Raw genomic sequence first — 144,179 nt, 5'->3', positions numbered from 1 at the left:
GCATTCAGGAAAAACCTCTTCTTGTGTCTAGTTGTCTTGGTGTGCAGTGCTCTATAGCATCGTTTTGAGGGTAGGAGTTGAAACAATTTATGCTCAGGATTTGAGAAATCAGTAACTATTTTCACAGCCCACTTTTTGACTCATGCAGTATACAGTTACCAAATAGTTGACCTTTCAGTATTCCTTAGCAAGAATCCAAAACCCCTCACTTTCTCATTAAAGTCAATTGTCATGTAGAGTGAATCTTGTGGGAGGTACATGTTCTTCATCTAAGACTGGTGATGGATAGGGACTCTTACTTAATTGTATCATTAGACAGCAAAGGGCTTGCATTACAGATTGTTGTGAGTGCTCCTTGTCCACCTCAGGTCATGTCAAATTCTGAGGAGGATGAGCCAGATCCCTCTGGATATCCTGGACCAGGGGGTTTGCCAGATGAAGCAGAGAGTGAGAGTGAGGGAGAAAGTGAAGACATTAGAGTAGAAAGTCAATGGACTTTCTTGATATAGAAAATTGCTCAGAAGGCAAGAGGAGTTGCATTTAAAAAAGGTATTAGTGTATTGACTCAGTCTCTTTGTGGTGTGATGTCACTTCCAGGAGTATAACGGCAAATGATCTTGGGAAATTGGGTGTGGGGATTCAACATCGTTCAATGGAAGAGATATGAGATTAGAGGTGTGCTTGAACAAGGCTTTAAAACCATAATTTCTGCCACATTAAAACTCATTTCTTTGCTGAATGCTTGTTGCCAGGATTCCGATGAGCAAAATTCATATGCTTAAATGATAAATGAACTGTGTTATCTAAGGAATGCTGATTAGTAGTGTTGGGCGAACCAAACTTGCAAAGTTCAGCATTCCGAACCCAAACTTTTTTTAAAGTTTGGATTTGGCGTTCGGCATTCACTTGAACACCGCAAAATGCTGCCACCTGGGAGGAGAGTTGGGAATCCCATCGTGGGATTCCCCACCTCCTTTTGCTTGCTGCGCTGCAAGCAAAAGGAGGTGGGAAATCCCACGATGGGATTCCAGGGGCGGGGCTTTGATGTCATGGGGACTCCTTCCTGGCCGGCTGAAATGGGGAGGAAGGAGTCTCCGTGACGTGAAAGCCCCACCACAGAATCCCATCATGGGATTCCCCACCTTCTTTTACTTGCAGTGCCACTGTGGCATCCTTTTCCATAAAAATAAAAGGAAGTAAAAGGAGGTGGGGAATTCCCCACCTCCTTGTTTATTTTTATGGAAAAGGACGCCGCAGCAGTGCTGCTGCTGTTTGGGTTCCGGTTCGGGTTCAGCGAACTCACCCGAACTTCACAGCAAAGTTCAGGTGAGTTTGCCAAACCTGAACTTCATTGGGTTTTCTCAACACTACTGATTAGGCCAAGTTGGGCACCTTTCCTGGGCATTGTAGACATTTAGCTCCAAAGAGAGAATATTCCCTTCTTCTTGGCCATTTAAAATCTGCTTTTCGTAATGTGTGCTTATATCAATAACGAGTTTAATTTATTCATAAAATAAAGGATTTTTGAGTCGGGGGGGTCATGCACAGAACACAGGATTTTTGATTCAAGGGTCATGCACAGAACACAGATGTTTTATAATTTAAATATTTAAAAGAGCATTTATTATTTGTTTATTTATTGGATTTCTATGCCATCCCTCTCCGAGGACTTGGGGCGGCTCACAACATATAATAAACAGTGAACAATTACCTTAAATCCAATTAATTAGTTAAAATCTAAAACCCCATAGATAAAAAACATAGTGTAAGCTTCAAATAGTTTTTCAAAACTCTGAAAAGACATGTTGGATTGCCCTGTTATAGAACAGGATGGGTTTTTTTAAAATAAATCTTTATAGTCTATCATCTTGACTAAGAGGATATTACAATTGTGTCTTTCTCATTGACATTGCACAGCTTAATTTTGCAGAACACTTTCCAGATACAAGTGTTGTTGATGTAGCTAATTCATTTTTTCTTATGACCTCATCAGTGAGGGAAACTTTTTGCCCTCCAAGGCTTTCCCCAATTGGATACTTTAAGCCTCTTCATATTGGGGTCCTGTTTTCTTCTTCCTATGTTTTTTGAATTAGAAAGGAAGCCTTGACAATAAGATTTGACCTTACAAGGGTCTGAACCAATGAGGATGAGGACATATAATGGCTTCAGCAGAAGAGAATATCTTTCTTTTTGGCACTTGCAGAAATTATAGTTGGAGAAATTTGCTATGCAGATATTACAGATACTGCCTTCTTATTGTTCTTAACTGTTCCTTTCTTGTGTCTGTAAAATTGGGATTGACTGATCCACTGTGGGATTGATGTGGAATCCAGATGTCCTTTTCCTTGGCCAAAGAGATCACTCCATACCACCCCAATTCTTCATGATTTTCTCTGGATAAGAAAATCCTGGGAAAATACTGTTCGGTTATTTAGACTCCATTTACAGAACAAGGAGTGTGCTTCCTTAAAAATCTACCTCCTCATTAAAAAGAAAGAGAGAGAAGGAAAGAAATATGCATATTATGACACCATCACATTAAAATCAATTTTGAAATGTTCATGTTTATTAAGTACTTTATTGTTTGTTTACCTCTTGTATTTTTATATCCTGTTCATCTTTTGTAATCTTCCTAGAATAGATAATAAAATAGAGAAAAAATAAAATAAAGGGACAGCATCCTGATCTGAATAATGAGGATTTGAGAAAATAATTGTTGTGAGAATGGTCTATTCCATGGAGTACTCTAAAGTGGTATTTGTCAATCTTGGCAACTTTGAAATGTATGGACCTCAGTTTCCAGAATTCCTGGCATTCATTTTAATTGATTTCAAGCTGCTACAGAGTAGATGATAATGTTGCAGGGCCATCACTGAAGACCAGAGAACTGAAATATATTAAGGTTTTTGTTGGCTTGTCTCGGTTAGCTAGGCTATGAAACCTTCGACAATACCGAACAGAGAATTTTAATAGAGCATGGACACAGACTTAGTTAAATAAGTATTATTTACATATAAACAAAATATAAACAATCCAGAATAAGCACGAAGCAAGTACAGAATAATATGCACTGAGCAATTACAAGATTAGCACAAAGCAAGATACACTATAGATAAAAGCACAAAGCTTAAATACAATATAGATAAAGCACGAAGCTAATACAAGCACGAAGCTAATACAAGCATAACTCCCCCCTCTCAGGCAAAAGTAAAGGAAAGGAAATGACCGAGCAAAATAATGAGCTTTTATAGCTTCAATGAGGAAGTGATGAAACAGCCTTGAATATTAACTCTTCAAGTACAAGTTAACCCTTTAAGTGCACATTAACTCTTTAAGTACAAGTTTGGTACAGTTTACAATATGCAGTTTACAATGGCAATACCTAACAATCATGTACCCTGTACTAACAGTTTTGGGTCACACTTTAGAGGGAGGGAATAAACAAGTAGTATATTATACCTACTATGGTAGAAGGTCAATGCACATAATATAGTCACCCCACCCCACCCCCATCATAAATTGAAATACTATCTCCAGATCTGTATTTTCTTTTGATTTTCCAGTGAAATAATCTGGGAACATTTTGAAGCTAGAGAAACAGGAACAGAAGATTTTTTGGATTAAGACCATGAGAAGATGGGAAACACTTAAATTCTTTCCTTCAGTGGGACTGAGAAATGAAAAGGACTTTAATGAAAATTGTTATGAGCTTATGTTTATTGGTAACTCTCTGTAGAACCAGCAACTTGACAGCTAGTCCTTCTATAGGGAGCTGTCTGGTGCTTTAGCCAATAGTGTTTGAGCATTCTCCCGTTCAAACGCTGGACCTGGGTGAAACCATGTTCAACTTCAGTACATAACCAACTACTTTTTTTTCCAACTCCCTGCAGACACTGCTGCCTCTGCTTATTCAGCTTCGTGTGCCATATCACAAATGTTGTGGTTAGAAGAATTGTGATTTATAGTTTGCTTTTTCTGTTAATAATTCAGAGCAGCTTCCCGCAAATAAATAAATGCAAAGTCAAAGTACAGGAAATACAAACTATAAAAGTGAGAAGATGTGGGACCTTTTCTGTCGCTGGCATCCAGATTGTGGCATCCAGATTGTGGATTGTTTGTTTTTTTTCCCCTCTGCCTAAAAGATAATCAATTGTCTCTATCTCTTATAAATTTCAGCTGTGCCATTTGGAATTTCTTACCTTGTTGAATTTTACATATAGATTAAAAATTTATCCTGCCAGTTTTTATTGATGAGTTTTACCTTAGGCCGAATTTATATAATATAGAGTTGAGCTCAATAATTTGGAGTCCTTCAGTTGTATCTTACAAAGCATGTCATCAAATGATCATCCTAGGGGAAATTATTCCACAATTAAGAAAACAGCACTAAAACCATTGGGTTTGTTCCTTCTTTTTTCCATGTGAAATATCAGAATATAAGAAGTGTGGGTAATCAATCTTAAGGCCGTGACTCTAGCAAATAAGGAGGTGATATCTCTCATTCTATAACTGATTAGATCAGGGTTGGGGAATGATGCTCCCAAATAAATAAATAAATAAATAAAAATAAATGATGTTCCTTTTATTACTTATAGACATCAACTCCTAGCAGCAAAAGGGAGGGCAGTGCCCTTTATATGCAGCCTCCCCAGCCCTCCCCCTGACCAACCAGCACACGGCGCGCCACTTCCGTCATTGCTGCGACCTCGCTGCTCTCACAAGGCTGCCAGCTCTGTCTCCAACATGGCGGCCTCCATTCCCCACCATGCCGCAAACACCACCGGCCAGGTAAGTGGCTGACTGTCCCTTCTGGGAATTGGGTTCCACAAATCCTGAAAGGGCCTTCATTAAACCACCTCTGAATTTGAAGATCATTAGAAAATGTATTTCATTATTGGCACTGGTACAATGCCTTTCCTCTACTTGAACCCTCAACACTCTGGAGTAAAAGTTTCCTTCCTTTAAGCCTTCCTGTTGTCTGCAAGCATCTGTTATGTGACCTCACCAGGATTAAGGACATAGCTGCCCTTGTGAATCCAGGGCAATGGTATTTCCAGTCATTGTCTATTAACTATGCCCATTAGTTAAGCATTTGGGGAGAGGTAGGAGGAAGAGGAGAAATTGTGGTATTCTGTTATGTCTAATGACATCCTCGCCTGAGGGTGTTCTAAAGCAGGCGAAGCCAACAGCTGTTCCAAACAATCTCCTTATTGATTTGAGGCATTTTGAGAGAATCGCTTTTCTGAAGGATAGGAGTCCTCTGTATGGTTTTTTTTAATGCATGTCACATTTCCTCCTTATTCATAATGTGGGGAGGAAGTTCCCAAACAAGGTTCCAAATTGCTAGGGAAACATCTGTGTCTACCTTCTCAGCTAAGTGGATTAGTGTATAGTCTTTTATGTGGGCATTCAGTTCTATCAGGTCAAATTGAAAGAATTGGATAAAAGGGGAACCGGAGAAATTGGCTATGGGTTTTCTGCTTCTCTAGCCTATAAGAAGCCCATAAAGTTAAAAGAAGTATTATCTTTCAGTCAGTCTTGGATCAATCCTTGCAGAATTCTTGGCAAGACTTTGGAAGTGATTTGCCCTTGCCTTGTTCCCAAGGCTGAGAGGTGGCATCTGGCTCAAGGTCACCCAGTTGGCTTCATGCTTATGGCAGAACTATAACTCACAGTCTCCTGGTTTCTAGCCTGGTACCATACCGACTAAATTAAACCAGCTCTGATCTCTCTGGTTAGTCTCCAGGATAGGCTACAATAATTGAATGACTGAATATATTTATTGTATCCATTAGTACAATACACAAATTGTGGCTAGGAGACCAAAGAAATATAAAATAAAATTCCCAGAATATTTTCAGGAATGGGAATTGAAGTCCACAAGTCTTAAACTTGTCAAGTTTAAAGACCCTTGCACCCCTAAACCTTGATCCAAAGGGTCTTCAAACTTGCCAGATTCAAGACTAGTGGACTTCTACTCCCAGAATTCCTCCTCTAGTCATGATAGTTCAAGAATGGGAATTGAAGTCCACAAGTCTTAGACTTGCCAGCTTATAACATTCCTGGGTGCTGGGGATGGCAAAAATGTCCCAATTTTTGTGGAAAAAAAGAGCTGGTTTTTATCCATTTTTCACAAATATTTGGGGCATTTTTCCTTCCCCAGTCCCCAGGAGCTCTCTGCAGGCTACCCAGACCCTTTGCCCACCCCATTTTTGCTTTAAAAATGGGCAAAAAAAGGCAATTTATTTTACAAAAACTGGAACATTTTTGCCCTCCCACCAGAATCCAGAACTCTGCAGGTTACCAGAACCTCTGCCCACCCCATTTTTGCAAAAATGGGACATGGGGCAGGACACCAAAAATGGCTGTACCCAGTGTATAAGATGCACTGACATTTTCACCCACTTTTAGGGGGGGGGAGTTGTGTCTTATATTCTGAAAAATATAATATGTCATATGGTCAAACAGATATTTGGATCATGCATTTTTATCCACCTATCAAATCCTTCTCAAGGACTTGGAACAGGCAGATGTGGTTGTTGTTTGGTGATGTTAAAAGTATAATTACAGGATATAAGCAGGGGTGGATTCCACTTACCTTTATCACCATTTCGCATTGCGGTGCTTTATGCGTGTCCCCTCATGCAATTTCACTTCCATGCATGCTCAGAAGTTGTATTCAGCCTGAAACACAGCTGAGGAGTTGATCAGCTGTGTTTTGGGTGAAGAAATAAAGGTCAGTATTAAACTTTGGGTTGTGGAGGGCTTTTTTCAAAATGGAGAACTAGGAGAAGCCACCCAGACACAGGAAAATTGGGTGAAAATTCAGGAAAAAGTTGGTTATGACCTATAAATCCCTTCATGGCATTGGACCAGAATATCTCTGGGACCGCCTTCTGCCACACGAATCCCAGCGACCGGTTAGGTCCCACAGAGTTGGCCTTTTCTGGGTCCCGTCGACTAAGCAATGTCATTTGGCGGGACCCAGAAGAAGAGCCTTCTCGGTGGCGGCCCCAACCCTCTGGAACCAGCTCCCCCCAGATATCAGAGTTGCCCCCACCCTCCTTGCCTTTTGCAAGCTCCTTAAAACCCACCTCTGTCGTCAGGCATGGGGGAATTGAAATTTCCCTTCCCCCTAGGCTTATAGAATTTATACATGGTATGCTTGTATGTATGAATGGTTCTTTACATTGGGGTTTTTAAGATTATTTTTAATATTAGATTTGTTTACATTGTCTTTTCATATTGTTGTTAGCCGCCCCGAGTCTTCGGAGAGGGGCGGCATACAAATCTAATAGATAGATAGATAGATAGATAGATAGATAGATAGATAGATAGATAGATAGATAGATAGATAGATAAAAAAGATGGCGATGCGCACAGCCAGAACCGTGACGCTAATGTTACATCACCAGCGGTTTACTAATGATTTGGGCAATCTGGTCCAAACCAAAACCCACCCCTTAATATAAACTGTTCCAAGTAAAGCTGTCTTTTGCAATTGATTGATGGTGATTTTGTCAATGTCAGTGGTGTTCAAATGGTGATTCATATGTTAAGGGATTTCACCTAAAGCCTCTATTATTATTATTGGTATGATTTTTGCTTGCTTTTACTGCAGCCATCCTATTTCTATTTGCATGTCTTTTTATATTGTTATCTTCTCCAGTTCTTTCTCTTATTACTGTAGTTGTTATTATTACCAATATACAGAAAGGTTTTGTTTGAAGGTATTATTCTCACCTTTCTGTTTTATCAAACATGCTACTCTAGAGTGTCTATTATTGTTACTGTTATTGTTACCCCAATAATGTGTTATTTGGTCAATTTATGAGACCCTGCCTTATTCCACATTCTATCCACTCTCAGGGAATGTGTTGATATTTTTGAGTGAGAAAAGAAATAAAACACTTATGCAAATCACAATTTATTATTCAGTAATCAACCTTGTTGGATACATTATGGCATAATCAGTTGTATGTTAAAAAGCATTTAATTTCATGTCTAATTAACATATTATAAATTAAAGAGGAAAAATTAAATTATTATGGACAGTTTGCAAATGTAGAACTGCAGTGTTCTTCAATAACAGCATGAATATTGGATGTGAGACAATGGGCTCCTTCAACGCTCTCCTGTGCTTAGTGCTCAATGATGGAGTGAAATCAAGGGGCTCTCAGGGTTATGTTTTCAAATTGGTATCAGACCTCCATTAACACAAGTCAAAGCTAAGCACGCAAAGGGCAGTGTCTGTATATCTGTCTACTTGTCAGGCTGAAGCCATCGTAGGATTTAGAGATTGTGGCCTGCCACATATTGTAATGTAGAATGCTGTGCATGCTGTGGAAATTTGGGAGGGGCTGCTGCATGAGGGCAGTAGAGATGTAGTCATAACAAATTCCTTCTAGATTCTCAAGGTCATCCTTTGTTTGACACCTGCCCAGAAGCTGATGGGAATAACAAACACATTGGAAGAAGGAGACTGGTCAACATGGTGAACTTGTGGGTGTGGGAACAAGGGACTTTCAACTGCCTGGAGAAACACAAGGGGCTTTCTCACAGATGTGCCAACATGGGTCTCCTAATAAATCAGAACTTTGAGGAATGCTATATCTTGGACTCTGATTTAATTTTGGATGCTGTTTGGAACCCTGACACTACATACACCTGTCCATAAAGATATGCATTTAAATACTATATGTGCGGGTGAAATCAGTTCCCTAAATGCACCCGAATTGCAGGACAATTTTCTATATTTTAAAGACGCAGTTTTCTGTCAGTTGATTATTTGGCTAAAAACAGCTTAAATTTTTTCCCCTAGTTCTAATTCTTCTAATTATTTAATCAATAGAGAACACAATTACCTTTCCTTATCCCTCGAAACCTAATTTTAATTTTTTTAAAAAATTCAAGACACTGAGGCTTTATAGGAGATTCAAACTAATAAGCAGGTACAATAGTTTTGTTTAAGAATATTGAAATGAAGGAAACAAGCACCAACTGTTAGTGCTATTTGTTCACTCAGGCGCCTTTTACAAAATTGTAAGATTCAGTTGAAATTCTGATAATATCTAGTGGGAAAGAAATGCAGACATTATGAACATCTGAAAAGGAGCAAATGCAGTACAGAAAAGAAAAGAAGAAGTAAATCCATACGCTGGACCTGGAATTCATTATATAAGTAACTACATTCCACAAGCTGGCATTTTTTTCTAGAACTGTAATAGAATTTACAGATAGAAAATCATAAATAATTCTTGTTCTGAAGAAAACACAAGTAAGTTGTAACACTGAATGTTAGTGAATTATACATCACTGAATAATTGAGATTACAAGAACGTTTGGAAAAACGATGTGGAAATGAAATATCAAAAACTACAGCCACCTTTTTGGTTGATACCTGCAAACCACTTAAGGCTCAGATAAAATCCTACTTGACTGGCTTACAAACTGATCTGACAAGTTGAATTTATTTCCTTTCTTATTGAGAACTTTGCAGGAAACTCTTAACGTATGGTGCTTTTCCCTTCCATCTAGAGCTATTAATGTTATTGAAAAAGGATGTTCCCAGGAGCAGTAAGTTTCTGACATTTTTGCCAAATGGACTCCAAATGATCCTTTTGTGGTCCTGAATTCCCAGAGTTCTCAGAAACTGGCAAGAAAAACTGATCTAAACACAGCTCACTGATTTGATTATTTTTATTATAGATTTGTGGAAGGCTCTTGCGGGCCAGTGACTTAGCATCTGTATTTTATCTAAGTGTGCAGGAAGTGCACACTTTTAGAAGATGGTAAATATTTGGTTTCTTAACTGCTGTGAGCCTGGAAACGTGAAAGCTTTGTTCTTTAGAAATCCAGTAGTGCATGCTAATTTCACCTAAATTCACAACACACACACACCAAACAATTGAGACAATTTCTCCATTTAAGCAAATAAAATACATTGTATGCATACATGCATGTGTGTGTATACATTTGGAAAAATAAATATTCTAGAGAAAGCATACACATTTACATGCTTTATTTACATGGGTACTGTATTGAAATCTGTCCTTTAGTTTGTTCAACGTGGTCTAATCTTATGAAAGAGGCTTCTGTTTTTCAGCCTGTCCTAAGGACTTTTCATGAGTTAGCTATATAGTTGTAACGGTGAACCTATGGCACGTGTGGCTGAAGTGGCACATGGTGCCATGTCACCTGGCACACATGGCATTGCGCCCATTCTTCTTCTGGGTTTCTGGCACACATGCACTCATGACGATCCATTGGCCTTCATGCATGCAGCAGTGCTTGAAACTGGAACAGCTGATCTTCCATTTTCCAACATGAGCCAGATGATTGTTGCATGCACATGTGCACCAGTAACCGGAAGAGCCACCCCGAGTCTCCGGAGAGGGGCGGCATACAAATCAAATCAAATCAAATCAAATCAAATCAAATCAAATCAAATCAAATCAAATCAAATCAAATCAAATCAAATCAAATCAAATCAAATCAAATCAAATCAAATCAAATCAAATCAAATCAAATCAAATCAAATCAAATCAAATCAAATCAAATCAAATCAAATCAAATCAAATCAAATCAAATCAAATCAAATCAAATCAAATCAAATCAAATCAAATCAAATCAAATCAAATCAAATCAAATCAAATCAAAAAGTTAGCTGGCCATTGCACATGCATGTGCCCAAAACTGGATGTTCATTTTCTGCTGTGCACATGCCCCCTGGGCAGTTCCTCCTCTGGGTTGGGCCCCCGATGAGTACACACATGTTGCAACATAGTGTCCAGGCTACTGGACATGTACTGTGGTCCCCTGTTTGATTTTTAGCAGATGGAAATGCCTGTGTATAGCTGAAGGGCCGTACTCAGGTTTAACCTATGCTAAAGTCCAAACCCCGATGTTTTTCCTTCCCTAAGCACATTCCACAAAAGGCATGGTTCATCAAATTCCTCACTCACTCACCTGTAGTGTTGTACCTTTCCCATTGGATGAACTTTGCTGCAGTATTGTGCAATCATTTTGTATTGGACCTGGCTTGTCACATGTATCCTATCCTCTAGTTGTCTGTTTATAATAAAAGGAGGTCCCCTGACCTTGGTCAGGGTCATCTCACCTTGAACAAATTCTTGTCTGTGCCTTCTGATTTGGAAACCCCGAGGCGATGCACTAGGAGCGGGGAATGTCTGCACACACATTCATGCTCCCTTTTTGGCACTCGGTGCTGAAAAGGTTCACCATCTTCACTATATAGGATTGTATTTATACTTGTTTTTCAGTTGCGACCATTTTTTAAGTGTAAGCATCTTACACTTCAGACACAAGTATTTAACTCATTTTTTTCTCAGTGTCAAGAAATGTTTAGAAGCAGTTATTCTCATCAAAGTGACCAAGAATGGCTCCACAAAATCCAGAAAAAACTCAGTGGAGTAATCATTCATATATATATTTTGTGATTTTTTTTTAAAGAAGGAAGAGTAGAAGTAATGCAGACCAGACAAGTTCACCTATCCTTAGCTCCACAGGAAGTCTATAAAATTGAGATTACATTGTGCCACCGAGCTATATGGAGTTCACAAAGCATGAATGAAAACCTGCATAATATTGCTCCAAGGACTCACATATACATTCTAGTTACTATGGCCTGAACATGCCCTATTTAATGGTTGCTAATGTCATATATCCTTACAACTTGGTCCTTATCTCTTTCCCAACCCATTGGTCTAGTGGCTTAAACTGGGCTTTAAGTGTCCCAGTGTGAAAGAACATTTCTTCTTTCACACTGGCACCTGACCTTCCATGAGATGCTGGAAGGAAGAGTCCTGAAGTGCTATGGTTGGGGATGATCATTTATTTGGCTGAAATTGATCTGACAGCTCTGCTGTGGAAACCCTCCCATACACTCGTCAAGTCTCTGGGCTTGACAATTATTCTGCAGTACAGTTTTTGGTTGTGAGTGATACCAGAAACCCAGCTTCTACAGCCACTTCCTTTTTAGTTTCTTTCTGACCTTGGTTGGTCAGCCAGTGACCTTAAAGAGTGGTTACTTCCTTCAACAAAACCCCACATAACCCTCTGGGAAGCCCTGAATTCATTTGGACAATCCCCCATGTTAACATATATAGCTGAAACTATAATTCAAAGAACAGAACTTCAACGCTTCTGAAACATACAGCTATAGTCTGAAATTTCTACTCAAAGATTCACAACTCAAGAGAGAGGAAGAATTAGATTTAGTGTAGGTTTCTTTAAATTTACACTTGTTTTATCCAGAGGATGGGAATTACAATGGGACACATCCTCTACAGTAACATTTACTGGACTCCTATTTGCAAATAGGATGGATAGGTTTGAAGACAAGACGGAGTGGCTGTGGGTCTTGCCTCCCAAGGACAATTCCATCTGTCCGTCCATTACCCTGGGGGGAGAATCATTGACCCCCTCAAAGAGGGTCTGCAACTTGGGCGTCCTCCTCGATCCACAGCTCACATTAGTGAAACATCTTTCAGCTGTGGCGAGGGGGGCGTTCGCCCAGGTTCGCCTGGTGCACCAGTTGCGACCCTATTTGGATCGGGAGTCACTGCTCACAGTCACTCATGCCCTCATCACCTCGAGGCTCGACTACTGTAACGCTCTCTACATGGGGCTACCTTTGAAAAGTGTTCGGAAACTTCAGATCGTGCAGAATGCAGCTGCGAGAGCAATCATGGGCTTCCCTAAATATGCCCATGTCACACCAACACTCCACAGTCTGCATTGGTTGCCAATCAGTTTCCGGTCACAATTCAAAGTGTTGGTTATGACCTATAAAGCCCTTCATGGCACCGGACCAGATTATCTCAGGGACCGCCTTCTGCTGCACGAATCCCAGTGACCAGTTAGGTCCCACAGAGTGGGTCTTCTCCGGGTCCCGTCAACTAAACAATGCCACTTGGCGGGACCCAGGGGAAGAGCCTTCTCTGTGGTGGCCCCGGCCCTCTGGAACTAACTCCCCCCAGAGATTAGAATTGCCCCCACCCTCCTTGACTTTCGTAAGCTACTTAAAATCCACATCTGCCGTCAGGCATGTGGGAACTGAGATACTCTTTCCCCCTAGGCCTTTACAATTTTATGCATGGTATGTCTGAATGTATGTTTGGTTTTTACTTTAATGGGTTTTTAATTGTTTTTACTATTGGATTATTGTGTATACTGTTCTATTATTGTTGTTAGCCGCCCCGAGTCTCCGGAGAGGGGCGGCATACAAATCCAATAAATCAAATCAAATCAAGATGACATAATGACTACCAGCAAGGCTCTCACCTGCCCTTGACTTTTCATTTGAGTGAACAAGTGACTTTTTTGCTCCCTAAGTGCAAATTTTTCATGACCAACCATTCCTTCTTTTCTTTATCAGCCAGGCACCATATACACAGTGTCATACAATCTGTTCCAAAGAAGGCACAGCAGAGAGAACCATTAGGGAACTAGTGGTCCCAATTATTTCTCCCACTGTGCCTCTGTTTAGGGTGAATGTCACAATGAGACACTAAAGGAAACAATGCTATAGAAACAGTTGATTACTCAGTGTGGAAGTGAGAAAGAATGTTATGTATAGAGATAAGATTGTGTTACTTTAAGCCAGTGCTTCTCAATTACTTTCTGTTATTCCCCCCCCCCTCTGCCCCAGGAAGAAATAAACATTTTGCACACACACACCCAACTCTCCACCGGGATGATTGTTTGCAATATTTAGCATGTTTTTGCTGAAAAAACTTAAGTGGTTTATCAGCCTGATTGGGGTGTAATGTGTTTAAGTGATGCCTTAATTTATTTGGCTTCATGCTGCCAACATTTTTAGACACAGTAAACATACTGGTCTTTCCTCATCTCCCACCATAGTCATAGTGAAGCCAAGTGCTACATAGACTTCATCATATTTCCTCTTCTTAGCTTTCAGGAGACTTACATTTTTCTCATTATCCCCATCTCTTTCCTTCTTTCTTTTTATACCTGTTAAATATTTTTCCATGGTGTCTCTTAAGGATTTATTTTCTGCACTTCATATCTTCTGCTCTGCGCTGTGTGCTATTGTTCAGTGCAAAAAAACCCAAAAAACAAACCACTACTCCCTGCAACGAAAAAAAAAAAAGCAAGTTCCACAGGGTCACACGCCCCCCTAGCATTGCTCCATGCCCCCCCCCCGGGGGGACCCACACCACTATTTGAGAAGCTTTAAAGCAAGGTCATTGATAATTTGGAATTGCAGGCTGGAAGTTAAAGATGTGATTAGGCAGGAATGGATTCAGCCAGGATTCTTTTGTTTCTTTTTGTACAACCTTCCACAAAAAGTTCAGGCACATCCTGTGTTTTATCAATAAATATTTGTTTATAAGCTTTGCAGCTTCTTGCAATCTTGTGTGCAGACTATTCAATATTATTTGTTCAGTTAATAATTTAGCTTCCACTTTTCTCATCTCAGGGCAGCAGCAATAATAGTCAAATTGTAAAGTCGGCGGTAAAAGTGACTGGTGTCAATCCAACTCCAGCCTTTTATTGGACATTGATTATCCAGACCAGAGCCTGGCAGCCTATCTTTCTGATTGTGAATATTGTCCTTTGGCCTACACAAAGATCACCCCAGACCTCTGGTAAGGTCTGTTATCCTACAAGCCAGCTATCTGGCCAAGGGAGACTGCTATAAAGAGAAAGCAAATAAGAGGACATTTGTATGAGAAGAATTGTGTTAGTCTACAGTGGCAAAACAAACCAGATGAAAGCTTTTTTCAATTGCATCTCTTGTTATCAGATCATACAGAATACTGCAACTCATGACAGTTTATGATTTTTTAAAAATAAAATGTAAATGTTACAGTAATAAAAAGAGGGTATCAGAAAGAGAAGGAGTACCCTCACCTACATTTTTGTCAGTAGCCTAATTCATTCTTTGTTTATTATTTTATTTTATTTATTGGATTTGTATGCCGCCCCTCTCCGTAGACTCAGGGCAGCTAACAGCAGTAGTACAAAACAGCATGTAAATCTAATACTAAAACAGTTAAAAAACCCTTATTTGTAAAACCAAGCATACATACAAACAAACATACCATGCATAAATTGTAAAGGCCTAGGGGGAAAGAATATCTCAGTTCCCCCATGCCTGACGGTTTTAAGGAGCTTACGGAAGGCGAGGAGGGTGGGGGCAATTCTAATCTCCAGGGGGAGTTAGTTCCAGAGGGCCGGGGCCTCCACAGAGAAGGCTCTTCCCCTGGGGCCCACCAAATGACATTGTTTTGTTGACAGGACTCGGAGAAGGCCCACTTTGTGGGACCTAACCGGTCGCTGGGATTCATGCTGCAGAAGGCGATCTCGTAGATACCCTGGTCCGATGCCTGCTGTCCGTCTTGCCTGCTGTCTTTGACAAATAAATTAAAACTAAAATTGTCAGCAAAGAAATAGTTTTGATCACCTAGTACAGAGGTCCCCAACCGCCGGTCCGTGGACCGGCACCGGGCCGTTGGGGGTTTTCAGCCGGTCCGCTGCGCCAGGGCCCCCTCGGCCTTTCCGCACCACCAGCGGCGCTCCCCCCGCCAGCCAGCCAAGCCCCGCGCCCGCCGGAACTGGCTCCTCGCTCTCCCCCCGCCGCCCGCCGCGTTTGCAGGAGGTGGGGAGGGTCGGGCGGCCCGCCAAGGCCAGGAGGGACGCCGCTGCCCCCCCTTCCCTCTCTCCGCCCGCCGCTGCGCCTCCTTGACGCCGAGAGAAAATGCTGGCAAAGGCTTTTCTCAGCGGAGGTCTTCAATGTCGGGGGCGCACGGGCGGTTGCACGCGCTCCCTATCTCCCTGCTAGCCCACTCGGAGTATTCAAAATAAGAAAAACCTTTGCCGGCGAAGGCTTTTCTTATTTTGAATATTCCGAGTGGGCTAGCAGGGAGATAGGGAGCGCGTGCAACCACCTGTGCGCCCCCGACATTGAATATCACCTTCGCCGGCCCCACCTCTCCTGCAAACCCCCTTGCTGAGAGCCCGGGGCGAAAGTGCTCTCGCAAAGGTGAGGCGGGCAGGGCGTGCGCGCGTCACCGCTGAGAAGAACGGAGAACGAGAGTGAGTGATAGCAACAGACAGCAAGATAGAGAGAAAGTGAGAAAGAGAGAGTGAGAGAAAGGGGGGAGAAAGAGATAGCAAGAGAGAGAACAAGAGAGAGAAAGAGCGTGAGAAAGAAAACAAGAAAAAGTGAGAGAGAGAGAAAGCAAAAGAGACAGAAAACAAGCAAAAGAGACAGAAAACAAGAGAGAGAAAGTGAGAAGAAGAGAGAGAAAGAGGGGGAGAGAGAGAGAAAGAGAGGGAGAGGGATAAAGAGAGAGGGAGAGGGGGGAGAGATAGCAAGAGAGGGAGAGAGAGAAAGAGATGGAAAGGGGGGAGAGATAGCAAGAGAGGGAGAGAGAAAGAGAGAGGGAAAGGGGAGAGAGGGGAGAGAGAAAGAGAGAGGGAGAGAGAGAGGAGATAAAGGAAGAGGAGAGAGAGAAAGGAAGAGAAAGAAAGAAAGAGGGATAGAAAGAGAGAGAGAGAGAGATGCTCAGTGAGCCTTTCTTTGAAGTTGCCTTTCTTTCTTTCTTTCTTTCTTTCTCTTTCTTGCTTTCTTTCTTGCTCTTTTTCTTTCTCTCTTTTACCTTCCCTTCCTCTATTTCTTCTTTTCTTTCTCCTTCCTACCTTCTTCCCTTACTCTCCCCTTTCATAAGTTTCCTTGCTTCCTTCCTCTGTTCCTGTCCCTTCCCCCCTTCTTTCTTTCTTTCCTTCCTTCCTTTCCTCCCTCCATTTCTTGCTTTCCTTTTCCTTCCTCCCTTCTTTCCTCCCTCATTCCCTTCTTTCACTCCTTCCTCTCTTACTCTCCCCTTTCACACCTTTCCTTGCTTCCTTTGCACCCTTCTTCTGTTCCTGTCCCTTCCCTCTTTCCTTCCTTCCTTCCTTCCCACCCTCCGTCCATTCATTCACCCATTCCTCTCTTGATCGCCCCTTTTACGGCGCCGCTGACAGCTAGCTCCCCCCCCCCCACCGGGCCATGGAAAACTGGTCTAGCTTAAAGCCGGTCCCTGGTGCAAAAAAGGTTGGGGACCTCTGACCTAGTAGATAGACTGGAAAAAAATAACTCAAGAGAGGACTTTTTATTATTTTATTATTTTTTGACATATTTTGATATTATTGACCATGTATTTTCCGGATATAAAGTGGGCTTTATGGGTAAATTGGTATACAGAATCTGTTCCTATTTATGTGGGACTTTTGTTTGATCCTTGAGTATATTTTCTGCGCCAACTCAAGAAGTTCAAACTGCCCAAGGAGCTGCTGATACAGTTCTACAGATGTGTTATTGAGTCTGTCATGTTTACCTCTATAATAGTCTGGTTCAGTTCTACAACCCAACAAGATAGACACAGACTTCAGAGGATAATCAGAACTGCAGGAAAAACAGTTATTGCCAATTTGCCTTCCACTGAGGACCTGTATACTGCAGGAGCCAAAAATATTTACTGACCTCTCATATCCTGGAAACAAATTGTTTCAACTTCTATCTTCAAAACGATGCAATAGAGCACTGCACATCAAAATAATTAGACACAAGAACAGCTTTTCCCCCGAACATCATCACTCTGCTAAACAGATAATTCCCTCACTAGTGTCAAACTATTCATGCATTACTATTACTATTAGTCTTCTCATCATTCCTATCACCTATCACCTATCTCCTCCCACTTATGACTGTATGACTGTAACTTGTTGCTTGCATCCTAATGATTTATATTAATATTGTTTGTTTCCTGATTACTTATTTGTAGCCCATGAGTCATTAAGTGTTATACTTCTTGATTCTTGACAAATTTATCTTTTATCTACACTGAGAGTAGATGCACCAAAGACAAATTCCTTGTGTGTCCAATCACACTTGGCCAATAAAGAATTCTATTCTATTCTTTTCTGTTCCGTTCTTTTCTATTCTGTAGAGAAGTCATGGGCAACTGGGAAACTGTAACCAATTTTGCTATATGAACTTTTTATACATTACTGTACCGTAAAAACCACGGTTTTGTTCTTATTAACAAATGTATTTTCCTTTTTTTCCCTTTTGCCAATCAATCCTATCATCTCTGTCACAGCTAAAAGCTCAGTATTGACAAATGAATTAAACAGAATTAAGCAGATGGTGTAATTTCCCATGACAAGGGAGTAACATTACTACTGTACAACATCCAATATGAATGAATGAATGAACAACCTCAGTATAATGTCCATTTAGAAAAGCTTTCCTTAATCTGTGCCCTCTAAGGATACTTGGCTCCAGCTTTCATAACTGAAGTAAAAGACTACCTTGTCTAAGATTTGGTGGACTTTAAATCCAATATATGAAAAATACAGAGTTGGAGAAAACAGAATTTTATTTTTGTTATTGCTTCTTCCTATTAATATTTTGATAAGGTAATATCTGAAAGAGAGATGTGAGCAAGAACAAGCCTTGGGGATATTGCAAAAAAAATTAATTCATAGGTAGTTGTTCAAAACTGTAGTTATTACAAATTTTAATTAAACTATCTCACCAGTTGGATCTCATTGAGTGATAGAGAAAAGTTTAGCTGTTCAAATTTTTTTGATTTGTCATACCCTGATAGACATCATTTTTCAGAACTTTCTATCAAATACAATATTTTTATCAACCCAGTCAATTCATCTTAAAAAGTAGAGAAGGGGAGAAGGGGAGAAGGGGAGTTGAAACACCAGAAAAGATGTCTAGAGAAGCGATGGAAGAAAAGTAAATCCAAATCTGATCGAACACTTGTAAGAGCTCATATTAAGACTTACAAAATGGTGCTCAAAGCGGCAAGATGCGCATATCATGCTGCCTTGATTGCATCAGCGGAATCTCGCCTGGCCGCTGTGTTTAGGGTGACTCGCTCCATTCTTAATCAGGGGGGAGCTGGGGAGCCCTTACAGAGTAATGCCAAGGATTTTAACACATTTTTCGCTGATAAAATCACTTGGATCTGGATGGACCTTGACTTTGATTGGGTAGCAGAGTTGGCTGACAACAAGTCAGTTGAGGTGACTGGGGCCTGTCCTTGTCCATCTGTCTGGGAGGAGTTTGACCTGGTGACACCTGATGAAGTGGACAAGGCCATTGGGGCTGTGAGTTCTGCCACCGGTTCACTGGATCCGTGTCTCTCTTGGCTGGTTTCAACCAGCAGAGAGGTGACATGGAGCTGGATCCAGGAAATTATCAATACTTCTCTGAGGGGGGCTCCTTTCCAGCTCCCTACAAGGAGGGACTTGTGCGCCCCCTCCTCAAGAAGCCTTCCCTGGATGCAGCCGTGCTTAATAACTATCATCCAGTTTCCAACCTTCCCTTTATGGTTAAAGTTATCAAGAAGGTGGTGTCGCTTCAGCTCCAGTCTTCGGATAGGGGCAGCATACAAATTTAATAAATCTTAATCCAGCGGTCGTTGGAAGATGCCAATTTTCTAGGCCCTGAACAGTCAGGATTCAGGCCCAGCTACAGCATGGAACCCGATTTGGTCGCACTGATGGATGATCTCTGGCAGGCCCGGGACAGGGGCTTGTCCTCTATCCTGGTGCTTCTTCACCTCTCAGTGGCTTTCAATACCATCAACCATGGTAACCTTCTGCGCCGGCTGGAGTAGTTGGGAGTGGGAAGCACTGTTCTTCAGTGGTTCTCCTCCTACCTCTCTGATTGGTCACAGCCACTAACAGGGGGGTCAGAGATCGGCCTCTAGGTCTCTCCCTTGTGGAGTGCCTCAGGGGTCGGTCATCTCCCCACTGCTGTTTAATACCTACATGAAATACCTACATGAAACCGCTGGGTGAGATCATCCAAGGACATGTGGTGAGGTATTATCAGAACACAGAACACTGATGATATGCAGTTGTACATCAACTGTCCACCCCATGTCCAGTCAGTGAACTGGTGGAAGTGATGTGCCGGTGCCTGGAGGCTGTTGAGGTCTGGATGGGTGTCAACAGGCTCAAACTCAACCCTGACAAGTTTATAAAACCTTATTAAGACCACACCTAGAACACAGTATCTAGTTTTGGTTACCACATTACAAAAAAGATGTTGAGATTTTGGAAAAATTACAGAAATGTGCAATTAAGATAATTAAGGGACTGGAGATTAAAACATTTGAAGAACGGCAGTAGTAATTGAACATGGCTGGTCTAGAGAAAAGAAGGAGATGGGATCACATGATAGCTATGTTCCAGTATTTGGGGGGTGCCACAAAGAAGAAGGAATCAATTTATTTTCCATAACATCAGAAGGCAAGACAAGAAACAATGCTTGGAAACTAATCAAGGAGGGAAACAACCTAGAATTAAGGAGGAACTTCCTAACAGTGAGAACAATTTACCAGTTTGCCTTCAGAACTTGTGAGTGATTAATCACTGGAGGTTTTTAAGAAAAGACTGAACAGTCACTAGTATAAACTTATTTCAATTATACATAACAAGATGTATACTAAGGATTTCTATATTGATATGATCATTGGCCATCTGCTTGAATTGTTTTTAGCATCTTTACTTTATCTACGGTTATATAGTTGTGCTCACAAATCTTTGTGCTCATGTGCCAATAAAATTTAGCATCTATGTACATTAAACCATGTACATCCACGTACATTAAACCACTTCGAGTCTACGGAGAGGGGCGGCATACAAATCTAATAAATAAATAAATAAATAAATAAATAAACGAACGAACAAACAAACAAACAAACAAACAAACAAACAAACAAACAAACAAATAATGTAATAAATACAGATAGACATTTATTAGTATTGTTTACGGCATAACAGTATCTGGATGATTAATATTGTATTCTAACACTTTAAATAAGCTAAATGGACTTAGCAGAACTTTTGATTTACAAGCTATGTTATAGAGCCATTATATGTTATACAAACATTAGACAAGGAAAAATGCATTTGTTGAACCAACTTCTGCTGTTGCATGTAGCTATGCTGTTACCTTAAAAAGGGATACTTTTCCCCTCCCTCCGTTCTCATCCACTTCCTTTGTGCTAACTTATATGTTGTAACAGCTAAAAATTCTGCAAAAATCTTTTAAAATAATCAATAGATCTTTAATTAGCATTAAAGACATACACTAATAAATCTAAATTTAAACCTCATTTAATCTACTTAATTAAGAGTTTGAATTAATGAGCTCTATCAATAAGTAGTGCTTTTACCATTGAACCAAAGTAAAAGAAATCAATTTCAAAGTACATTACATATATCAGTTTAAACACACTTGTAACCTTGATACAAGATAATTTGATATATTTCTTTTTTTAAAACATTTGACTTGAAGTTTTCTATTTTAAGAGATGTACTCATTCTTTGTAATGTATATACATGTCTTTGCAATCCAAGTTAAATTTTGAGTTATTGATGCACTTAGTAACCTTCAGTCTTCAGATATTCTACAGGTCATTGGCAGGTCCTTTGCTTTTTCTACTATTAAAAGCTTGGTTTATTTGCATGGTTCACATTATAATGTTCCAAGATGTGTTACAGATCAATATATAATAGAAAGGAGAACACTTAATTTAGGCTTTTTTACTAACATGCAAGGGATGTAGTTGACTAAGTGGGATCAGTGGTTCTCAGGCCAGATAGATCTGTTATGTAAACATCAAGTACATAATTCGTAATGTCATGACTGGGAAGGAATGGTCAAATTTTCATTGACTCATAAAGACTGTGGAATATCTTATTCAGCCATGACATCTCTATGAGTTTCTAATGAAAGCAAATCTATAAATATGGGGTAAAGTGTCTGGAGCTTATTTGCTGAAGGCCCGGCCAGTTTCCTGCAATTTCCCCTTTAATCCCGGCCATCTGGGGTGTCAGAGGAGCCTTTTGATGGTGCTTAAGGGGGCAGTCCAGAGCAAGACCAGTGCCCGAACTCTCTTCAATATGGCTCTGGCTTGCTGCTACATTATGTGCCCAAACACTCTTCCAAAATGCCCCACACCCACTGCTACCTTCACCATCTCTCTTCTCCAGTGCCTTGGCACTTTGCCATGATGGCAGCAGAAGGGATCGGGAGGGTGGAGACCCTGTACAGCAAAGCCTGCCTCCAGTTCCCTTGTAACCATCAGAGCCTACAAACTTAAAAGCGCTTGTTTTGGCCGCTGCTCGCAGCAGCAACAGCAGCCGGGAGAGAAGCAAGGGTTTGTAAGACGAAAATGGTTCGTGAGAAGAGGCAAAAAAATCCTGAATGCCCGGTTTGTATTTATTTATTATTTATTATTTATATTTGTATGCCACCCCTCTCCGCGAACTCGGGGCGGCTCACAACAAAAATATAAACAATCGTACAAATCCAAATAGATTCAATAAATTTAAGTATTTAAAATAGTTTTAAAAAGAACCCCACTATATTAACAAGCACACACACAAACATACCATACATAAATTGTACGTGGCCGGGGGAGGTGTTTCAGTTCCCCCATGCCTGACGACAAAGGTGGGTTTTAAGAACTTTACGGAAGGCAGGGAGAGTAGGGGCAGTTCTAATCTCTGGGGGGAGTTGGTTCCAGAGGGCCGGGGCCACCACAGAGAAGGCTCTTCCCCTGGGGCCCGCCAACCGACATTGTTTAGTTGACGGGACCCGGAGAAGGCCCACTCTGTGGGACCTAATCGGTCGCTGGGATTCGTGCGGCAGAAGGCGGTCTCGGAGATATTCTGGTCCAATGCCATGAAGGGCTTTAAAGGTCATAACCAACACTTTGAATTGTGACCGGAAATTGATCGGCAGCCAATGCAGACTGCGGAGTGATGGTGAAACATGGGCATACCTAGGTAAGCCCATGACTGCTCTCGCAGCTGCATTCTGCACGATCTGAAGTTTCCGAACACTTTTCAAAGGTAGCCCCATGTAGAGAGCGTTACAGTAGTCGAATCTCGAGGTGATGAGGGCGTGAGTGACTGTGAGCAATGAATCCCGGTCCAGATAGGGCCGCAACTGGTGCACCAGGAGAACCTGGGCAAATGCCCCCTTCGCCACAGCTGAGAGATGGTTTTCTAATGTGAGCTGTGGATCGAGGAGGACGCCCAAGTTGCGGACCCTCTCTGAGAGGGTCAATAATTCCCCCCCCAGGGTAATGGACGGACAGATGGAATTGTCCTTGGGAGGCAAAACCCACAGCCACTCCGTCTTATCCGGGTTGAGCTTGAGTCTGTTGACACCCATCCAGGTCCCAACAGCCTCCAGGCACCGGCACATCACTTCCACTACTTCGTTGACTGGGCATGGGGTGGAGATGTAAAGCTGGGTATCATCGGCATATTGATGATACCTCACCCCATGTCCTTGGATGATCTCACCCAGCAGTTTCATGTAGATGTTAAATAGCAAGGGGGAGAGGACCGACCCCTGAGGCACCCCACAAGGGAGAGACCTTGGAGCCGACCTCTGACCCCCCACTAACACCGACTGCGACCGGCCAGAGAGGTAGGAGGAGAACCACTGAAGAACAGTGCCTCCCACCCCCAGCCCCTCCAACCGGTGCAGAAGGATACCATGGTCGATGGTATCGAAAGCCGCTGAGACACCGAGGAGCACCAGGACAGAGGATAAACCCCTGTCCCGGGCCCACCAGAGATCATCCATCAACGCGACCAAAGCGGTTTCCGTGCTGTAACCGGGCCTGAAACCCAACTGCTGGGGACCTAGATAATCAGCTTCTTCCAAGGACGCTGGAGCTGGAGTGCCACCACCTTCTCGACAACCTTCCCCATAAAGGGAAGGTTGGAGACTGGACGATAGTTGTTAAGTACGGCTGGGTCCAGGGAGGGCTTCTTGAGGAGGGGGCGCACAAGCGCTTCTTTATAGAGTGATGGAAAAACTCCCCTCCCCAAGGAAGCGTTGGTAATCTCCTGGGCCCAGCTCTGTGTCACCTCCCTGCTGGCCGAGACCAACCAGGAGGGACACGGATCCAGTAGACAGGTGGCGGAACTCACAGCTCCAATGGCCTTGTCCACTTCATCAGGTGTCACCAGATCAAACTCTTCCCAGACAGGTGGACAAGTACGTGCCCCAGTCACCTCGACTGACTCGTTGTCAGTCGACTCTGTTTTACAATTGGAGTCGAGGGCAGCCCGGATCTGAGCAACTTTATCAGCGAAAAACGTGTATCTCGAAAAGTTCATATGAAGAGGCATTTGTAAGACGAGGTACCACTGTATTATTAGCATAATAAACTCATAAATTAGAACGACATAGTTTGGAGTTCCTTGATTGGAGTTTGAAGGTGGTTTAAGAGTCCCATATTATTCTTTTCTCTTTTCACACATTTGCAGAGCATCTATATCCACTCAAAAATGCCAATGCATTAAAATGGTTGCCAAATAATACATTGAAAATACTACAGTGGTACTTCTACTTAGAAGTTAATTCATTCCGTGACCAGGTTCATATGTAGAAAAGTTCGTAAGAAGAAGCAATTTTCCCCATAGAAATCAATGTAAAAGCAAATAATGTGTGCAAACCTATCTCAAAAGTCACCCCTTTTGCCATGGGCTGCTGGGAATCCCCACCTCCGGACTTCCATTGCCAGCCAAAGCACCCGGTTTTTTGCTGCTGGGATTCCCCTGAGCCTCCCCTCACTGGGATTAAAAGTGGTGCTGGCAAAAACGAAGGGAATCCCAGTGAGGGGAGCCTTGGGGGAATCCCAGCAGCACAGGAACAGGCACTTTGGGTGGCAACGGAAGTCTGGAGGCAGGGATTCCCAGCGAAGGGAGGCTCAAAGAAATCCCAGCAGCAAAAGAACACACATTTCGGGTGGCAACAGATGTCTGGAGGTAGGGATTCCCAGCAAGGCTCCAGGGAATCCTAGCAATGCAAGAACATGCACTTTGGGTGGCAATGGAAGTCCAGAGGCGGGACATCCCAGTGGTGGCGGCTTGGGTTCGTAAGGTGAAAATGGTTCAGAAGTAGAGGGAAAAAAATCTTGCGTATCTCAAAAAATTCGTTATTAGAGGCGTTCGTAAGTAGAGGTACCACTGTACTTGTTCTATTATTACTATAACATATTCAAATAAAGTTGCTTGTGTTCAGTGGGAAGAAAATGATCCTTATGGATGTATCTATCACTGCATTACTATTTAAAGTTTCACAGATTTTCCTATCAGTTTGAATACTCAATCAAAGTGCATTTTCAGAAATGTTTAGTTTAAAGGTGATGTTCCAAGTAGAGATGCTTGCTGCCAAAAATGATCATATTTAGCATTTGCTAAATTGTTCAGGTCAGCCTTAAAAGGGTAACCAGTTTGCGGGGTTGCCTCTTCCTAATGCATTTTCCAAATAAATTTAGTGTTGACAGAATGGGGGATGTTTTAAATCAAATCCCATGCACAGTCTTGGATGCATTTAAATTTTTCCTAGGGTGCATAATTTTCCTTTACAGTGAATTAAATCTGTAAGAAAAAAATAAAGTTTGGAAAAATAAGACCTCAAATATGCTTGCTTTTATGTCTATTTGTATCAGTTTAAATGATTTAATGACAATTATGTGTTTATATGCTATTTCTTCAAACAACATTCTGCACCAAGGTAATGATGATATGTCCTAAATAGATTGTGCAGATGAATCTAATTTATTTATGTATTAATGCTTACGTTGTTGTTGGGTGGGTTGTTGTCGGGTTTTTTGCAAAGTTTAAGGGATTAATTTTGTCCCACTTGAGTTTCTGAAATCTTGCAATGATGCCCACTGGTTAAATACTGTAACCACCAGCGATTTCAATGTAGGTATGGAATGACATATATACAGTAGTTGTATAAACACATACATATATGTATACATATATGCAGTGAAGGGCTACCACATTCTTTACTACCACACTGTGGGCGTGGCTTATGAAGGACGCCATGCATTTTCTTTCAACATCTTTCATGCAAATTGGGTTCTCTGGAGTGCAACTCCATTTTTGCTACCCTACTGCATTTATCCCCCATCTGGGCAGCAGCCCACCCCTGCATATAGGTATACATATACAAATATATACTCTTTAATGCATTTAGAAAATAGATAATAATAATAATTTATTGGATTTGTATGCCGCCCCTCTTCGTAGACTCAATTAACACAAAAGAATGAAATTATTAAAGCAGAATAATCACTCATTATGTGGAATATGTAATTATGTGGAATATCTTTATAATTTTCTAAATTACATATTCTTTGCTTATCCTGCCAAAGAATATATTTTCTAGATGTGATGAAAATGTACAATAAGTCCTGTTTGCTGTTTCTAAAAATGTACACAATGTTTTTTGTTGTGTCTCCGCCCAGCAACCAGGGTTTACCTAGAGACGGGCCGTATTGGTGGAGGATTAAGAAACCCTAATTGAGTGTTACCGCCGGATAGTGACAGCCGGAGCGGGAAAAGTTATGAAAGTTTAATGGTTGTTCCCTCAGCCAGCTGGACCTATTTAAGGGTTTTAAAATGTACAGTTGCTACCGTCTTGTGTGTTGTTTTGGTCTCATCTGTTGTTCCCTGTTAATAAAGCGTTGTTCCGACTGGCGGTCCTATTTGCTGTTTCTAAAAATGTACACAATATTTTTGGAAGCAGTATGCAAGTCCCTTCCTTCCTTCCTTCCTTCCTTCCTTCCTTCCTTCCTTCCTTCCTTCCTTCCTCACAACATACCCTGATATTTGCTCATATAAACTTGCTCATGTAAACTTCAATATCCATCAGGGAGCAAGAAGAGACAAGTGATGCATCCTGATGTTATCTTGTAAAAACCGCAATACATTCTCGTCTCAGATGCCCTACCTCAACTCACATCATTTCCAGCAGGGGTGAAATTCACTTACTTTCCTGTTCTGTCGAGCTCTCTGGTAGAATCCTCCCAAAAATGCACAGATACAATTTCAGACACACACATGTTTGAAAATTCAAAACAATGTTCTTTATAATGAAAATTCACTTAAACCAAGCCCTCTTTTGGTATAGCAAAGAGCACTCATCTCCAAACAAACTGGTAATTTGTACAAGTCCCTTATCAGTTCTGTGATACTTAGCTTGCAGCTGTGAGGCAATTCACAGTCCTTCTTCTTTCACAAAGTGAAACACACTTTGCTCTGGTTTAGTTTCAAAGCAGGGAAAAATCAGCACACAAAAGGTCAAAGTCAGTAAAGCAGTCACGAAACACAACGGTCAGATAATCCTCCACAATGGCCAAACCCACAGGCTGCTATTTATAGCAGCCTCACTAATTACCACAGCCCCACCCAACCACAGGTGGCCTCATTTTCTTTGATAATAATCTCTCAGTTGTTGTTGCCTATGCATGGCTCTCCGCATGCGTGGCTGTATCATTAACTCTTGTTCTGAATCCAAGGAGGAGCTAGATAATTTATCTCCTTCTGAGATGTCTGCCCCACTCTCCTCCTCCCTGTCACTCATGTCTTCTTGGTCAGAGGAGCCTTCATCATCAGATTCCACCGGGGGCAAAACAGGCCTGCAGCATGTGGATGTCTCCCCCACATTCACAGTCCTTGCGGCAGGAGCTGGGCTAGAGCTAACCACAACACTTTCCCTACTGGTTCACCAATATGTGTGTGTGCCACATGCAAAACCTTCCTCACATGTGCAGAGTCTGAAAATTGTCGCAAAAAGGAACGTCATGACGTCCGTGAAGGTGGGCAGGGCTTTGGTCGCCCTTACCAGCTCACACGAGCTATAGAGAAGCATCTGAATTTCACCCCTGATTTGCAGGATGACATCATGATAGACATGTCATTTTAATGTCACTTCTTTGTTATGAATGTCACTTTAGAGCTCGTTGAATATGAATCTGCTTAGCTTTTGGAGATCAGGCTGGATTGACTAGGTGTATAATACAGGCTAAAATTAAAGTTAGCTGTTTATACCAAAAGGTCTCAGTAGCACACTGTCATTTGATGCCTAAGGCCATCCAGCTCTACAACCACTAACAATGCTTTAATTTTATCTGAAGAGGTAAGATAAAGGAGGGGTTCCCAAAGAAAAAAAAATGGTAATTTTTAATATTTTCTACTGCAGCTGCTTCACCTACCTTCATCCAGAGAGAATAAATCTACATTTAAAAGCAAGGACACCCTAGATATTACCTTTAAAATAACATACAACATGGCAGAGAAAAATGAATGAGTATTGCAGGTTTTTTTTTCTTAAGGCCTAAATTAGCCTCAGGAGATAAGAATAGCAAAATAAAAGCAAAATTTAATTCCCCTTTTCATTACCACTGTAAAAAAACTTTCGAGGATATGGAAATGCTCATTTGTATAATTCATGTTTGTAAAGTCATTATACAAACTATTTGTATAGTTATATTCTTTCTCCTTTTTTAAAAATATACCCTTGCAGGTGACAATTTCTCTCTCTCATGAATTAGACATTAACATTTCAGGAAACTTCTTATTAACATGGAACACATTTCATCCACAGAAGTGGAAACTTAGTGCTTTCAAAAAAACACCCAACAGGCTGAATGAAATATATTTCTATAAAGGTCAACCTTAACCCTTTCTTTCTCATGATCAAAAAACCATTCCATTTCTTCTGCCTTGTACCTCAAATATATTATTATCTACTGTTAAAACTTTCCTAAAAAGATGGAGATTTATACATTTCTGGGTTCGGCTTATTTATGCAAGGCCATCAGAACAATGATTTCCAGTTGAAAGCTGGAAAAGTCATCTTGAAAGCTCAATTATAATTGGAGAACAAAAGGAAATTTCAAATGTTTATAATTTTGTCCATGGAGTCATATCTATACTTCTATGGAACCAGAGTGCCATCATTTCAATCAGCCCAACTTATATTCTTTGGAATTATCCACATTAATTACTTATTTGCCCAACACTCATTCTTTATTCTGCCCTTAAATATTTTTAGCAATAGCTTGGTGATGACATAGATTCTATCCATTCCGTGTTCAGAGACATCCTGTAAATCTATTTACCCTTTGTTGCATGAGCAGATGTAACCTTTGGGTCAAGATCATAAATTATAGGTATACCAGCAGTGACAAAGACATTAAACAGGTTCTTAAGTCTAAGCATCACATAAATTTAAAACCCAGCAGTAGTTTTTGAGGAGTGGCAGAGGCATTTTAAAAGTTTGATTTGTCCTTTCCAGTGGGAAAGACATTAAGTTTGAAGGGAATTAATAGACTTAAATATCGATACTATTAATCGAAAATAAGAGTATCCAACTATTTAAACTATTAAAGGTACATTCAAACTGCCCCCATTATATGTTAACTTCCCAGAGGCTTGTGGGAGCACTGCTGCCTGTGAGTGGAAGAGACTGAGAGGGAATACAGAGGGTAAAGGTAGTGGCCCACATGTCATTAGGCCCACAAATCATATAACTACAAACCAATTGTAAACAACAGTACAATTACAACAGTACAATTACAATAGTAAACAAATTACAATTGTAAACAAATTACTAGTCTATGTGGGCAGATTACCTATCTAGAATCTCTAATCTGTGCTCTCCAAGCAGAAATTAAGTGCCCAATTCAGCCAACAAAAAGATGTATTTTGTACATCTGACTACAGAATGACTTCCAGAGCTTGGGGTCTGAACTTAGTAGTATAGGTTGTAGGCTTATCTTTTTGGAGGTTTTACCAGTTTACAAGGAACAAAAAGAAAAATGCCAGTCTGTAGCAGAGTTTAATGTGTGGCTAAAGGAGTGGTGTAAAAAGGAAGGCTTTGGTTTTATTAGTCATGATGTCTTTAACTGGTCCAAAGAAAAACTGTAGAAAAGAGATTGTTTGCATCCATCAAAAAAAGGGACCGAGTTACTTGTGATTAAATTCACAGATTTCCTGGATAAACATTTAAACTGAACAGCAAGGACAGATTAATTAATCCGAGTCCTTGGAGAGGGGTGGCATACAAATCTAATAAATTATTATTATTATTATTATTATTATTATTATTATTATTATTATTATTATTATTTGATACAGAACATTTCTATTTCCAGCAATATAATATTAATAGGGTTATCAGTGCATGCAACATAGAAGGGTGTGCGGGTCCAAGCATTTAATAGTGAGTGCAATAGCATGTGCACTAATCAAACAGGCAGCAAGAAATATATTGATATTGTTGTAATTACGGAAACCTGGTGGGATGAAACTGATAAATGGAATATAGAGCTAGAGGGATTTGAATTATTTAAAAGAAATAGACCAAATAAAAGAGGAGGTGGAGTTGTATTACATATAAGAAATAACTACATCTCTACGGAAATAGAGCACAACAATAATGAAAATTATTTTTAATGCATTTGGATCAATATTAAACGTTTGTCCATTAGGACTCCAAGATCCCTCTCACAGTTACTACTGTTGAGAATGGTACCACATAATTAAATTTCATTTTGTTTGATAGCGCCCAATGTTCAAGTCATTTTGAGCCTATCTCCTGAAGTGTTGGCTATTCTTGCCAATTTGGTATCATCTGTAAATTTCCCTATTTATTTCCTTGTCCAAGTCATTGATGAAGATGTTGAAGAGTACTGGGCCTAAAATAGAGACTTGGGGTACTCCACTACATACTTCCCTCCATGCAGATGTAGTTCCATTAAGCACTACATGTTGAGTGCTGTTGGTCAGCCAGTTTTGAATCCATCTGGTGGTGGTGTTGTCTGACCACAATTTTCTTTTTCTTTTAATTTAAAATGAAACAGACATATAAAAATGAAAATTATTTTTAATGCATTTGGATCAATATTAACATAATATTAACATAATATTAACACAAACATAAAAGAAAAATACACATATCCAGGATGATTTACATCCCTGTTTATCTAGTAGTAGGTTATGATGTACTTTATCAAATGCCTTGCTGAAGTCCAAGTAAATTATATCAACAACATTCCTCTGGTCCATTTTGTCACTTTGTCAAAGAATGCAATAAAATTAATCTGGCATAATCTGTTTTTGACAACTCATGTTGACTTTTGGTTATTGCTTTGTTTGCTTCTATGTATTTGTTGATTCATTGTTTGATTATCTTTTCCAGAATCTTCCCTGGTATTGAGGTCGGACTGATAAGTCTGTAGTTTCCGGAGTTTATTTTCCCCCCCATTTTTGAAGATGGGAACTACATGAGCTCTTTTCCAGGCCTCTGGCAATTCCCCAGTGCTCCAGGATCTTTGAAAGATATAATTCAGTGGTTCTGAGATATCATCTGTTAGCTCCTTCAGAATCTTGGGGTCTAATTCTGGGTCATGGTGATTTGAATTTGTCTAGGGTGGACAGGTGTTCACTTACCATTTTATTCCCTATTTTAACTTGTGTTCCTAATATGTTTCTTGTGATGCTGTTTTTGATAGGTTGGTCTTTTTTTTCCCTTTGTGTAGACAGATGCAAAAAATGAGTAGTTCTGCTTACTCCCTGTTTCTTGCAACAAAAAAGTAACCAAAAAGGCTTTTTCCAACAAAGAAGAAGAAAGTCAAGGAAACAATTGGTCCATTGCTGGGAGAAAGTGGCAAGATGGTGATCTTGCCACTTTCTTCCAGCAATGGACCAATTGTTTCCTTGACTTTCTGCTTCTTTGTTGGAAAAAGCCTTTTTGGTTACTTTTTTGTTGCAAGCTTTTGTTCATTGTGAGCCTTAGCTTTGCTCACGTCATATTTAGAGGCTCAGGCTATTTGCTGATATTCTGCCTTAGTTATATCCCCCTCTTTCCACTTTTTATACTTGTCCTTTTTGTCGTTTAATTTGTCAGAGAGTTCTTTGTGCTGGTTTCTTTTGAGAGATATTATTTTTCTTCTTCATTGGTATTGTGCTAGTCTGGACTTTTATAATCTCACTTTTCAAAATTTGCTAGCTTCTTAAGTTTCCCTTTGAGGATTCTTGTCCATGGGATCCTTCCCATATTCTCTTTAAGTTTTTGAAATTAGCTTTCTTAAAGTCCAAGACTCTAGTCTGACTTTGTTCTACTGCTTATGTTTGCATAATGATGAATTCCAATATTGCATGATCACTTGCCCCCAAAGTTCCTGTAGGTTCAACAACTTCTATCATTTAATGTCTGTTAGTGAGAATTAAGTACAATATGGCTGATCCCCTGGTTCCCTACTCTACTTTTTGGGAAACAAAGTTGTCTGATGGGTTTATTAGGAACCTGTTGGATCTTCCACTTGGTGAAAATTTTGCCTCCCAGTTGATGTCAAGGTAGTTAAAATCTCCCATTACCATTGTGATGTGCTTCCTACATACCTTAGTTAGGTGACTAGCAAAACGTTTATCTACTTCCTCTGTTTGGTTGGGTGGCCTATGGCAATTTAAATATGAGCCAGCACTGTGCAGCAGATGCCAAAAAAGCCAACACAGTTCTAGGCTACATTTACAGAGAGGTAGAATCAAGATCACATGAAGTATTAATACTACTTTATAATGCCTTGGTAAGACCACACTTGAAATACTGCATTCAGTTTTGGTCGCCATGATGTAAAAAATGCAGAGAAGAGCAACAAAGATGATTAGGGGACTGGAGGCTACAATATATTAATGGTTGCAGGAACTGGGTATGTCTAGTTTAATGAAAAGAAGGACTAGGGGAGACATGACAGCAGTATTCCAATATCTTAAAGGTTGGAAACAAATCAAGGAGAGAAGCAACTTAGAACTAAGGAGAAATTTCCTAACAGTTAGAACAATTAATCCGTGGAACAGCTTGCCTCCAGAATTTGTGAATATCCCAACACTGGAAGTTTTTAAGAAGATGCTGGATAACCATTTGTTTGAAGTAGTATAGTGTCTCCTGCCCAAGTAGGGGATTGGACTAGAAGACCAGGGTTCCTTCCAAGTCTGTTATTCTATTCTATTTAACTAGCCAAAAGTGTATGCATCCATCATCATCATCATCATTATAGTCAGGGCAAAGTGCACCAAACACATTCTGCTTCTCAAGAAATTTACATTTTGGCAAAAAGTGACATCATTTAAGTCAGATGATAGGAACCTGGTTATTTAAAATATTTGGTCTCTGAACAAAATTACAAAATTGTATAAAAATCCAAGTTGTATATTTTCACCTTTTGCAAATCTTGAAAATAACATAAATGGTTCAGAGGTGGGTTTTTTCACTAAATAATTAAGGATTTTTTTCTATTACTTTTGTGTGCTTTTTTTTCAAATATTTATATCAATGTATTTTATCTAAGATATACCACATGTCACTGTGAGAATTATCTATAGAATCTAGGCATCTAAGGCCTAGATAGATACAAAACACACTCTTATTAGAGTACTGAACTTCCGACCTTTTGGACAGCGGACCTTGCCAGAAAATGCAAAAGAACACAAAAACATGTTTACATCCTCTATCAGAGATGAAGAAATCCTATTTTCCAGGCCAAGAAACATTCATAAAGGAAAAACAACAACTTGATGGATTAATCTAGAGAGTTCCGAGGAACTATGATGAAATTGGAAGCAAGACAACCCCATATATGGACAAATAATGGACAGGAAGGAGGGGTGTAAACAAGACATAAAAATCGTATATAAGATGATTTTGTAATTAGGTACTTTACCTTCAGAGGTTCACTGGTATTCTTCCCGTGACTTCTCTAGGTCCCTATATGATCCTGTATGATCATGCTGGAAACTTTGTTTATGTTATGTTATGTTTGATATATGTTTCTATGTTTTATATCATGTTGTTAATAAAGTCTTTTAGCTTTTATTCTCTTGGTCTGGGGAATTTTTCTGACAATCACTGCTCTGCCATTTTTAGTTCTAAAAAGGTATGGTGGAATATGCAAGGTATGAGAATAACACCTATCCACGAAACTGTACAACTGTTATATCTTTTGTCCAGATCAGGAGGCTAACCTCTAGAGTTAGTATCTGAACTGGAAAGAGGCAGTTGCTTTAATAACATGCTTTAAGAGGTTAATTTCAACTCCTGAATTTTTGAAAAAGGTTTTTTGAAACTAAACATGAAGTGCTGAAAAGTATAGTGTTAAGAATTGAATTTTGTTTCTCTATTTATGCAACATTTTCTTTGGAAGGTTGTTATTATTAGCTGACTAAAAGGATTCCCCCCCCCCCTTATTAATTATGCTCCATTCTTTTTAAAAACAAATGAATCAGAGAAATGGAAGTCAAAACAAACAAACAATTAACAATAATCTCCAGAATCCATTGACTAAGAAGATGATTCATATGTGAATATTTCCTATCAAGTACTCGGAAAGGAAAACAATGGGATTCCTCAGCACTGATTTAGTTAATCAAAGTACTTATTCCCTTGCTTGTTTATTGAAATGCTTAAAATACTACTTTTCATTCAGAACTAGGGGTAGAAATGGTTATTCTTTCAATTTGTCTCTCTGTTGACCTGGATCACTTGCCAGAAAATTCAAGACCTACCATTTAAAAAGCTTTGAATCCTTTCTTGAATGAATAGAGCAAATATTTTTATTTGGCTTTAGAGATAACCAACATCTCAATGAATGTTTGTTCAGTCCCTGTTCACTAACTTGCAAAAATCGAAACCATTGGCTTCTTCTGAAATCATTGGTGCGGAACCATACTAAGTAATCAGGGACACTTTTTATATTTGAATATCAATATTATTATTATTTTTTAAAAAAAACTGTTTAGGTGAGATTCAGACCCACTAAACTACATGGGGCTGCTTCAGTACAACTTCTGGAAATCTTGCTACATATATAGAAACAAATGCCATTGACACGAGTTTCAGATGAGATTACCATTTTTTAGTTCTTGATTTTAGCCATACTTGAAGATATATAAGAAGTTGCAGTGACAAAAAGGAAACACGTTATTTGTTTGTTTATTTGTGATTTGATTTGATTTGATTTGATTTGATTTGATTTGATTTGATTTGATTTGATTTGATTTGATTTGATTTGATTTGATTTGATTTGATTTGATTTGATTTGATTTGATTTGATTTGATTTGATTTGATTTGATTTGATTTGATTTGATTTGATTTGATTTGATTTGATTTGATTTGATTTGATTTGATTTGATTTGATTTGATTTGATTTGATTTGATTTGATTTGATTTGATTTGATTTGATTTGATTTGATTTGATTTGTATGCCGCCCCTCTCCGTAGACTCGGGGTGGCTAACAACAATAATAAAAACAGCATATAACAAATCTAATATTTAAAATAACTAAAAATCCTTATTAAAAACCAAACATACACACAAACATACCATGCATAAATTGTATAGGCCTAAGGGGAAGGAATATCTCAATTCCCCCATGCCTGACGACAGAGGTGGGTTTTAAGGAGCTTATGAAATGGGAGGAGGGTGGGGGCAATTCTGATCTCTGGGGGGAGCTGGTTCCAGAGGGCCAGGGAAGGCTCTTCCCCTGGGTCCCGCCAAACAACATTGTTTAGTTCACGGGACCCAGAGAAGGCCCACTCTGTGGGACCTAACTGGTCACTGGGATTCGTGCAGCAGAAGGCGGTCCCTGAGATAATCTGGTCCGGTGCCATGAATGGCTTTATAGATCATAACCAACACTTTGAATTGTGACCGAAAATTGATCGGCAATCAATGCAGACTGCGGAGTGTTGGTGTAACATGGGCGTATTTAGGGAAGCCCATGATTGCTCTCACAGCTGCATTCTGCACGATCTGAACTTTCCGAACACTTTTCAAAGGTAGCCCCATGTAGAGAGCATTACAGTAGTCGAGCCTCGAGGTGATGAGGACATGAGTGACTGTGAGCAGTGACTCCTGGTTCAGATAGGGCCGCAACTAAACAAACCATGCAGACCTCAAAATAATCCATGTACCAGTACATATTGATTTTCTTTCCCACCATCCCAAACCTATGGGAGCTCAAATCAAATCCTTCTGGAATGCAATCTCATCAGTTGCTTAGCAATATTTTAGCTTATCCATTATTTTCTTAGTCTTTTTCTAATTTGGTCTCATACCTTTTGGATATTTACTTGCTTTGCAGCAATTATAGGATTTGGGTTTGGCTAGCCTACAGAAATGAAGGACATGACAGTGATATTCTAGTATTTGAGGAGCTGTCACAAAGAAGAAGGGGGTCTTTATTTTCCAAGGCACAAGGGGACAAGACAAGAAACAATGGATGGAAGCAACCTGGAATTGAGAAACTTCTTAACAGTGAGAAGAATTAACCAGTGGAACAGGTTGCCTTCAAAATGTTGTGGGTGTTTTGGAAGTGAAGCTTTATTAATAAGAAACTGGACAGCCACTTGTCTGAAATAGGATAGGTCACCTGTTTAAGCAAGGGTTGGACTAGAAGACCTCCCAGGTCTCTTCCAGCTCTATTCTAGTCTACAGACCGGAAGTGGGCAAATTAATTGGATTTCATACAAATAGGCCTTGTTTGTATTTTCTAAAATTGCATAGCTATTCAATTATTATGCTGAATTTTGCATTGCAGACTGTAACTTTCTAAGCATTCAGAAGAGCACACAATACGTATGCACTCAGAGGTATTATATTGAAAAAATACACACAATTAAAAAGATTGAGAAGATAAGTGTAAATAGCCGCCCCGAGTCTGCGAAGAGGGGCAGCATACAAATCCAATAAATAAATAAATAAATAAATAAATGAACGAACGAACGAACGAACGAACGAACGAACAAACAAACAAACAAACAAACAAACAAACAAACAAACAAACAAACAAACATTGCTCTCTCAGTGGCCTGTTTCCCTATTATTATTCAAGTAGGAAGGGAATAAACTGAAGTCAGTGTTAAAATTTGTATTAACTAACTTCCCCCATATTAATTTTAACATTTAAGTAATGATACTCTATTTTATGTTTTTAATGTTGTGACAGATGTCTTAATCCCTTTTTATAACACACAAATAAAATGATAACAGTTAAATGCACGTTCACAGAGGTGCCTTAAATCATCTTGACCATTGACAGAAGGATTCTGGAATTTGGAGTATTGTTTCTTTTACACTTCAGCAGGAGTTGATTGGAGAAAGACCAATGATTCATTTTAAGTATGATGCTTGTCCATCATGTTTAAAGAGGATCTTGACATCAAACAGTTTGTTGGCTGTCCACAATGTGTCCATGCTTGGCTGGCACAAAATGTTCTGCCACATGCTGGGAACCATTATTGCAGCATTTTTAACTCTGGCTTTGCGGAGTGCTTGCTTCTCGTTGTGCTGTCATTTAAGTATGTTTTAGAAGAATACAAGGAAGGCAGAAAACGTGACTTTAAAGTCATTCAGGATGCTGATAATCCACAAAATAGGGATTTCCTCTTAAGTCACTCTAAGATAATTTTTTTAACCGATTCACAAGTTTCAAAAGGTCATATTACTAACGGATACTTTTGTGCCATAAAGGAAACCTCGTGGTATTTTAAAAGCGACAACAGTAATAACAATAATAATCCTTTAATTCCATCTGCCTTAATGAGGTTAGGTATCAGACACTGACACAGAATTACCGATGCTTTTCCTTCCATCTTTCTTTTCCCCCCTTGGCTAAAGAGGCAGAAAAATCCAGGGAGGGGGGGGATTTAAACGACATTACCAGAACGCATACATTCCTTGATATCCCAATGGGTTTTTGCTGGCTTGTTAGGCTATTACTGTTCTTCAGTTGCAAGTGATAATGATATTCTGTTTGAGAAAATATTTAAATAAAGCTTCTTCATCTGCAAATGAGATGCAGCATATTTACATTTTTATTTGATGAAGCCTCTTCTTGCTATCTTTGTTCTTAATTTGGTCTCCAAAGAATTAATCGTAAGAGGAAGAAATAGTCTGTAAATATGTATGAAATCAAATTTAGAGGGTAAGCTAAAAGGTATTGACTGCCAGTGGTGCTAAACGGCAGGAGGCAAAATTTCCTCCATGGTTTTCTTCTTGGCTGGAGACACATTGCCTTCCATCTAGATTATTTAATCCTTAAAATGCACATCAAAGCTTCCCATCAGGTGGTGTATGTCTTTATAGGCAGTTGAATGTCAAAGATCTAGCTTAAAGATTTTTGAAAAATGTAAAACATAATGGATCCCAGATAATAACACAGCAGTAGAGCTCCTGAACTATTCCTTCCAGCAAAGTACTGGCATCACAGATTGTGGCTAAATCTTTGTGTTGAATAAAAAAGAATGAGGGAGGGAAAGAGAGAAAGCAAATTTCCTTACAAGAGAATGTGTGACATCCTTCCAACTGATAAATGGTGTCATTTTACCAGACTAATATTAGCTTACAAACAATCTGGTTCTTCCCCCCTCCCACCACACACACTCCAGCCCCAGCTTGTGAGAACAAAATAAGCAATGACTTATCTTGCACGTGTTTCTTAATTAGACAGCAGAGACATGTATTCAAAAGCATGAAATAGATCGGTTCTCCCTGGTACATCCTCTGGGCCAAGCCAAATGTGAGATCTCTGGTTATCAATAACATTCCAGTTGTGCAAACCCTCCAGAATTCAATAAGATTTATTCTCTAGGAAGGCTGTGGGGAATTGTAGCCAAGAGCATTCCTTTGTTTTAAAACAAAACAAATGAAAAACAAATGATGGAAAGGATTCATCTGGAGTACTGATTCTTGTCATCCTGTTTTTCTTATCAACAATAAAAGCAGAATGTCTCAACTACCACAGTGAACAAGAGGAAAACCTCCTACGCTCCAAATCTAACCGTGCCTTCTACAACTTCGTCAACAACAAACTTAATGACTCCAGACCTATTCCACCTCTCGTAGGACCACACAACATAGAATACCACGATGACCCATCCAAAGCTAACCTCTTCAACTCCTTTTTTGGCTCCGTTTTTGTTAACAGTAATGGCTCATCCCCCCTCTTCGCAAACCGCACTTCTAACTCATTAAACAACCTAACCCAAATCATCTTCACTACAGACCACGTTGAAAAAGCAATCCATGATCTCAAACCTTCCCTATCTGCTGGACCAGATGGTCTTTGTGCATACTTCTTAAGAAAACTTTCTTCTGCCATAGCTGAGCCCTTAAGCATTATCTTCCAAAAATCCTTCAGGACCAGTACTCTCCCCAAGCTGTGGTCTAAAGCAGTAGTCATCCCCATCTTCAAAAAAGGAGACCCATCACTAGTTGACAACTACAGACCAATATCTCTATGCTGCGTTCCTTGTAAAATCATGGAATCAATCATAAATCAATCAATTACCCTTTACCTAGAACCTAATAACCTACTATCAAAAAAACAATTTGGATTCAGAAAGAAACTATCCTGCAACCTACAACTACTTCACTGCAAAAACATTTGGACTACCCACCTTGATCAAGGAAAATCCATCGATGCAATTTATATCAACTTCTGCAAAGCCTTTGACTCAGTGGTTCATGACAAACTTCTCCTAAAACTCAAATCCTATGGCATCTCAGGACTCCTCCACAACTGGATTACTGCATTCCTGTCAAACAGACAACAAGTTGTCAAAATCGGAAGCGCCATTTCCTCCCCTGTCCCTGTCAAAAGCGGCGTTCCCCAAGGCAGCATACTAGGTCCTACTCTTTTCATCCTATACATCAACGACCTCTGTGATAATATCGCAAGCAACTGTGTGCTCTTTGCCGATGATGTGAAACTTTTCAACACCACTGACAACACACTCACTCTCCAAAAAGACCTTGACTATGTTTCAGATTGGTCTAACATCTGGCAACTTTGAATCTCAACCAACAAATGCTCTACCCTCCACATCGGCAAAAAGAACCCAAACCTCATATATGAACTAAACAAACAAATTCTCACAGCAAACCCACACTCAGTAAAAGACCTCGGAATACTAATTTCAAATGATCTAAGTGCTAAAGCCCACTGCAACAATATCGCCAAAAAGGCTTCCAGAGTTGTAAACCTGATTCTACGTAGCTTCTGCTCTGGCAATCTCACGCTACTGACCAGAGCCTACAAAACCTATGCCAGGCCCATCCTCGAATATAGCTCATCTGTCTGGAACCCTCACCACATCTCAGACATCAACACTCTCGAAAACGTCCAAAGATATTTCACCAGAAGAGCCCTCCACTCCTCCACCCGAAACAGAATACCATACGAAAACAGACTAACCATCCTGGATCTCGAAAGCTTAGAACTGCGGCGCCTAAAACACGATTTAAGTATTGCTCACAAAATCATTCTCTGTAATGTCCTTCCGGCCAACGACTACTTCAGCTTCAACCGCAACAACACAAGAGCATGCAACAGCTTCAAACTCAATGTTAATCGCTCCAAACTTGACTGTAAAAAATATGACTTTAACAATCGAGTCATCGAAGCGTGGAACTCATTACCGGACTCAATAGTGTCAACCCCCAACCCCCAACATTTCTCCCTCAGACTCTCCACGATTGACCTCTCCAGGTTCCTAAGAGGCCAGTAAGGGGCGTACATAAGTGCACTGATGTGCCTTTCGTCCCCTGTCCAATTGTCTTTCCTTTCCCTTTTATCATATATATTCTTTCCTTCCCACCCACTTCTCTTCCTCTTTACTTCCTATCTTTACTTCCTATCTTTTATATATCACTTAATGTCTATTCTCTTTCATAGGTATTGTATATTGGACAAAGAATTAAAAAAAAAATCCTAAAAGCAGGGCAACAAGGAGGACAAAAAAGAATAGATACATCACACTAACTAAATCAACACATCCATTCACCTTTGTTTTTCGTCAGTCTAAACTACTGCATTTTTTGTTTTGTAAATTAGCAGCATTTTCTTTCAAAAGCACCTCATGAAAATTTGTGTTTGCTTGTGTGTATACATAGGAACCTAAATTATACATTTAAAAAAAAAGAATTGCACTTGGTTTCCTCCCAATTAGTATATTTGGATAAGAACGTAATCTGAAGAAGAGCTGGACAGCCCAACACTTGGCAGGTATTTTAGACTAATTCTAACTCTCCATCCAATTTTGTAGGTGCTGTGCCCTTAGCAACAGCTGGGTGTACCACGATTGGTCATTTCAAATAGCGGGAACTCTGGCTCCTCTGATTGGGTGCTGCGCCTGACAACTCCATATAAAAGCGCTCTCAGAGCGCGGCTGAGGCGTTTTGCAGTTCTGTCTTCTGCCATTCATTCTTGTTGTTGCTGTTATTCCAAATAAAATTCCAGTTAAGTTCTGACAGCTTCTTTTCAGTATTTAACACTAGCTATTTGTTTCCTTCCACCCTTTTCTCGCTGCCTCTGCGCTGCCACGACCCGCAGCATTCGCACCATGTCCCGTGCCAATGCCGGTCCTTCCAACTCCGAGCCTTTCTCTCCCTACCTCAGGGACCGCCTTCTGCTGCATGAATCCCAGTGACTAGTTAGGTCCCACAGAGTGGGTCTTCTCCGGGTCCCGTCAACCAAACAATGTCCCTTGGCGTGACCCAGAGGAAGAGCCTTCTCTGTGGCAGCCCCGACCCTCTAGAACCAACTCCCCCCAGAGATTAGAATTGCCCCCACCCTCCTTGCCTTTCGTAAGCTGCTTAAAACCCACCTCTGCCTCCAGGCATGGGGGAACTGAGATACACTTTCGCCCTAGGCCTTTACAATTTTATGCATGGTATGTTTGTATGTATGATTGGTTTTTATATAATGGTTTTTAACTGTTTTTAGTATTGGATTTTGTTATATACTGTTTTACTGCTGTTGTTAGCCACCCCGAGTCTGCGGACAGGGGTGGCATACAAATCCAATAAATAAATAAATAAATAAGCTACTGAAACCTGGGACACTTATCTCCAGTGCTTTGAGGTTTGCCTTTTAGCCAATGGCTTGACTGCTCTGACTGAGGTACAGAAGCATGCCTGTCTCTTCACCAGTTTGCAAATCCTCTGGCTTTCCATGCTGCCAATAAATCATGTTACTAATTTAATTTAAGAACTGCAGTGATTCACTTAATAAATATGGCAAGAAATGTCATAAAACGGGGCAAAACTCACTTTACAAATTTCTCAGCAACATTTAATTTTAGCTTCAACTGGGGTCATAAGTCGAGGGCTATCTGTATTTTGTCACAGATATTTACTGTGTATGGAATCAAATGCTGCTTACTCTTGTGTTAACTAAAAAGACTCTGGTTTGTCACTCGACTTGGGTAATTTCAGAAGCCCAGGAAATTCATCAGCAAGATGCAATCTAGACTTTATTATTTTCCCCAACAAGTTAAGATTTGTATTATTTTCCCTTTTGGGTTATTATTTTTTTATAATAAAGATTTTTAAGCAGCATTTTGCCATTGTTTCTTGTTACTAATCTTTCCCCAAAGTTGTTTGGTTTAACTTTTATGTTTATATGCCATAAGTTTATCTCTGTGAGCTGCCCAATGTTTTGTGGAGGGCAGCATAGATTAGTCACAGATGGCTGAGTAAATATTTTGCAGTTTTACTTGGAGTAACTACATGTTGTAAACTGTTGATAGTTGTTGATACTTTTTGGAGTTTTAATGTATTGTATTGTAATGTATCGAGAGGTGATTGCAAAGCAGATGAAAAAAATGAAACATCTAGGTGTGAGTAAGAGAAATGTTAGTTGTAAAAACCAGGACGCTATTTGGATAACTGATACCTGCTTACTAGACTGGTCTGGTTATTGGCTACTCTTTCAACATATGAGCCAGATTAATGTTAACTATATCATAAACACAACCCACTAATTGTCAGTCTTTCACGTCCATCTGTCTGTCTGTCTTTCATCTATCATTCTATTCTATTCTATTCCATTCCACTCCATTCATCTATTTTTATCTATCTATCTATCTATCTATCTATCTATCTATCTATCTATCTATCTATCTATCTATCTATCTATCTTTAATCTATCTTTATTCTATCTATCTATCATCTAGCTAGCTAACTGTTAGACTTATATACTGGTCAGTAGTGGGTTGCTGCCAGTTTGGACCAATTCTTTAGAAATTTACCACTGCTTTCCAAACTCCTGTACCAGTCCTGCAGTTGCTGAAACAATACCTGCTGTTTATTATTTGTTGATAACTGGAACAATAGAAAACATTCAAGGTGTCCATGTCTTTTAATGCATTCTTTTAATAAAATGGCTGTAACAGGGGGGGAAATGCAAATACAAACCCTCCTCCCCACCCACACCCCTAAACTAAACTAAAGTCAAGGCCAACATTTAAAAAATTAAGATAGCCCAAGAGAAAAAGAAAACCTTTGTGATGCCTTCCTTTCCTTGATTTATTAAGCAAAGGGCTGTCTCATTTTAATAGTTAATTCAAGGCTGCCATATGGTGAGAAGGCATGAGAAGTCCCCCCCCCCCCAAGTCTTGGATATCTCAGTGATTATCACACATATCTAATCACAAGGTGTCTTGTTGTAATATTCTCTGTATAGTAATGGACAGGTAAAACAAAATGTGCTTTAGTGAAAAGCAAAAGTGTAACACTGGCAGCAGTCCAAGGTATGCCTTCAATTCCAATGCTCTTTAAATAAAATATTTATTGATTCATGGCAATTTTTTTCTGATCCATTGATTCATTATATTCTTTGTTATCTTTAACACCTAGTTTATAAAGCATGCTGGCTCTGTTTGCATAACATCTTCTGAAAAGCTAAAAACAATTATATCCCCAACAGCACAACTTAAACTTGCACTCTTACTATATATACCCAGAAAAGAGGTGGAGTTTCAATTGCATCATCCAAGCTAGGGGTCAGCGCCCCAAGTAACATCAGATTCCAGTCCAATTTTTTCATCCAAGGTTCAATTTATTAACAGAGCCATGTTGACCATGCTGTTGCCATCCTGATACTACTTCCTCCCACTATCACACCCAGGTTAGGGTTCATCCTCCATCCCCACACCCACAACTTCATTACGAGGACCAGTCTGAGTGCAGAGATTTCATTGATCTCCTCCTTACATCTATCAGTAAAAGATGACCTTGGACTCTAAGAAAGGAATTTGTTGTGGCTAGTAACTTTCCCTCTCATGCAACCACCCCTCGCAGTTCCCATAATACTATTCTACTGTGGCAGGCCAAAGTCTCTAACTCCACATGATGGCTTTGGCCTGACACTAGGATGATGAGGATGAGGATGATGGATATATTCTGCAGACTTTTCTGAAGAGTTGTCCCTGAAAATGCTGCCTGTTGATTGAAAGTTTTACAATAGTCATGATATAATTAAATTATGTATCAGCTGGAAGAGATTCTGCTTGGAATAGCCACATTTTAAGGAAACTCTTGAAAGTCAGAACTGACTCCAGTATTATAGCTAGATTTGCAACTGCCTGATTTATCTGTTAATCATAATTTAAACCTTCACCTATCTGTGAAACATCCTTAATGTTGCAGTGTGTTTCTCTCTTTACAAATAGTATCATTTTAAAAACTGTATTCTTAAATACAAAGGTATTGTACTTATTTATTATTGAATTTGGATGATGTTCAAAAAGTCTAGGTGGCTCACAAAAACAAAAATAAGGAATAAATATACCGTAACATGACACACCCCCACACACCCCAATGAACCAGAATGGGGGGGGGGAATAAATGAAGAGATGATGGCTACCATTATTTATGATGTTTTAAATCAGTCCACTTTTATTTATTTATTTATTTTTATTTATTCTTGGAGCATCCAATAAGATAAAGAATCTCTCAGCTCTAATCAACAATTATTTTCTGCATTTATCTATATCTGTGTATATTGACACATGAGTAGTATATAATTAATACAAACACAATGTTTTGTTAAGCTGCTGAACGGATAGTCTGGTTACCAAAGCATTGTCTTCCACATTTTCCTTTCCAAGATGGGTTCACTTAATTCTCTTTGGCCAAATCTTCTGCCCTTTGCTGCTGCCAGAACTTCAACCTATTTTTCCTCTTCTCCTTTTGGTTCTCACATCATACTCTGGGGATTGATCTGCAAATTGCTTTTCAGCTTCTCCTACAGGTTTTCATAGCACTTTGAGTCAACTACTTTGCACTCTTTTGCCTACCCTACTGTTTTAAAATGTTCTCCGACATTCTCTTGTATTTCTTGGCTCCCTTAAATTTGGGGTTTTATATTCCCCAGAGATATTCACAATGACTTGCAAAGCTGTAGTCATTTGCAGCAGAGGCGGAGTAATGACACAGACACAGAGAGCTGGATTTAAAATGGGTCATTTTTATTAATTAAATTTGCATAATTTATTCATTAAATCAGCATAAATTTAACTAAACCCTAACAAGGACCCGCAGGGTCAAACAATTGCTTCCGGGGTGGAAAATGACGTCAGAAAAACTTCCGGGGCAACTTATGGGCATAGCTCCATGCTAATCCAGGTGGGGGCCCCCGCCCTCTCCTGGATCTCAGCCATGCACCTGCATGTGGGAGGTCTCGGCGTCTAACCCCTGCAAGGGGATAGATATGGGCGGGACCCAAAGACGGGTTCCACCCAATTGGTCAGATTGAGCTAAAGGCACCATGACCTTTGGAGAGAACCTGTCAATCATCCCCAAAGATGCCCAACGGAGAACACACAGTTGCTAAACACCACCCAGTTCTCCGTCCCTAACCTGCCTACCCAAATGACTAAAGGTAAGCCAATTAGACTAATCAGGGGGGCAAAGCACCCCCTAACCGCCATCCGTCACCACAGTGTGGAATAGGCGAAAAAACGATCGCAGAAAATGCTGGAACTGCCAAAAATTCCTATTCGGCCCCCTAAGGGTGACCCACAGTGGCGCACTAAAAGATAGGGAGGGAGGGCGGGTGTTCGCTGCTCGTTGTCAGGGGCGAAAAGGAAGCCCCGAGCCTGCACAGCCACTTATATAGGGCTGGCAGGCTCCGCCCCTGACGATGTCATCGGCAGAAGCCGATGCCAAAAATTGGCCGGGATCCCGGCCTTCAAGATGGCAGCTGCTCCGAGAGCCATGTCTCCCTGGCCCTGCGGCAAATCCAGGCTGGGGTTGACTCACCGGCCGCGCATTTTATGGTCATGTGATGGCCTCCTTTTCAAAAGGGTGTAAGGCTTCAATCTTCCAACTGTGGCTGTGTTGGCTCCTTGAGGTATGCCAGATCAGGAGTCAAAAATGACTGGAACTTTGCTGTATTAATATGGACTCCGGTAACAAAATCTTGAAAGTCAGACAGCGTGTTCCCTCTCTCCCATACCAAGAAAGCTAACCATTAATAAATTTAAGTTTCTTTGCAATGTTTTAAATCATGGTTTTCTTACAGCCATCACATTATTTCTCTACGGTCATCTCTGTCTTTACAATCTGCCATTCTGACACTGTTTAGGGTAAAAAAAAAAAAAATTCCCCCTCTATGCAAACTTTTTCAATACATTTCAAGATACCTTCTATTCAAGTTACAATAAAAAACAGTATTGTGTTAGTAAAACAGATATAATCACTCCCCAAAATTACTGATTCCAAATTACTATAGTTACTTTTGGTATACATCAAACCTCCAAACCCTGGCCTCTAATTTTGTCATCTAGAAAACCAATTTTCTTCTAATTAAATTCAACATTGATTTCCTTTTGATCTTATTAAATTAATATCATTATCCTCTAAGCAATCCAAATAGGCTGTCATTAAATTATTTCTGCCATCACATTATTTCTCTATGGTCATATCTGTCTTTACAGTCTGCCATTTTGACACTGTTGAGCCATCTCTATAGACACCCATTTTTCAACTAGCTCTCTTTATCTTCCCCAAAGTAACTTGCTTGGTTTTTTTCCCATCCATCCATCTTTTGTCACTCTCACTGCCAGGCCTTTGGGGGCTAGGACAAATTAAGCTATAAGCTAACCCTATATATCTGGGAATACTTTTCTTCCCCAAACTTTCCATCATGTATCCTGCATTTTAGTTATTTAGCTTAATGCTTCGTTCCTTCTTGCCTTGTGCTCAACTTTTCGGCAATACCATATTGTATCAACATACTAGAATTTGTAAATGTGTGACAGCCATCCTGTATTTAGAAGCTGGGCTCAGCTTCAGTGAAATATGCCACCTTAATGTTCAACATTGCATTGCCAGTGCTGCATCAGGCAACTTTGCATTTCACTACACTACATTTCTCTCTCTCTTTCCGCCTCCCTCCTCCCACATCTCTTTCACCCTCTCTCCTCCAAGAAACTTTGCAGAAATGTATGAAACTCTTTCTCGCACACAAGATAAAAATAAAGTGACAATGAAGGAAACAAGTGGGAAGGTGGCAGGAAGCTGAGGGTGGCCACATATGCAAAAAAATTAGATCAGTAAAATAAGTAGAGTTGTTTTAGAGAATCAGCCTTTACTTTAAGACAGTAAGCTTTCAGCAACTGGCCATTCTCGAAGTATCTAGGGGAAGGAGGCTGACTTGGAGCATGTGTAGGGGGTGTGAACAAGTGTTTGCATAGGGAAGGGAATTAATTGCAAGTTCTTCAGCACTTCTCTACTGAGACAAAATAGACTTTAACACATTTATTCTTAATAAGTCTTAATGTTATTCTTATCATAGTGCAAATGAACTTTAAGAAAAATGCCGAAGCTTTCTTGTTTGAATGCTTTGATTTCTATGGAGCAGTTTGAATAATAAAAGCAACAGTGAATATCTTTTTGCTTAAAATTTGAATGATCATATACTTATTTGAATAAATAAAATAAAACGAATGGCCAGTGGTTTATTTAAAACCCTAATTTGGGTGGAGCTATGATAGTTATTGTAGACTGGTTAAGTCCCACAGAGTCCGCCTTCTCTGGGTCCCGTCATCTAGATGGACCTATGGGAAGAGCCTTCTCTGTGGGGGCCCCGGCCCTCTGGAATCAGCTCTCTCAGAGATTTGCACTGCCCCCAACCTCCTCATTTTCCATAAAAGTTTAAAGACCTATCTGTGCCGCCAGGCTTGAGGCCATTAAACCCTAGCCCCTGGCTGATGAATGTAGTATGTTATGCAGTGTGATTGAGAATGAATGACTTTAAATGGTATTAGAGTTTTTAAAGATTTTTAGCTATATTAATTGCATTTTTTAGATATGTATATTGTTTATTGTTTTGATGTGTTGTGAGCCGTCCTGAGTCCTTGGAGAGGGGCAGCATACAAATCCAAATAAATAAATAATAGTGACCCTAAACTGATTAGGCAAGGAAAATTGATGTAGGAGCCCAGAAGATCTCAGAGGATATTTGGAAAACACTTCTAGAACTCAGTGGCCCCTATTTTAATGGAAAAGCTTGATTCTAGAAATAGTTATTTAGTCTATCACACTTCAGTTCATTGCATTCACAAGCAGTCTCCAGATACTATTGATCCTCTGCATTGCGGGGGCACACATAGCTTTCACAAGGCTTAACAACATTTTAAAAAACATTGGTATTTTTTCTGAGCAGCCAGGTGTTTTTTTCCACCTTCTGACCTATCATGTCTTCTGCAATAGAGTAGTAAATGTCTGGAACACTTTACCTGATCCTGTTGCTAGTTTCTCTAACCCCCATAACTTTTAGCTTAAACTAGCTACCGTGGACCTTACATGTTTCTTAAGAAGTCTCTCAGGGGGCAGGCATAAGCACACCAGCATGCCTACCATCCCTGTACTACTGTACCCATATGTATGTATTCATTTTATATGTTTATGGCTATGTTTTGCTTCTTTATATCCATTTATTTGTGCCCTTTATATGTGTTCTGTTTCCTTTCATAAACAAACAAACAAACAAACAAATAAACAAATAAATAAACAAACAAACAAACAGACAGACAGACAGACAGACAAACAAACAAACAAATAAATAAATAAATAAATAAATAAATAAATAAATAAATAAATAAAACAGAAGAAAAGAAAAGAAAACCAAAAAACCCCAAAACAAATAAATGTCTGAATTGAAGTAGTAACTTGAAAACACTGGAGATGCTTCATGTCACCAAGAGCAGAAATGAGCTTTGCCACCCACAAAAGGTCTCATTGAGAGGAAAGAGACTGCTGCATTACTTCTGATTTTCACATTACATGAAAGCTACTTGCTCCCTTTAAAGAGATATATGTCACCTTTTTGTATTCCAAATTAAGTCTGGGACATCTAACTAAGCACAGTACAGTGATCCCTCGATTTTTGCGATCTCAGTCTTCGCGAAACGCTATATCGCGATTTTTCCCACCCGATGACGTCACTCTCTTCCTTCCTTTCTCATCTTTCTTTCTCTCTCTCTTTCTCTATCTTGCTTCTTCCTCTCTCACACTCCCTTCCTCCCTCTCTCATCTCTTTCTTTCCTTCTCTCTCTTTCTCTATCTCTTCCCCTCTTGCTGGCGGGCGGCGGGCGGGCGGCGGGTGGTGGGCGAGCGGGGGCATCAGCGAGGAAGACCCAGGGAAGGTTCCTTCGGCCGCCCAGCAGCTGATCTGCTCGGCAGCCTAGCAGCAGCGAGCAGACGAAGATCGGGGTTTCCCCGCCGCCCACACAAAGGGGAAACCCCGATTCGGCTCCTCGCTGCGCTGCCGAGCAGATAAGCTGCTGGGTGGCCGAAGTAACCTTCCCTGGGTCTTCCTCGCCGCCCACGCAAACTCCACCATCTGCGCATGCGCGGCCATGAAAAAAGGGTGCGCATGCGCAGATGGTGTTTTTACTTCCGCAACCCTACATCGCGAAAAATCGATTATCGCGAGGGGTCTTGGAACGGAACCTTCGTGATAATCGAGGGATCACTGTATTGACTTGCCCATATAGTTTCCGTCTGCTGAAGTGAATGGAATCTTACAAAAAAAGAAAAAGAAAAAAGAATGTGAAATATAAATATGAGAATTCTCATATCAAATAAGGAGCAGAGGGGTGGGAAAACTTATTATTTACAAACTGGGCATGAAGTTGCCTTTTAAAAGAAATTCTGAAGAAACTTCTGCTTATCTACAATGCTGTGATCACACTATTCATCAGAAGAGATTATACACTACATGTGTTTTTCCTCTTAAAACAATTTCACCAGCTACTGTTTTATATTGAGATAATTGTGTTTTGAGGCTTGGTGGGATAGGTAAGAATTTGAAGAAATAAACAACTGCCACTGGAGAAATTTGATATTTTAAAGTATAGTACTCTGGGAGGAATGGTTGAGGGTAATATCTTAATCTTTCTTAAGAATGTCGAAGCACCAGACAAAAAATACATATTTATATATCTATCAAACAATTCCATTTTGGAGAAATAAGCATCATTATGCAAAGTGCTGGAAAAGAATAAGAAGTGGTGAGTAAGGGTAGATAAAAATACTCAACTGCCTTACAAGATAAGAATCTTACAAACCCAATACACTGGGCCTGTGTGGAGCATATCGAAACTCACCCTCCATACATCAGTCATAATATATTTTATTTCCTCCCCTAGAAATTATTATTGGGTCTAGGAATATTCATCGGTCATTCATCAAATAAGTAAGGAAATGTTTATTAGAAAATGACAACCAATTCAAACATTTAATGTACAGATAGTCCTTGGCTTATAACCACAATTGGAACCAGGATTTCTGTTGCTAAGTGAGTTTGTTGAGTTGTCATACTGAAGAGGCATGAGGCAGACTTGTGACTAATAGCTCTTTATTGCAAGTAAAGTGAATCCAGCAAAAAGTCAGCTCGACAAACTCTCTTTAACCCTGCTGTGCTGTTCGGGTCAGTGAGACCCAAAATCAAAGTTTGAGATGCTGTAAAAAAATTTCCCTGCATATCTGAAACTTGAAATTTCATGACTTTTCATCATTTCAGGGGTTCTCTCTATGAGAATTTTTTTTGGGGGGTGGGGGGTTTCTTTCTTGCTGAAAATAAAAAGTCACACCAGCTTTAGTAAAATAGAATGCATTTTGCAAACAAAACTATCTATAAATTGAAAAAAAATTCACAAAAAAGGGAATTTTTGTGATCTGCCTTTTATAATCAAAATAAAGCAATATGCATAGGTTTTTTTAGTTCAATTTTCATATCATTGTGTGCAGAAATGTTCAGACTACTTTCCAAGTGAAAAAGGTTTTCAAATTGACCAAACATAAGCACTTCAAATGAAGAGTTTTCGGTCCGGGTCAGGGTGACCCGGGAACAGACCAAGTGTATAGTGTTTTTGAAAAGCACAGCAGGGTTAAATAGAGGGCTGTGGGCTGGCTGAACAAATCAGCCCTCTTTATTCTCCCACTCTGCAAAGGGGACCTTGGTGTAAACAGCTTGCTTAATTCAAATCCTTAATACATAACAAGTTAAGTGAGTTGTGGTCAATTTGATGACCTTTTTTTGCTGTGGAAGAAGCAAAATCTGACTACCTCCATTGATTTTGCTAGTCGGAAGCCAGCTGGGAAGATCACAAATGGTGATCACAGGACTCTAGGAGATTGCAACCTTTGTAAGTACTGTAAGTGCTGTTTTCCAAGTGATCAAATTTTGATCACATGCCTGTTGGGAGGCTGTGATGTTTTTAAGTGTGAGGATCAGTCATAAGTCACTTTTTTTCAGTGGGACAATCGCCAAATGAATGGTTTTAAGTTGAGAACTAGCTGTAATTTATATAATAAAGGGCCTGACATTTAATAAACCCTGCATATGGGGATATTAAAAGGGTAATGGTGGGACACACAATGAGAAAATAGTACAGGTGGTCCTCGACTTACAGCCACAATTGAGCCCCAAATTTATCTTGCAAAGAGAGAAATTTGGTAAGTGAGTTTTCCCCCTTTCTCTTGCTACATTAAGTGCTGCGATGGTCATAAGCAGTAATGGGCATCCAAAATTTTTACTGCCACACTATGGGTGTGGCTTTTTTTGTGGGAGTGGCTTAATGGTCATGTGACTGGGTGGGAGTGACTTGCCAGTCATGTGATCAGGTGGGAGTGGCTTGGACGATCATCAGCATTCAAGTCCTCGACTTACAATCTTACTAGTGTTGCTCACTGGGTGACACTTTGCTTCGCGTTTCCCGCGCTCTCCTTCCTGAGTTGCCCCCCCACCTCAGGATGGGTAGCTGTTGTACATACTCTTGATCAGTTGGAGGATGATGAAGATATTGAGGACTCAGATTCAGATAGTGTTTATGAAGTAGTGGGGGGGCGGGGTTATAGGTAGTAGAACAGGTGGGAGGCCAGCCACAGGATGGGGCTATGAGTTCAGGATCTAGTGAGGGAGAATCAGATGCATGCTGGGTTAACCCTAAATTCATACAAATACAAATCTAAATAATAAATAAATAAATAAATAAATTCAGAAGGATTCAGAAATGTAGAGAGCAAAGGTCTGGAAGAAGATATTAAGGAGAGGAATGGGTTAAATATTGTAGTGAGGTATTTGGCACGTCAGGGGGCTAGTGGAGAAGAAGGGTGGAGTTTCAACTTTGCTGAAAAGAAATATGGAGGGGGTTTTTGCCGCGCTAAAGTAAGCCAAAGTATTTTGTATTGTATTTAGTCAGTGCTGCTGTTTTTAATAGCTATGTAGTTAGAAAAGAAATCTTGTCTAAGTGAAGCAGGAAAGGAATGTGAGGAATGCGGCTAGAAGAGATAACGGACCGATTGATGTCTGGAATGTGTTGAAGTACAAGAGAGCAGAGAAATAAATGAAATTGCTTTATTCATGAAATGATGCATTTAATTAGAGTTATTTGTAATTACTAAACTTCTATCAGAAACCAGAACAGGTAGCTAGGTGAACAGGTTCTGCCAGAAGCATAAATGCTGGCAGTGCCACTTCCACCCACGCCTTCTGCTTGCACCTCAGGCTGGAAGTGGCCAAGGGAGGATGGAGGGGAGCCGGGCAGGAGAGAGGGAAGCTTGTCTGAGGCCAGGAAGGAGGAAAGAGGAAAAAAGCAAGGAGCGCAGACACAGCAGCAGGGAAAAAAAGGAGAGCCTAGTCAAGACCAGTAATCCAGGAAGTGACAGCTGCTGATCCGCTGGAGCTGCGCATGCATCTTCATTTCTGCTGGTGGAACTGCATTCCATCCGTCCTGCTTGCTGCCCATCTCTGGTCATAAGTGTGAGAAATGGTTGTAAATCACTTTTGAAGTGCTGCTGTGATGTCAAACAGTCGCTAAATGAACTGTTGTAAGTCAAGGATTATTTGTAAGACCAAATGACCATAAACCACAGATTCAATAAACTGGGCCTAGTTCGCACATCTCAGCAGTGTAATCGCGGGTTTCTCAACTTAAACAACGTTAAGCTGTTGTTAAGCTGTCTGGACTTTAACTCCCAGAATCCCGAAGAGAGCAATGAGGGAATTCCAGGAGTTTGAAATGTACACGTCTTAAAGTGGCTGTGGTTGAAAAACACTGAGCTACTCTAACTCTTCAAGAGTTGCCTTTTCAGTGCCTTTGTACTTTGCCCCTATTGAAAGTGACAGGAGAAAAGAAACCTTCAGAAGATGCTGAGAAGAGTTGTAGTGTTCTTTCAAATAGGTTAAGGGGATAACGTGGCTCCAGTGTCCAGCATTCCTCCCAAGAGATCGCATTGCCTGTCTTGGAGTATTAATCCAACATTTCACAGGACTTTGCCATGCAGCTGGCAGGCCGTTTGGCTCAAAGGACCTTCTCAGCTCACGACCATACCTACTTTGTAATGAGCAGAGAGACCTAATTACTTTATTCCATCAACTGAAGCGGATCAAGCTTAAAGCATATTGATGAAAAGTACAGGAAACCTCACAGAAAAGCTACACTGAGATCTTTTCTTTGTAGTTCCAAAGAACCCCTCCTGTCACCTTCTCTCCTGTTCAGGTTTTTAATGGGAGAGAAAAAAAAAAGAAAAGGAACAAGGCATATTATTATGTATCATGAACAAGGAGGTAACCTACACACAGTATTTTGACCGTAACATATATAGGCTTCCCACCAGTGACATTGTTTTATATAGAATAAAGCAGCAACCCAATTAATCTGGAGTTGACATTTTAAGTAGAGATGTGATTCATTTAAAGCAGCATAACCTACAACACCCCAAAACACTGTGTGTGGCTCACCAAGAGACTCTAAAAGTTGTGGCCGTATTGCAGCTTTAATGTGACAGATGGGGAAAATTCATTAAATGCACACATCATATATAATTCATTTCTTGGTTAAGCCATTTTTTTTCACAAACAAAACTAACCCAAACACACAGAGAGACACCTCCTTTCTTTCTTTTTCTTGTTTTATTGAATCCCTTAATATGCCATTCCCTGATCAAATGTGGCCCTTGACCAAAAGAGAGGGTTCTGAAGGGCCAATTTAGGATACACTGTCAATAGTACTAAATGAATTCCATTCAAGTATGTGCTCACGCATTGTGCACTGCAAGCAAGAAATAAGAAATGGGAGTCTTATCTACAGCTCCATTCATAACTCAACAGCTGAAGCATTTTTATGGCAACCACAATGAAACAGATGTTGCAGAAGAGACGGAGTAACGACTCGGACACAAGAGCTGGATTTAAACTTGGGTCATTTTATTATAATAAATTTGCATAATTTATTAATTAAATTAGCATGAATTAGCATAAATTTGCATAAATCAACATACTCAACTATGACCCGGAAACAGTGGACCTGCAGGGTAAAACAAACACTTCCGGGGCGGAAATGACGTAAAAGGTCAACATTCCTGGGCAACTATGGGCGTAATCGATGCTGGTCCAGGTGAGGGACCTCTCCCTCACCTGAGACCCTGCCATACACTCGCATGAGGGGGGTCCCGCCGGCTCACCCCTACCCTGGGACTTCAATAGCGGGACCCAAAGACAGGTTCCCCCCAAGTGCGCAGGTAGCACCCACCATGGGCTTGGAGAGAACCTGTCAATCATCCCCAAAGATGCCCAAGGGAGAACGCGCAGTTGCTGAAACCACCCAGATTTCCGCCCCTAACCTGCCTACCCAATGACCAGAGGTAAGCCAATTAACCTAATTAAATGCCAACACCCCCTAACCGCACATCCATCTCCCCAGTGTGGAATGGGCGAAAAAACAGCCTGGCCTAATGGGCGAGGCTGCAAAAAATTCCCATTCGGCCCCAAAGGCGACCCACTAGGCACACTGCAAAATAGGGAAGGGCGGGTGGGTGTCTGCTCTTGGCACCAGGTCCGGGCGAACAGGCTCTCTTCCCGGCCCGCTGTCCCTTAAATAGGGCCAGCAGGCCCCGCCCGGACCCGACGTCATGCCCAGCCACGTGGGCAGGGCATTCTCGGCCGAAATCTCGCCTCGCGAGATTTCGGCCGAAAACAAGATGGCGGCCGCCATCGGAAGGGTCCGAGTCTGCCCGGCCCTTCCGCAACAGCGCCGTGGGGCCGGTGAGTCAGCCGGCGATATTGCAGAAGAGACGGAGTAACGACTCGGACACAAGAGCTGGATTTAAACTTGGGTCATTTTATTATAATAAATTTGCATAATTTATTAATTAAATTAGCATGAATTAGCATAAATTTGCATAAATCAACATACTCAACTATGACCCGGAAACAGTGGACCTGCAGGGTCAAACAAACACTTCCGGGGCGGAAATGACGTAAAAGGTCAACATTCCTGGGCAACTATGGGCGTAATCGATGCTGGTCCAGGTGAGGGACCTCTCCCTCACCTGAGACCCTGCCATACACTCGCATGAGGGGGGTCCCGCCGGCTCACCCCTACCCTGGGACTTCAATAGCGGGACCCAAAGACAGGTTCCCCCCAAGTGCGCAGGTAGCACCCACCATGGGCTTGGAGAGAACCTGTCAATCATCCCCAAAGATGCCCAAGGGAGAACGCGCAGTTGCTGAAACCACCCAGATTTCCGCCCCTAACCTGCCACGGAGCGGGGGTCAGATCTCTATCTTGGCCCCCCGACTCCCCCCTCTATCTGCGCCAGCTCACGCAGAGACCGCTGCAGGTCCTGTAAGAAAATGGCGTTCCCCTGCTCTGACAGGTGAACGCCATCGGCCCGGTAAAGCCACGGCCGATCTATGGTGATGAGGGGATGGGCCACTACAACCCCACCTAAATTCCCTGACTACCCTTCCCAGGGCCTTATGGCCTCTACACCTGACCCGGTGAATGGCCCTAAGGGAAAAAGGCGACCCACAAATATCCCTAGGGGATCGAAGACCGCACCACATAGATGGCGGGCCACACAGCGTGAAGCCACCGCAGGCTCCCGCAAGCCTGGCGGGTCCCCAGCCGACCCCCAAGCCGTACCGGTCCTTGCCCCCAAGAGCAAGACCAGCGACCGGGGCGCAGCAATGGGATGCCGCCCTCCCCGAACAACTGGGCGTAGCCATGTGACCACCCGCCCAGCACCGCCTGGGCGCAGCAATGGGATGCCGCCCTCCCAGCACACATCCAGGCGCAGCAATGAAATGCCGCCCCTGGCACCAACTGGGCGCAGCAATGGGATGCCGCCCTCCCAGCACACATCCAGGCACAGCAATGGAATGCTGCCCCGGCACCAACTGGGCGCAGCAATGGGATGCCGCCCTCCCAGCACTAACTGGGCGCAGCAAAGGGATGCCGCCCTCCCAGCACCACCTGGGCGCAGCAATGGGATGCCGCCCTCCCAGGACCGATCTGGGCGCAGCAACGGGATGCCGCCCTCCCAGCACCTCCTGGGCGCAGCAATGGGATGCCGCCCTCCCAGGACCAACTGGGCGCAGCAATGGGATGCCGCCCTCCCAGGACCAACTGGGCGCAGCAATGGGATGCCGCCCTCCCAGGACCAACTGGGCGCAGCAATGGGATGCCGCCCTCCCAGCACCACCTGGGCGCAGCAATGGGATGCCGCCCTCCCAGGAACAACTGGGCACAGCAATGGAATGCCGCCCTCCCAGCACCACCTGGGCGCAGCAATGGGATGCCGCCCTCCCAGGACCACCTGGGCGCAGCAATGGGATGCCGCCCCCCCAGGACCAACTGGGCGCAGCAATGGGATGCCGCCCTCCCAGCACCACCTGGGCGCAGCAATGGGATGCCGCCCTCCCAGGACCAACTGGGCGCAGCACTGGGATGCCGCCCTCCCAGACCAACTGGGCGCAGCAATGGGATGCCGCCCTCCCAGGACCAACTGGGCGCAGCAATGGGATGCCGCCCTCCCAGCACCACCTGGGCGCAGCAATGGGATGCCGCCCTCCCAGGACCAATCTGGGCGCAGCAATGGGATGCCGCCCACCCAGCATAGCGGTAGAAACGCCCGTCCTACCGCACACCCCGTCTCCCCCGCCAGACAACAAGGACCCAGCCGCCAAGACGGCAGGGTCCCCACCCCCGACGGCACCGTGTTGCTGAGTGGTCTCGGAGCACTCATGACCCAAAGCAACACCGTCGGTCCATCCTGGCGGGGTTGAATAGAAGGGGACCAAAGGGAGCCCTGGCCTAAGATCTACCCCGGACCCTCAACTGGCCGTTCGTAGCCTAAAACAGGCCGTCGACCGCCAGCGGTCAGCATCCCCGAATCCTCAGTATCGAGAACGCCGTCACCGTACTAGAGGCGGCGCCACTGCGGAACGAGCGTTCCCACAAGCGGCGGGATCCACGCTTGGCCTGGCCAAACCCTGTACTCCAAAACCCGCCCGACTAAGGCGATGAGATGGAAGGCCAAAAGGACCTAGCAACCAGTGATAAGGCCCTGGCCAGCCGTCCCGCATCTTCACTATGCGGAACTCACCATAAATCCACAAACCAGCCCCCGCCTCATACAAAAGGCGAGGCCGGCCACCTGGCCCTCAAGTCCTAACTGAAAGGCCACACTGCCTAAGCTGGACACAAATATGGCCAGGTACACAACTGGGGCAGGCCAGCTACAGGGGTAACCTGTAACCTGCCTGAACCCCCCGACTCTGCCTGTCTGCTGTGAATCCCCCAGAGTGCGGGCACCACAGAGGGGGCCATAGCCCAGCAGACCTTTACTCTCCTACGCCCGGGAGACCCCCCAGACTCCAAAGGTGGCCGGGGAACGCCGCTGGCGACTCCCGGGCCCACGGGGTCAGGGTCCAAACCTGGACAACTGACCACGGGACAGGGCATCAGCGACCCCGTTATCCACCCCGGGGACATGCCTAGCCAAAACAATGCGTTTAGGGACAAGGACCTGTGCACAAAATGGCGGACTAGCCGCATGACCCTGTCGCTCTTTGAGGACAGGGCATTCACCACATGGACAACCGCTAGGTTGTCACACCAAAAGTGCCCGGTCTTGTCCCTAAACTGCTCCCCCCAAAGCTCTAAGGCCACTATTAAGGGGAAGAGCTCCAGGAACGTCAGGTCCTCAACCAACGAAGAGGCACTCCATTCCGGAGGCCATGCCGACCAGCCACTGGTCACCTAACACTACCCCGAAATCACCAGTCCCCGCGGCATCAGAGCAGAGCTGCAACTCAGCTTCCCAAAAGAAGCTCGTGCCTCCAGAAGGACAAACCATTAAACCTAACCAAGAAATCCCGCCACACGCCGAGGTCAGCCCTGACCCCAGCGCAAAGGCGGGTACGATGATGGGGCAGACGGAGCCCCTCCATCGTGTCTTACAACCTCCTGGAAAAACCCTACCAGGAACAACCACCCGACAGGCAAATTAGAATGCCTGCCAATTCCTGAAGCTGCCGTAGGGTAACCTTCCGGCAGCCCAGCACCTCATCGAGCTTTCTTCTGATCCTAAGCAACTTCTCTAGGGGCAACCTAGAAGATTGCACCTCCGAGTCCAATTCAATACCGAGACAGGTAATCCTGGTGGCGGGGCCCTCGGTCCCCTCAGAGGCTAAAGGCCCCCTCAACAGAGCGCAAAGGGCTTCGAAGACCAGCATTAGAGCAAAGCAATGCTCTGAACGCGCAGGCCCCGCCAACAAGAATCCATCGAGGTAGTGAACGACCGATCCCAGACCGCTGCCCCTCCTGAGCGACCACTCCAAGAAGGTGCTGAAACTCTCAAAAAAGAGAGCATGGGACAGAGCAGCCCATCGGCAGTGCCCTGTCCACAAAAAACCCCACCTTCGCAATGGAAGCCCAGAAGCCCGCATCCGTCTGGGTGTATGGGGAGGAGCCGGAATGCCGACTCAATGTCGCATTTTCCCATAAGGGCTCCAACCCCACACTTCCTAACCATGGCACGGCCGCATCAAATGATGCGTACCGCACCGAACAAAGTTCGTCAGGAACGAAATCATTCACTGACTCCCCTTTAGGAAAAGACAAGTGGTGAATCAACCTAAATTCACCCCTCGCCTTTCAGGGGACCACCCCTAAAAAGGGGCCCCTCCCCTGCAAGGGATCCTGAATCCCTGTGAGAAACCTAGCAAGAGAGCAGCCGCTCTCGAGCGAGGGTGGTAGTCCCTCAACCAACCCTCGAGCATGCTTACCTACTTGGGCTGGGCCCATTTTCCCCCAGTAGTTGGGGTTTGTTCCCTGGACCCCCTCCCCTCTTAACCGTCCCCTTTTAGGGGCAGGGGCACACCGAAGCGGCATGGGCACCCTGCCCTCCCGCACGCACGGCTGTACCTACAAAAGGGGGCGAGAACAAGCCCCCCTGCAGCAAAGCCCTGACATGCAGCAAACGGGTCCCACACTGTGGTGGCCCCCGTACATTAATACCCCTGGTCCCGACGGGTAAGCCTTCAAAAGGGGCGGAGGCACTACGGCTCGCGTTGGCGGGGTCCGAACCCCCCCGCCCCGGCTACCCCAGGCCATAGCAAAAAACTGCCCCAGGGGCCCGTGCCCCCGCAGTAGGAGCCGGCGGGGGGGGGGCAAACCTGGTTACAGGTGCCCCCCCCCGAAAACCCCCAAAAACTAGGACCGGGTGGCCACCAACCGTAGTCCCCCCCCCAGCAGGACCCACGGGGGGGGGGCTTCCTGGCTACCCTGGCCGAGGGCCTCATCGCCTTCCCAGGCACAGCTACAATGGGGCAACTAACTATTCAAATAATTAATGTTGGGCCATAACTGTTTTACTGGTTTGACTACAACTTTACTGAAAGAGTAGTAGATCGTTGGAACAAACTTCCAGCAGACTTGGGATATAAAACCACAGTAACAGAATTTAAACATGTTTGGGATAAACATATAGCCATCCTGAGATAAAATCAGTAAATATTATAAGGGCAGACCAGAGGGACCAATAGGTCTTTTCCTGACTTCAGTGTTTCTATATAAATAATTAAATAATAGTAATTATACATATCAGTAGTATTATTATGTATGTTTTGTTTTACACCATGGTTCTTATTTTAACAATAATGAAACCGGGGCTGCCCGGCCCCAAAAGAGGGCAGCAAATGGCCTCTGCCCAAACAGGCAGCGCAGCAGCAGGAAGCTGCCGCCAAGGGCCTAACTGCCCTCTGAACAGGGGCCACGAACCGGGGGGGGGGGAGGCGCACACGCGAGCCCTCCGCCCGATCCCCCCGTTCCCGAGGGGGCGACCGGAACGATCCCCCCCTGGACGAAATAGAGGGGCCAACAGCCGAAAACGGCACAGGCCCAGCCTCCCCACCGGACCCGAAGGCCATTACCGCTCCACGAGCCTCCGATGAGGCTCTCAAGATGGCGGCCGCAACACGCAGCCGCCTTTTACGAAGCGGGGGGGGGGGGGGGCTCACGCCGGACTCCAGCCTAGCCTGAAGAGGAGAAGACCGCAGGCCTCGGAAGGGCTAAGCTGCAGCCTCCTCAAGCCTCCGACGAGGCTTCCACAAGCAGCGGCCGCCCACGCGGCCGCCGAAGGATTCCACGAGCAGACAGCCATGTGTCTGCTCTTGGCACCAGGTCCGGGCGAACAGGCTCTCTTCCCGGCCCGCTGTCCCTTAAATAGGGCCAGCAGGCCCCGCCCGGACCCGACGTCATGCCCAGCCACGTGGGCAGGGCATTCTCGGCCGAAATCTCGCCTCGCGAGATTTCGGCCGAAAACAAGATGGCGGCCGCCATCGGAAGGGTCCGAGTCTGCCCGGCCCTTCCGCAACAGCGCCGTGGGGCCGGTGAGTCAGCCGGCGATAATACAGTGACTGGAACATTGCAGGCCAGTCAAAAGTGAGCTCCAGAAGCTGAGACAAGCTCTGCTGTCAGTATGGATTTTCTTAGCAGAAGCAACAGCCAAAATAACAATTTATGTAAATCAGTGTTTCTCACCTTAGCTTTTTAAAAGATGTGTGAACTCCAGACTCTGGAATTCCTCCCTGACACCGTTATTGAAGAACAAAACAATCATTTTTATCGGTCTGATCGAGAAGAGCACGCAACAGATTCAAACTTAATATTAACTGCTCCAAACTTGACTGTAAAAAATATGACTTCAGCAACCGAGTTGTCGAAGTGTGGAACTCATTACCTGACTCAGTAGTGTCAACCCCAACCCCCAACATTTTTCCCTTAGACTATCCACGATTGACCTCTCCAGGTTCCTTAGAGGTCAGTAAGGGGCGTGCATAAGTGCACCAGTGTGCCTTCCGTCCCCTGTCCAATTGTCTCTCCTTATCTCATTTATCTTTTCTTCCTTTAAATATGTTCACCTATACTTTAATATCTTTTCTTCTATTCTTTTCTTTATTTATATTACTACATATCTATTCTCTTCAATGTGTATTATGTATTGGACTAAATAAATGAATGAATGAATGAATAAATAAATAAATAAAATAATAATAAAAAAAGAAAAAAAGAAAAAAAGAAAAGGCGATCTTGCTATTTTTTTTACAAAAAGTCCTTAAATCCAAAAGATACCCAAGTTACACATGAACTTGCTCTTCCTGAGATCATCTTCTATGAGCTATCTTTAAATACCACCTTACGATTTCTACTAGATTACAGATCCCCCAGATTATGACATCGGATATGCAAATAAATTAACCTCACTTCTAATATGGGCAGCTTCCGGCTCATGCCTTCTCATCTTTCTTGATGATCTAAATCTACCTATTATTAAATGGACTCTTAATGAATATACAAAAGAACCTATACATTCAACACTGTACCATGCTGTAATTAATCTAGACCTGGATCAATTAGTATTTATGATTTGATTTGATTTGATTTGATTTGATTTGATTTGACTTGACTTGACTTGATTTGATTTGATTTGAATGCCACCCCTCTCTGAAGACTAATAACCAACAACACTAAACCTAACAACCGCCTTGTTCTCATTGGTGTATGGACTACAAATAAAAGAATCATTTTCCAATAGTGATCACAGCATGATAGACTTTTGTCACAACATACACCCTTACAAAAATCATCATAGGATCCCTGTTACAATTTTTAAAGCCAACTATGACTTATAAACATGGAAAACCCTATTCACTGGCTGTAATACTGCCAAAGATCATAATAACCTTTTCCTACTTGAGGTCAAAAGATTCATTTATGTGTGTGTGTGTGTGTGTGTGTGACATTGTTGCTGATAATGAAAAGGAAGGGAGACTACTATAGATCTATTCTGGGCTAATTTGCCTTCTGGGGCTTCTGTCTTGTAAGGCAGAGGCCTTAGCCTTTAGGCTACAGGCTCATTTCCTGTATCATCTTGTTCCAGGGAAGGGTTACATGTGATTTTTTTTGTCGAGTCACTGGTATATTGAAGAAACATCATCACAGCTCCTTTTTTGCCTCTTGGCCCCATTAGGGGCCATATTCCAAGGCAGATAAGTTTTTTATAGCCAACAACTATAGTGTATACCTGGTTCTATAGCCAACTTCAAAAGCCGCTACAAAAACTTACGCTAACAAATAAAAATTGAATGAATAAATTATCATAACAATCAAGAAGAAAACCACCTGTGCACGAAATCCAACAGTACATTCTACAATTTCATAAATAACAAACTTAGACATGAGAACATCCCACCCCTAAAAGGACCTAACAATAAAGAATGTGATGATGAAACCATTAAAGCCAACCTGTTTAGCACATTCTTCAGTCTTTGTAAATAGCAACAACTTATGTACAATATTCCATAGTTGAACCACAAACAATTAAAATTATCTAATACACAGTCTTTTCACCGAAGACAATGTTGGAAACGCACTATGCAATCTAAAACCATTGACCAAATGTACTATGTGCCTACTTCTTTAAAAACTTTCCACTGCCTTAGGATAACCACTGAGCATAATTTTTGATAAATCTTTTAGGATCAACTCTCTACCCAACCTATGGTCACTAACCATGGTCATCCTTATCTTTAAAAAGGGAGACTTGCCCTAGTTGAAAATTACAGACCAATCTATTTATGTTGCATTACCTGCAAAATCATGGAATCAATCATTAATCAATCCATTACCCTCAACTTAGAGACAAGTTACCTACTCTCTAACAAACAACTTTGTTTCAGAAAAAAATTATCCTGCAATCTACAACTTATACACTGTAAAAACATATGGTCCACACAACTTGACCTGGGCAAAGCAATTAGATGCAATTTACAAAGACTTCTGCAAAGCCTTTGACTTAATGGTACATGACAAACTACTTCCAAAATTAAAATCTTATGGCATTTCGGGATCTCTTCACAAATGAATTACAGTGATACCTCATCTTACAAACGCCTCGTCATACAAACTTTTCAAGATACAAACCTGGGGTTTAAGATTTTTTTGCCTCTTCTTACAAACTATTTTCACCTTACAAACCAACCGCCGCCGCTGGGATGACCCGCCTCCGGACTTCCGTTGCCAGCGAAGCACCCGTTTTTGCACTGCTGGGATTCCCCTGAAGCTTCTCTCCATGGGAAACCCCACCTCCGGACTTCCGTTGACAGCGAAGCACTTGTTTTTGCGATGCTGGGATTCCCCTGCAGCATTGCAAAAACACAGAAGTCCAGAGATGGGGTTTCCTATGGAGGGGAACCTCAAGGGAATCCCAGCGACGCAAAAACGGGCGCTTTGGCTGGCAAAAGGGGTGAATTTTGGGCTTGCACGCATTAATCGCTTTTCCATTGATTCCTATGGGAAACATTGTTTCGTCTTACAAACTTTTCACCTTAAGAATCTTGTCCCGGAACCAATTAAGTTTGTAAGACAAGGTATCACTGTACTGCATTCCTGTGAAACAGACAACAAGTAGTTAAAATAGGAAATCCTTTATCAAACCCTGTACCTGTTAACAGCGGTGTTCCCCAAGGCAGTATTTTAGGACCAACTCACTTTATTCTTTACATAAATGACCTTTCTCATAATATAAAAAGCAACTGTGTCCTCTTTGCAGATGATATAAAACTATTTAACACCACCAACATTACTACAACCCTTCAAAAAACCTTGACTATGTATCAGAATAGTCAGACAAGTGGAAACTTCAAATCTCAGTCTTACATGTTGGCAAAAATAATCAGAATACAAAATACAAACTAGATGATCACTACCTTGTTGATTATTATTATTATTATTATTATTATTATTATTATTATTATTATTATTATTATTATTATTTATCTATCTATCTATCTATCTATTTATTTATTTATTTATTTGATTTGATTTGTATGCCGCCCCTCTCCTCACTCAGTAAAGGACCTTGAAGTATTTATCTCTATTAATCTAAGCTCCAGAGCCCACAGCAACAGCATTGCTGAGAAGGCATTAAGAATGGTTAACCTACTTTTGCGTAGCTTCTTCTATGGTAATATTTTACTCATAAACAGAGCATATAAAACATTTGCTATACCAATATTTGAATACAATTCATCTGTCTGAAACCCACACTACATATCAGACATTAATAAAATTGAGAATAACCTCTGTTCGCTACAGAATATCTTATGCCACCAGACTTGAAATTTTGGACCTAGAAAATTTAGAACTCCACCAACTTCGATCTGATCTAAGTATAGAACACAAAATGATCTGCTACAATGTCCTACCTGTCAATGACTACTTCAGCTTCAACCACAACAATATACAAGCACACAATATATACAAATTTAAAGTAAACCCTTCCAGAGTGGCCAATGGCTGGAATACATTACCTGACTCTGTAGTTTCTTCCCCAAATCCCATAGTTTTAACCTTAAACTGTCTACCATTGACCTCATCCAATTCCTGAGAGGACTGGAAGGGGCATGCATAAGCACACCAGCATTCCTGTCCTAAAGTCCCCATGTATTCGTAAAATATCATGTACTCAAAACCATGCTTATACTTCTTTTATATTGATATTAATGTTTATACACACTCGATAAATAAATAAAATAAATAAATTCCCCAATTAGCCACGTAAGCTAGGGAATTCAGGGAGTTGAAGACCACACAGCTTAAAGTGGCAAATATTGAAAAACCTTAGTATAAATAGATTAAAAAGACAACCCTATACATTAAAAAGGAGAAAGACTGAAAAAGTATATACTTTTCAATCATGAAACCACTCTGTTTCAGAACAACATCTATGAAATAAACTGGAGTTTCAGTAATAAATACTAAAATTAGATCACCATGGTAGTGGTTGGAGATTATTTTTTTACTTCTATGATAATGTGCTTAACACCGTTTTATGGAACAGCTGAATTCTTTAACTGTAGGCATATTTATGTTGCTTTCTTGCTGATGTTATGCATGTCGTATGCTATTTCCTGGTTTTTACTGAGGGTCCTTTTTGTTTGGTTTTGTTTTACTTTTCAGACTAATCTACAGTTGTAGGATTCCCAAATGGTTTCTCATTCAAATGCTAACATAGTCCAATTCTACCTAACATTTTGGGATCAGCAAAGATTAGTCAAATATGGATATAAATATGGATACCTGAAAGAAAATCCTTTTGAACTGATTGCCAGCAAATGCTGGGTTTCGGACATCTCCCTATACTATTTGATTCTCTGTTGTCCGATTTAGATTCTGCCTTACCTTGCATAAACACAGCAGTTGAAACATAAAAGTGTTCAATTTAGAAGAGGTTATTTTGCTTCTTAATCAGTGTAAAATACAATCAGAGCCTGCAGAACGGTAGGGGTAATTTCATTAAAATAATTATACAAGCGATTTGAAAGGTTAAAAGAAAGTTGGATAGCAAAGAAAATAAAATCAATTCCTGCCTGATGACAAACTACCGTTGATTTTGCAAAAGAAAAAGAAGGCTGCGCTGATTGCTTTGAAGATTTCATCCAACATTATTAGAGGATAGCTGGTTTATTATTATTTTTTAATGTATTTTACAAATTCTTACTTGTATTCTGAAATCAAAATGGAATGTCAAGACCTCTTCATCTGTGGCCATCACAGCAATTTACAGCTCATTCAAAATTCTTTCTTTCTTTTGCTGAAATATAAAATTAAAAAGAAGCAACTTTTCTACCAGATTATCTGCCTTCCATTTGGCTCATAATTTCAGATTAATTAAAAGAATATAACGTTGCTGAAGTTGTATGGATCCTTTTCAAAATGTTGCTATTTTCAAGCTACAGCAAAGTTCTTTGTCTTTACGAGGCAGGATGAAAGGGTCTGAATAATAATAATAATAAAACATTATATTCACAAGCTTAACTAGAAGCCTTGGCCATACAAGAAAAGACAATAATAAATAAAACAAGGGGGGGAAAACAGCAACGGAAGAACAAAAGAATCACTACCACTAACAGCATATGGCGATCTGCAATGCAAACTTCCTAAGTAATAAAATGCTGATCCTTGGGAAAAGGATAAACATCGTCCATAAATGGGAAACAGCATATCCATACTTATAAACAAGCACTTTTTTTGTGCTTAAGGGTTATAGAAATTTAAATACAAATTGCACTCTATAATGATGCCCTGGGGACTAACATTCTAATCATTTTCTTGGGGACGCAGCATTTGCAAACTTAGTTTCTGGAACTTGTTTTCTTAGAAATGGAAACATTATATAGCTCCGTATATTATCATCCCCATCATCGCCTGGTTCTGGTGACAAAAGATCCAAATTTATTCAAAAGTCATGCATTTTGCACAAAGCAATACACTTTTGTTTGCTTCCTTCCTCTATGCCGGAACATGTTCCTGCATAAAATTTCATCCGACTTGAATGACTTTCAGATCTTGCCATCAGTAAAAAGGCTGCATGAAGACTATTCTATAACTCGGTTGCTGAAATAAATAAATAAAAAAGACTGTCAAACTTTGATTCAGTCCTCAAGATAGTTAGTGTGGTATTTGGAAACCTCAGCTCATCAGGCAAATAGTGCCCATAAATGAGTTTTTGTGGGGGGGTTTGACTATCATTAAAAAAGCCTTGGGATATTATTTAAGTACACCTCGTATTAGGAATTAGTTACGCCAAAGAATGCTAGTGATGCATTTTCCCTCCGGTCTGAACGATGCATTATGTAAAGGCCAGTATTTCTTTGAAGATTACTTTTGAAATATGCATTCCTTCTTTATAGTAAATGCTTCTACTATATTAAACTATCCCCCGAACTGACCTGTGCATTCCTCTGTAGAACTGGGTGTGTGCAAACACAGATTTTTGTAAATCTAATCCAATACTTTGCATTTGTCCTTGAATGTATTTTTTCCCCTTTCATTGCAAATATTACTTTATAGGGATGGTTGCCGTAAAGCTGAGCAAATAGCTGTAGTTTTGAAAAAAAATATTGGTATCCCAGATATTTCTTGTCATTACAAAGCACCAATTATTTTTGTGTTTATTTTTATAAGGGTTTTTTTTTAGTTTTGTCCTTTTATTATTATTGTGAGCTATTGTATTTTCAAATGGGCAGTCATACAAATATTTTAAATAAAGAAATAAAACCTTCAATTTATTAATACATTGGTTATGTTGGGTAGCAACTATGCTTTTATGAGTTGAGTTTGCATGATTGTTCTTATGACTGCCACATTTAAATTTATGCTGTAAGTTATTAAGTCTCTAACAATAATTTCTAGTCGGGGGTAGAAGGACGAAGAGTGACAAAATAATAGTGTTCCAGCATTTAAGAGGCTCCCAGAAAGAAGGGGGGGGGGGGTCAACGTATTTTCCACAGCACCAGAAGGCAAAACAAGAAATAATGGATGGAAATTAATCCAGGAGACAAGAAACCTAGAATTAAAAAGGAATTTCTTAATAGTGAGAACAATTAACCCGTGAAATGTTCACAACTTCAGAAGTTGTGGGTGCTTCATCATGGGAGGCTTTTAAGAAGAAACTGGACAACCACTTGTCTTGAATTGTATAGGGTTTGGGTTAGGATTATGTGAGCCATTGCATATCTCAGCTCCGCTATTATTTATTCTTTCTTTCTTTCTTTTTTTCTTCATTCATTCATTGTTTGTTTGTTTGTTTGTTTATTTGTTTGTTTATTTATTTATTTATTTATTTATTTATTTATCTATCTATCTATCTATCTATCTATCTATCTATCTATCTATCTATCTATCTATCTATCTATCTATCTATTTATTTATTTATTTACCCACCCACCCCCCAGTCCCAAGTTTTTCCTTATTTCCATATTGCATTTCCTCTTGGTGAGGTTCCGCCCATTGCTTCTTGTACTACCTTCGGGTGGCATGGAGAATAAATAGATGCCATCTGCTCTGTGGCAGACCTTTAAGGATTAGGAAACTACTATTATATTCCCCCTCAGTTTTCCATTTGTTGAGCTAAACATACTTGTTCTCTTAGCCCTTGTTCATAGGATTTAGCCTCTAGGCCAGGGGTGTCAAACTCAATTTCATTGAGGGCCACATCAGGGCTGTGTTTGACCTCAGATGGCTGGGGGAGGGCTTGCCCAGGGTGTGTGGCCATGGTGGGCATGGCACAGGATTTGGGGGGCCGTAGTTTTAAAATGACAGGGGAGGGTTGTGTGTGTATATGCATGGGATTATATGTGCATGCATGGGGTCACACACACAGGCGCAGGAGGTGGGATGCATGCAGGGGCTGTTGCACATGCATATGTGGGGTGGGCAAATGCAGGAGTTCGGTCACACATGCTTGGGGTCAAGAGAGTCACACACACATGCATGGGTGAGCATGGGGTTTCATGTGTGCATGTGTAGAGGCAGAGGAGAATTTATTAGGTTTGTATGCCACCCCTCTTCATAGACGAAATGGCAGGGTTTTTTTCTTATTGGAAGTTTAACTTCAGTTAATCTTCAATCCATCTTGCAATCAACTTATCTGGTAACTTTTACAAATTGGAGGACATCCAGCAGTCCCACAATTTTGGCAGGTACTGGAGCAGCAAATCTTCATTTTCATCTTTATGATCAGACTAAATTAGGTTTATTGGGTACCAAAAGAAGAAAATAGTAAGACGATCTTTTTATTAAAAATCTGGGAGATGAATTATAAGTAGAACTTGGATCTACTAATAAGATTAAAAGGTAAAGGTTCCCGTTGCACACTTTCCCAGTTCTAAGGGATGGTTCTCAGCTCTGTTTCAAAGCTGAAGAGCCAGCACTGTATGAAGACATCTCAGTGGTCATGTTGACTAATCACCAAAGGCACTTGGAAAGCTATTACCTTCCCACCAAAGTGGTCCTTATTTTTCTACTTGTATTTTTATATGCTTTTGAAATGCTAGGTTGGCAGAAGCTGGGACAACTAAGAGGAACTCACTCTGTTTCATGGTGCTAGGGATTCGAACCACCAAACTGCTGACCTTTCTGATCGACAAGCTCAGCATGTTAGCCACTGAGCCTCCACATCCCACTAATACGATTAATGGCAAGTTTTATAATTTGCTAAATATAGCAGAGTGACAAAAATTTAAGCGAAAACATTTTCTAAAGTCTAGATATGGGCCGGCAGCCAAACATGTTAGAGAATTCTCAGAGGAATTATTGTTGTACTCTTTATTAAATAATAGTTAGATCTGAGGCATGATTTGAATTCAAAGTGGAGAAAGTGACTGTGCACAGATACATGGGAATACTTACAGCACCTTTCATCACATCCATTTTCCCTGCACCATAAATATCTCTTCCCAGATTTGCACAGTAGCAATCTAATAAAAATACAGTTCCTTGAATAGGGTGCTACAGTCAGGACTTAATCCCTTTGAATCATCTTTTCCTCTTGGATTCCTGAAGGCTGGACATTGCCTCTAACAGTCTTCTCACTGTCATTTATAGGTTTTTTCCCCCTAAAATGCAGCAAAATAAATCTTCAAGCATATTGGACGACATGCAATAATGAATCGGAATATGCAGAGATGAAAGACCATTTTGGCATCAGTGTCATGTTTTTATATGTTTTTACATATAATTTATTGCTGTTTATTGAATTATCTTATACTTGGTGGGGGAAACCGTTAATTGTCAAAGGGGCATTGGTCAAAATGCAACATCCAAAGTCATCATGCAACTTTTGGAAAAAGGGCAGCGCCGGACTTACCCGGCTGGCAGGCTTTGCTGGAGGGACCGGGAGACACGGTCCCTCATGGCGGCCGCCATCTTGGATCCCGGGCGAAGTCTCGCGATGCGAGACTTCGCTCGGGAGATCAGGGCCTGATTGGCCAGGCTCCTGATTGGTCCGGGCGGGGCCTGCTTGCCCTATATAAGGGCGAGCAGGCCCGGGGCTCTCCCTTCGCCCGGACTGCAGAGCTGAGCAGACACATGGCTGTCTGCTCGTGGAGTCCTTTCGGCGGCCGCGTGGGCGGCCGCCGCTTTTGGATGCCTCGTCGGAGGCTTGAGGAGGCTCCAGCTACTTGGAGCAGCTGGGCGAAAGCCCCATCCGTGGCCGGCGGTCCGCCCCTCTTCTCCCGCTTCGTAAGAGGCGGCCGGGGGTTGCAGCCGCCATTTTGGAAGCCTCGACGGAGGCTCGTGGAGCGGTCTGGGGGGCTTCGGGTCCGGCGTGAAGGCCGGGTCTGTTTCGGCCCTCTATTTGCCCTGGGGGTGATCCTTCTGGTCGCCTCCTCGGGACCGTGGGGGATCGGGCGGGGGGGATCGCGTGGCGCCCCCCCCATTTTGTGGCCCCGGTATAGGGGGCAGTTAGGCCCTTGGCGGCAGCTCCTTGCTGCTGCGCTGCCTGTGCGGGCAGAGGCCATTTGCTGCCCTCTTGGCATTTCTGTGTAAAAATAAGAATGAGATAACACATTAATAATAATGATAACACTGCTTATATTGGTAATTGTGGTTAATATTATTTAATATATTTATATAGACACACAGAAGGCAGGAAAAGACCTATTGGTCCCTCTAGTCTGCCCTTATAATATTTCCTGTATTTTATATCAGGATGGATATATGTTTATCCAAACATGTTTAAATTCTGTTTCTGGGGATTAGTATCAAGTCTGCTGGAAGTTTGTTCCAAGGATCTACTACTCTTTCAGTAAAGTCGTAGTCAAACTTCAGTACCACCGTTCTAGTCAAACATTAATTATTTAAATGTTTGGTAGCCTAGGAAGGTGATGAGGCCCTTGGCCAGGGTAGCTAGGAAGGCCCCCCCGGTGGGTCCTGTTGGGGGGATTACAGTGGCCACCCGGTCCTGGTTTTCTTGGGGGGTTTTCGGGGGGGGGCACCTGTAATCAGGTTTGGCCCCCCGCCGGCCCCTACTGCGGGGGCACGGGCCCCTGGGCAGCTTTTTGCTATGGCCTGGTGTCAGGGGCGGGGGGTTCAGACCCCGCCGACGCAGGCTGTAGTGCCTCCGCCCCCTTTTGCCCGCCCCTAAAAGGGGACGGTTGCAAGGGGAGGGGGTCCAGGGAACAAACCCCACCTACTGGGGGAAAATGGGCCCTGCCCAGGTATGTAAGCACGCTCGAGGGTTGGTTGGGGGACTACCACCCTCGCTCGAGAGCGGCTGCTCTCTTGCTAGGTTTCTTTCAGGGATTCAGGATCCCTTGCATGGGAGGGGTCCCCTTTAGGGGTGGTCCCCTGAAAGGCGAGTGGTGAATTTAGGTTGATTCACCACTTGTCTTTTGCTAAGGGGGAGTCAGTGAATGATTTCATTCCTGACGAACTTTGTTCGGTGCGGTACGCATCCTTTGATGCGACCGTGACCATGGTTAGGAAGTGTGGGGTTGGAGCCCTTATGGGAAAATGCGACATTGAGTCGGCATTCCGGCTCCTCCCCATACACCCAGACGGATTCGGGCTTCTGGGCTTCCATTGCGAAGGTGGGTTTTTTGTGGACAGGGCACTGCCAATTGGCTGCTCTGTCTCATGCTCTCTTTGGGAGTTTTAGCACCACCTTGGAGTGGTCGCTCAGGAGGCACAGCGGTCTGGGATCGGTCGTTCACTACCTTGATGGATTCTTGTTGGCGGGGCCTGCGCGTTTAGAGCAATGCTTTGCTCTAATGCTGGACTTCGGAGCCCTTTGCGCTCTGTTGGGGGGGGGGGCTTTAGCCTCTGAGGGGACCGTGGGCTCCACCACCAAGATTACCTTCCTCAGTACTGAATTGGACTCGGAGGTGCAATCTTCCAGATTGCCCCTAGAGAAGTTGTTTAAGAGCAGAAGAAAGTTGGTGAGGTGCTGGGCTGCCGGAAGGTTACCCTACGGCAGCTTCAGGAATTGGCAGGCATTCTTAATTTTGCCTGTCGGGTGGCTGTTCCGGGTAGGGTTCTTTCCAGGAGGTTGTACGACGCGATGAAGGGGCTCCGTTTGCCCCATCATCATACCCGCCTTTGCGCTGGGGTCAGGGCTGACCTCGGCGTGTGGTGGGCTTTCTGGGTCAGGTTTAATAGGCATGGCCTCCGGAATGGAGTGCCTCTTCGTTGGTTCAGGACCTTACGTTTTTAGAGCTCTTCCCCTTAGTAGTGGCCTTAGAGCTTTGGGGGGAGCAGTTTAGGGACAAGACCGTGCACTTTTGGTGACAACCTAGCGGTTGTCCATGTGGTGAATGCCCTGTCCTCTACGAGCGACAGGGTCCTGTGGCTTGTCCGCCATTGTGTGCACAGGTCCTTGTCCCTAAACGCGTTTGTTTTTGGCTAGGCATGTCCCCGGGGTGGATAACGGGGTCGTTGATGCCTTGTCCCGTGGTCAGTGTCCAGGTTTCGGACCCTGGCCCGTGGGCCCGGGAGTCGTCAGATGCGTTCCCCGGCCACCTTTGTAGTCTGGGGGGGGCTCCCGGGCGTAGGAGAGTAAGGGTCTGCTGGGCTATGGCCCTCTCCGTGGTGCCTGGCACTCTGGGGGATTCCCAGCAGACGGGTGCAGAGTTCGGGGAGTTCAGGCAGGATACGGGTTAACCCTATAGCTGGCCTGCCCCAGTTGTGTACCTGGCCATATTTGTGTCCAGTTTGGGCAGTGTGGCCTTTCAGTTAGGACTTTGAGGTCCAGGTGGCCGGCCTCGCCTTTTGTCTAAGGCGGGGCTGGTTTGTGGATTTATGGTGAGTTCCACATAGTAAGATGCGGGACGGCTGGCCAGGGCCTTATCGCTGGTTGCTAGGTCCTTTTTGGCCTTCTATCTCATTGCCTTAGTCGGGCGGGTTTTGGAGTACATGGTTTGGCAGGCCAAGCGTGGATCCCACCGCTTGTGGGAACGCTCGTTCCGCAGTGGCGCCGCCTCTAGTGCGGTGACGGCGTTCTCGATACTGAGGATTCAGGGATGCCAACCGCTGGCGGTCGACGGCCTGTTTTAGGCTACGAACGGCCAGTTGAGGGTCCGGGGTGAGGTCTTAGGTCAGGGCTCCCTTTTGGTCCCCTTCTATTCAACCCCGCCGGGACGGACCGACGGTGTTGCTTTGGGTCATGAGCGCTCCGAGACCACTCAGCAACACGGTACCGTCGGGGGTGGGGACCCTGCCGTCGTGGCGGCTGGGTCCTTATTGTCTGGCGGGGGAGACGGGGCGTGCGGTGGGGACGGGCGTTTCTACCGCTATGCTGGGTGGGCGGCATCCCATTGCTGCGCCCAGTTGGTCCTGGGAGGGCGGCATCCCATTGCTGTGCCCAGGTGGTGCTGGGAGGGCGGCATCCCATTGCTGCGCCCAGTTTGTCCTGGGAGGGCGGCATCCCATTGCTGCGCCCAGTTTGTCCTGGGAGGGCTGCATCCCATTGCTGCGCCCAGTTGGTCCTGGGAGGGCGGCATCCCATTGCTGCGCCCAGTTGGTCCTGGGAGGGCGGCATCCCATTGCTGCGCCCAGTTGGTCCTGGGGGGCGGCATCCCATTGCTGCGCCCAGGTGGTGCTGGGAGGGCGGCATCCCATTGCTGCGCCCAGTTGGTCCTGGGGGGGGGGGCGGCATCCCATTGCTGCGCCCAGTTGGTCCTGGGAGGGCGGCATCCCATTGCTGCGCCCAGGTGGTGCTGGGAGGGCGGCATCCCATTGCTGCGCCCAGTTGGTCCTGGGAGGGCGGCATCCCATTGCTGCGCCCAGTTGGTCCTGGGGGGCGGCATCCCATTGCTGCGCCCAGTTGGTCCTGGGAGGGCGGCATCCCATTGCTGCGCCCAGGTGGTGCTGGGAGGGCGGCATCCCATTGCTGCGCCCAGTTGGTCCTGGGAGGGCGGCATCCCATTGCTGCGCCCAGTTGGTCCTGGGGGGCGGCATCCCATTGCTGCGCCCAGTTGGTCCTGGGAGGGCGGCATCCCATTGCTGCGCCCAGGTGGTGCCAGGGGCGGCATTCCATTGCTGCGCCTTGGATGTGTGCTGGGAGGGCGGCATCCCATTGCTGCGCCCAGTTGGTCCTGGGAGGGCGGCATCCCGTTGCTGCGCCCAGGTGGTGCTGGGAGGGCGGCATCCCATTGCTGCGCCCAGTTGGTCCTGGGGGGCGGCATCCCATTGCTGCGCCCAGTTGGTCCTGGGAGGGCGGCATCCCATTGCTGCGCCCAGTTGGTCCTGGGAGGGCGGCATCCCATTGCGCCCACGTGGTGCCAGGGGCGGCATTCCATTGCTGCGCCTGGATGTGTGCTGGGAGGGCGGCATCCCATTGCTGCGCCCAGGTGGTGCTGGGAGGGCGGCATCCTGTTGCTGCGCCCAGGTCGCTGGTCTTGCTATTGGAGCAAGGACCGGTACGGCTTGGGGGTCGGTTGGGGACCCACCAGGCTTGCAGAAGCCTGCGGTGGCTTCACGCTGTGTGGCTCGCCACGTATGTGGTGCGGTCTTCGATCCCCTGGGGATCTTTGTGGGTCGTGGGTTTGGGTGGGCAGCGTCCTGTGGCCGCACCCAGGTGGCTGGTATTGCACTTAGGTGGCAATGACCTGTGCACACTGGGAGGCCTGGCGCTGATCATCCAGGCACGCGAAGACCTGCGAGGGCTTCGTGAGGTATGGCCCACCACGCAAGTGGTGTGGTCAGAAATTTTACCTAGGCTTGGGTGGAGGGACGCCTCTTCCCTTAGGGCCATTCACCGGGCTAGGCGACGGGTGAATAGGGCTATGGGTAAAACAGTTAGGGAATTAGGTGGAGTGGTAGTGCCCCTTCCCCTTATCACAATAGACCGGCCATGGCTTTACCGGGCCGATGGCGTTCACCTGTCTGAGCGGGGGAACGCCATTTTCTTACAGGACCTGCAGCGGTCTCTGCGTGAGCTGGCGCAGCTAGAGGGGGGAGTCGGGGGGCCAAGATAGAGATCTGACCCCCACTCCTGTGGCAGTTTAGGGGCGGAAAACTGGGGTGGTTTAGCAACCGCGCGTTCTCCCTTGGGCATCTTTGGGGATGATTGACAGGTTCTCCGCAAGCTCATGGAGGGAGTTTCTGCCTGAGCAGCTGGGGGGAACCTGTCTTTGGGTCCTGCACCTTTAATTCCCCGATTCGGGTTAGCCGGTGGGACCCCCCTCATGCACAGCATGGCAGAAAAAGGTCGCAGGTGACGGCCTGGCCCTCACCTGGACTTGCATCGAGATACGCCCATGAGTTGCCCAGGAATGTTTGTTGGCATAACGTCATTTCCGCCCCAGAAGTAGTTGTTTGACCCTGCAGGTCCATTTCCGGGTCATAGTTGTTTATGCTAATTTATGCAAAGTATTTGAATAAATTATGCAAATTTATGTTAATAAAAATGACCCAATTTAAATCCAGCTCTTGTGTCCGTGTCGTTACTCCGTCTCTCCAGCAAGGGCAGCGCCGGACTTACCCGGCTGGCAGGCTTTGCTGGAGGGACCGGGAGACACGGTCCCTCATGGCGGCCGCCATCTTGGATCCCGGGCGAAGTCTCGCGATGCGAGACTTCGCTCGGGAGATCAGGGCCTGATTGGCCAGGCTCCTGATTGGTCCGGGCGGGGCCTGCTTGCCCTATATAAGGGCGAGCAGGCCCGGGGCTCTCCCTTCGCCCGGACTGCAGAGCTGAGCAGACACCCGCCCGCCCTCCACTATTTTGCAGTGTGCTTAGGGGTCGCCCTTAGGGGGCCGAAAGGGAATTTTTTGCAGTTCTGCCTCTTAGCAGAGCTGTTTTTTCGCCCATTCCACACTGAGGTGATGGATGTGCGGTTAGGGGGTGCTTGCATTTATTAGGTTAATTGGCTTACCTTTGGTCATTTGGGTAGGCAGGTTAGGGGCGGAAAACTGGGGTGGTTTAGCAACCGCGCGTTCTCCCTTGGGCATCTTTGGGGATGATTGACAGGTTCTCCGCAAGCTCATGGAGGGAGTTTCTGCCTGAGCAGCTGGGGGGAACCTGTCTTTGGGTCCTGCACCTTTAATTCCCCGATTCGGGTTAGCCGGTGGGACCCCCCTCATGCACAGCATGGCAGAAAAAGGTCGCAGGTGACGGCCTGGCCCTCACCTGGACTTGCATCGAGATACGCCCATGAGTTGCCCAGGAATGTTTGTTGGCATAACGTCATTTCCGCCCCGGAAGTAGTTGTTTGACCCTGCAGGTCCATTTCCGGGTCATAGTTGTTTATGCTAATTTATGCAAAGTATTTGAATAAATTATGCAAATTTATGTTAATAAAAATGACCCAATTTAAATCCAGCTCTTGTGTCCGTGTCGTTACTCCGTCTCTCCAGCAAAGTAATTTCACAGATGTTCAGTGTCTACACCAGCATTGTGATGATGCACCAAATATGTTCTAGAGTACTCAGGAGGATATTTTAAAATGGAATTTAAAAAACACTATTAATAAAAGTCACCTTGTAGTGGAGATAAATGACATAAAAATTAATAAATAAAATAGATTAATAAATTAATAATAAACATTTAGTCACTGAATGAAGTAGCTATTCCTGAGAAAAAAACAAAATCATTTTGCTTTTTCATTACCCATTCTTCATTTTAGACATAACTTTTAGACATGAAAATGACATATTTAAACTGTTTTATTAAATTTCAATTACCCAAATTTTTCTCCCTCCTTTAGATGATTGGGGTCATTGAAAGATAAAGAACTGTTTTACATATCTTACTGTATTTCAAAAATAGCTACATCATTTCTTCCATCTTGTTTGTGCTTCAATTTATAAAGCAGGCACAGTTATTGCACATATGAGATTTTGTCTTACATACGTTCTTTATCTAATGACGTTTTATAGAAATCAATAACACTTTTGATGAAAATGTACATTAAATTAATATGAACCATATTTTTCTCTATTTTGCAGATTAAAATTTTCCATTATCTTTCAAAATTTTGTAATTTGTCATTTCTTTAACAAATACATCATATATAAATGTATTTTTCCTTTTATCATCTCTATGAGATGTTAAATTACTCCAAATAATGTCTGTTTGATTTTTATTTCAATATTCCCAACATATGTCTACCTTTTTTCAGTGAAGCCAGAAAGCAAGCATAAATATAGCATTGCACGTTTAATGTAAAACTGTATTTGTAATATAACAATACTTCGGTTCAAATATTAATGATAATAGAAAGAAAGAAAGAAAGAAAGAAAGAAAGAAAGAAAGAAAGAAAGAAAGAAAGAAAGTAGGCCAAGGCATTTATGAATTCAAATATTTTTCATATAAACTATGTAAATATCATGATTAACAATCAGATGCATTCACTATTCAAAACATGCAATGTAGCTTTTTCCTAATTACACTCACCACTGTGGGAGGATGTTACAGCAGAAGGAAATTAAACTATTTGTATTTATTCAGAGTTGCTTTATAGCATTAAAATAGAACTCTCGGTTCTTGACATTAAGAGCAAAAATCTACAATAACCCAAAGAAAAAACAATTATCACTCCCAAAGCTTTTAAAATAAGAACACAGATGATCCACTTTTATATAAGCAGGCATTTTAAATTTTCTTCTCCTATAATAATGTCAGCATTCGTGAGAAATTTCAAATTTTGATGACAATCATTGTTATTTAAAAAATATGGTTTCTTCTCTCAGGAATCTAAAGATCTAAAGAAAACTATACATTCAGTTAGTTTTATTTATTTATTTTTGGTTTATACTGTATGTTAGGTAAATTAAAAATTTGTTGCCAAATCTGTTGTTTTTATTTATTTATTATTATTTATTAACTTGACATGCATGCTGCTCAATCCCACAGGACCCAGGGCAGCTCACAGCAACAAAAGCAAAACAGTAGAAAGTCAAATTTGAGCACTAATAATAATAAAACTCCTTAAAATAATCCTTTTATAAGCATTTAAAACCTTTAATAATTAATAAACAATAAAAACCCCTAATCCAATCAATATTATCATACCATCACACATACCAGTCAAAAGATGGTTGGCCGGAAGCTATTAATTTTTCAGATGATGCTGTGAGAGAGCATGGAATCTGGAGTAGATTTATCCTCTGATATCTGTATCTGTAGGAAAAAGAGGATCAGGGTGTCAGATGTTGTTGATGTGAATACCCATACCATGTCTGATCATAATAGGAACTGGAATCCAGGAACAATTGGATAGGCCACAGAATGCCATCTGTAGTTTGCCTACCTGAAAAGTGTTTATCCAATGTTAGGAATGGAAAAAAGCCATTGTAGCTGAGTTGTAAAAAGATATAATATTCTGGCCTTTCTAATCTAAGAACCAGGTAGAAATTGATGATTCTGACAATGAAGAGTATAATATGTTATGTAATAGGAGAGTTGGGGGGATAACTAGGATAGAACATTTATACGAGAAGGATGGGAGGGTAACTAGACATCGTGTAGAATGGTGGCTGGACCAGGGAATATGGCTACAAATAAATGCAATATATAAATATTTGAATGAAAGGGAGAGTAAAGAAACACTACTAAGGGAGGAGATAGAGTTAGAGAAAATAATAAGAGAAAAGTGATGGCATCAAGGCACAAGCAAGTAATATATATAGGATGTTATTGCAGGCAAGGATTGACTAAATGGTGGCAAAGTGAATTACAAGTATATGTGCAAGAGATGAAGAATATAGTGGAGAATATAAGGAAAATCAAGAATATAAGGATTGTAGAAATGAGAAGGAAAATACTACATAAGTGGTATTAGACACCTGCTCAACTTGCATACTTCCAGCAGAATGTTAAGAGTACTTGTTGGCACAGGTGTCAAGATACGGTGTGTTTATGCATATGATTTGGGAATGCCCGGTAGTGCAGAAATTTTGGAAAGAAGTATAAGAGGATATTAATAGGATGTTAAATATACGATGGACAATTACAACGGAAATGGCAGTATTAGTCAAAAGGAATGAGATTGGAGAATTTAGAGAAATAATAGAAGCAGTGAGAGAAAGTGCTCAGGCAATAATAGTCCTAGGCTGGAAGGATGCGACAAAATGGACAATACAAAATTGGTATCTGTACATGGTGGATCATATTCAGTTTGAGATTATGAATAAGAGGATAAATTCAGCCAATGAAACTAATTGTGGGAACTGATGGGACGATGGGACAAGGTAAGAGGATATGTGGTTAGTACAATTTGAGACCAAGGTTTAAAGAATAAATTGGAATTACTTTATAATATGTAAATAGATATATTGCTCTTAAATTAAAATGGTATATAGAAAATATGGCCCCATTTTGGTGGAGGAGTATAAATGTTTTTGGGTGGTGGGCACTTTGGGCATCGAGCTCATTGTTATGTGTTGTGTAAGTGTTTTATTATTATTACAAAAACCAATTTAAAAATTATAGTAAAAAAGAGTACAATCTGTTATGAAGCAAGATTCCATGGTTATTATTTTATTTCATTATTTGGTGGATATATTCTGTCTTTTAACATAACATCTTAAATGAACTGCCAGATTAGGACTGCAAAACTTTGGTACATTATCACATGGCAGCAAAGAGCTATTGAAAAATCTAAATATTGGCAGATATTGGCAGATGAATTCTAAGCAAAACAAAATTCCATAAAAGAGAAGCATTGCTTAAAAATTATATCAGTTGAAGAAGTAACTGGTGGCATATTTCTAGGAGCTATAGGATTTAGGCGAGTGATCTCCCAAATCTTTACTTTTCCCTAAAAGTAAAGTACATATTCCTTAATAAACCAGACAAACTTTCTTCTTCATTTCTAATTCCCTCACCCCAAATTTTTGGGAAGCCACCTGACCAGTTCAGAAGAGTTACTTTATAAAATTGGAAGTCACCTCTAAAGTTAGAGAACAATCTCATGACCGATTTGAGCACAATGTCTTTTTATTCTGGCAGTGTTTCAATCATTTACCGAGTCCCTGCTAGAGTCGACTCTCCACGTGAGGCTATAACACTGTGATCTAGCGCTCGTGAAAGTTCATTACTGATCAGAGCAATCAGCTCTGTGCTTCATTTACTTAATTGTGCAATCATGGTTTAAAATTTGCTTTACCTATATACTATGCTGCAAACTATCCTCAGGGGATAATTGCAGATTAATTAATAAATGGAACTGTTCATGGGCTAAAAAAGTTTATTTGGGTTGCTTCCACCAGGGTTCCACACATTCAACAGCAGTTTCCACTACTGAGTAAAGAGCACAAGCTTTATTTCACAGCTTTTCTCACCAGGGTATCATTCGGGCCAACGTTTCATCAACATTATGTTTGAGGCTCATTATTGTTACACATTTAGATCAACTCTCAAAACTTCTTTCCCCTGGATTTTATTGTTGTTTTGTTCTTCACAATATTGATGTGATAAGAATGCTTAATTTAACTCTACATGGCAGGTCAAATCTATTGTTTTATTAATTTGTAGCATACCTGTGGATAAGATAAGTTCTTTAGTTCCAAATCCAAGATTTAGAATAGTAACAGCAACATTTCTTTGTCCCTTCTCTTTATATAATAAAAATGCATGTCTGCATAATGAAAAACCCAATGAACCACTATAATTCTTTTTGTGTACTATAGTATATTATTCATAAAAATATTAAAACTCAATAAACAAGTTATAATAGTGAAGAAAAACTGTATTACTTTGTTTCCCTATCATGCTTAATCAAGGTATACAGGTTCACAACTATATTTGTACAGCATTCCTGTTCTGTCTGGGTCACTCCAGAAGCCAATACCAATCCAAAAAGAGAAGCCAGACACACTGGTAAAAGGCAAAGGCAGTTTATATAATTCAAGGAAAACACAGGTAACAGAAAATGTCCTTACAAACAGGAAAAACGCTGGAACTTCAAATATATACACGAAGGGAATAGTCCATGAAGCAATACCAGATTCTTGCTGCCAAGACGAAGCTGTAGATAGCAAACAGACGCCTCCCACAAGTCTTCCAGACTGCGAGGTCACAAGCCAAGATCAGAGACGCTGAGAATCAAAACAGGTCACCGCAACTCCAATTGATAACACTCCACATGGCTTCAAGGCCTTGCCTGCCTTTTAAACCCTGCTGATGAGGACCACACCCAAACCCAGCTGTTTCTAATTCAATGGTGATAATATTTCTTTAACTGCTCCTTTCGTTGCTCTGAACGTCTCTGTCTCATGTCAATGACAACTTGTGCGTCATCACCTAATGACTCCAAGCTACTGGCTGGGGAGAGCCCCCCCCCCCGGGGCTCTCATGCTGTTCTCCTTCATCCCATTCCTGACTCTCCTCTCCCCCGTCTGACTGTTCAGCCCCTCCTCTGCGCTGTCATCCTCCTCCGGGCATGGAGCTAGCAGATACACATCTGGTCCCTGAGCAGCCTCAGGCTGAATCACAACACCTCCCAGCAATGCAGAATTGATACCAGCCTTCCTAGGTAAACCAGACAGAAAACACAACTAGATGAGCTAATTCTACTTTACGTTAAGACTACAGAAACAGAATTTTGGAAGCCTAAAAGTATACATTTCTTACCCACCACTTTTAACAGTCTGATCAATTAGGGTGAATCTTTCCTAAGATCCTTCCTCTGACTCTTAATACACAGGGGACTCCCGTCTCTTTTGTTCAATGTTTCTTAGGCATCATCTCTTCCCTTTGTCGTCGGAAGCAATTCTCAGACAAAACTGTCTGAAACAATTCTGCATGATCCCAACTTGTCTCCTTGTCCAGACTGGAAACCTGAACAGCCAATCCATTTACTGACTCTTCATTCTAATGTGGTCATTGGCCTTTCTTTTGGCAGAACCATCTCCAGTTTCTCCATTTCTTCCCTGGAAGTGAACTTTTATTTTTATTAGTTTGTATAATTTAAAAAAAAATCTTTTTAATTATAAAAAGATGGCCTTCTCCGGGTCCCGTCGACTAAACAATGTCGTCTGGCGGGACCCAGGGGAAGAACCTTCTCTGTGGCGGCTCCGACCCTCTGGAACCAGCTCCCCCCTGAGATTAGGATTGCCCCCACCCTCCTTGCCTTTCGCAAACTCCTTAAAACCCACCTCTGCCGTCAGGCATGGGGGAACTGAAACATCTCCCCCTTGCCCATGTTGTTCTGGTGTTAGATTGATTGTGTGCTTGTTTTTTAATATTCTGGGGTTGTTTTTTATGAATGTTTTAGCTTAACATTGTAATTGGATTGGTGGGTATTGGATTTGTTATTATGTATTGTTTTTACCTTGTTGTGAGCCGTCCCGAGTTTGCGGAGAGGGGCGGCATATAAATACAATAAATCTAATCTAATCTAATCTATAATGTTGAATAACATTATTATAAAGGGGGACAAATAGGGGGGGAAATTCCACAGTGCCTCCTTTTCCAAAAACTGTTTTGAATCTGGAATTGGCCTCAGAAAAACAAAAATCAAGCACACTGCTTTTCTATTGTTCAGCCTTCCCTTATCTCTTGTACAGCTGATGCCTTCTTGATATGTTAAATTGAAATTCCCATCTTCCCCTGACATTTTATTCATTATAGAATGCCGGTTGGGAAAGGCTAAACTAGTCTACTGGGAATTTTATAATCAGTGCAAATCCATTTTCACAAAACTCAGTGATTAGATTTCATTCAAGGGGTAGTGTAAGATCATCCTATCAGATGATATTGGTTGTGTGACTTGAAGCTCAAGACAGGCAACCAAACTGCAGTCAGAAACTTTCTGGCTGTATCACAAATACAATAATTCTCATTAGGTAACTTACCATCCTCTGTGGAGGTATTTCAAACAGAGAAATGAGCAAAGACCAAGGGGGGACATGGTTTGAGATAAAAAGAAAAAGGTATTAATGGATACTGAAGCAACCCATTGATTGTTTTATTAAATGGATAAAACATCTTATCATGAAAAAAAACCCTTGAAAACCAATTGAAGGCATATCCTGTCACCTTTGTTTACTATGGGACCAGATTCTGCAACAATACTACATTGATTTCTATAAGTGGAAACTCACTACCTTATGTTTAAGAAATACCTGTCCATAGCAATGATCTTCTGCTTGGTTCAGAAAGAAGATAAATAAATGCTATGTTTTACAGCCTTAATCCAGTGGAAAAATTGAGCTAGAATTTGTGCCTGATAGTCAAAACACCATTTGTACAAATTACAAAATAGTTCTTGAGTAGACTGGCTTAAGTTATTTATTGTCTCACTCATCCCCCCACCCTTCCTGAAACATCCAAAAACTGAATAAGTTGCTCACTGTGCAGAGAGATTATGAAAATAAACATTTGGCTTTGGTTTGGGTCCTGTTTGTTTATTTGTTTAGGGCAGTTTTCATTGAACCAGCTCTCTGGGTCTGAAGGATGTTTCTCCCTGTTATACTGTGTTGCTTGATGTGAGCTAATTAAATATACTAAAGTAAAGATTAACAATTGTATCCTTAAATCCTATCTTGGCAGTGGGTCATTCTAGGTTCAAAGAGCCCTTAAAAAAAGGATGGGTCAGCCGTAGCACTAGGCAGTTCTTGGAATTATCCCAAGGATGTTGTAGCTGACTTATATATTAGAAAATTAGTATGGAAAAAGACAACCTCTTAGAAAACAAAAAGGCATCAACTAACCCAAGCAGCTATCACTAGCGGAAAGTTCCAATGACCTATGAGAAGAGATTATTCAAAATTATCAACAAAACCTCCACCATTTAAATGTGCATTCCAAGCAAATGTTACCCTAAAGTATAATATAAAAATGCCTTATATCCAGTATTGGATTTCTACTTGGTTGGGGGGGGGGGTTTTCCAGTAGGGAAAATGGCAATGTGCACTCAGCTCCAGGTGACGGAGGGAGATTTGGCTTCTGCGCATGCACAGGATACAAAATCTCATGAGAGGACATGCAGCCGCACAAGATTTCGGTGATTTTTTGCTTTTGTGCATGCGTGGAAGCAAAAAACCCACCAAAATCTCACGAGTGCATGTGTTCCCTCATGAGGTGTTGCTCCATGCGCAGAAGCAAAATCTCGCTCAGGCGCATATGCGCACCCGCCGGAGATGCAGTGTAACGTGCGGAGCGCACAAGTAACAGCAGGAGCCAGCAACCCTTCACTGTTCATATCATCATTATCATCATCTTCTTCTTCTGCAATGATAGTTTTAATACCATCAATCAACTTATGCCTATCCCAGGCCCTTGGGAAGGACTTGGTGGATGGATAAAAATGCCAAATCCAGCCTAAACAGCTGACTTACTGTGCAACAGACCAGAACAATGGCAATAGCTTACACTTGCAGTGATACCCTTAACACCATCAAACAAGAACATCTGCCTATCCCAGATCCTTAAGAAGGACTTGATAGGTGAATAAAAATGCCAAATCTAGTCTAAACAATTTTGTTATGAACTGTAATAACAATACTGCAATAACTCTCAAAAATAGGTTGAATCAAAAGCAAGGTTTATTTCTTTAACAGGACAAGGAAGTTCAATTCAGTCAAAAAGCAATAGTGTATTGAGAGCTCTATACCAATGACAGTTCTCAGTATTTATACAATCTAGCCCCAACAACAGGGCAGCTTTACAAAGATACATTTTTAGCGCCAAAAGAAGCCAACCAATCAACATGCAATAAACAAATCTGAACTTTTGACTTTTACCCTGTAACTGGGTAGGTAACCGGGCAAGATATCTAACAAATACATTTTAGTATTCCTTGAATTTTGCAACTAACTCTTAAACAAACGAACATGCTTTTTCATTACTTCAGTCCATCCCTAACTGTATAAGAAGTTATCATATAATATAAATCTCATTCCGTTCTCTACCATAACCTGTGTCTGACATCAGCTTAAGAAAATTTGTTATCACATTGCCATGTTTCTTTTTTTCCAGGATATTTCTTCCAATTGTATATATTGTCAAATATATCAAGAAATAAATTTAATGATCCCTATTGGGCCAAATTACAGGCTAAGATATCTCTGTGTGCTTTCAAATACACAAACAAATACTGTACATACAAATTCTGAATTTGAATTTAATGGCAGAAACTTGGTATTAGGGATCCAGACAAAAGCATATTTGCAGGATATTGCACAAAAATATTTAAATATAATGAAATAGTTATAAAAAGGAAAGTTTTAATGTTTCTATGTGTAAGGGCTACTTTATCATGTTACAAACCTGAGTCACTTTCTGCAGGAAGAAAATACTCACGGGAAATGAGAAACAGCTGTTGTGTAACTTAGACTAACAGTAGCACTGGCACGATTAACATAATTCAAAATCTGTAGAAATTTGCTTCCCCAAAATGGTTTCCCATATATTCAGTTTCACATAGCTGAAATAAATATGAATTTGGAGCAGGACCGCCCTGGAGAAACAAATATTAAGGTATCGTCCCTTTATTTAAATACCAAGGATTTTAAAGAATTAAAAAGAAAAAATATGTAATTATAAGACATGTAACTTAATTATTTAATAAATTAATTTGCATTAATTTTGCAATTGGAAAATTAACTGCCTCTGCAAAATGCAGAACATAAATATTCACAAGTATGAGACTCAACCATCTTTAGTAATTTTTGCACGTTATCAGTTAAACTCAAGGCTGTTATCAACCAGCCTCCTTCATCAGATATCTGAGAAATATGCAGAAATCTTAAAACAAAAATTTAAGGCAAGGATGCTCCTGGTTCAGTTACCGGTTAGCACATAACTTGGGTTTAACTAAATTTCCTTCTGCATTTATTTTATACATTTTACTTCTGTACTTCCGTAAAGTGATTCAAAGCATTTACATAAACATTTGCATACATATAAACATTACATATTATGTAATATTACATCAGTGCTCTTAGAATAATAACATTATACACTTGGAAAGTTCCTAAGAGGTCATCAAGCTGAATTCCCTGCAAAATACGGAATCATTACATCCTCCCTGATAGAAGACTATCATGCCTCTTTTCTTTTCTACTTGTTCTTAATGCAAACATATGTTGTACAAAAGAAGAAAACAGCTACTGGGTAGATGGCAAACATTTCCCGACTAGAGGTTTTTGGATCTGCCTTCAGCCTTCTTTCACTTCTGTGCCCTTGCATGCTGTACCTTTGTATTCTGTCGGGCTCTCTGGTACACTCCTCCCCAAAATTCACAGGTACAAATTTCAGACACACACACATGTTTGAAAATTCAAAACAATGTTCTTTATCATTAAAATTCACTTAAACTAAGCCCTCTTTTGGTATAGCAAAGAGCACTGGTCTCCAAACAAACTGGTAATTTGTACAAGTCCCTTATCAGTTCTGTGATACTTAGCTTGCAGCTGTGAGGCATTCACAGTCCTTCTTCTTTCACAAAGTGAAACACACTTTGCTCTGGTTTAGTTTCAAAGCGGGGAAAAATCAGCACACAAAAGGTCAAATTCAGTAAAGCAGTCACGAAACACAAAGATCAGATAATCCTCCACAATGGCCAAACCCACAGGCTGCTATTTATAGCAGCCTCACTAATTACCACAGCCCCACCCAACCACAGGTGGTCTCATTTTCTTTGATAATAATCTTTCAGTTGTTGTTGCCTATGCATCGCTCTCCACATGTGTGGCTGTATCATTAACTCTTGTTCTGAATCCAAGGAGGAGCTAGATAATTGATCTCCTTCTGAGCTGTCTGCCACACTCTCCTCCTCCCTGTCACTCATGTCTTCTTGGTCATAGGAGCCTTCATTAGAAGATTCCACCCGGGTCAAAACAGGCCTGCAGCATGTGGATGTCTCCCCCACATCCACAGTCCTTGGGGCAGGAGCTGGGCCAGAGCTAACCATAACACCTTTGTAAATTGACCTTTGATTCAGAGGTGAAATCCAGCAGGTTCTGACAGGTTTTGGAGAACAGGTAGAATAAATTTTGAGTAGTTTTGAGAAACAGCAAGTACCACCTCTGGCAGGAACAGAAATTTTGCAATATCCTTCTGCCAGTACTGAGGAGGGAATGGGGATTTTGCAGTATCATTCCCCTGGAATGGGGTAGGAATGTAAATTTTGCAGGATCTTTCCCCTACTACACCCACCAAGCCACACCATGCCTACGAAGCCACGACCACAAAATTTTTAAAAAATCGATTTCACAACTGCTTTGATTCCTTTTTTTAAATAACTCACATCTCAAGTCTGTTGTTGTTGAGGCTGTTTTGATGAATTGTACAGTATCAGAATACAAATATACTAAGATATCCATAAACCAGACTACCCTGATAGAGTCTACCATGACTGAGTAGTTCTTTAAGAATGCATTCTTTAAGTGATTCCAAACTTACTAAGTTTGATTTTTCTAATTGAAAAGACTGGAGTGTAGTACATCAGGGCCTAGGTATTTCTGTAAGCCAATTCTTCATAATAATCAATGTGCTACGTTAGTGTTTTTGTACTCCAAAACTCTAAGCCTGAATATAAACATATCACAAAACCCTCAGCTTTCTAGAGAAATAAGCTCCATTTCATTGATTTCATAGTGCTCTTTTCCAAGCAAGCGTGAAGAAGGAAACTGTGTTATGAAAGTACAGTAGCAACACCTTACAAAAATGCTTGAATATCTATGTTTGCACTTCTCAAAAAAATAAAAGAACAAACTCTTTCTAACTGACAAAAATTGCAGAGAAAGATGGCTACATTATGTTCTGTCTGGGTCACTCTGGAAGCCAATACCAACCCAAAAAGAGAATCCAGACACACCGATAAAAGGCAAAGGCAATTTATAAAATTCAAGAAAAACACAGGTAACAGAAAATGTCCTTACAAACAGGAAAACGCTGTATCTTCAAATATATATCCACGAATGCAAAAGTCCATGCAGCAATACAGGATTCTTGCTGCCAAGACGAGGCTGTATATAGCAGACCTACACCTCCCATGGGTCTTCCAAACTGCTGGGCCACAAGCCAGGAACAGAGACGTCGAGAACAAAACAGGACACCGTAACTCCAACTGATAACACTCCACATGGCTTCAAGGGCTTGCCTGCCTTTTAAACCCTGCTAAGGAGGACCACACCCAAGCCCAGCTGTTCCTAATTCAGTGCTGATAATACTTCTTTAATTGCTCCTTTCTCTGATCTGAACGTCTCTGTCGCATGTCAATGACGGCTTGTGCTTCATCACCTAATGACTCCAAGCTACTGGCTGGGGAGAGCCCCCCCCCCCCCCAGGGCTCTCATGCTGTTCTCCTTCATCCCATTCCTGACTTTCCTCTCCCCGTCCGACTGTTCAGCCCCCTCCTCTTCGCTGTCATCCTCCTCCGGGCATGGAGCCAGCAGAGACACAGCCGGTCCCTGAGCAGCCTCAGGCTGAACCACAACACATTATCATGAGTGTTCCTTCTCCCTTAAGGCTGCATTACCCTACATATAGAGTTATCTCACACACACACACACAAACAAGTTCCTCCTGGTCCAAAAATTAGATTTTGAGATAGATTTGAAAATCCTACCCATGTAGAATGATTTTCCTACATATCATCTTACACAGGAAGAGCAAGAGAAACCAAGTTGAGATCACTTCCCACTGTATTCTGCCCAGAGTAACAGCCTGCTCCCAGTCCTATATTCTGCAAATGTGGCAATGCTTCAGAATTTCGTGAATCTTGTTGGACTATTTTTTACTCTCTTGGAAGTGGGAGAGCAGCAGGAAGAAAAAGGGAAACTAAAGAGACAACTTCCTGTTTGGAGAAAGTAGATGGCATTCCCTTCATGCTTGGCTGAAACCTTGCCACTAAAGTTGTTGGCAACCACTGGCTTATTTAAAAGTGGAGAATTGCACTAACATCAAAGTTCCTTGCTGTGTTTAATGGGTTGGAGGGGGTGGGGAGTAGGAAGCACTCCATAAAATATGGATAAGCTGTCAATCAAAACTACTTTTATAGTGTACACTATGGTAATGTGAATCATATTACTTTTTTATTTTTAAACACAACTACATCTGGTAGTTTGGCAGCAGAGGTTGGGGGGGGGGTTGTGTGTGAGGTTTTTTTTGTTTTTTTTTACAAAGACAGCGCCTTCAAACTCTCTTCATAGCAAGGCTAGAAATCCTGCCAGGTTAAAAAAAATGTTATTGCAACCCTTTCTCCCCTATAGGCCATTTTGACAGGAAATCTTTGAGAGGCAGCAGCAATGAAGTGCCCAGAGATTTCATCTGTCTTCTTTTGCTTCAGGAAATGCTGAGCACAGGCTCTCCTATTAGGCAAAATACACAAAGTACCAAATCCCCTTCACAATAATCTTCGTCTGTTCTTCAGCTGACAGGTCCCTATATCCTAGTCTGTCAAACAGGCCCTGTAACTGAGATTCATGTTCCTGGGACCAGTGCAAATGTTTTTGACAGAACGTAGAAGTGGGTGGTAGGCAAGTGTTGTCAAGTGTTTATAAGTTTTATTTTTCTGGAGCCATTCATTTTATGTGGACTAATCAGAATAAAATCTGTGATGTCAGGAGATGTTACTTTGTAGGACACACTTTACTTCTCATCCGGCTGATGTGAAGTTCCAGCACCATTTGTCATTTTGGGTGACTGACGGAAACATGGCAATTATTAGCCATTGCAAAATAATATTCGCGAGCATGAATTCCGTCCTCCCTCTGGTTTCTGGTTTGTTGTATTACAGCCTGACAGGTGCCAAATCTAAAATTTAAATGTTTTGCCTCCCCCCAGAATGAAAACGACAGCTTGCAATAATCCTGCAGGTGTCAAAGCAGATGTACTTTCCAAAATAATTAGACAAAACGTATACAAATTGCAGGAAATGTGTGGGGAAAAAATGACATTGAAATTTCATGATTCAACATTTTGAGGTCTCTCTCCCAAAGATTCTTTAATTGGCTCTTAGAATATTAAGAGGTGTATGCAATATGTACGTATGCATGCACACAGTATACACCCCTCCTTTCAATTGACACAATTTTTCTAAAAGCCTAGGCAAACTTTAATATGGCTAAGGTAATGAAATAATTTATACAGTTTTATTTGCAAATGAAGGCAGATACCTGGAATTGTAAAATCAATGAACAGCTTCGCTGCAATGATTTAGCAAGGAAGATATAGTTTAAGCCAAGCATATTTCATGACTACATAAAAATGGAAATTCAGTTACCTTTCCCTTTCATCTTTCTACAAATTTTGCAAATGGGTTTTCTGATCAAAATATATTTTTAAATATTACATCTATTATGGAATTTTATAAACATAGAAGTGCATGTAAAATTGTTACAAAGTTGTTATATAAGGAATGCACACCTGGATACATGTAAAGATGTTGTAATAGATAATACATTTTAGTTGCTTTAGAGATCGAAAGGGAAAATGTTCCACAGCAGGGGCAGGCTCTTGTTTTCTTTGCTGCCGGTTTGCTCCTTTACACACCACGTGACTGCGCATGCACGAGCAGTGCTAAAATCTAAAATAAGATGTTGGTGTCTATGGCGCCACTGAGAGAGCCAGTTTAAGAGCATGGCAAGCCTGGGTCATGGCTAGCAACCCAGGCCGCCAAGTTAATACCAATTCCATAGAACCAGTCAAAACCTGGAGAAACCCATCTCTGTTCCGCAGAAATATTCCATATTTTATATAAATACATGAAATGTATGCCTGTGTGAAAGTGTGTATGGGTATGAATGTGTGGTATGTAGACCAATAAATAATAAAATGTTTCTGATATATTTTATTGTTTATCATTTTATCATTTTGTAAATCACATTGGGGAATCTGTGGCGGAAAACAATGTATACAGTGTATTAAATACGTTTTATTAATAAATAAAATGTTAATATATTACTGTGGATATTGTTTAAATATTTTATTATATATTTATTGTTTCTTGACTCTGAATTATTGTATACTACCTTGTTGGGGTTTTTTTACATACAGCAGAATAGAAATATCATAAATAACATATTTTAAAGAAAGCAGGGGGTGGGGGGTGGGATCGAGATTAGCCCAAAGAGCCTTGCTGTGAATCTTGTTTTCTCTTTCTGATAAACACTACACAGTGGGAATCCATGTTCTCAAAGAGATAATTTGGTTTGGATATACAATCTACGGCAAGACAAGGTATTCTTAATCTTTTGAACTCCATCTCCAGCAACCTCTTGCTCTTAGCCATGATAGCTAGAACTAATGAGAGTTGAATCTCACCTTTAGCCAGACTCCTGTCTATTGATATTTAGGTTATTTCCCTTCTTTAAAGTAAGGGTTTCACCCACTCAAAGGAAGCAATTATTGGGGGGGGGGGGGAATAGTTTTTTAAAAATAATAATAATAATTCAGTGTTCAGTTTTAACACTAATGATTTTTAAAAAACAAGTAATTAATAAATATTTGAGTGGCCTAGTGTTCCACTTCCCCTTGAGAAGGCCAACCTACCTGTTTCAATAAAGACTTCCCCCAGAACAACATTTTTTCTTAAGTTTATTCGGCGTACTTGGGGGATGGGATGAGTGGGAAAACTTGAACAGAAATGTAAGTTAAGCCCATCCTACAAGGTTAATGTTTGGATAAAATTTGTTGCTGTTGTCAGTTGTGAAGTAATGTCAAACCTTTTGCAACCCCATGGACAATGTTCCTCCAGGGCTTCCTGTCCTCTACCACCCTCTGGACGCATTTATGCTCACACCGACTGCTTCAAGTGACTCCAACCAGCCATTCATTCTCGGTTGTCTCCTTCTTTTGCCCTCAATCATTTCCAGCATTAGGCTCTTCTTCAGTGAGTCCTTCCTTCTCATTACTATGTTTAGAAACATAGGAGATTGATGGCAGAAAAAGACCTCATGGTCCATCTAGTCTGCCCTTATACTATTTCCTGTATTTTATCTTAGGGTGGATATATGTTTATCCCAGGCATGTTTAAATTCAGTTACTGTGGATTTATGAACCACGTCGGCTGGAAGTTTGTTCCAAGCATCTACTACTCTTTCAGCAAAATAATATCTTATTGGCAAATAATTTTTTTTCATGTTGCTTCTGAACTTTCCCCCAACTAACCTCAGATTGCCCCTTTGTTCTTGTGTTCATTTTCCTATTAAAAACACTTCCCTCCTGAACCCTATTTAACCCTTTAACATATTTAAATGTTTCGATCATGTCCCCCCATTTCCTTCTGTCTTCCAGACTATACAGATTGAGTTCATTAAGTCTTTCCTGATACGTTTTATACTTAAGACCTTCCACCATTCTGCTAGCCCGTCTTTGGACCCGTTCAATTTTGTCAATATCTTTTTGTAGGTGAGGTCTCCAGAACTGAACACAGTACTCCAAATGTGGTCTCACCAGCGCTCTATATAAGGGGATCACAATCTCCCTCTTCCTGCTTGTTATACCTCTAGCTATGCAGCCAATCATTCTACTTGCTTTGCCTACCACCTGACCACACTGTTCACCCATTTTGAGACTGTCAGAAATCACTACCCCTAAATCCTTCTGTTCTTTAGTTTTTGCTAACACAGAACTGCCAATACAATACTCAGATTGAGGATTATTTTTCCCCAAGTGCATTATTTTACATTTGGAAACATTAAACTGCAATTTCCATTGCCCTTTGACCACTTATCTAGTAAAGCCTATTAACCCTATTGCACACTTTAGAGTCATCGGCAAATAGGCAAACCTTCCCTACCAAACCTTCCCCTATGTCACTCACACACATATTTAAAAGTATAGGACCCAGAACAGACCCTTGTGGCACACCACTTGTAACCAATCTCTGCTCAGAATATTCGCTATTAACAAAAGCCCTCTGATATCTATGCTTCAGCCAACTGCAAATCCACTGAACTATCCAGGGATTAAGTCCAGTGTTTTCCCCGAAATAAGAGTCTGATTTGGAGTGAGCATACAGATACAATAAATAAATAATAAACAAGACCCTGACTTATATTTTTTGAACCCTTATTGCCCTGCACTCAAGAGCCTAAGTGGGCATATTATAAGGAGACATCTTACTTTGGAGAAAACAGGTTATGTGGCCAAAGTAGTTGAATTTTTGGATAAAAGTATTTTATCCAAAGTATTTGGATAAGATTAGGAGAGACCAATAGGTAGGAGGACTTGAACTTTCAGGCAAATGGCAGCATATTAAGGCTATAACAGTTACAGACAAACATAATGTATTTATTTAAATTTTAATGCTTTTTATTTTGTTTCTGTTTTGCTGCTTTTCTCATTTGGAACTTTTTCTCTTTTTCAGCTCCATTTCTCAAACGATTGCTTGGTTATTTCAAGAGCATTATTACTACACTAGCAAGATTATGATTTTTTTTTCCCATTTATAAATCTTCTTTTCAACAATGCAACATTTTTTAAAATGAGTTCAAAGTTTTTCCTGGAAAAATTATGTCGCCTCTTCCATATTGTAAAAATGTTGAACAAAGGTGTTTTTGAACTTAAGTATCAAGAAAAAAGTTGTACACCCAGTCTTCAATTCTAATCCTCTCCCTGAAACTAAAAACAAAGTAAAATACACCTCTTTTTCTAAAATCTCCAGTTACAGGGATTATCTGTAAAACAAAGAAGAAGCGGTTCACATGATCATGCAATAAATATTGTTTATCAAATGATCACTTTGAAAAAGAATGTTCTTGCTCACAACTTGATGCAGACTGGATTTTTTTCCTTCATATTTCTGCATTTAGGATTGTTATTCTTTGCTACTATAATAATTGAAATGTAAACCATAATCAATCATGCAAGAGAGAGAGAGAGAGAGGGAGGGAATGAGAGATGGAGGGAGATGGTGGGAGAGAAGGAGGGGGGGAGAGAAACAGTTATTTTGGAATCTGATTTCCTACAAACATTTCATTTTTATTTGAAAGTGCTGGGTTTTTCAAAGAGTTGCTCCAGTTTATTTCTACTCCTTTTTTTTTAAGGGCCATAATTTTGTGAAAAACTAAATTATGACTGTCAGAAGGGTGGGCGCTTTTTCTTTAAAAGCAAAGAACATCAAAGTGTGACCTCCAAAATAAAGTATTTATATATGCAAGATACAATTGTAAAATATACAAACATTGAATATCATACACTTGTCTAAATTTTAAAAAATTAACATCAAATTATGTTTTGTTTGCTCCTTTTTAAAACAAAAGGATAGTATAGTCCTTCAATTTAAAAATGCAAATTCTGCTGAGAATATTTACTGCTGTATTGGTGATTCTTTATATTTTCCCACAAGTCTTTATAGCAGAGGTGGGTTCCTCCCGGTTCCGACTAGTTTGCCTGAACTGGTAGTGACGCATTGGTAATATCACAATGATATCACAGAACTGGTTTGGTTGGTACCAGTCCATGGGCACCACCATCTTTTATTTGAATTTTTTTTGGGGGGGATGTTGTTTGTGGAATGTTTTCTTTTCTTCTGAGCATGCACAAAAGCCATGTTTCTAGCCCCGCACATGTGTTGCCATTTTGTTTCTGGCTTTTGGGGGGGGGTTGGATTTTTTTGGTGCACTGATTATGGCTATGCGGCATGGGAAGAAGTCAACCGGCAGCGAGGTAAGTTTGAACCAGTGATGGGCAGCAGCCGGAACGGTTGGAAATGCCGTTCCACCAGCGGAAACAGAGCACGTAGTCTTATTCTATTGCTGCTAGGTGTGCACGCATGTGCATGGGCAACTGGCGCAATTCTGGTAAAAAATTGGTGGGGGTTTTGCTACCGCAGAAGCGCAGAAGCAAAAAAATTGGCAATTTTTGTCCAAATCTTGCTGCCAGAAGGATATCTGTGTAAGATTTTGGCTGCTGCAGATGCGCAGCAGCCAAATCTCGCTGCAGCGCTTAGAGCAGCAGCTATGGCCAGCAACAACATTGGCCTGCACGAAATCTGGCCTCATGGCTTGGTTTCTGTTCTCCTGTGCTGCAGGCAGATGCCAGCGGCACAGAGAGAACAGAACAAGTTGTGCGACTGGAGCTAGGGGCTGCATGACTTGCTCCCAGCGCTGCATGACATCTTCCTCCCCACGCCACATGCAAGCACCATCCATAGAAAAAGGTAAGGCAAAGCCACAGCTCGTGGCAGAGGAGAAGGCGGGCAACGAAGAGCTCCGGCCGCGAGCAACAAAGCCACTGCTCGTGGCAGGATAAGTGGCGGCTGAGCAAATGGGGAGGGCAGGTGGGGGGATTAATTACATGCAGGCTGCTTTTCATTGTTTTCAGCTTTTTTGCTTCTGCGCTTTCCTGGAAGCAAAAAGCCAGAAATTGCTTCTGCTTCTGCGCATGCACAGAAGCTGAGTCGCATGTTGTGAGTGCGCATCATGCATGCACGCGTGCTCCCAGCACTGTTCTGGTGGCGCCAGGAATGGTAGCCCGTCACGGTTTAGAACCCACCCCGGCCTTGAAGAATTTCTGAACAAAGCATTGTGAATATGTTATTGCTGCATTTTAGAATTTTATTTCTTGCAATACAATTGGGAAAACATATGAAAGAAAAACTGAAGGAAGATGGAGATTTTAGTGATGAATGGCAACTGCTAACAGAGTCTGATTGTCCATTTCCAAACCATTCTTGCCTTGCTTTAGTTAATGGTGCAGGTGATTCAGATTTGCAAAAATTTAGAATTTTCAAATTTTACATTACAATTACATTTACAATTAAAATTTCAGATTTGGTTACTTGTCCCCCAATAGATAATTAATTGTGACTGATCTGTAGGTGTTGAGATAAACAAATCATGCCTTAATATTATGTCTGGGCCAGTCAAGGTCATGACCTTGATATTTCTTAAAGGATGAAATCCTGATCACTTTTTGCTCATAAGTCCTCCCTGATGTATCACAATATAATGGAAGGAAAAAATAAAATAGTCACAGCCTTGAGATTTTAGTCTTTATAGATGTCATTTCTGATGCTCGATTTTGTTCATTAGATTAATCTAATCTTTGACTGCAGCTCCAAATGGAAGGAAACTGCAGGCCATCTGCAAGACAGATGTGTGTTAAGTTAAGAATTATTATATGATTATTCCAAATAGAAATTATGTAATGATAAAAACTCTATTTCTAAGTAACACATTTGGAACATCTTTACATGAAAGCTGTCAGTTTATAAGATCAATGTCATGACTATAAAGGAAATATTTTTCTTTTTCCTTTGTTCCTATTTTACATCTGAAAAATGACTGCATGCATAATTATTTTCTCATCTATTCCGAATCTGCTGTCACTTATGGTATACTGAATATTATTCTTTATAGGAGATTTTAACCTCAAATAAGATACATGGTAACCTGTTCTTGTTTTCTTCTCTTGAAATGCATCAAATTTTATTGTCCGTCTTAGTTGATAATGGGTTTTTTTGAGTAGCACAATCAACTGGTAATTTTAAAATGCTGTTTTGGTACAATGTATTAAAATGACTACCCTATTCTAGTTGAATATTATAAGGAAGTAGCATTTTGTTGAGTTTATTTAAAAAGGAGACATTGAAATGAATGGATTGCAATAAGTACAGAACTTGTAATAAAATAATCTTGCATTTATTTATTTCCTTTATTAAATAAATTTGCATATCCACCCATCTTACAAAAATCTATTCAGAATACAAACTCTATGCAGCATATAAACTGTGCAGTGCATAAACACTGTGTAAACACTAAAGATATATTCGACACAAAATGTAACCCTTCCCTGGTACAGAGCTGAAGGGATTGGATACTGTAGCCTAGAGGATAATTCTCTGCCTTACAAGGCAAAGGTTGCAGGTTCAAGTCCCAGTGGGTATGGCTAGCTGATGAGGCCAAAATAAGGCCGAAATAGATCTATCCTAGTCTCCCTTAATTTTCAAATTCAGCTTAAACATGTGACACATACAGATAGAATTGTCGGCTATCAATAAAATTAACTGCCTTGGAAATGGCCCTGGGTTGGGCCGAGAGGCAAAAAAGGAGCTGTGATGTTCCTTCAATATACCAGGGTGATTCGACACAAAATGTAACCCTTCCCTGGTACAGAGCTGAAGGGATTGGATACTGTAGCCTAGAGGATAATTCTCTGCCTTACAAGGCAAAGGTTGCAGGTTCAAGTCCCAGTGGGTATGGCTAGCTGATGAGGCCAAAATAAGGCCGAAATAGATCTATCCTAGTCTCCCTTAATTTTCAAATTCAGCTTAAACATGTGACACATACAGATAGAATTGTCGGCTATCAATAAAATTAACTGCCTTGGAAATGGCCCTGGGTTGGGCCGAGAGGCAAAAAAGGAGCTGTGATGTTCCTTCAGTATACCAGGGTGATTAGACACAAAATGTAACCCTTCCCTGGTACAGAGCTGAAGGGATTGGATACTGTAGCCTAGAGGATAATTCTCTGCCTTACAAGGCAAAGGTTGCAGGTTCAAGTCCCAGTGGGTATGGCTAGCTGATGAGGCCAAAATAAGGCCGAAATAGATCTATCCTAGTCTCCCTTAATTTTCAAATTCAGCTTAAACATGTGACACATACAGATAGAATTGTCGGCTATCAATAAAATTAACTGCCTTGGAAATGGCCCTGGGTTGGGCCGAGAGGCAAAAAAGGAGCTGTGATGTTCCTTCAATATACCAGGGTGATTCGACACAAAATGTAACCCTTCTCTGGTACAGAGCTGAAGGGATTGGATACTGTAGCCTAGAGGATAATTCTCTGCCTTACAAGGCAAAGGTTGCAGGTTCAAGTCCCAGTGGGTATGGCTAGCTGATGAGGCCAAAATAAGGCCGAAATAGATCTATCCTAGTCTCCCTTAATTTTCAAATTCAGCTTAAACATGTGACACATACAGATAGAATTGTCGGCTATCAATAAAATTAACTGCCTTGGAAATGGCCCTGGGTTGGGCCGAGAGGCAAAAAAGGAGCTGTGATGTTCCTTCAATATACCAGGGTGATTCGACACAAAATGTAACCCTTCCCTGGTACAGAGCTGAAGGGATTGGATACTGTAGCCTAGAGGATAATTCTCTGCCTTACAAGGCAAAGGTTGCAGGTTCAAGTCCCAGTGGGTATGGCTAGCTGATGAGGCCAAAATAAGGCCGAAATAGATCTATCCTAGTCTCCCTTAATTTTCAAATTCAGCTTAAACATGTGACACATACAGATAGAATTGTCGGCTATCAATAAAATTAACTGCCTTGGAAATGGCCCTGGGTTGGGCCGAGAGGCAAAAAAGGAGCTGTGATGTTCCTTCAATATACCAGGGTGATTCGACACAAAATGTAACCCTTCCCTGGTACAGAGCTGAAGGGATTGGATACTGTAGCCTAGAGGATAATTCTCTGCCTTACAAGGCAAAGGTTGCAGGTTCAAGTCCCAGTGGGCATGGCTAGCTGATGAGGCCAAAATAAGGCCGAAATAGATCTATCCTAGTCTCCCTTAATTTTCAAATTCAGCTTAAACATGTGACATATATATATATATATATATATATATATATATATATATATATATATATATATATATATACATACACATTGCATGTGTGTGTGTGTGTGTGTGTGTGTGTGTGTGTGTGTGTGTATGTATGTATGTATGTATTAAGGGGCGTACATAAGTGCACTGGTGTGCCTTTTGTCCCCTGTCCAATTGTCTTTTCTTTCTCTCACTTATCATATATATATTCTTTCTTTCATATATCCTCTCCTCTAAGTTCACTTTACCCTTATATATATTACTACATGTCTATTTTTCTTCCTATTTATTTGTGTATTGGACAAATGAATAAATAAAATAAATAGAATAAATGTATGTATGTATATCAAGTTTCTGCAATCCAATGATCTTTGTAATAGCATGCTCTCTTGGTATGAAAGAGTGATATTCAAATACATTTAGGGAACGGAAGATTGGGGAAAGCTACAGGATATTCAATGAATTAAAAATAATAATATACGACAAAGCAGCATCAATATTAACTTTCCATCTGGTCCAAAAATAAAGACAATGCTGCTGCTTTCAAAATATTGGTTGAAACAGAAAGCCCCTCACTTGTTTCTGGAAGGGGAGAAGGTAGATTACTTTGGGAAGGTAATATTATCTCAAAGAATGTTGAATGTTATTCACAAAGTTCTCAGCAGACCTGTCACGGCTCAATTTGCTGACAGCTAAAATGATTTGCTTATCCAGAAAAGCTCCAGTGAACAACAATACTCAGAGCTGGCAGAGGAGTATGATTTGTGTGTGTATGTTGAGGGGGGCCAGTTTGTGTTCGGTCCCACGGAGCTGGTCTTCACTTGGGCTCAGCTATAGCTGTCTGAATGTTACGTGATCATCTCTCAAGCATCTCTGCAGCATTGTCTGCAATGCTTTGGATTACTAGAAAGAGGCCTGAACTCTAACCACTGGGGGACTCCACCATACACTGCACAAACCTTTCCTTCGGCATATGCTGTTCATTGAGAAAGCAGGCACCACTGTGAGTGAGAATCACACTGCATGAGACATTAAGTTAGCAAGTGATTTACATATGTAATTTATTAATGTGTATGCACCACATGTGTGCCCGAACTTGGCTTTTCCAACACAGGCACACTGAGAAAATTTATGAAAGTTGGGGAATTGCATTCTCCTTCACATGGATTTATATGAACACTCAGGGCCACTCTGTCACAGTGTGGGGGTTTTTTCCCCAGTTTTTTTCTCTCCCAACAAGTTCATTTTCTTTAAAGGAGCTAACAAGCATCCAGTAACAAATGACAAAGGGAAAGTGCTTGCTCTGCTGCTTGTACATACAGCTGTAACAGTATCTCCCAATATATGTAAATGTGCAAAATCAGGCAAGGAAAGTTATAAATGATAATATCCCGGGATTTGCATAGTGCACTACAGGTAGTTGATAACTGAGGCCAAATTTTCGTTGCTAAGAAAAACATTTGTTAAGTGAGTTTTACTCACATTTCCCGACCTTTCTTGCCCAAATTGTTAAGTTGGTAACAAGGTTATTAAGTGAATCTGGCTTCCCCATTGGTTTGCTTGTCAATTGGTCGCCAAAGGGAATCACATAACCCTGGGACACTTCAATCATCAAAAATATGAGTCAATTACCAAACACCTGAATTATGATTGCATGCGCATCAAGATACTGCAATGGTCATGAGTATGAAAAATGGTTATAAGTCACGTTTTTCAGTGCTGTTGTAACGTTCAATGGTAACTTAATGAACTGTTGAGAGTATATAGCAGTGATGGAGAAACGTTTTTTGCTCAGGTGCCAAAAGGACGTGCGCCCACATTCATAATGCACACCCTGCCCCACATACATGCATGCCCAACTTCCCCCATACACATGCATTCAGACCACACTGAAGACTCCAGACTTCTGGTAGGCCGGTTGGGCGGTTTTTTGCCCTCTTTAGGCTTCAGGCAAACCTCTGGAGCCCAACAGTCCTAACTTCTGGTAGGCCCATTGGGCCCATTTTTGGCCCTCCACAGGCTCCAGAGGCTTTCCAGAAGCCTGGAGAGTGCAAAAATGGCCTCCCTCTGCCCTCTGTAAGCCTGAAAATCAACTGGCCAGTACACACCTGCACTCTGCAACTGATATAGGGAAAGAACTTGTGTGCCCTCTGATATGGCTCCACGTGCTATAGGTTTGTCATCATGGCAATCCATATAATACAATGAGAAGTGAAAATCCTCCACAAGGGGGGGGGGGGAACCATACTTTGCCCTGAAAGGAAAACCATTTTTAGACCATACAATAGTTATGTATGGAAAGACAAGTCCTGTTACTTACATATTATAAAAGATTAATACCAAATGTGAAGAGCCCTCAAGCTGAATCCATTCAATAAACTTATGATACTAAGATTGCAGGCAAGGATATTATCTGGGAATGATAGGAAAGTTAATTATATTGTTTTTATATTGTTTATATAATTGTATTTGTATTTATTGTTTACTTGATTTATATAATGTAAACAGAATTGGGAGACAGTCACTGGTTTCAGTTGGCAAAAAGGGGAAATCGCTTTTTTCTCTTTGCTGAAGTTATGAAAAATCCCTCTTGCACGGAAAAGTTGTCAATTCCAATTTGTTAGGTCTAGGTTTGTACCCTAGTTTTGTTAGGAAGGAAGGAAGGAAAGAAAGACGGAAGGAAGGAAGGAAATTTATTTGTAGTTTTGTTTTTATAATAATTATTTTAATGTGTTTTTTTTATATTTTTGTATAAGTGTATTTTATATTTTAAATTCTCATATATATATATATGTGTGTGTGTGTGTGTGATTGACACAAAAATATGTAACCCTTCCATGGTGCAGAGCTGAAGGGATTGGATACTGTAGCCTAGAGCAGTGTTTCCCAACCTTTTTTGAGCCGCGGCACATTATTCACATTTTCAAAATCCTGGGGAACATTGAGGGGGGGGGGCAAAAAAGTTTGGACAAAAAAAATCTCTCTTTCTCCCTTTCGCTCTATTTCTCTCTCCCTCCCTCTTTCTCTCCCTCCCTCTTTCTCTCTCTCTCCATCCCTTTCTTTCTCCCTTCCTTCCTCTCTCTTTTGCTCTTTCTCTCTCCCTCCTTCCCCCCTCTTGCTGTCTTTCTTTCTGTCTTTCCTTTCTTTCTCTCTCTCATTCTGTCTCTCTTGCTATCTCTTTCTTTCTCTCTTCCTTCCTCTCTCTTTTGCTCTTTCTCTCTCCCTCCTTCCCCCCTCTTGCTGTCTCTTTCTTTCTTTCTCTTTCTCTATCTCTCTCTCATTCTGTCTCTCTTGCTATCTCTTTCTTTCTCTCTTCCTTCCTTCCTCTCTCTTTGGCTCTCTTTCTCTCTCCCTCCTTCCCCCCTCTTGCTGTCTCTTTCTTTCTTTCTCTTTCTCTCTCTCTCTCATTCTGTCTCTCTTGCTATCTCTTTCTCTCTTTTCCTTTCTTTCTCTCTCTTGTTCTCTCTCTTCCTTCTCTGCGGAGGCCGGCAAAGCTTTTCCGGGTAGACTGGCTGGGGGATAGGGCGCGCGCACGCACGCACCCCCGACGTTCCAAAGAACCTTCTCCGAACTCCGCTGTGAGAAGGTTTTCCCCGAGCGCTCGCCGGAGGAGCTGGAGAAAGGGGCAGATCGAGCGGGAGGGCGGGAGGGCGTCAGCGGCGAGAAGCCAGGGGCGCGAGGGGAACGGAGGCACTGGGGGGTGGGGGCAGCCGCAGCGCCGGCCTCCGCACTTTCATCGCTCCCCACCCCAAACTCCAGTGCCCAGCTCCTTGCACGGCACTGGAAAAGGGTGCTGCATTGCCGGCTTCTACCTGGTGCTGCCAGGGAATCTCCAGCTGGGAAGGGCTCTCCTTAAGCTCTCCTTTTTCCCTAGGAGCTTGGCGGCACACCTGGCTGTGTCTCGCGGCACACTAGTGTGCCGCGGCACACCGGTTGGGAAACGCTGGCCTAGAGGATAATTCTCTGCCTTACAAGGCAAAGGTTGCAGGTTCAAGTCCAGTGGGTATGGCTAGCTGATGAGGCCAAAATAAGGCCGAAATAGATCTATCCTAGTCTCCCTTAATTTTCAAATTCAGCCAAAACATGTGACACACACACATATATGTACAGTGGTACCTCGAGATACGAGTTTAATTCGTTCCGGACCTGGGCTCTTAAGTCGAGCAGCTCTTATCTCGAACGACTTTTCCCCATAGGAATTAATGTAAATAATTTTAATTGGTTCCAGCCCTCAAAAAACTCACAAAGTTAGTCTAAATTATGCAGAAAGACATGTTTTTAATGAAGAAATGTACATGTACATATAAATGAATAATGAAGTTTCTTTCACTTAACTTGAAACTTTCTTAAACTTTTAAATTTACATATGTTCAACTTCTCTGCCACCCAATCCTGTAGGACAGAGGTCCCCAACCCTTTTTGCACCAGGGACCGGCTTTAAGCGATCAAGAGAGGAATGGGTGAATGAATGGACGGAGGGTGGGAAGGAAGGAAGGAAAGAGGGAAGGGACAGGAACAGAGGAAGGAAGCAAGGAAACTTATGAAAGGGGAGAGTAAGAGAGGAATGAGTGAAGGGAGGGAGGGAGGGAAGAAGGTGGGAAGGAGAAAGAAAAGAAGAAATAGAGGAAGGGAAGGTAAAAGAGAGAAAGAAAAAGAGAAAGAAAGAAAGAAAGAAAGAAAGAAAGAAAGAAAGGGGGAAGGGACAGGAACAGAGGAAGGAAGCAAGGAAACTTATGAAAGGGGAGAGTAAGAGAGGAATGAGTGAAGGGAGGGAGGGAGGGAAGAAGGTGGGAAGGAGAAAGAAAAGAAGAAATAGAGGAAGGGAAGGTAAAAGAGAGAAAGAAAAAGAGCAAGAAAGAAAGCTGCAAGCACCCCCCCGAGCCCCCCAGGCCGGCTGCAACCTTTTAAAACACGCACGCCGCTTCGCAGCTGTCTCCTGAAGCCGAACGCGGAAGTTAGTGTTTGGCTTCAGGAGACAGCTCCTTGGCGCTTGTATCTCGAATTTGGGCTTGTAAGTAGAACAAAAATATCTCTCCCCTCCCAGCTCTTATCTCGAGTTGCTCTTAAGTAGAGCAGCTCTTATGTCGGGGTTCCACTGTATATGTTTTTTCTGTTGGATCACCCTGGTATATTAAAGGAACGTCACAGTTCCTTTTTGCCTCTAGGCCCAACCCAGGGCCATTTCAAGGCAGTTAATTTATTCATAGCCGACAACTATATTCTGTATGTATCACATGTTTTTGCTGAATTTTTAAAATTAAGGGAGACTAGGATGGCAAGGCCAAAATGGTGCCATCCTAGTCTCCCTTAGTTTTAAAAATTCATCAAAAACATGTGATACATATATGTATATATAAAAGCTGTGTTGATTCATTAGGTGTACGGAAGGATAGATGCAGATTAAAGAGTGGGTTGAATGTGTTAAGATAAGGAAAAAAAAGATTCATAACAGAGTTCTATAAGTTGGCTCTTAACGTAATGAAATCAGCTAAATGATTCCTTGTCATGTATAATATTAAAAGTGCATTAAAACCTTTCAATGTAATTTGTGTAAGAAAGGTATTGTGTATTGAAGGTTTTCTCACCTATTACTATATTAATTAATATCTTATGTGTACCAAATATTCTATTTAAATTCGTCCTTGTGTTGTTCTCTATAAAAATATTGTCTAATTTTATTCTTCTCTGGGTGACAGATACTACTTGAAGAGTTAAGCTTTGTATTAAGTCTTTGTTTTAAAATCATTTTGTAGATACTTTTTTCCCTATCGGAAAATTCACATTACTTATAAATTCAAATGCAGTTCAGGTAAATTAAAAATAAAGAGATGCCTAGCTATAGTTCTGGGAGAAAGGGCCAAATAAGAACAAACTATTTAAATAACACAAATTTCTAGAAAAAGAAATATAATATGATTTGTTTAAAACTAATGCATAAAATCTATTTATAAGACATTCAGAGAAATTGCTTGGATTGTACCTAGGCAGCAGTGAGCCAGTTAAAAACATTATTATCTTTTAAGACCACAGAACGATGTTTTCTATTGAATCAAATGATTGGTTCATTTAGTTCAAGACTGTTAATATTGACTGGCAGGAGCTCTGGAGATGGTGAACATGACTTTTTTCAAGTCTTGTTGGAAATACCAGAAATTGTCCATGGATTTTCTGCATGGAAAGCATGTGCTTTCCTATTTAGATACAATCCTTCCTATAACTCTATTATCGATAGTTTACTGTTAGTGACTAACTGAGAATATAATTGCCCATCATAGCCTGGCCTCAAGAGATAAATATAGTGGGGTCATATGTGTTAATACTAAAATAGATGGGCTGAAATATACATTTGATTATTATAAGGCATTAAAGTATGTCTATCTTCTTACCTATCTTTTGAGCATCTGATTTTTTCCAGATGATGTTTAGATATAGTGACTCTACATTTGCACTTAGTTGTTTCTACACATGTGTAACACTCATGCCCTCATCACCTTGAGGCTCGACTACTATAATGCTCTATACATGGGGCTACCTTTGAAAAATGTTCGGAAACTTCAGATCGTGCAGAATGCAGCTGTGAGAGCAATCATGGGCTTTCCCAAATATGCCCATGTTACACCAACACTCCGCAGTCTGCATTGGTTGCCGATCAGTTTCCGATCACAATTCAAAGTGTTGGTTATGACCTATAAAGCCCTTCATGGCACTGGACCATATTATCTCAGGGACCGCCTTCTGCTGCACGAATCCCAGCGACCAGTTAGGTCCCACAGAGTGGATCTTCTCTGGGTCCCGTCAACTAAACAATGTCGTTTGGCGGGACCCAGGGGAAGAGCCTTCTCTGTGGCGGCCAAGGCCCTCTGGAACCAACTTCCCCCAGAGATTAGAATTGCCCCCACCCTCCTTGCCTTTCGCAAGCTACTTAAAACCCACCTCTGCCATCAGGCATGGGGGAATTGAGATCCTCTTTCCCCCTAGGCCTTTACAATTCTATGCATGGTATGTACCGTGTTTCCCCGATAGTAAGGCAGTGTCTTACTATCTTTTTACCCCCAAAAGCCCCACTGTGTCTTACTTTGGGGGTATGTCTTACATTGTCCCGGGCACCGGGGCCGGCTCGTCTTCGGGCGCGGGGAGCTGCCGGAAAGGAGGCGGGCGCCGACCTCGACGTTCGGCGGGTTGTGGGGAGCATCCCCTCGCCGCTCCCGGCAATGTTTCTCGGCAGGGGAGGCCAACTCCGCGGCGACACGGACGCTCGGCTGGCTGGCTAAAGGCAGGTCAAGGGGTGGATGGGCAGTCAAAAAGGGTGAGCGGCCGCCGCTGTGCCCTCCTTTGCCCGCCTCCTTTCCGGCAGTTCCCTGCGCGCCCCTCGCCTTCGCTCGCCGCGGCGCCACCGCCTCTTCCCCTGCCGAGGCTCAGCTGCAAGCGGCTCCGAGGCGAGCGGAAAGGAGGCGGGCGAAGGAGGGCGCAACTCCGGCCGCTCGCCTCGGAGCCGAGCGGCCTCGCTGGCCGCTTGCAGCTGAGCCTCAGCAGGGGAAGAGGCGGTGGCGCCGCGGCGAGCGAAGCGAGGGGCGCGCAGGGAGCTGCCGGAAAGGAGGCTGGTGAAGGAGGGCGCAGCTCCCTGCGCGCCCCTCGCCTTCGCTCGCCGCGGCGCCACCGCCTCTTCCCCTGCCGAGGCACAGCTGCAAGCGGCTCCGAGGCGAGCGGAAAGGAGGCGGGCGAAGGAGGGCGCAGCTCCGGCCGCTCGCCTCGGAGCCGAGCGGCCTCGCTGGCCGTTTGCAGCTGAGCCTCGGCAGGGGAAGAGGCGGTGGCGCCGCGGCGAGCGAAGCGAGGGGCGCGCGGGGAGCTTGGAAGCAATGTCATCGCCCCCCCCCGCAATACCGTTTATACCGTGTTTCCCCGAAAGTAAGACATATGTCTTACTTTCGGGGTATGGCTTATATAAGCCGACCCCCCTGAAACCCCCCATATGTCTTACAATCGGGGGGGTCTTACTATCGGGGAAACACTGTATGTATGTTTGGTTTTTATATTAATGGGTTTTTTAATCATTTTTAGTATTAGATTACTATTGTACATTGTTTTATTGTTACTGTTAGCCGCTCGGAGTCTCTGGAGAGGGGCGGCATACAAATCCAATAAATACATAAATAGATAGATAGATAGATAGATAGATAGATAGATAGATAGATAGATAGATAGACAGACAGACAGACAGACAGACAGACAGACAGACAGACAGACAAACAAACAAACAAATAAATAAATGAACAGAAGCCATCATATGAAGTCTGGTTAAATTCTTCAATGTCCATTCTTTTATCAAAGCAAAGAAAAAAGAAAAGAAATAGTTTGATCTGAAAACATAAGGTGATTTCTTAAGGTGGTTTCATGCAAAACATTCAAGTCCAAAATAAAGTAAACAAAGTCAGCCAGCACTGGGAGGAAATATTTCTCATGTCCTATGATCAGTGGTGGGTTCCTACCAGTTCGACCCAGTTCAGGTGAACTGGTAGCAGCAGCGACTGGCGGCTCCACCCACCCATAAACAGGCTTTAGGTTTGACTATCGGGTGTTTTTTTTTCAAAGTTAGAGTCTGGGCATATAAATTTGGCTTTCATCTCCAACTCTGCAATTTTCCAGTGCACCATCAATGTGTAGGAAGGTCAACATTCTGTAAAATCATAGGTCATGCCCATTCGGCAAGCATTAATTTTGAAAAAGTTATTCTAGTAATTGTTGCAACAAGAATTACAGTGTTCCCTCGCTTTTCGCGGGGGATGCATTCCGAGACTGCCCGCGACAGTTGAATTTCCGTGAAGTAGAGATGCGGAAGTAAATACACTATTTTTGGCTATGAACAGTATCACAAGCCTTCCATTAGCACTTTAAACCCCTAAATTGCAATTTTCCATTCCCTTAGCAACCATTCAGATTATTACTCACCATGTTTATTTATTAAAGTTTATTTAAAAAAATATTTATTAAAGGCAGACGAGTTCGGCAATGACATATGACGTCATCGGGTGGGAAAAACCGTGGTATAGGGAAAAAAACCTGCAAAGTATTTTTTAATTAATATTTTTGAAAAACCGTGGTATAGACTTTCCGCGAAGTTCGAACCCGCGAAAATCGAGGGAACACTGTACTCCGATTCTCTCTCACACAAAATTCACTAGGGGCCTCCTATTCTTTCCCTCTTAAACTTAATAGAGTAATGATAATCCGTGTGTGTATCATGGGTGGGCTACTGCCTGGATGGGGGGGACACACAGTGGGGTAGCGAAAATGGAGCTCCACCCTAAAGCACCCAATTTGCACAGAAAGATGTTGAAAGAAATGCATAAGCCACGCCCACAGTGTGGTAGTAAAAATTTTGGTATCCCTTCACTGGTGTGTATGTGTGTGTGTGTGTGTGTGTGTGTGTGTGTGTGTGTGTGTGTGTAGATCCATTACGTACTACATGAAAATCACCTCCTTCCCTTCCCTATTGATCTAGGGAAAGAAGGAATAAAATTGCTTAAACTCGGTTTAATAGCATTTCAGCACCAGCAAAGATATTTCTTTCCCCTCAGGTGTTTCTAATACTTGTATTTTAGGCATCCATTATACAGTGAAATACTGATTTTGTATGTTTTACATGTTATTTATTTACTACTTTGTACTGCATTCATTATTTTTAATTTTTCATCTGCTTAGGGAAGGGGAAAATCATATTTAAAGTGACATTGCAATCCACCCAGGGATTTATTTAGAAATCTACCAACGAAAGATATAAACAAAACAGAAAGGCAAGATATCCCCGATTCAATCTATCTTTGCAGAATCCTCTTTTATATGATGCATTAATGACACACATTAGTCCTGCCCTACAAACTTCATGGCTAAAGCTGCAATCAGAGGCATTGATGGTGAATCTTTGGTCAATTGAGAAGCCTGGGGAGCACATGAAATGACAGGAACGAGCGTAGCAAAACATTCCCAGAATCAGGACACTTTATTCCCCTTTCCCTCATTTTGTAAAGAGTGAAGAACTATGGCTCGAGGAAAGAAGGAGACATGGTCTTTGGTTCTGCTTAAGGTTGCCCCAGGGAGCGTGCACTGGGATTCAAGGGGGCTGTGATGATGTGAGAAGTGCATTGCCATCTGGAGGAAGGAAGGGGGCAGCACCATCCCCCATCAAGAAGCCGGCTGGCAGAATTGATTTTGACAGGATGGAAAATTTACCCCTGCTGCTCTTGAAAGCCCCAAAGCTGCCTGTCATTACCGCAATGTGGGCAAAAAGCACAGCAGGAGTTCTTTGCATCTGCCTGAGGTTGAACGGGAGAACAATTTAAGTACGCTGAAGTAGGAGATTTGGGTGGTGGGAGGGGAGTAGGGAGAGAGGCTGATAGCAAAAGTCAAAGCAGCATTTAGGAGTTGCGGCAAAGGCAACTCTATGCTGAATGAGGAACAGAAGTTTTGCCTGCCAGTAAACTCCAGAATCCAATGGAGAAAATTAAAATAAATCACACCACACCGTTGGAAAACGTAACCTGACAGGAATGGATTAGCGTTATCTCAGTGGGCCTAGGTTATCTCACTTGGGGATTCACATGAGTTCCTACCATCTTGTGCAGGTACCATAACACCTGGTGCTGGGCCCCAAGCTACACAACTAAAAAGGGGGGTTTGTGGAAGAGAAAACCATCAGTCATAATGAATAATTGTGTCTCTGGTGACATGACTTTGAGTACCACTTATAGGGAAAGAGTAGGTGAACCTATTGTGCTCATGACTTATTTATGAGCTTTTAAAGGCATCTGGCAGGTTGTTCTGTGGGAAACAGGATGTTCGAATGGACAGGTCCTTAATCTGCTCCAGGTATTTTCTTTCTCTTTTCCCGTTTTTATGAATTTTGGATAGCTAGGAATCAAAAATATCCAGTTGGATGCTTCCCTTCAGATGGTCATTTTGCAATTAAAGAATATCTCCATCCAAAGCATCAGGTAACTGTGATGAAGAAAAAACGGATTCCTTGAAAATCAGAACAAACAATGCTAGTCTTTTGTGAAACATTTGACCTAGTAAAAATGTCCTAATTTGTTACTTTGTTTAACACATTTCTAAGACCACAGAATCTAGAGACTTAGTGACTTACACAGAACAAATACAGATTAATGCAGTAGGAATAAAACAACTCTGAATGCAATAGAAATAAAAAGAAAGCATGCAACAGGAACATGCAACAATAAAACAGAAATGAAAATTCTATTTTTCACAATAAGAAAAAAGGGCTCCGATACAATTTGGTTTCCTGAACTTCACGAAGTACTGGATTTGCAGCAGTTTCTGCTTGGCAGATCTAATTAATCAAGGCCACAACGATAGAAAGCTGTGTAAGTTGGTTCTCAACATCTCAAATTCTTTGAGAGAAGGTGCCATTATTTGGAGAAATTAAGGAATTAGAAGAAACATGGGATCAGCAAAACCTCTTTTCCTATTTTTCTGCAACATTTGCGATTGCTGCAAACCGTTGTAATTAAATCTGATTTCAGAAAACATTTCATGATGGATAAGTTAGTACTTACTAATGCACATGATTACGTTACAAAATCCTAGCATCTTAAACTCTACAGTCTGTTGCTTTCAGCCATCCAGGAGGATAAATGGATTTTGTCTCCCGAGCTAAGTAGGAGGTTTTCTGGAACATGGCGATGAAATGGAAGAACAATCATCAGTCAGCCTGCCCTTCCGATAGCTCTTTTTCAAAAGTACTTAGTCTGCCTGTGAAAGTGGCAAATAATTATTTCATATTAGCCGAATTCTACAGATGAATAAGGTTCTTCTTTAGTTAAATATTAAGGAGGATGGGAAAACTAAAACAGTGCTTAAAAACGCAGTAATATTTAAAAGGGCAGCTGACACTGAGTTTTGCTGTGGTTGTGAAATTGCTTTCTGGAGGTAGTCTGGCTTCAATTTTTCCTTTCATTCATTTCTGTTGCATTAATGCAAATTCCACATCATTTTCCAATCTGCTACACACATGCAAAACGACTTATTTCTTTTTTTGGGGGGGTGGGGGTACCAGAGACAAAACTCTTTCTCGATCAGTGACAGCTAGCAAAGCAGAAATGGCATGCTCGGATATCTGCACTTCCCTTTCTTCTTTCCTTTGTTATCTGGATAGCTTTTCTTTTTCCTTGTGAGCATTAATCATGGTGTGGATTGATTCTGTCCCATCAAGCCGGCTCAACTCCTAATGATTCCATTGATAGATTTTCTTCATAAAATCATGCCTTAGTGTGTGTCACAGATACACTAATACCAGCTATTGCTTTCTTTCATATACCAGAATTGGAACTCATGGTTTAAATTACATATAAAAAAAAACATGGAAAAATCAGCTAGTACTGATGATTAATTAATTTATTAATACAGTGGAACCCCGACATAAGAGCTGCTCTACTTAAGAGCAACTCGAGATAAGAGCTGGGAGGGGAGAGATATTTTTGTTCTACTTACAAGCCCAAATTCGAGATACAAGCGCCAAGGAGCTGTCTCCTGAAGCCAAACGCTAACTTCCGCGTTCGGCTTCAGGAGACAGCTGCGAAGCGGCGCGCGTGTTTTAAAAGGTTGCAGCCGGCCTGGGGGGCTCGGGGGGGTGCTTGCAGCTTTCTTTCTTGCTCTTTTTCTTTCTCTCTTTTACCTTCCCTTCCTCTATTTCTTCTTTTCTTTCTCCTTCCCACCTTCTTCCCTCCCTCCCTCCCTTCACTCATTCCTCTCTTACTCTCCCCTTTCATAAGTTTCCTTGCTTCCTTCCTCTGTTCCTGTCCCTTCCCCCTTTCTTTCTTTCTTTCTTTCTTTCTTGCTCTTTTTCTTTCTCTCTTTTACCTTCCCTTCCTCTATTTCTTCTTTTGATTCTCCTTCCCACCTTCTTCCCTCCCTCCCTCCCTTCACTCATTCCTCTTACTCTCCCCTTTCATAAGTTTCCTTGCTTCCTTCCTCTGTTCCTGTCCCTTCCCTCTTTCCTTCCTTCCTTCCCACCCTCCGTCCATTCATTCACCCATTCCTCTCTTGATCGCTTAAAGCTGGTCCCTGGTGCAAAAAGGGTTGGGGACCTCTGTCCTACAGGATTGGGTGGCAGAGAAGTTGAACATATGTAAATTTAAAAGTTTAAGAAAGTTTACAAGTTAAGTGAAAGAAACTTCATTATTCATTTATATGTACATGTACATTTCTTCATTAAAAACATGTCTTTCTGCATAATTTAGACTAACTTTGTGAGTTTTTTGAGGGCTGGAACCAATTAAAATTATTTACATTAATTCCTATGGGGAAAAGTCGTTCGAGATAAGAGCTGCTCGACTTAAGAGCCCAGGTCCGGAACGAATTAAACTCGTATCTCGAGGTACCACTGTAGATCTATAGGGCTTCCCAACTCAAACAATAAGTCTAGTCTCTGCTGTACAGCCATAGTTAGCATCTTCATGCATTTAATCACTGATTAATTTTTTAAAAAATTATTCAGAGAATGCATTCTCATTAATTTCTAATTAGCACGCTTATTGTTTTTGGTGAGTTGTAATTCCTTAAAAAATTTTAAGAGTTCATCACTGTTGAACTCAATTGTCATTTTTTACTCCTCCATTCATCTTTTAAGTTGCTGCCATTCCATCAACAAAAGTGGCAGCATTCTGTGGCAGATGTGGTAATTGATAAGGACACTCATTCTATCTGTATTTCCTTTGTGTGAAACAATTTATTCCCAGAATCCCTTGCAACGAGGCTACCTCTGGAACATTCTGGAATAGCTGGAAGCTAGCTGCTTAAGAAAAATTCCATTACTGCCACCACAGGTGGTAGAATTAATATACAGTTGAAACAAAGAGGAAAACATCCTTGTCACCACTAGAACAGTTGAAGAGATTAGAATTGAGGATGAAACATTATTGTTGTTTCTCTTCTACCATTTCTTCCAGTCATCTTTTGGGCACAGTCTATCCATAGGAGCAAACATCTCTTTTGACACTATTGATAATTAAACTTTGATTCCTTTTTCCAAAAGTGTCTTTCAGTATTTCCAGTGCTGTAATATTTTGGATTTAAGCTATTAATCAGGTTTATATTCTTTTCCTTTAATTAAAACATTTAGTTACACTTAGTATCCAATTTTTAAAATTGCTTTACTTTATAATGTCGCAGAAAAATAAATCAAACCAAATCCACTCCCTTTTGGGAAGGAGTCTTTATAATCAATTCCAAAATCTTATTTCAAAATTATCTGAACCCTTAATCCATTTATACCTTTCTAAAATCAATGTCTTAATTGGCTTTTTGCTGTTTACTTCACTTTTTAAGTATTTTAATCTTGTAGTTAACATCTTATTTCATTAAGGATGGAAAGCAGACTGACCCAGTGTTTTAAGACTTGTTGATCCAAAGGTCTTTCCAATAGATGAAAAGTAGTTAACAAGGGATTTTCTAGCTTGATTAGAAAAGGAGGTTTGCAAATATAGTGTCCTTTTAAACTGGAGTTGCAAGCGTGATATCTATTCCCTCATCACTCAGTGCTCAAATCATGGGAAACTACTGTCTTGGGATCATCTTATGAGGTGCAACTCTCTGAAACACTTGTGGGTGATCTCATATCTTTGTCTGGAAAGGTTTAAACAGTGGTCTACTCATCAGCTGTACATTCTTCTTCATGGTTGTCAGCTCTGCATTTTAGGGAGCTGGCCTCAAGACAGCCATTTTTTCCTCTGGAAAACTCTGCCAGTCAGGGTTGAGGATTAGGACTATTTATTATTATTATTATTATTATTATTATTATTATTATTATTAATTGGATTTGTATGCCGCCCCTCTCCGCAGACTCGGGGCGGCTAACAACAATGATAAAAAACAACATGTAACAATCCAATTTAATAAACAACTAAAAAACCCTTATTATAAAAACCAAACATACACACAAACATACCATACATAACTTGTAATGGCCTAGGGGAAGGAATACCCTAACTCCCCCATGCCTGGCGACAAAGGTGGGTCTTGAGTAATTTGCGAAATTACCGTAATTTACCGTACTTATAAAGGGTATTACTCCTTTTCATGCAAGACAACAAATGCTTTTGGACTTTCATCTCTTATTTTATGGGAGAAGAATAATTTCTTCCCAATTCTTCAATTTGATATCACAATTTGGTAGTACTATTTGGTTATCTAAAATGTCTAGATTTAAAAAATTGTGAAGATTTTATGATGTCTTTTAATTTTGTTTCCTTCTGTAATGTACAAATAGACCACCATGTTTTCAATTCCTTTTCAACCATCTCCATATCTGTCAAGGAATGTTGTACGTTTCTATCTATTGGGGAGTGGGGAAAAATAGAAAATTAAACCTTGTTAAAGATGATTAAACTGCAATGCAGAGTGAAAAAAGCTACTCCACTGTTTTGTTCACAATAATAACAGGTTCTGAACTATAATTAAATTCTTCCTTCCAATAACTGTATATACACGCACAGATAGAAAAACAATACAGTGATTAAAATGATTAAGGAGCTGTTTTCAAAAGCAGAGATGAGCCAAAGAAGGTTGGAAGAGTTTTAGGTGTCTCAAAATATAAGTACCAGCTGGGAACCAGATGGCATTTGGCTACCTTAACCCAGTATTTGAAATATCAGTAGAAGGATCCAGAATCTGACTTCTCCCTTCAGCTAAAATAGACACCCGAAGGAATAAACTGGCAGTACAAAGTATATTTCCTAACACCAAGATCTATTAAATCATGGGATAGCCTCCCAGAGGTAGCGGTAGATGCCAAATATCTTGGCACTTTTCAAACAAGATGGGACAAAGTGCTAAATATACTAGAGGGAATCCATTCTGTTTGCTTAGGGTAAAAATCATAAAATGATTTTTCTCCCATATATATTTGAATTGGCAGCATCCCTCCCTCCTTCCTATATTAAACAAAATGAAGGTAAGATTATGGAAATCCAAATAAATAGATATAATATTATGTATTGTCCTTCCTCATAGCAAATTCTTCTGATTAAGGATATCCCAATTTAGCTTAAAGGGATAAAATAGCAGTTTCTAATTGCATAGATTTTTAAATAACCCCAGTGACCTTGAGCACATGGTGAGTGCACTGAGATGGGAACTTCTTATAATTAATAATTTTATTTTGCTGCAGAGGAACTCCAATGCTAATACAGAAAGAAAGAAAGAAAGAAAGAAAGAAAGAAAGAAAGAAAGAAAGAATCATTTGATTACCAGAGAAGTGAAGATCATGACAAAAGCTTCTTTAAAATACGCCCCCATTTAAAATGTTTCCAGTAGTGAAACTGTTTATGTTATTGTTTGTTTATTATTTAAACTAATATATATGTGTGTATGTGTATTAAAACATAAATTAACAATGCATTTATCATTACTCTGGCTGGCATATAGAAATAAAAACCCATTTATTGTGTGAAAAGGGGACAGAATGAGTTTATACTATTTCAAAAGATGTTGCTAAGGATCCTTTGTACCATCTTGGATGATATTGAGTTGCAACTCTTGAATGTGATTCTGACCAGAATGCAGAATATAAGAACTTTATTGATTTATATTTTGTATTTCTTAACTCCCTGGGAGAAGAGAAAAGTAACCTGAGGTCGTTTAAATCTTTTGGATTACAATTCCTACAAACCCATGCCATCAATGTCAGTTAATGGAAGTTGAAATCCAAAAATTGTAGAGGGCACCTGGTTGCCTATCCTTGATTAATGAAGGCCAGCAATGGCATTTTAGAGTTTTATGTACGGTCCCCTTGAGCTGAATTCTGCTTGCAAAGCATATATTGTATTTTATTGTATTGTACTGTACTGTACTGTACTGTTTGTTTGTTTGTTTGTTTGTTTGTTTATTATCTATCTATATATTCATTCATTCATTCATTCATTCATTTATTGGATTTAGATACCAATATATAGAGGACTGGTGTTGCTATATTGCGCACCTGTAGTCCTTATCTAAGATACTCTACCCTGACATCTTTTTTAAGGACACAATATTTATGATGCATAATCTAGATTTTATTTTTTTCCATGGTATTCCAAAATGCACTGTTATTCAAGTATTAGTTTAGACAGTAGATTTATTTGAAGGGCATAAGCTACTTCATTGCAACTTGGTGTAGCATCTTGTCCTAACAAGACACTTTGTCTAAATGAAGAATTAAGTGATGATTTATCCAACCCAATTGGATCTATCTCAAAAACTCCAGCTTTACCAAAACCACTGTTAATATGAACGTCAAGGAAGAAGAATAGAATAGAATAGAATAGAATAGAATTCTTTATTGGCCAAGTGTGATTCAACATACAAGGAATTTGTCTTTGGTGTGTATGCTCTCAGTGTACAAAAAAGAAAATATACATTTGTCAACAATAATGAGGTACAACACTTAATGACTGTCATAGGGTACAAATAAGCAATCAGAAAACAATCAATATTAACAAGGATACATGCAACAAGTTACAGTCATACAGTCATAAGTGGGAAGAGATGGGTGATCGGAATGATAATAAGACTAATAGTAGAGTAATGCAACCTTAGTGAATCGTTTTACAGTGTTGAGGGAATTATTTGTTTAGCAGAGTGAGGAAGTTCAGGACAAGTAATAGGAGCTAACCCCGTTACGTGGCATTGGGGATTCGAACCACTGAACTGCCGACCTTTTGATCAACAAGATTAACACCTTAGCCACTGAGTCCATTAAATTTATGGATATCCCTGGCTCTGAGCCTTCTGAATTGGAAATAACATGACAAATCAGATCTCAGGTGTTTAAGGAATCTGCTTGAAAATGTCCTTGTTTCTCACAAGCATGGCACTTGTTTGTTAGCTCAGAAGGGGAATTTTGTTTTTTTTTGTTTAGTCAAGTACGTATTGGTAATATACATAGATATAATGCTGTTTATATACATGAGATGGGTACTAATAAAAGGGAAACATTAGGACATATGTGTGAGAGGATCTTTTACCGTTTACCTTAGACATGTGGCAACACACCATCATGTAGGCATTTATGTTCATCTTCAAAGCAGAGTGACCCTGCAATATATCCACATGCCTCAATAGTTTCTATCTCATAGAGTCTTTGATTGCAGGCAAATCTGCCTTGTCCACTTAGCCTGTCAAATCCTCTAACAGGAGGAAATGATGATGATATTCATGCATTGTGTTTGAAGAGGACCTTGTCATCTAATGGGTTATGGGTTGTACGTGACACGTCATTAGGTTGCTGGTAAGGCCTATATGGGCACAAAATGTTCGGCCACATGTTGGGTAGACATATTTGGGCACCATTGTCGCAGCTTTGCGGAGTGCTCGCTTCTCTTCTGCTATGAATATTGTTCTGGCCTCAGATGTCTGGCAGCCTTGGTGGATCAGCATGTGCCATGTTAGTCAATCTTGTGACAGGGTTTCCCAGGAGTGATGTTGATATCGAGGGACTTGATGGAGGTTTTCAATGTGTTGCTTCCTTTGTCCCCCATGTGATCACTTTCCTTTAGACAGGTCACGATAGAGGAGCTGTTTAGGGATGCAATGGTCTGGAATCCTAGCAACATGGCTTGCCCAGTGTGTCTGGCCTAGACCCTAGATGTCGCAGTGGTTAAAGTGCAGCACTGCAGGCTACTTCAACTAACTGTGGTTCAGCAGTTCAGATCTCACCACCGGCTCAAGATTGACTCAGCCTTCCATTCTTCCAAGGTGGATAAAATGAGGGCCCAGACTGTAAGGGGCAATATTTGATTCTGTAAACTGCTTTAAGAGAGGTCTGTAAAAGCACTATGAACTGGTATACAGTGGTATCTCTACTTACGTCATCTTTGTTTGGCTCTTTGTCCTAGTGGAATTTTGTCCATTTATACACACATCAATAAATGGTGGAAACCTTCCTGTCAATAAATAAGGGAAACAAGCCATCCAGCCTAAATACAGTGGTACCTCTACTTACAAACTGAATTCATTCTGTGACCAGGTTTTTAAGTAGAAATGTTTCTAAGAAGAAGTAATTGTTCTCATAGGAATCAATATAAAAGCAAATAATGTGTGTGATTGGGGGAACCACAGGGAGGGTGGAGGCCCTGTTTCCTCCCAGGAGATTCCTAGAGAGGTCCCACGGAGGCTTCCCCCCCACCTTTTTTGGCCCTGTTTCCTCCCAGGAGATTCCTAGAGAGGACCCATAGAGGCTTCTCTCTGCCTTTTCTGGTTACGGTTTCGGAGGCTCTGGTTTGTAAGTAGAAAATGGTTCTTGAGAAGAGGCAAAAATACCTTGAACATCCGTTTCTTATCTAGAAAAGTTCGTAAGTAGAGGCGTTCTTAGGTAGATGTACCACTGTATAAGTCTAAATGCTATTGCTATTGCTATTTCATCAGCAGGGTGGGAATTGATGGCAGACCTACTCTGGAGAGGACCTCGGTGTGAGACATCTTATCCTGACACTAGTTCCTCAGAATTCTATGATGCAGGTCATGTGAAAGTGGTTCAATTGTCAAGCATGTCTCCTGAATACAGTCCAAGTCTCACTAGCATACAATAGGGTAGTTAGCACTACTGCTCAGTAGACTTTGCGCTCTGTAGCAAGGGTTATTCAATATCAGTTCCACACATTGGTCATTAGTCTGCCAAATGCAGAGCTTGCCTTGGCGATTCTGCAGTTATTCTACTTTATACATGTGATTCTACCTTAGACATTTATTTTTTTATTTATTTTATTTTTTCAAGTACATATTGGTGGTATACAAAGATATAACAATGTTTACAGCCAACTCCCCCCAGAGATTAGAATTGCCCCCACCCTCCTTGCCTTTTGTAAGCTACTTAAAACCCACCTCTGCCACCAGGCATGGGGGAATTGAGATGCTCTTTCCCCCTGGGCCTTTACAATTTCATGTATGGTATGTCTGTCTGTATGTTTGGTTTTTTATATTAATGGGTTTTTAATCATTTTTAGTATTTATTGGATTATTATTGTACATTGTCTTATTATTGCTGTTAGCTGCCCCAAGTCTCCGGAGAGGGGCGGCATACAAATCTAATAGATAAATAGATAAATAGATAAATAGATAAATAGATAAATAGATAAATAGATAGATAGATAGATAGATAGATAGATAGATAGATAGATAGATAGATAGATAAATAGATAAATAGATAAATAGATAAATAGATAAATAGATAAATAGATAAATAGATAAATAGATAAATAATAATAAATAGATAAATAAATAAATAAATAAATAAATAAATAAATACATGATATTGGTACTAGTAATAGAGAAACATTAGGACAGGGATGGTAGGCATGCTGGTGCACTTATGCACGCCCCTTAGGTGGCAACACACATGTGACATGTGTGCTTCATGTGGCAATGCACCATCATGTAGGCAATTCATCCTCAAAGCAGAGGGACCCTGCAATACATCCACATGCCTCAATAGTTTCTAGCTCATAGGGTCTTTGATTGCATGGAAATCTGCCTTGTCCACTTAGCCTGTCAAATTCTCTAACAGGAGGAAATAAACTACTGATGGCTGCCTTTTCTGCCCAGAGCCAATTTCTGATTGCAAGGAGCTTTTCCTACCCTATTTATCATCTCATCTGCAATCAGCCAGAGTCCCAGGAACTTCATTTGGTTTTCCCTTGCATTTCCTCATAGCTCTGTGAATGGATTGGTTCAAGCTCTAAATCCACATATTTATATGGCCAAGAAAGCATTACATTTTACTTCCAGGCATGTAAACATCTCAGCTTGCAATGCTTGAACACTCCACATACATTTTGTCATAGCACAACATTGATTGTTCTGTTTTATCTTCCAATTATGGGCTGATTATGCCAATATTTATTATTACTAGCCCCAGGGTTGTAGCTTCTGACTGTTCCAAAACCAGGAGAAGTGCCCAGACTGTTCCAATCCAGTAAATAGAAGATGGAAACCTCACTTGCAGGAGGAACTTTCAAACATGATTTCATGTATGTCCAGATAACAAATGTTTACCTTTATAAATGTCCACAGATTTACAAGTTACAGATATTTTATCTATCGATTTATGGATACATCATCTCTGGTTAATACTGAAATAATGGTAACATTTATTCTTAAACCTAGATCTCATAATTTAAAATAACAAGTCCATTGACAAGTCAAGGAATCCATGTATTCAGTTGTAGAGAAATGTGTTGTCTGATGAGATTAATATTTCAGTGTTCCTAGAAGTACTTGCCCCATTTGCATAAAAACAAGTACAATTCATAGAAACATAGAAACATAGAAGACTGACGGCAGAAAAAGACCTCATGGTCCATCTAGTCTGCCCTTATATTATTTCCTGCATTTTATCTTACAATGGATATATGTTTATCCCAGGCATGTTTAAATTCAGTTTCTGTGGGTTTATCAACCACGTCTGCTGGAAGTTTGTTCCAAGGATCTACTACTCTTTCAGTAAAACAATATTTTCTCACATTGCTTTTGATCTTTTCCCCAACTAACTTCAGTTTGTGCCCCCTTGTTCTTGGGTTCACTTTCCTATTGAAAACACTTCCCTCCTGAACCTTATTTAACCCTTTAACATATTTAAATGTTTCGATCATGTCCCCCCTTTTCCTTCTGTCCTCCAGACTATACAGATTGAGTTCATTAAGTCTTTCCTGATACGTTTTATGCTTAAGACCTTCCACCATTCTTGTAGCCCATCTTTGGACCCGTTCAATTTTGTCAATACCTTTTTGTAGGTGAGGTCTCCAGAACTGAACACAGTATTCCAAATGTGGTCTTACCAGCATTCTATATAAGGGGATCACAATCTCCCTCTTCCTGCTTGGGAGATTGGTTTTCTTGTTTTTTGAAATCATGGTTTTCTTGCCATGAGTGTAGCATATATATAGTCCTCAAGTCTTTTTTGAGACCTGAATCTTCAGTCATTAAAAGAAAGCAGCCTTTAAACAAGATGCCATATACTGTAACTGCTTCACTCAACAATCATAAACCCAACACCCCCCATTGCAGTCGTTAAGCGATTTCTCAGGTGGAGTGAAAGAGCTGCTCACTGGAGACTCCAGCTGAAGCCTTCTGATGCTCTTGTTATATTGTTATCCCAGTAAGCAGCCCTTTTGCTCTCAAAAAGGGTGACTGAAAAAAGTCTACCCTGAAATTTAAGTATCATGGGGCATTTATAGTCAGTCCCCAGAACCAAGAAGGAATCTTTTTGTTTATAGATATAACATGACATAAGTGTATTTTCTTAATGCGGGTTTAGGGGGATAGTTCCATGAATCCAACTAATGTTTGTATTATATCCTTAACTGGGCAAAGGAAGTTTTCCATGTATTTTACACACACCTTAACTCATTCACAATCATTATGATAATTACTGTAATTCAGAAGAAGTTTGCTTTAGTTTCAAACATTTTCAGCACTGCTTACAATTAAGCATATACCACTAACTATAGTGCACAGACTACTTATGGGTTAACTACCTATTATTCTTTCTAAGGTAAAATTGAAGTCCTAGGTGGCCCCATGAAAACAGGCTTCTCTGGAAATTCTACTTTATGTTCTTCTTCTTCCACAGAGATTGAATTAAGGTGGCAATAAGAAAGTCCCACCACATTTAAAACAAACAAAATGTTAAAAAGTTATTATATTTATGTAGTTACTTTACAAGCACATCTACAGTAAGTTATACTAAAGTAACCAAAATATCTTTGCAATCCCCAAGGCATGTCCCAACTTTTGAGCATCCCTAGTAATTGAAAATTGAAAGTTAAAAAATTAATTGCAACAATTGTAATTTCACCATTGCAGATATTTTTGGTGTTTTAAAAAAAAGACAAAATCCCAATCTTCTTGATGGAGACAGAGAGAAGTCAGAAGAATGGAATGCTGAGTCAACTTAAGAGCTAGCAAGAATCAAACTGCTGGCAGCTGGCAGACAGCAGAAATAGCATGCAGTACTGCATTCAAATCACTGTACCACTGTGCCTCTGCTCTATTCTGGGACATTTACTCTATTCAGTCTATTCAAAACAAAAATGTATCTATTCATCCTGACTTCCCTTGCATGCAGTCAGTGCTCATATCTACAAGTGTCCTCATGTTCATCTCCTACCTGTCATGCTGTCCTCACAGATGATGTGTACAAAAGAAGAGTAACAGTCCAGCAGTGACATGAGCATGTCCCTTTAAAGGGGCAAATCCAAATAAATGTCATAATGAACAATCCATGCCAACTAGCAATAAATTAGGAAAGCAAGGGATGGGAAAGAAACATACCAAAGGCTAAATGAACATTATTTTGTCTGATGAATTGCTCAGACCTAACGACTCCAGACTAATATACAAAGCTTGAAATCATCAGTGAGTTTTGTGTTTAGACCAGTAATGGGGCATGGATTTGAATCCTTGTTGTGTGCTGTTCCCAACTTATTCATTTAGCTGTGATGTCTTTCATCCTATCTCAGCTCTTGGCACACTTTTGACAATGCAGGCTGTTGCCCATCACAGCTGAATGTCCCAACAGATTAAACTCTGAAATGCAGTAGTTACTGACATCTTCCCATCGATGATACACCTGGGAGTTTTTTCCTTTATTTTTTTGTAAACAGGGCATTTGTCAGCTATAATATATTGCCCCTTTTTTTTTAAAAAAGGTAGCATTTTTGGCCAGCCCAGGTAATAGTGTCTAATAAATTTCTTATACATAGGTATTTCTTCGAAACAACAACAACAACACTATGAATATCAATGGCACTGCTCATTAACAGTTTTATTAGCTGTCCCCTAACCTCTAGTATTTTTCTAAAGGCATTTGACAGTTTACTGTGCTGAATTTTGTTTCTTCTTTTTCTTTTCTGAATTTTGTATCACTTTCCATTTCTTCTGCCCTGCCAATTTTGTCAATGTGTTTTGAAGAAAATTGGAAACATTACTAATGTGTTATCCCAGACATCCTCAAGCTCTGCTGATAATGGAGAAACACTTGTAATTTGTTCCTCTTATCTGTGATCAAAAGATAATTAAAAAGAAAGAAAAGATAATTAAAAAGAAATTAACTTTCCTTTACTTTTAACTCCCATTTCTGTTGACTGTGTGCAAGACCTTCTTAACACAGCTAAGATTTTCTTGGCAAGAAAGAAGTCTTTAAGCTGTAACCAACACAATGACATTTATTCCACCCTAACAAAAGGGCAATTGTTTAATGAGTTTTGAGGAATCAGATTTGATAAATTATCAGATTGGTTGATTAGCACTGTAAGTGGAGCAACATCCTTTCCCAAATGGGAGTCTTTCCATTTGGGGAATCTCCAACTCCTAGAATTTCCCAGCCAGTAAAGCTATAATCACTGGGAGCTGAAGTCTATGTACAAAGGAAGAGCCAAAATTGTGAAACATTTTTATAGGAATGCAGTCATTAATTCCAGGATGTGTGCAACAAGGACCATTGTACTCTGTAACAAAAATGATATGGCCTATGAAATAAAGTGTCCTTGTTTAACAAAGTGAGTAGCAGCACTGATGAACTGTGTTAGGACTCTGTCCAAATAGTTGGGTTGGCAATATATAAACAAGCCAACTATGTATGTTTGTATGTATTAAGGTAATATAGCTTTAAATGCATTACTGAGTTCTGATTGGCTGTGGTGTTGCAAGTTACTATAAGAGGGTGATAGAGATCATGATTCTCTCTCTTTGTTGATTCATTTGTTATTGACACTTTAATCAATAACATATAATCATGTGGTTTGAGATGTGGCGGCTCGATTAAGGCAAGGCAACCATTCCATTTGCTCCTCTTTCATTTGAGTTGACCCTGATAGAATTAAGTCTGGAGGAACTGTAACAATAAGACACCCCCCTTTTTTTGGTATGTTATTTATTCATATAAATGTATAAAAAAGTGTTGGGAATATGAAATTTCCAGGTTATTGAATGTTCTGTCTGGGTTCCCCCAGACATCAACACCAACTAAAAAGAGTAGCCAGACACGCTGGTAAAAAGCAAAGTCATTTTATGTCTTTGAAAACAAACACAGATAACAAAAACTGTTCTTACAAACTGGAATGCTATGAAGCTTCACAGAAAAGTCACGACGGCCAGACAATACAACAGGCTTCTTGCTGGCACACACACCACTGTAGATAATAAAACCCATGCCTCTCCCAAGTTTTCAGCCTTCGAGGCCACAAGCCAGAATCAGAGACGCCAAGGATCGAAGCAAGGTCACAGGACTCCCAAAAGATAACTCTCCACAATACAGGAAGGACGGGCCTGCCTTTTCAACCTTTCTGAGGAGAACCACACCCAAACCCAGCTGTTGCCTATTAGGGATGGAAATACCTGGCTAATTGTCCCCTTCGTTGTGCTGCCCTTCTCTGCCTCATATCTATGATGGCTTGTGCGTTCTCATCTAATGACTCCAGGCTACTCGCTGGGGAGAGCTTCCCCCCGGGGGTCTCAGGCTGTTCCCCCTCCTCCTCATCCTAACATTCCTCTTCCCCGTCTGCCTGGTCCTCCTCCTCCTCCTGTTCCTCCCCCTCCCCCTCTGAGCATGGAGCCGGCAGAGTTCCAGCCGTTCCCTGAGGAGCCTCAGACTGAATCACAACATTGAAGAGACACATTCTCCATTACAACAGCAACTGCATCTCCTTTTGTCTTCGAACAAAACATAGTTGAGTTTGAAGCTACCTTTTAAAGAAGGAAAGGAAGGGAAAGAAACTGTTAAAAAGATTTTAATTCTGCTGACTTCCATGCTGACACTACAAATTCAAGGTTGTGTTTCAATCCACAGGTTCCTCTGTACTGAAAATGGATTTTATTTTTATTTTTTTAATCCTTCCTACAAAAAAGAGTGTTCAGAGTCCTTCGCTATGTCTTGTACCTTTTGAAAATTATGAAATGTCCCCATAGGAGATCAGTGCAGGAATACATGAAAGTTTTAAAACTAGTTTCAAAATTAACCTACCATCTTGCTTCTTTAAAGGAAACAAATAAATAGTGTGAGTTTAAAGTGTGAGTTTATAACTTTGGGCTTACAACTAGGATAAAAAAGTTATATGGAGTAGTTTGGTGTCAAAGCTCAGAGAAACAGCTGAAAGACTGCAGTTTGTACAAATGTATAAACTGTAATTTATATCCAAACACAGTCTGGAAGAATTGAAGCTTGGCCACATGTTGAGAGTCAAAACCTCAGGTTCCATATATTTAAAGATCCTTTGAGAACCAAGACTACAGTATTATCAATATGTCATGGTTTCTTACAAGCATACCTCAAAACAGGTCAACAGTACCAAGAACAGTAATTCAAAACCAAGAATACATAGTAAGGAATCATTCTGATGAACTCCCAACTGCCTTAAAAGTTTTTTAACTCACTAAATCTGGAAAACGTATTCCTGTCTGCTTTATGGTAACATATTATTGTTCCTATTTCTTCCCTGGCAATCCCCACATTTAAAGAAAGATGTTTTAAGAATCTATTTATTTATCAAGTGTTTTTCTATCGACGAAATACATCTGACACAAATGAATATGTATCAGTCAAGCTGAAGCAAATTATGTTCATTAACCTGCATTATTCTGCATTTTCAAAAAGGAGCATTTTTTAATGCTTTCGAGTTTAGATCATTGAAATAATATGAGCAGGTCTCAAGAAAAACAATCCAGGGGTGAAATTGTCCAGGTTTGCTTGTGCCTGCCAGTCATTGGATAGCCAGTCAGGAAGGCAACATGAGGCTCCGCCCACCTGCCCGGATGCTGCCATTTGGGTTCTTTTACTCTCTGTGCATGCACAAAGCATTTTGTGCATGCGCAGAGGGTCAAAGAACCAAAATGGCAGAGCCTCACGCTCCCTTCACAATGGGCTATCCAATGACTGAAGACACAAGGGAACCAGGAGCATTTCACCCATGCAACAATTTAATTAAAATCTAGAGTTATCCAATAAACCCAACATGGAATGAGTGCCCAAAAAACTTTCCAAATGTTTGGAACAGAAATGGTGAAGCAATTTGGTTGTGCTTATCTCATGGTAATAAAAGATGCTAGATTAAGATTCAGCACAATTGTGCTTGTGCAAAAGGTGAACCTGATAGGAAAATAAATACAGTGTTCCCTCGATTTTCGCGGGTTCGAACTTCGCCAAAAGTCTATACCACAGTTTTTCAAAAATATTAATTAAAAAATACTTTGCGGTTTTTCCCCTATACCACATTTTTTCCCGCCCGATGGCATCATATGTCATTGCCAAACTTTCGTCCGCCTTTAACAAATATTTTTTTAATAAACTTTAATAAATAAACATGGTGAGTAATAATCTAAATGGTTGTTAAGGAAATGGGAAATTGCAATTTAGGGGTTTAAAGTGTTAAGGGAAGACTTATGATACTGTTCATAGCCAAAAATAGTGTATTTACTTCTGCATCTCTACTTCGCAGAAATTTGACTTTCGCGGGCGGTCTCAGAACGCATCCCCCGCAAAAATCGAGGGAACACTGTATACAGAAATCATTATCCATAAATTACAAATAAACAAAGATATAAATTTTGTTTGCGATTTTTTTTATATAGTATAATTTGAAAAATAAGTGTATCATAAATATTGGGGTTAGGTGTTTTTTGTCATTATTCATTACTGGATGAACTCACACAGACATGCTGATTTATTTTTTCAATTTATATGCCACTCATGTCATTATTCAAATCTACAAACAGTACAATAAAAGGTTGGACAGAAAAAATATATTATAATACAGTAATGAGAGCCAATTTGGTGTAGGTAAGGCATTAGGCTAGAAATTGGGAGACTGTGAATTCTAGTCCCACCTTAGGCAGAAAGCCAAGTGGGTGGCCTTAATTCTCTCAGCTTTAGAAAGAGGCAGCAATGGCAAACCTCTTCCAAAATCTTGCCAAGAAAACTACAGGGAGATGTCCAGGCAGTTGCCAGGAGTCAAAGATGTATTAGAAAGCACCAAAATGCATAATAAAAACTAATTGAAAACCATATGTAAAATTCTAGTGATGTATTAAAACATGCAACATAACTCAGCCCGGGCATAAAATTTATTCTTTCTAACACATCTAATTTTACAATAATTTGTTTGCATACTTTAATAACAACAGCACAAAATGTAGTGCCACTATGTATGACATTAGTCTTATTGTCAAATAAGAGAAAAGCAAGATAAAATTTATCATCCTGGCAGATGTTCCAACAAGAAAGATGAGAAATTGACAGCTATTTTGATAAAATATGAGCAATGCAAGAAAACATGTTGGGTGGTTCTATAGCATTTGAATTATAGGGATGTGTTTTTATAAAAAAAGGAATTTTGGCTAAGCTATCACTGAGAACTGCTGTAGGTAAAGCAATCGTGCCTGGCTCTAAAAAGGCTCATTGCTGAGCCAGGGATATAAGAATGATTAAATATTTATTTGGTTCCTATCCTGGGTGTTCTAAATGATGTGAAATTAAACTAAGTTTACTTTGCTGTTCAATATCAAGCAATCTGGTCTTGATCATTTGGAAGGTTTGTTTATATTTTGAGGACAGTAGATGCTCAAGAAAGCCAAGAGAGACAAGGTCTTTGAGTACTGGCAGATACCAGGAGCACTGAAATTGATCTGTCAAAACTCAAGAGATTAATGTTTGAAAAAAATGGCACTTGAGTCAAAAATTAAATAAGAGTAGCTACACCTTTGCTTCTGCATTCAGTGATGCTACCTCCAACCACAGTAAACCAATAGTACACATTCAGGTACATGGAAAATTGCTGGTGGGAATTATCTTTAGACTGTTCCTAAGGAATTTTAATTATGGAATGGTATTAACCGAGCACCATGGAGCATTGGGCCATCATCATTGCATCAAATTGTGAGCCGCCCCGAGTCTTCGGAGAGGGGCGGCATACAAATCTAAGTAATAAAAATTAAAAAAAATAATAAATAAAAATCTCTTCAGTTATATTCCTTGAATTCAGTATAATGAAAACTCATTATTGCTGCCGAGTTTATCATGTAATCTATATGAGTTTTCCAAAAACTAGTAGCATGTAAATATACTACTTTTCCACTCTTAAGAATTTTAAATTTTTAACTTATTCAATTTCCTCTCAATGATCCATTTATGTTTTTAGACTTTTTTTTTTTAAGCAAAGATCACTATTTTACTTTTTTGGTATTTAATTGCCAACTGTTCTTTATGGAAGTCAACCAAGAAATGATCTAAGGCCAACTCAGGTCTGTGAGATAATAGCTATGCGATGTGCATATCGGAGACGGCATGTATACTGCACCTACATTCTGAGATATAGATAACTTTGTTGTTATTGTATTAGCCTTCTAATTGCATTCTCATTTATTTTACTTTATACAACTGTGACAGTTTTATTTTTTATCTTTATATCTAAGGTTTCTATAGTAGGTGGCTCTCCTAACTAAGCTTGACTGATCTTGGAATCAGTTGGAGAGGGGCGGCATACAAATCTAATTAATAATAATAATAATCATCATCATCGTCATCATCATCATCATCATCAATACGACACAGGAAATGAGCACCTAGGACTGCGTGATGTAGCGGCGAATTATGTGTGCCAATCCCAGTAAAGCGGCCTTTTGCAATTGACAGATGGAGATTTTGTCAATTCCGATGGTTTTCAAATGTCTGCTGAGATCCTTTGGCACTGCGCCCAGTGTGCCAAGTACCACTGGGACCACTTTTACTGGCTCAAGCCAGAGTTGTTGCAGCTCAATTTTTAGATCTTCGTATTTCATTAATTTCTCTAGCTGCTTCTCCTCAATTCTGCTGTTGTTGTTGTTGTTGTTGTTGTTGTTGTAGTTGCTGTTATTGTTGTTATTATTATTATTATTATTATTATTATTATTATTATTATTATTATTATTAAGGATTGGATCTGGTTAATACCAGGAGAAAGTAAAAATAAAATAAAATAAAATAGGACAATAGCAGATCACTTTTGTATATTGTAAAAAAACAATGGCATGAAGTGGCCACAATTTGAAGGAGATTTTACTTCTACTTTCAGAATGGACTGTGAATAATTTGGAGGGATTGAATGGTAAAATGCCACTGCAAATCATAACTTCTTTCATTTTACTATGTAGCATTCATACCCTTTTATGAAAGAAATAAAGAGCCGTGCAGTTTCATGAAGGCTGCACAAATGGTTATAGCAAATATTTGTATTATTGAACGGCAGTGATGATTTGTTTGTCTATAGTTCCATAAGGCAGTTGGTTCCCTTGGCTGAAACAGTTGAACATGATTACCACTCAGGAAATTCATTCATAGCAAGGTCCCAGGTTGCAAAAGCGACCCAAATCATAGGGACAATATGACTATGAACAGACCTGTTATGCCTTCAGAATGAAGTACTCCTTGCTAATTTCTCTTCAAGACACCAGCTTAATTGCATTTTAAACAAATGGGCTGCTTTGCTGGCCAACTTTTAAATGAGATAACAGCAATGTTCACTCTCCAGCGGTGATGAGTGCCTTGCAGTAGATTCAAAACTCTGTTCAATAACAGGTTTAATCTCACACCAGCAGATTTACTGCAGCATAAACTGCCACTGAGCTCATAATTAGTGGGGGGGGGGAATTAAAAAAAATCCAGCCCACTAAATATTATTTCCAAAGCAGCAGGCTCTATTTTAGTGAGAAATTTCCATCGTGTTCTTTGTGTGTTTTATTGATTATATGTATGATATTGGGAATTCATGCTATGATTTAAGATAATGGTCTTTATTGATCACTTAAGCAGTTGTTTAGCTACGCAGTAACAAATTGTGCTCCTATTCATAGAACATGTGAAGCAGACAGCAGGGAGACCCAGCGCTTAAATCTTAATGTTTATTTGTACACCACCACCACCATCATATTCACGGTTGGAAAACAGCAACAGCAAACAGTTGTGCTTCAGAAACAATCTTCTCATAATTTCTTTGTTGCAGCTATTAGTAGCCAATTGTCATTCCCCAAAACCTGGCTCAACAGATGTTCCGGAAGATATTCTGTTTAGCATTGAAAGAAATATTAATGAACTAATAATAGAGACCATCGGGAGAAAAAAATAAAAGAAAATAGAACGTTAATTTTACAGACTGAGAGGTTGTGGTTTTTATTTCACACTTTAACAAGGGGTGGGAATTTTCAAGAAGACGTGAACGTCCAGTACCAAAGTGAAATTTACAGTTTTGGGGGGTTTTTTGTTTTTCAAAAAAACCTTGTACATGTAGGGTAGAGTAGTAATAAGTACCCTAAAATAAATTTTACACACCAATATCCAGATTTAGATTTTGATGTTATTTGGAAAAAATGCCTTTTATTCACTGGATATCCTTTCCTGGATATAGCTTTCTCAATTCAAAAATAAAACCTGTCAACCAAAATGTATAAATTATGGAAAAATAATATCAAATCAAAATGTAAAACTAAATACCATATTTTTTCTCCCTTTGAATGTATGCTCCTATGAGTTTTTCCAAGCATCATGAGCATATGTTCTGTACCAGCGCCAAGCCCCCTTAAAATTAGATGCACACCACCAGATTAGCGAATAAAGGTTTTACTATATACAAAGGTTTTATGCAGTTTGAGTCTTTTCATAAAGAAGGCGAAATATAACAAAGGCTTCACCATACTGATTATAAGAGTCTACGGAGAGGGGCGGCATACAAATATAATAAATATAATAAATATAATAAATATAATAAATATAATAAATATAATAAATATAATAAATATAATAAATATAATAAATATAATAAATATAATAAATATAATAAATATAATAAATATAATAAATATAATAAATATAATAAATATAAATATAATAATAAAAGTCTTAGCAGCTGGTCAGAGTCCCAGGAATAGATAAATACAGCAAATAATTGCTAGATTGCAGTAGTTTTCTTATTGTAGACTTACAGGAATTGGAAGCCCGTAGCTCATCAAGAAAGCCAAGAACGTGGTTCTTTGAAACACAAGCCAAATACATGAACTGAAACTAGATGTCTAGGATGAACGACATTGTACTCTGGGCCGAAGCATTGTGTGACTCCATCTTAAATAGCCTGAGGGTGTGAGCCAGCAGCCAGTAGTGCTACTCACAAGTAAACCTTTTTCTAATTAACCACTCCTGTCTCCTAGAGGCCCTGCGAATCCTAGCATCTGCAGACCCTGCCTCTTCTTGAGGCTCCTACTGTTCTCCTGAGTCATTTATCTCAGGAGGTGCAGAATGCTTTCGTTGCTCTTCAGCCTCTGATATCACATTCTCTTCGCTGTCAGTCTCAGGTGCCAGGAGCACAGGTGCCAAGCTCCACTCTCTCTGAGTCTTCCAAGTCCATTACTAATTGTGTAGAATGCAAGTGGGTCACAACAGCATACACAAAATAGAAGAATGCAATGCGTGAATTGTCTGTTCAAAGCAATTCTGCCATATAGATTTTCTCCTCCGCATGCTAATCTTGATTTATCACTTCTAGATTTTATTTTCTTAACTCTGCTGTTCTGTTTAGAAAAAATACCTAATCTTATGTTCCCGGATCTATTTGACCCGGACTGCAAATTGATCATTTTAGGTACTTATATTTGGTCTTTTTGAAAGCTTTTTTCACCTGGAAACAAGTTTGAACATTTCTGCACAGAATGGAATGAAAATTGAACTGAAAAAATTAATCCTTATTGGTTTATTTTGCACATAAATGTGCCTCCCCCCGTTTTTGTGAAATGTTTTTCAATTTATGGATAGTTCTGCTTGCAAAATGCATTCTATTTTACTGAAGTTGGTATGGGATTGGTAGCTTGAACATTTCTGCACACAATGATATGAAAATTGAAATAAAAAAAGTAAATCTTATTGGTTTATTTTTCTGATATAATGCATGCCCCCCCCCTGTTTCTGTGAAATAGTCTTCACTTTATGGATAGTTTTGTTATCAAAATGCATTCTATTTTACTAAAGTTGGTGTGGGATTTGTAGCTTGAACATTTCTGAACATAATGATATGAAAATTGAACTGGAAAAATTGATGCATATTGGTTTATTTTGCACATAAAGTTATTTCAATTTATATTAAAAATATGCTGTTAATTTCAAACTTACATACTTTTTTTTAGTAAAATGGATTTCTTTCATAAAATTAGTTCTCTGGTTACAATGTGGTTGATTTTCAAAAGGATATTCCAAATATTTCTAGCCAAATATGTATAACAAGTGACAATAATGGCACACAGCAAGGCCGAGGGGGGGTGGCCCTTTTGTGGCAAAAATAAACCAATAAGAACCATTTTTTTCAGTTCATTTATATTTTTCTTATGTTCAGGATTGTTCAATTTAGTATATCAAACCTTTTGGGGGAAAATTCCTTAGGGATTTGTAGCCTTAAAAAATATAAATTGACACGAAATTCAGAAAGGATGGGGGGAGGGGCTTTTTGATCAAAATAGAAATATAAGTCTCAATTTTTCCAGTTGAATTTTCATATCATTATGTTCATAAATGTTCAAACTAGTTTTCCAGTTGAAAAGGTTTTCAAAAAGATCAAATTCAAGTACCTAAAAAAAATATTTTTGGTCCGGTCATATACGAACAGAAACAGATTCGAAGTTATGATTTTTTTTCCCCCAGAAAACAATTAGCCACCACCCCAAAAATATTTTTTGATGATCAGAATTGTTAAATTGAGTAAATGAATGCCTAATATTTTAAAGAATATTTCGGATTTGGAGCATAAAAAAATAAAAAGTGAAAATGGTTGCAAGCAGCCAAGGGGGGGGGGGCTTATTTCTGATGTTAAAAAACCAGTAAGAATCATTTTTTTCAGTTCCTTTATATTTTTCTTATATTCAGAAATGTTCAAGCTACCAATCCCACACCAACTTCAGTAAAATAGAATGCATTTTGCAAGCAAAACTATCCATAACTTGAAAAACATTTCACAAAAATGGGGGGAGGCACATTTATGTGCAAAATAAACCAATAAGGATTAATTTTTTCAGTTCAATTTTCATTCCATTGTGTGTAGAAATGTTCAGACTACTTTCCAAGTGAAAAAAGCTTTCAAAAAGACCAAACATAAGCACTGCAAATGAAGAGTTTTCGGTCCGGGTCAGGGTGACCCGGGAACAGAAAATTTGTAACTTTTTTTGCCCAGCAAAAACTAAGTCCCCCCACCCCCCAAAAAAAATTCTCATAGAGAGAACCCCTGAAATGATGAACAGTCATGAAATTTCAAGTTTCAGATATGCAGGGAAATTTTTTTACAGGGACTCAAACTTGGCTTCGGGTCACATACGACCCGAACAGAACAGCAGGTTAATAAGCAAAGATTTTTTTTTAAAAAAAATCTACTTTTGCTTTGTTATTCCAATCTGCTTCATAAACAACCATTGAGGAAACGAGGAGCATATGTTCTAATTTCCATTCACCTGTCCCTGATCAACTGAAGGCTTGTCTCATCAATAGGGAAAAGATCACATGTAGACCATGCATTTGGTCTTTCCATAGTTCCAAATTCTTGAAGGTGACTTAGATAATAACAGCATTCTTAAGAACAGCAGTGTCTATTCTACTTTTTGCGCATTGAATACGTGAATCGTTACCTTTATATATTCATGATACTATGAATATCACAAAACTATTCAGCATTAGCAATAATGTTCCTTGATCCTGCTTTAAGAATTTCTTTATATAAAGGGGTGAAGTCAGATTTTCATATATGGACTAGCAAAAAAGAAATCTCTCAACCAGCACTCAGGAGCTAAGAGAAGTTTGCACAGATAAGTTATTTTATTGCAGATACAGAAAACTACCTGCAATCCAGTCCACTATAGGTAATAGCCCCAAGGCTTCAAACTTACATCTTTTTTTCCTAGCCTGATGTGCTAAACGTATTTCCTGCAGTTCATTTCTCATCCTTGGACATGGAAAACACCTGCCTCAGGTTTTGAAAGTAATCCTGTCTGGTCTTAGGGTCTTTGCTTCCAGCATGTGCATTGTCAGTCCTCACAGCTGACAATGTAAATTGGTTGTCACAAGACTGCCCTCAGGATCCCACAATAATTCTTTCTCTTAACTTGCTTGGAACTTGCAGTTTCAGTGGAAACCAAAAACTGAACTTGAATTACTTTATTGGGGTTAAAAAGTCCTAGTTAACATTAAGACTAGTTTCTCATAGCTCAAAGGTCTGGTTGCATGTATATACATGTCCCATTATTTAATGTTAACCTTTCTTTCCTTCTTTCATAAAAGCTACTTGCAGTCCTCTTCTCATGCTGGCTAGGTGGTTGCATTTGGCTTTTGCAGTTGTTTTACTGCAGATAAACAAAGCTACTGCAGAACAGTATATTTTTATACTTTCCATTCCTTAATTTTTTGCTGCTCAAGTTATCAACTTCAATCTTCACAGTCAACATTTTGGACTACATTCACTGTAGTTATCCAATGATTCCTGATACTAAAAAGTAGGAACTAGCTTATTAAGTACTTACTTAAAAGAATTTTACTCAGTAATGATTTTCTTCCCTCTTTATACTGTATATAGGTTTCTGTAGATGTACCTATACATTAAGTAAAACGTTGCTATTTCATGGTATAGCTCTTATCTAAGCTCTTGCAATTAAGTTCATCCTAAATATTAATATAATTAGAGAAGAAAATCAGATTCATCCAGTTTCAAAGTCAAAGTTCAATTAAACAACTCAGATTTATCCTGACAAAATTAGGTTCACCAAAAACCAGCATATGCAGGATTATATTCAGGTTTAACCTGATAATTGTAGAGACCATCACTAAGTCAAAATATATCATATATATTTTTAAAACATCCTTAAAATAAAATACCAATGCCCCCAAAGAAAACAAAAGTCTTCCTTGTACCTGCCTGATGCTTCATATGATTATTTTATTATTTGATTTGTTTTATTGTTTGATATGCTTTATTTTTATAAGCCCTTTCATAGGTAGTTAGCTTTTAATTGAGCTTTTGAATTTCAATATTAGTTACTTATGACAGGCAGGTCATAGGCAATTTTGGACTAGACTAAATAGAATGTACTATAAAAAGAAATGGCAACCCAACTCCTGCTATGAAAAGGAAACTGCCAATCTCAATCATGATACAAAAAGACAAACAGCATCTGAGGACAGAAGGTATCCAAGCACCTAACGGGATGTGTGTGTGTTTATGTGTGTACACAATTGCTACGCAGACTAATAACTATGAACTAAGGTAGGGTTGAGGTTTTCAGGGCTGCAATGTCAAGACTGAACATTGACATTTTGTGAATCAGTGAACTGAAATGGATTATAATGGGTCATTTCACATCCACCGAGCATCAGACGTTTTATTGTGGACAAATAGATCATAGAAAAAAAATAGAGTAGCTATTATTTTGAATCAAAAGTGTTAGAGACAATGCTTGGATACAACACCCTTGATGATAGAATGATTTCAGTTTAAGTCAAAGCAAACTAATCACTACAGAGAAAATGGAAGTTGCAAAATTCTGTTTGCAGCACTTTGTCAACACAATGCCACAAGAAGATATAATCATAATTAGGAGACTTAAATGCTGAAGCTAAGGGTAAAGTTTCATTTGGAATAATAGGGAAATTTTACTTTGAGATATAAAAAAAAGTAGGAGACTGAATAACGGAATTCTGCCAAGAATATTCAATATGTATTTCAAATATCTTCTTCCAACAACCTAAAATATTCCATATGATTATGGAGTAAGAATAAATAAAAGATTTAATAGATTAGATTTGATAAACAGAGTGCCTGAAGAATTCTGAATTCATGATATCATTAGAGATGAAGTAAGCAAAAATATTTTGTAATGCAAAAAGCAAAAGAAAATGAAATGCGCGCCTGCTGATATATTAAAAATAACTGAAAAGTAGAAAGCAAAGGGCAAAGGATATAGAAAAAAATGCTGAGTGCCAGAAAAGAGCAAGAAGACCTGAGAAGTTATATCTAAATAAGCAGGATTTTTTAAAAAAGAAAACAGAAAAGTAACAAAATAATCATATGAGAAACATTTTATTTCTGAAAATTGTAAAAATCAAGGAAATCATTGATGCAAGGATGTGAGAGCAATCTGGCTGTGACATCTGTCACCCCATTAATCTTTCAGAATTAATGGATATGATAAAAGTTAGGATGGGGAAAATTCTACTGTAGAAATAAGATATAAAGAAGAAATTGCAAAATTTCACCACACTTCAAAAGAGACATTGAAACTCTGGAGAAGGTGCAAAAAAGAGCAACCAAGATGATTAAGGGATTGGAAACCAAGACTTACAAAGAGAGACTGAGGGAACTGGGCATGCCTAGATAAAAGGAGGGCCAGAGAGGACATGATAGCAGTCTACAAGTATACGAGGGGATGTCACAGAGAGGAGGGGATCACTTTATTCTTCAGGGCACGAGAGGGCCGGACGAGGAACAACGGCTGGAAGCTGACCAAGGAGAGATTCAACATGGAGATAAGGAGGAACTTCCTGATGGTCAGAGCGATCAACCAATGGAACAACCTACCAGCGGACGTTGTGAACTCCAACACTCTGGACATTTTTAAGAGAAGATTGAACTGCCACTTGACTGGCGTACTATAGGATTCCTGCTTGGGCAGGGGGTTGAACTCGATGGCCTTCATGGTCCCTTTCACCTCTAACAAGAAAGAAAGAAAGAAAGAAAGAGAAAGAAAGAAAGAAAGAAAGAAAGAAAGAAAGAAAGAATATTTCAGGATTGTGAGGGGAAAGTCCCACAACTGATTATACATTGTGATTACTAAATTAGAGTTAGTATATGTTTTGTAAAGTAGGTATAGATTTAGAAGAGTCAGGAACAGAAGTGGGTTCCTACTATTTCAGACCGATTCTGTAGAGACATTAGCAACTTGGTGGCCTGGAACTGGCAGTGACCCAAGCCTGCCATGTCCCTGAGCCCTAAGTGCTGCCATCTTGTTTTTTGCTTCTGTACACATGCAGAAGCTTTATTAGTATATTTAATGTGCACATGGTGCTCAATTCCCACATACCCGTGCAGCACATCCCTGAGAAAAATGGCAGTAGAAGAATCCAGAACCCAACCCTGGTCAGAGGCATTCAAGATCACATTTCTAACATCCCCTGGATAATAAAAAAGACACATGCATTAAAGGACCCATAAATCTTGTTGTTGTTGTTGTTGTTGTTGTAGTTTTTACGTAAATATTTATTTTATTTATTTATTTTATCAAGTACCTATTGGAAGTATACAAAGATCTAACAATGTTTATATACATGATATTAGTACTGTACTAATAATAGAGAAACATTAGGATAGGGATGGAAGGCATGCGGTGCATTTATATCATAACAAGTTTTAACTAGTCATTAAACACAAAGGTGAACTGGGCTATCTCAGCTGCCATATCGAAGAATTTATACAATCAATAAGAAGCAACTGTTAGAATGGATTATCTAGTACAGTGGTACCTTTACTTATGAACTTAATTCATTCTGTGACCAGGTTCTTAAGTAAAAAGTTTGTAAGAAAAAACAATTTTTCCCATAGCAAATAATGTGTGCAATTGGGGAAACCACAGGGAGGGTGGAGGCCCTGTTTCCTCCCAGGAGATTCTTAGAGAGGCCCCATGGAGGCTTCTCCCTGCCTTTTCCGGTTACAGTTTTGGAGGCTCGGGTTTGTAAGTGGAAAATGGTTCTTGAGAAGAAGTAAAAAAATCTTAAATTGTGCTGCAGGAGAAAACTGTTGTGAATACCTTTGATGGGCAGAATATTATTTTAGATGAAATAAAATTAGACTGTGCAGTAAGTACTAATGTATAATAATGAAAATAAAGTTGAAAATATTTTGAATCATATTGCAAAGACAAGAATCATTGGAGAACACACTGATGCTTAGAACAAGTGAATATTTTTTTCTTCAAACAATAGAAAAAGAGATTGACAGAAAACAAATGGCTTGGTATTATTGATGGCACAGGAATGAATTTAGCAGAACTGGATATGAAGATGCTTTAGCATTTTGGGGTAGTATACCAAACAGAATATACACAGGGGAATATACTAAGATAATTACAAATAATAGAAGTTTATTAATACTTATAGCATCAGAGGGCCTGCTGTGATCAACTAAACTAGCAGCAGGAAGATAATGCCATGGCCCCTGCTCAAAATTGGGAAGGTATTATAGCCCATCAACCTCTTTCTGTCTTCCTACCTTCCCAAGTGACTAAATTTGGACATCAGCAAGTGAAGATGACATATGAGTGAAGACTAGCTACTTCGTTAAGTGCTTATCAGGTATTGGGCATTTGGTTAACTCGAAAGATGAAAACAATTATCTAACATGGGTTAGGGCAGAGTTTGGAAAAGTAAATAGGAAGAGTTAGCTTGTTTAAGCAGCCTCTTTTCTAAGTATTAATTAAAAATGTGGGTCAATCATAGGATGTCCGTTGGGACCCAAACAGTTGGAAGTGATTAAACAACTAAACAACATTTTCCCCAGAAGGGCAGATTTATTTACAAGTAGAATTTAATTCTGTCCTACTGCTGCAACAGATTATAGCTAATTATTGTTTAAAGTCAGAATTTAAATAAGCCTAATTCCAAATATCTTGTATCTTCTTATACAGAACTAGCTGGTTATTCTTTCATTAATTTTTGCAGTTTTGATAAGTATTATCCTATAAATAGTTATACAATTTTTTAAAATATCCAAAACTTGTGACTTTTTTCTCTGAATGATATTTGTGAACTTATTTGTCAAATATTTAGAAAGAGTTTTTCATTAAGTACAGATAATTAGGTTTGTAAATATTACTTAATCATCATCAGTGTGTCAAAGTTTCTTTTTCTTAAAAAGAATGCAGAGCCATATGTTCAAGGTCATTGCACTTATTTCCAACAACACAGTCAGACCGCATGTCATCCATGCATCTCTTGTTCATGAAAATTTTATTTCTTGTTGTTAACAAATAAAAATTATAATTAGAGATTTTTCTCATGCTGTTCCATGAGAGTCCTAAAGTATGTTTTATTTCAAATCCCAGAATCAGTTCAGTTTGAGTAAAATCAGACTATTTTGCAAATCATAAAAGTGGGCAAATTTGATGGATACTACGTTGTCAATTGTAAAACAACCAATCAATATAACAATTTTTGAAATTCAAATAAAAATTCAGGGGAAAATGCCCTCAACTTATAATACCATTAGTGATCTATGACGGTGATGGTGAACCTTTTTTCCCTCGGGTGCCAAAAGTGCATGTGCACACACTATCACATCTGCGTGAGTGCCCAAACCAGGTGTGGGCTGCTGCCCAGATGGGGGGGGGGTATGCAATGGGGTAGTGAAAATGGAGCTCCAACCCAGAGCATCCAATTTGCACTGAAAGATGTTGAAAGAAAGTGCAGGGCATCCTGCATAAGCCACGCTCACAGTGTTTTAGTAAAAATTTTGGTAGCCCTTCACTGGCCCACACCCATAATTCAATGCCTGGGGAGGGTGAATAATGCCTCCCCTGCCTTCCCCGGAGGTCTATGGAGGCCAGAAACAGCCCATTTCCCAACTTCTAGTTGGCCAGTATGCCTGTTTTTCACCCTCCCCAGGCTCCAGGGGCTTCCCCTTAGAAGCTGAAAATGCCCTCCCAGAGACTCTGTGCAAGCCAAAAATTAGCTGGCTGGTGCACACATGCATGCTGGAGTTGAGGTAGGGCAACAGCTCGCGTGCCGGCAAATATGGCTCCGTGTGCCACCTCTGGCACCTATGCCCTAGGTTAGCCATCACTGATCTATGAACTGATTTTTCTGATGTCTTCTACAGCAGTGGTCTCCAACCTCTGTGGCTAGGTGGCTGGGGAGAGAAAGTGAAACCAAGGCTGTAGCTCATTCACATAAGCTGTGGGCCAGTGTTGGTATGTCTCGGTATAGCTGGGCTAAGAGACCTTCGACATACACCGAGCAGAGAATTTTAACAGAGCGTGGATGTGTGATAAAGCCAAAGAAAAATACACAGACTTAGTTATGCTTAATAAGTACTATTTACATATAGACAAAAATTAGAAACAATTCATAATAAGCACTAAGCAAATACAATAAAATACACACAAAGCAAAATATACTCCCCCCTCCAGGCAAAGTAAAGTAAGAATGACTGAGCAGAAAATGAGCGTCACAGCGTCATTTGAGGAAAGGAGTACTGGCGCCCTCTTATGACGAACCAGCCTAGCATATTTAACATTTAAAGAGATAGTACAAGTTTAAAGAGATAGTACAAGTTTACAGTGGCAAACCCTAACAAACATGTACCCTGTACTAACAGCCAGTACCCACAAGTATGCATATTCAGCTTGAACTGCAAGTTCAACTGAGCATGTATGTGCTTTACTGCAAGTTGAGCTGAGCAGGTAATGCCTGCCACTTGTGTGAGTTGAACTGTGCATGCACACATAGGGCCATGGCCTAGTTGCAAATTTGTCAGAGCCAGGTAGTGGGCCACAGCCCACTGTTCTACAGGAGTAGTTTTTTTAGCTTTCAACTCCAACCAACAGCTCTAAAATTCTGTCTTGTTTTCTTGCCAAGAACACTTATGAGGTGGGGTTGTACTTGACTTCCAAGATCAGCTGAGGTTGACTGGATGCTGCCACCTGCTAAGGTTAAGACATGGAACTAATCACTTTAATATTTAACACAGCATAGACCAGGAATACAAACTGATTTATTTTAAGATAATCCACCATCAGCTTTTGAAACTGTTCTTTTGCTTACAGGAAGAATTGAACTAAACTATCCTGACTGCCTAGTTTCATTTCCTGCACAAAGCAATCTAGTGTTAATACTATTTTGTTAAGTAAGATACAGTATGTAAAATCTGTAGAGGGACCTATTTCCAACAGATTATTCTAGAGTGTGATAATTAGTTGAGAAGATTAATACACTGGCATAGCATGGATCTTGACATATCGTGGAAAATATATTAAAGAAAGGTATTTTAATTTTATGTTGGTTTTGCATAAAATGGGTATTAACCTTTTTCTATGACCTTTTCCCACTATGCAAACATAATAGGTTTCTAATGTGCCTGATTTTCAAGAAATTTAATAAACCCCTTAAACTGTAACAGGATGTGTGGATTTCATTGAAAGAAGCAGGACTACACAGCTCTTCATCTCCTCTCTTCTTCTTCTTCTAAATTCAGATAAGAGACAATCAAGGGGGAAAAATCAGCCAAGCATTATCAGAACAATCCAGCAGTTTCATCTCCCAGCTCTAGACCTCAGTAATAGTTTTGTGTTTTCTTTCACTAACACTTTCCCCTTTTGAATGTTAGTCTAACACAGTCTGATGTAAAAGTACCAAATAGGTATATTTCCCTGCTCCTTATTTGTAGCTTCAAAACAACTTTAAGAAACCATATGCCAGGAAACAATTGTATGAGTTTAACTTCAAAGCATATCTAGAACTATGTTGTCCATTTCAACATTTATTCCTACAGATTTTTTAAAAGAACTTGGCAGTAAACATTTCTTCCCTCTCAGCATGCGATCTCGATCAAACGATGACACTGGTGACTCTCTTCAATCTTCTCAGCTTCCACCTATCTGGGGCTGTTATTGTAGTTCCCAGACTGTTAGGTCCTATGCTGCTTTCACTTCTTTGTGAGTTTTCCTCCAAGCCTCACTTATTTTGCAGTTTTGTGGACTTTTCCGCAAACTTGGAGTAAACAAATCTTCAACAAAGCTGTTGAATCTGTTTTAATATTGCTAGCCATTCTTTTTCTGGGTTGAGATCTACAGGCCATGCTCAGTAGCTACTAAGTACACGCTTAGTCCATTTGAATTTAGCCACAGCACAAAATGACTTAACAGATCCAAATATTTAACTAAAGCACAGAACCTTCCTTCAGATTAATGTTATTTTTAAAGGATCAAGGCATAAATGTAAGATCTGCAGATTGAATTTACCTACATAAACTGGTGGAAATTACTGTTCAAAAAAGAACTTTGTAGTTGTGATATCTATGAGTTGGTGGTTAACACTGACTCGATGTTGGGGTATTGGTGTTCTCTAAACTTACTTATTTACTTTTATTATTTTATTTTATTTTATTATTTTATTTTATTTTATTTTATTTTATTTTATTTTATTTTATTTTATTTTATTTTATTTTATTTTATTTTATTATTTTATTTTATTTTATTTTATTTTATTTTATTTTATTTTATTTTATTTTATTTTATTTTATTTTATTTTATTTTATTTTATTTTATTTTATTTTATTTTATTTTATTTTATTTTATTTTATTTTATTTTATTTTATTTTATTTTATTTTATTTTATTTTATTTTATTTTATTTTATTTTATTTTATTTTATTTTATTTTATTTTATTTTATTTTATTTTATTTTATTTTATTATTTTATTTTATTTTATTTTATTTTATTTTATTTTATTTTATTTTATTTTATTTTATTTTATTTTATTTTATTTTATTTTATTTTATTTTATTTTATTTTATTTTATTTTATTTTATTTTATTTTATTTTATTTTATTTTATTTTATTTTATTTTATTTTATTTTATTTTATTTTATTTTATTTTATTTTATTTTATTTTATTTTATTATTTTATTTTATTTTATTTTATTTTTTATTTTATTTTATTATTTATTTGAGTTGGAAGGTCATCTGGTCCAACCCTCTGCTGGAGACCCTACATCACACTAGTACAATAACAGTCCAGTTTTTTTTCTTGAAGGTCACTAGTGTTGGAACGTTCATCACCTCTGCAGGCAAGATGTTCCACTGGTTGATCGCTCTCACAGTCAGTCCTCCTTATTTCCAGGTTGAATCTCTCCTTGGACAGTTTCTAACCATTGCTCTGTGTCTGACTCTCTGGTGCTTTGGAAAATAATGTGTTCCCCTGCTCCCTATGGCAGCCTCTCAAGTATTCATGCCCAATTCTTGCAACCCTTTCTTGTATGTTTTAGTTTCTAGTCCCTTTGGACTAGACACTTGGTTGTTTCCTTAGAGACATTTCATTATCAGCTTAATGGATATCATAAGTGCGTGAGAGAATGGAGCTTGCTGATTGTAGTGTATTTTTTCATTGATGATTCCTTGAATGTTGTGTTGTCCCCCCCCCACACACAATTGTCCCAAAGATACATTTTTTCAAGAGGCAACTGGATTTTCTTTGAAGACATTTCACTTCTCATACAATAAGCTTCTTCAGCTCTCTCTCCCCCCCAATTGTTTACCTAGTGCTATTTCATTCATTCCTGATATTGACTGCTGGAGAGGATATATTGAGGGTTGCTTGTTTGCTTCCTTTACATTTAAAAATAAACTGTATCTTTAAAATGGGCTTTAAATAGGATTTGTTGATGGCCATTTTGTCTGAATGGAGAAAAGGCAAAAAAGTGGCTGGAACAAAAATGTAACTCGGTTTAATTCAAACATAAATGTAATTTACATTAACATAATGAAAGACAGTTAATACCATTAGTTTAGATGTATGCAATCACTTCCTCTTATATATTGCATAATTATACTGTTACTATGTAACTTACATTATAATTTAATAATAAAAGAATTATATTACAAAGTTATACAGTTATACTATAGATTTTTGAAGGGGCTTTGGAAATCCTGCCCACAGGATTTTGGATGGTGGGTTGCAACTAATTATGGTCTTCTACCCTTCCTGTGGTATAACTTGCAACTTGTTACTTAAGGCCTTGATTATTATTTTTTTAAGCAAGCAAAAGGAGGAACTTCTTAATGGTTTATATAATAATTAGAAAAATGATTCTGTCTGTCTTTCATTAAAACTGTGGTTATTCAAGGAAGATGAATGGTGGGAAATTTAAGACACACAAAAGAGACGTACTAACAGGATTATTTTCTATGAAAGCACCATGTTCCTTCAGTCTGAAGAACTACAGGCAAAGGCTGCTTGGTATATTGTATCACACACACCAAAGAATTGCAGGGGGTGTTATATAGACTCTTCCTCGGTCACATGCCAATTGAGGGATGTACCTCCCAAAGAAATGAAACAGTTCTTCCCCACCACACAATTACCCATGAAACGTTTTTGTTATGTAGTCCTCCATGCCAAATTTACAATTTGTTAGGTCAACATGAATTTCTCCCCATTCTCTTGAATTGCAACCTGGTGTTATAAACCACATAATCCAAGATGAAGACATCATGTTGCATAGAAAGTGGGGTGCAAAGAGAGAGGCTGTATGCAGATTAGCTAGCACATCTTGTGTCAGCATCAGTTGCTATAAGATTAA

This window comes from Erythrolamprus reginae, chromosome 3 (assembly GCF_031021105.1).
Source record: "Erythrolamprus reginae isolate rEryReg1 chromosome 3, rEryReg1.hap1, whole genome shotgun sequence".
NCBI classification, from domain to species: domain Eukaryota; kingdom Metazoa; phylum Chordata; class Lepidosauria; order Squamata; family Dipsadidae; genus Erythrolamprus; species Erythrolamprus reginae.
Note: the sequence above shows the minus strand (reverse complement) of the source record.